This window comes from Xiphophorus hellerii, chromosome 20 (genome assembly GCF_003331165.1).
Source record: "Xiphophorus hellerii strain 12219 chromosome 20, Xiphophorus_hellerii-4.1, whole genome shotgun sequence".
Classification (NCBI taxonomy): Eukaryota; Metazoa; Chordata; class Actinopteri; order Cyprinodontiformes; family Poeciliidae; genus Xiphophorus; species Xiphophorus hellerii.
The window spans coordinates 10,371,246-10,515,424 of NC_045691.1; the positions used below are offsets into that span (position 1 = coordinate 10,371,246).

Consider the following 144,179-nt stretch of genomic DNA (forward strand, 5'->3'; position numbering starts at 1 on the left):
AAAGTGGCTCTCAAGGACTCTTGTGTGGTTTCTGCAGCCTCAGGGCAGACCTCCAGAGTCAGTACCTGGGTTCCCCTGGGTACTTGGCCTTTACTGGATTCCTGTTGCCACTTGGTCTCCCTCCAGACAAGCTCCAGCTCTGGGTGGTTGTGGCTTAGCAAGAAAGATTCTTAAAAAACATAATTATTGTGACTATATTAAAAGCAGGAACAAGCCTCCCTTGTGGCATTTTGAGTTATTTACACTTTTTTTCAATCCAAAGAAGGCCCACTACAGCCTGTGCCTAGTTTGTATAGCCTGCATTTAACTTTATCTCATCAACCAACTCTACTACCTTGTCTCTGTAGTAATGGCTTTCTTCTTGCCATTCACATGAAGACTGGATTTGTGAATACATCAGTAAAAGACGGCCAGTCAACAAATTCTCCCTTCTGAGCTGTGAGCACAACTCCTTCAGACTTACCCTGGGCCTTTCGGCTTCTTCTCAGAATAATACAATTCTGTAGGTACAGGGCAAGTTTGCAGTTCTGTCATTTCCTTTTGATTTTTACAGAATTTAAGAATACTCTAATGAATGATCAAAACTTAGAATTGTTTATATAAGTTATGAGTTTCATTTAGAAGTATTGAATGCTCATCACACTTTTCAGTTTATTATTTACAAAATGGTTTTGAAAATGTATAATTTTCCTTTCAAATCTTTCTACTTAGCACATAAAATCCTGAGAAAATTAATATAACTTTTTGGTTGTGACATGAGAAAATGTAAAAAAAAAAAAAAGTACGGTATAACAATTTTACCAAAGGACAAACATTATGAGTGCGTTCCTAATGGTGCTTTTTCATATCTCAAAATTCTGTTATTTCACTTTTTTTTAAATAACGTATAATGTGAATCTTACCTATTTTGCTTTAAAATTGTAGATTTAGAGTAACTTGATAGTTATTATTGGAGAAGCACACCCATGGACAGCTGACAGCAGCATATTTAAGGCCACAGTGGCATGATAAATGAGTCAGTCCACCTTGTAGGATATTACCCTTTTCCTCCAGCGTCGCCTTTCATCCAGCTTTCCTTCAACTCTGTGCTTGAACACTATAAATACTAAAAGAGTGGCCAGCTTTTAAAGTTTATTCACTGTTAACGCTACCCTGACAGAACATTTTTGTTGTCCCCCACCTTCAGATAGCAAAGTTTGCACCGGAGCTGTGCCTGTGACAGGGACACATTCATCATATAATAAAGTGATGCAAGCTGGTACAAGACACCAAAATGAAACTCAGCGAATATGAGTCGTGCATAGTGAAGAGGAACGGTAGTTATTTCATGGTTATTTCTTTGGCTTCATTGCCAATGATATCGAGGCAAAGACACAAATGTTTTACCCCTTGTTGGAACTAGTTCACGGAAATATTGGAAAAAGGATGAAGAAAAAATTACTCTTGTTGGGAATTGCATTACCTACATCTCAGAAAATAATTTTTATTCAAGAACATAATACATAGAAATGAAAACAGAAATCACATGAATCTTTTTTTTCATATGAACAAACATGCTTAACAACTCCTCTATGTATATTTTTTTTGTTGTACAGTATTCTGCTGCCACCTATTGTTTGGGTACATGACAGATGTTACTGACATAATAAAAATCATCCTTTACACTCCGGCATTAAATGTTTCATTCATCTCTTTTTAAGCAACTTATATAGATGCATATTCTTAAAACAAAACAACTTGTGATTTTGCAGGAGCAAATGTTAAAATGCTACCCCATTTCACCTTAATGCTACCGTGGCATTTTAACCTTAATTTCTTTAGGTTAAAAAAATTAAAACCTAAAGACATATTTTTTTCAGAAATAAATTCTATGCAAGAGTAATGTTAGATTGTGAATTATTCATTGACTTTTGTGAAGACCATTTACTACCTTATCTAACATAGATCTTAATACAAGTATTAAGTTTTTCTCATTTGAGCAAATGCAATATCTGAAGTTTACGTCACTGCTTTTTAGAAGGCAAGCGGGTCAAAGTTGAGTAGATTATTAGCTTCAGACCAGGCAGTATGCTGGGAGCCATCCATTTCTGTGGCAACTGTGTTGCCACTGTCCAATGTATGGTTTTGTCCACCAATAGATGCTTTGCAGTCAGGACATTTTGCTCTCTGATTAGCTCCTCCACACTCTGTAATGACATAGACATGACCATTGGGACATTTGTTCCAGTGGCCTGGAGGCATTCGCATTGCTGAGACGATCATCTTTCGCTCTTCCTCACTGATCCCTAAGCCTGTGACTGGAAATTTTTCATCCAGACTCTTCAGGGCTTCTTTCACATTTAGCTGATCTTGATCAGTGAACTGGCCAGGCATTTCCAAGGCATGTCTGATTTCTTGAACTTCAGACTGCATTTTCCTCATCTGGTCTTTTGTGTCTGCAATGTGACAGCGGACATTGAGTTCAGCCAGTAAGTTGAGTCTCTGTAGCTCTCTCTGCAAATCAAAGACTTGTTGATCTGTGAACTTCTGGCTTGTGTTATTGAGCCACGACATGAACTGATTGACACACTGTCGAAACTTGGAACCATCTGTGAATAACATTTTTCCTTTTTCAACTTTTAGAAGTTTTGCAATTCTTATCAGAAAATCAATCTTGTTCTCCAGGATCCACAGATCACTTGCCGTGAGGTAAGTTTTTTCAAGGTTTTTTTGGATCTCCTTATCCTCCTTTGGCATATATATTTGACAAATGTTCAGATTTTCAACCCACTGATTTTTAAGAATCATTCTTTGTTCCTCAATATCAGACTCTCTTCCATTTATTTTCTTCTTTACCATCTCTATCTCAGCCAGACTGCGGTTGACATGTGACCCATAGCGCAGATTCTTACGTATTGGAGTTTTACACCTGGGACATTCTTTTAGCTTTATTGCTACCTGCTGTTCTTCAGGTCCCTGGTTGACTTCAGACATCCACTGGTCCATAGCTGTGGATTCAAAGATGTGTCCACAGTCCTCCAGCTGAATAAACCGAGCATCGGGTTCATCTTCAGTGCCAAAGAAAATCTCTGCGACGTCATCATGGTCGCATAGGCGACATTTGGTTGGACATTTGTCTCCGCAAAGACCAATGCATGGGTGGCTACAATTTAGGGTCTTTTTACAAGGTTCAGTGCATGGTGGACGATCGCATGGCTCGTGGCAAAGCTTACTGCACCTTTGGTGAGGGCATTGCCAGTTACAGGGCTCAATGCAAGGAGCACATGATTGCCCACACTCCCTCATACACTTACTGTGAACACAGCAGTTCTCACATGGTTTCCGACAGGGTGGGCAATCACGGGTACAAGGTTCTGTACACTTGTGAGAGCAGATCAGAAGACGTTCACATCGTCGAGGGCAGGGGGCGTGGAAGCGCCCCTGGTAACACTTGCTACACGTACCGCGACAGTCATGCCCACATTTTAACTGGTGCTTACATGGTACCCTGCATTCAGGCTGCTCTTTGCTTGATTTGTAAAAGCATGGCCCTGGCTGGTTGTGTCCACAACGAAGCTTTAATGGGACTGTCACTATGCACCTAATGCTGCAAGAGCTTCCGCAGACTGAATCACAGTGATGTCCACAGGGAAGCAGCTTCAGGCAAGGCTCCTCACATATAAATGTCCCTGGATCCTGGTGGCAAGGAACCATTTGTGTGTGCTGACACTGAGGTATGATCTTCTCAACCTTCACCAGACATTTCTTTGGACATTTTTCATGACATGTGAGTGTGCACCTGTGTCCCTCATCACATAAGATCTTCTCACACTTCTTCGTACATTTAAACTCCTTGTGCTCTGGGTCATAAGGATGACAGGCTCTAGTACAAACATGGCCACAATCCAAACGAAATTCGCAAGGTTGGGTGCATCCCCCCTCAGGTGCATCATTGAAATCACCCGCGTTAGAAGCCTTGATCTGTCGATTTGGATGATTCTGGCAGCACAGCGTCAGAGCTCTCCCAATCTGCTCCTTCTCCCTCAAGGTGTGGAAGATGTTGCTCCACAGTTCAACTCTGCTAAGGATCTCACTGTTGCCAATACAGTAAAGTCCTTTCTTAGCACGTGACAAAGCTACACAGACCCGATTGGGAATGTTCAAAAAGCCAACTTTTCCTCGTGGGTTGCTACGTACAAGAGACAACAAAATAATGTCATTTTCTTCGCCCTGATACTTGTCTACCACATGTACTTTGACCCCCGAGAAGTCACTGGCAGGCATTTGTTTCCGCAAGCAGTGAAGCTGGCCGGTATAGGTTGTAAGTATTGTGATTTGTTCTGGTTTGTACTCTTGGAGGAGGAGGTACCGACACAGAGCAACAACAAACTTTGCCTCATGAATATTCTGATGGCTTCTTCCATCTTTGATCTCTTCCTCTAGGTGGTTGTGTTCCAAAAAGAATAGATTTGTGTTCAGGCCCTGTTAAATTAAAAGCAAAGCAAATTTTATGATACAACCCAGTATACAGCACATTGCATGTCAGTTTCACTCAACTTAAAATTGTAGGAAAATGCCTAAAAATTACAGATATCTTTATTCATGAGGATGAGAGATCATATGTTTATGGGTTCAACTAAGCATAAATATTAATGCAAGTGAAAAATGCTTCAGTACCTTGATGTTTTCATACTCAAATACAGAGGGATGGTTCTCCAATGCAGAGTAAATGTGTGGGGTCAGAAGACGAGCAATATCCGGCCTCATACGATGCTGAAGAACAAAATACAAACAAAAATTAAGATCACACTGCAACTGGTATTGAAAACTGTTTCAAAATCAAGTTCAGCTAGCTTTTTTTTCAGCTAGTTTTTTGTTTCATTTACATCAGAAATGAGATAATAAAGTGAGAAAAACAAACCTGATAGTTGAGTCTCACGTATGGCAGTCCCATGTTCACCAGTCTCTCAAACATAGACATTTCCAGGTTGAAGTTTTTAGCAAGCTCAAAAACTGTGGCACTGGGTCTCAGCTAGAAAAAGATAGAGAAAATAACTTGTAAATTTTTTCTTGAACACTTTTTAGTTCCTGATATTTCAAGGGTTTTTCTATATCTTTCCTACTCAGTTTTTAGTAAAACTTGACAAGTTATGTATTATTTCCATTCATATATCTCCTCTTGATCTATTTATCAAATTTAAGACTTTTTTTTTGGGTGGGCTCTGTTCCACATTTAATTTATTTTTCATCCCATTATCACTACTTATATTTTATATTTGATATATACAGATATTTTAGAGTTTGTCTGAAGCCAAATATAATTTTATGTTTTACTTTATTGATTTTTTTTTGCTAAAATACATTTTTAAAGTAGAATTTAAATATTTTTACCATTCTTAGGTCTGTCACTCCATTCCTCGTTCATAGTAATGATTGCCTTAAGATTTAGAGTTTATAAGACAATTATAAATCATTTGTCAAATCCATTTTTTTTATTTTTACGTAGTATTGTGTTTTCTCGCATGATTGTTAAATTATCTGTTTTTCTTGTGCCTTTGTATTTTTGTTTTACAGATTTTTGTTGGCACCAATGGCCTTTATTTGACAATAATCTGACAGGAAAGGGGCAGAGAGAAGGGAGAAAAAACATGTAGCAAAGGAAGAAAGAACGGGAGTCGAAGTCTGGATGAACACGTTGAGGTCTGTAGCCTCTGTATGGGGTGTCTGCTCTAACCACTGAGCCATGCAATGTCCCGTGCCTTTGTTTTTTCTGAGAACTATTCTTTGAATAACATTGGATCAATTTATCTGATTGCTTAAACTGATTTTGTTTAAATCAAGTTAAGCCTCTCGTGTCAGCTGTGATAAGATCCACCTGAACAATTTTATTTACTCAGCTGGCATCTTCAGTTGAACCTTACACATAACTCCATCCATCCATAACTTTTATAATTGGTCGATCACATTACATCGTTTGCGTGGTTTTTAGTGAGGACTTGTTTGAAGCTTTGTGAATACAAGTGAAAAGATCACTAATCCTAGAGTTGATATTATTAGTATTTTGTGTGTTGGATTGACAGGAAAGCAATATAAAAAGTATTAAAGTGTACTTCAACTCTTTCTTTTCTCCGCTGTTTTGCCTGTGAATGTTAATCTAAGTGTCTGTATATGCAATCGCAACCTAATTTAGCTAGAGGACAGCGTGTGATTGTGCCAGTACAGTATGTGGGAGGGGTGTGGAGGAGGCAAGACAAATTCTAGTAAAAATGTGAAGCATTGTGTTCTGCTCGATTCAACACCAAACCTGTGATTAATGAATAGCACAACAATGCCAAAACTTATTTTACTGGGAAAGTGTGAGCCAGCTACTTCCATTACATGCATGGATTCAGGTTTGGTTTCTGCAAAACCAAGAGTCCAAACACAAAGTTGCAGATGATGTCAGATAGTTTAAACCCATGGACAGAGAAGATAAACTCCAATTCGGAAAAAAAATATATCCATGAATAAACTGGGTAATATATGCAAGTATTGGTTTACAGCCGACTGAAGTTACACAGCAAGATGAGATCTGGACAGAATAGTTAGACGTGATAGAACTGTGTGTAGTTGTGATCACATGCCACAGATTGCTAGACAGGCTGCCTGTCCATATGTGCTTGGCAGGCCTTGACAAGTTGTTGTATAATAGTCTACTGATGTCCAGAATATCACTCCTCACAAATCTCTTCTGTCTCCAGTAACGGTTTGCTCAATTTTCTTTTCTTTTTTTTTCCACTGGAATTTCATTTCTGACATATCCTCAAGGAACAAAGAACATAGGGAGCAGAGCAAACACAGTAAGTCATTTACAGCAATGCCATGAATAAAAATTTTATCCAGACATCTAAGTGGGACAACTTCAATTATGTAACAGCACCTTGGTAAAACTGTGCATCAGCAAATACAAATCTGTGGCGGAGAGATTAATTAGAAACAAGATCACTAATTGTTTGGGAAATTGCTTGTACCTGCTGGTGGTCTCCAATGAGGATGAGGTGTTGGCAGGCTTTGCTCAGTGTAGTGATGGTGTGGGCTTCCAGAACCTCTGCAGCCTCTTCAACAATCACAAGACACGGACGTACTTCCTGCAGAGCTTTACGGAACTTGGCTGCCCCAGTTGTTGTCATGCCAATAACCTAGAATGAAAATTGTTTAAGCCTGTTAAATCACACAGCTAAACAGAATTAACTTCTGTGGTCATAAAAACATTTATTTCGATAACCTTCATATGGTGTGTCAGCATTTCTACAGAGAAAACGTGTTTCAGCTATTTCACAATCAAGTGGTTCTGTACCGTTGCTTCCCTGAGGACATGAAGGTTCTCCTGTCGTTTAACATCAGCCATTCTGTCCACTGCATTTTGATATGCCTCCTCAGACTCCAGGGCTTTGGTACGGACCTCGATTCTGTAGCGCGAAATCCACAAGCTGCAAACACAGGTAAACACAATATGAAACATCTGAAAACATTCAACTTTCAAGTTGTACCAGTGTTTAATGTGTTAGTTAAAATAATATGGCTATTTTTTTAACTACTAGGGATTCCTGCAGTTTAATTTAGATTATACAAAAAGGCAACAAATACACTGCTAAATTTAAGAAGATAAATAATAATGATGCCAAGTTTTTAAAATAGTTATGTATAATATTTAAAAAATAAAAAGATAGTTATTTTGTACTTTTTGTATGAGATTTCGATACTGAAAGAAAAATGTTAAGAGAAACATCAGAAGCCATTTTAATATTCATAGTTCATAGAATGATATTTATTTTTAGCTGAATTAAAACATCAGAATGCAAAATTACAGAAATGATGCAGGAACATAATAACTGTTTTGAAGGAGTTCATATCAAACCAAAGATGACTTGATACCACTGACAATTATTGAAGAAACTGAAAAATAGGAGATCCAGGATATTGTAATTATGGACAAAAATATTTACAATATCAACAACTTCACAAATATCAAGATTTAGGGAGATAAACTTTGGGATACAAGAAGTACTTTTTTCTTGACTGAGGGAGATTTAAAATGGTATGAGAAATGTCTAAGTTTGCTGTATAACAAGCTAAAAAAAGAAAGAAATGGGTATCAAAAAGAAATCCAAATGGGAGTAAAATTATGTAATGAAGCAGGTACAAATGAATAAGCTTTTGATTTTCAAAAGACTGCCCAGAAAAGTCATTTTTGATGATTAAAGCTGTAAATTATCTTTTGTTATGTTTTCTGTCCTCCTAGGATGTATTAGCAATGAGGAAGTAGGTTAGACATATTTAAATAAGCATGTGATCCTCCCTAAGCCTTTTCATTCATTCCATTAAACATACCTAAATAATGGACACATAATGATGATACAGTAATAATATTTATTATAAGATGACTGAATTCAAATCCTGTTAATTGTTAATAATAATACATATTTTTTTCAGGCTCACTTTAGTTGCTTTTTAACTAAATATTTACCACAGAAGATCAGATCAATAGATTTTGAAAGCAAACTATAGAGTAGCTTGTAGCTGTTTTTTGTCTACATAAAAAAAGTGCGTGTTCACTGTTTGTAATTAAAAATGAAAATCAGAAAATGAAAACAGAAGATGTGATCCCTGTTCATTGCTTTTGTGAATAATTCCAAATCAATCCACTGGGAATCATATCAACTTGAACTATGAAATGTGGCTTTGATGAAAAGTTAGACTATGACTATGCAATTAAGTCGGGTTGTTTCTTTTATACTGTAAAAACTAGTTGCAATGTGGGCAAAAATCATTGTATAAGAATAAAATATTTTTAATGGATTATACGTGGATTTTATGCACTCTCAATTACAAAAAAATAGTAGTTAAACAATTACAAAATGATGCTGGATTTAATGAGCATTATGACCCCAAAGTCATTTTTTCTTAATAATCAAAAGCTTGCCAAGTTACAACTTGAATCTGTGGGATACATTTTTTTTTACATATTATTTGACTTAATTATACACTCTGGGAACATAATTCTTCCACACGTTTGGTCAGAAAGTAATGGAAGCAAAGCTGGACATTGAACAAATTGAAAGGGAGGGCAGTTAAAATAAAAATAAATAAATAAACAATTACAGAAACAGGTGATTAAAAATAAATAAAGTCACATGGTGAACAAAAGAAATTTAATTAGAAATGCAGATTTACCGGTAAAGTCTCCATCTGTCTTTCAGATTAAGACTCCAAACGTCAAAAACATTCTCCTCCTGCTGGTCAGTCATAGCCGAGCTCTTCCCAAGCTCGTATCTGACTTTTTGCTTCATCTTTTTCCTGTGGTGCTTTTGCACCTGGACAGATAAGGAGAGGGTAAACTTTTATCATCATACTTTCAGTTCATTACAGTTAAGTTATTAACTTGATTCTGTGGCTGTTTTTATCGATTAACTGAAATAGCATTGTGATGAACAGTTTCAAAAGCTATAGTTAATAACTTTGAAGAGATGAAATTACACATAGGAATCTTCTTGACAGAGGGAAACCTATTTGGAGTACTTGGAATAATAAAGTTGCTCGAGTAAATCATGCTACAACAGTAATTTCCATTAATAACCACACTTAAGTGATGTACTCAATTAAAGCAAATAAACTTTAAAATTAAACATAATGATTAGTTTTGCAGCTTGAAGAATGATGGTTAAACTCTTAAGAAATCCTTTGAGTGGTTTGTAACTGCTGGGATTGCTAGAGAGCAGGATAGCACATACAATAATGCACACCTCTAAAGCATGACAAAGGGTTCATACCTATGCTAATTGCTTTTTTATTGTTTTTTTTTTCCATTGGGCAATATATTTTACATATAAAGCCACAGTTGGGTATGTTTTTGTTGTTATTTTTTATTTATTTTTAATTAATTTGATTTATTATGCTGTAAAACTTAAAACAGTACAACGTTAAGAATTACCTGGCTATTTGATTGATTTTTTAAAATTTTTGTTAATGAATAAAGAAGTATAAGAAGACCTAGCCAATGCCTTTATAGATTATTGTAAATTGAAAAAACAAAAATAAATAAAAACAAAAATATAAAGAAAAGAGTTTACCCTTATTAACTGTAAATCTTAGCTACCAAGCAGAGATAGGCGACTTTCACTCAGACAGCACTTTGTAAAATCTTGTAAGAATGAGAACAGCTGATATATCACTACTGGGTCGCAGGTCTCCTGTATTCTAATTAAACAGTCACTACCTTCTTATACTCAATGTTTCTCACAAAGAGTGTAGGATCAAACATTTCTGGTTTGAATCAGTGGCATTGTAACTCATAGGATGTTGACAAGACCTTGAACATAGGGGAGGGCTTCATTCTTATCTCTAAACCCGCCCTAAGTTCCAGCAGAATGAAAATACAATAAACTTCACATAAATGGAGTCACTCCTACAAGAGGCTTTTTTTCAAAGAGAAGATCCTTTCAAAATACCACTAACAAGAACGCAACCCATGGATAACCATGGGAAGAAATTGATAATGCTTAAAAAACAAGGATATATGCCCATAGCTAAAAATAAAACATGTTTAAATGACTGGAGTTGTTTTGATATTTTGACTTCCCAGTGTACCTGCTGTACCTCAATGCAGCATGAGCAGCTGTTTGGGCTGATTGGATGCTACAGGAAGCCATTTAGACATCAGCAGATTTTTGCAGTATCTGCAATGCTTACATTGAGGTCAGGTGAGAAAATCGGTAGAGCGTACAATACCGGTATAGAGTGAATGGTAGAGCATACCCTGTAATGTATATTATAATAAATGTATATATACAGTATATGTATGTATGTATGGCATTGTTACCTGCCATTCTTCTTCTTTCTGCTCAGCCCTTATATCGACGTTGTCCAGGTTCATAGCCAGCATCAGTTCTTCCACTTCCCTGACATCCTCCTCCATGTTCCTTTTCTTCTTGTCATCTCTGCCAGCTCTGGGACCAATTGTCCAGCCATCTTCAATCATCCGCTCTGCTTGGATCAACTCAGCCTCCTCTTCAATTTCAATGAGGTCTTCTTCTTCCTCCATTGCTTCCTCTGCTATACAGGATACAATAACATCATATTGGATGAGAATCAGGAAAACAATATTCGGTTTGGGCAGCAATGTAATGCTATAAAATAATAGGTATTTATTAATGATAGGTTTATTTTTGTCCTAACCTGCAAAGAATCAGCCAGAGACAGAGATTAGGTTTCTTTTCTTTTCTGCAGAATAGGAGAATTGAGAGCAGACGCGACGAATCGCTGTCAAACACTGTCTGGAATCAATTCTGCCAGATCTTTCTTTGCATTTCTCTTTATTGTATAGAAAAAGGAGGTTGGTCTTCTTCACACAGTCACACAGAGAATTGACCAACCGTCTTTACATTCTGGAACCTCCTATGGACATGCCCTTACAAGGGCATGTGACTGACCACAACTAATCAGTTACATATGGAACTAATAACACATGAATGTTTTAACGTTTTTAGCTTCCAAGCAAACATCCTAAACAAAGTTAATAATATACTACAAAAGATTAATAAAGTACTACAAAAGAAAGAGAAGTTAAGTAAATATAAAAAGAATAATAATATGAGAGTAATAATATGAAAAGAATAATATGAAAGAATAATATGAAAACATAACTTGTAAAATAAACTCATAAGTAAATGAACAGGAGGATAATTTTTCTAACAATTAATGACTTATATTGCTGAACAAAGCAATATAATGCAAATGACAAGGCTCCACCACAAAAGTACTTAAAGAGCAAGAGAAAACTGTTATAAATTAAAAATATTAAAAACATATATTTTCATATTTATGTGTTGTATATTTTATTATGCAGACATTATCAGATTTCCCAGCTTACTTATTTTGTTTTGCTGTCAAACAGAATTCTTCTGATGCCTTTATGATCATTTTAATGTTATGGAACTCATATAGATTTAATTTAACAGGTTGTAATGCCAGTTACCAAAAACCTATATACTATTTTCACAGTTTAAAAGATCTACCTTCATTTCCATTTGCAGTCTCTGGCTCCCTCTGCTGGAAGTGAGTCGATCCCAAACCCAACCACTCTATCATCAGATTGGGGGTCTTTTTACTCCACATCTCAAAGCCGTCCTCCATCTGCAAATCATTACAAGAAAGACATTTGTAACGCATTCTCATATGGGTTTCCAGTTTGTTTCAGTTTTCACACGAGTAAAAGAAAAACAACAACAACAACAAAAGTTTTCACTTTCTATTGACTCACAGGCGGGGAGTTGAGATTCATCCAATGTCTTTCTAACATAAATCTCTGGAGGAAGGTTTCACGCATCACACCTTTGAGAGAACACTCTAACTTCAAACTTTGGCTTTTGATTGCTATTTCATCTTCACACAGTTGCCTGTAGATCTTTAAAAATAAATAAGAAGCACAAATTATTGCAAAAAATAACAAAAAACAACAACAACTAAAATATGTTATTTCTTTAGCTCAATTGCCATACCTCCTCACACAACAGTTCAGAGGATATTTGAAAACTCACCTGATTGTATGCAGTACGAAGGTGTGTCGGTAGCGTGCGTTTGAAATGTTGTGAGTGGGTCAGCTCACGCAGATTAAACTGTTTCAGAATCTCACTGTTGCTGCGACCTCCTACTCGCACAATGCCATCCTTCAGAAATTTGTGAATTCCTAAGGTGCAAAGGCAAACCAGATGAATTATTCTTAAACATTGTTTGACCTAAGGTGTGATTCAAATGTCAATTTCTCATTGATTATTATTATTATTTTTTTTTTTAGAAATAAATGTCAAGTATATTTGCATTATTTTATTTGTTATATTGACATTAGTCTTTACAGGTAGATTTAAGCAGTCTGGAAAAATATATCTGAATCCATTATGACTGCTTACCTTCTAGGAATTGATCCAGAGCATGGTTAGTATAGCATACAACCAGCATTGGAGCTGAATGGAGGTTGTTCCACAGATCCTTATTGGTCAACAGAGCCTGAGCAATCTTTAGGCCAACATAGGTTTTTCCTGAAAGAAAGAAAAGACACAGAATGCACCAATTTAGATACACGATTGTGTTTCAGTATTAATTAGCACAGCAAAGCAGCATCCTGAGAACAACTTCTGTAACAAGAATGTAGCATTTTTTCCAGTAAGATAAAACCAGAGCCTTTATTGGATTTTTTTTTTGTTTTTTTTGGTTTATACAAAACCAGCGAATTAAGTCCTAGAATTAAAAAAATGGCTGTATAGATTATGGCTCAAGCAAAATGTTTTAGGTTTCTCACCAGTGCCAGGTGGTCCTTGTATGATTGCCAACTCCTTGGTGAGGGCAAGCTGAAAGGCTTTCATCTGAGATTCATCCAAGCCCAATTCTTCCATGTCAGGCCAGGCATCTACATCCAGGCTGTTGAAGGGCCTTATGCTGTTCTTGTGTTCAGGTTTGGCAACATGTGAGAGGTCATAAACACCCTGTCTTCGTAGGTATGCTGGTGGTAGCACATCAGTTGAACACTCCACAATGTATCTGAAAGCAAGCACATCCATATTAACTGGATAATGCTAAGAGACTGGGTCATTTGAAATATTAGGCCTTTTGGTATGTGTAGCAAGATGTTGTACATTTTCTATAAATCTGTTGTTAAGAGAAGAGTCTCCTTTGCAGCTATCAGTTTGGGTAGCAGCTTAAGAACAGTGATTTTAAAAGTTAAACAAGGGACTATTCAGGAGATTATTGTGCTAAGAAGGATTCTTCATAAAATGAAAAGCAACACCGATAAGCCTAAGCATTCCTCTTAGTCTCTTTTAAATCTGCTAGAGCATAGACCACAAAAGGAGATCCATCTTGACCACAACTATAACCCTTCTTTCTATGAAAGCAATAGCTACAAAAACACTTTAGCACTCATTTAAAAATATGCTCTTATTGTTAGTTCTCTCACTTTGCTTATCAGCAGGTGCAGTATTGGCTAATTTTAAGTAATATTATTCATCTATCTTAGGTTTTAGAGCTCTTTCCCAGGAGAAAGTTGTAATTACTAAACATGTAATATACTGAAATGGAGGATTAAATTGGTTTGTGAGAAAAGCAATTTAGTGATATGTCCCCCAAATGGTTCAAAGATTTGTTTGCACTCAATGACCTAAACAATAAAGTCCATATACCATCCAGAGAACTAATGGATATTTATACATTTAACATGAAATAGTAGTGATGTTTGCAAAAAAAAAACCCAGATAAATAGGCTGAATTGAAAAAGCCTTTGCTCTTGTAAGCTCTTGTAATTTAAGAATTACAACGGCCAATGAATTTAATACCTGGGGGGCAAGCAACATTATATGATTTCATATGTCATAGAGGTCAACATATGTTGTAACTGATGTGGTAGTTAATACATTGAATCACAATTATCATTACACCATCAAGATGTGCGATTTCAAATGTGCAAAAAAAATGGTTGGATGCAACTCTGTTTGCAAATGGTATTTTCAACCACTTTAATGAACTTCTAGTGTTATTTATGCTCATACCTTATATAGATCCTAGAGCCCAAGATACAATGGGCTATAACACTCTCCAGATCCCTGGAGAGTGGTATAGTTTGTATGATGGAAAAAAATTTATGAATGGGGACAATTTGTGTAATCAGGTGTTATAGAATAAAACTGCAATGTAAAGTTTTCTTATTACTGTACAATCCTAGCTAGTAGAGTTGTTGAATACATAGCTGAACCAAGACTATTACAGAAGCTTTTTAAATTTAAGATGGTATTAAATTCCATTTAAAAGGTTTGCAAACAACAGCTTCCACAAAGTTTCAGGTTACATTCAGGGCACTTGAGAACTAGTGTTACCAAAGAATTAATTTGCAAAGCATGACAAATGTACTTTCTTCTTCACGTAACATTCTCAAACATATTCCACGTATCCTAGCTGCTTTAAAAGTACAATGGAATTCAAAACTCTTCCACATACACAAACAGCATTACCTCTGAAAGGGCAAATCATCCTCAGTCTGCTCCTGTAAGCCTTCCAAAACATACCGATAAGCCTCAAAGTATGCAGTTGTCTCAACCATCAGAAACAACTGATTTGTCTGTTAACAATAACAACAAAGAAGACATGATGTAGTATATCTATATTACAGATACTAACCCAGTGTGTGTGTGTATATATATATATATATATATATATATATATATATATATATATATATATATATATATATATATATATATATATATATATATACAGAAGTATATATGGCAAGTTATGTTGTTCCTAGTGTCTTTCTGCCTCACCTGTATTCTGGCCAACTTCACCCTACTTTCCTCTGTAAAGGTAATCTGGACCTGCCCTTTCTCCAAGTATTTTGGATCCCGATCGGACACTGTGGCAAACAAGAAGCTCTCAAAGTTGTCATATGACAGACAGACCAGGGAACCAAAGATCAGCCTCTTAGAGTTCTGCCAGCGCACAAACTGCAAGAACAAAAATAAAAGCATTTTTAACAGCCTTGTTTATAAATGTCTTCATTTTGGTGGGAGACTGATGAAATCTATCCAGAGCCTCACCTTAAGTGGCTGAACATCAAACTGGACAATGTAGGCGAGACCAGTCTGTGTGCACTTGGGCACCACTAGGTGTGTGGCAAAATACACACGAATGTCATCAAAGTGCTTCATCTTCAATGGGTTATCGTTCCTTCCCATGGCCATCTGGTTCTGGAGCAACTGTTGAATTCCCTCACGAAGCGGTCGCACAAAGTCCTCTCTAAGCAGCCGGAAGTGTGTATCGAGGTAAAGGTAGGGTGTTTGTGTATCTTTGGGAAGTAAGATTAGGTCTGAGAAATGGTTTGTGGTTCTGATGGAACTCCTCAGGAGTTGGGTAGAGTGGTATGTTTCTGAAATCTTCCTGTTCTTCACCTGTGGCAGAAATGTAAGCACTTAAACACAGAGAAATATTTTGCAGCTAATCATGTGACTAGAAACATCTTAAGGAGGCCTTACCTTCGTTATCATCAGCATTAGTCAGAAGACCATAAGTGTCCTTGTCTGTACGGAGGGTACCTTTCCTCGATCTCTCCTGGAGATGAGCTATTAGACCCTTGAGATTTTCCATTTTTTCCTCTACTTTAGGCAGAAAGTCTACACCTGATGCCCTCAGGGTGTTTATAGAGGCTTGGAGCAAAGTCACTAACATATTCACTTTATTCACAGAGCTTGCGGGGAAGATACTAAGCACCTAACAAGCATAGATGATAAACAGTTTATTAGGTAACTATTTTATTCTGTTAAATACACTGGAGAATTTCCTATTGCTAAAAATTATTTTTCTTAAGCAAGTGGCACATTGTTTCAAGCAATAGTTACCTCTAAGAGAATGGCTGTGATGTATTCCATATGCTGTGGGAATTGTGCTCTGCGGGTCTGGTTGGAGTCAGACATCATGTCTCCCACATAGTGAAGCAGGGTGATGCTTAAGAACTTTGACTCTTTTATGATGTCAGCCAGGTGCTGCAGGGTGCCTCTGTCTGTCCTTGAAGTGAAGGCTTTGCTCACCACCAAGCAGATTAGTTGGACAAGGTCTGGTCTCATTGGTGTCTCACCAAGCAGCACTCGAAAGCCAGGATTTGAGGAGAGCGTAATGGCCACAACAGAGGGTTCCTGTTTGGAGAGGTCTTCCAGTGTTTTATAACCCAGTTTACGGGGACTTGGATCTGTCCCATCTCTGCCTTCCCTTCTGACTCCATTGTGTCCTCCTCTCCTTGCACCTGTTCCTGCTGCCTCTGCTCTCATTACTTGTCTTTCAGCACCACCTGGCTGTTCATTTCTGCCTCCTCCTAGTCTCAGCCTTTCAGCACCTCCCCCTCTCCCTCCCCCTCCCCCTCTCCCTCTCCCTCCTCCTCTCGCTCCTCCTCTCGCTCCTCCTCTCTGTCTGTCTACATCTCTTTGACTGGGCCCCTGACTTTGTGCTCTTCTTCTGGCCTCTTGCTCTCTCACTCTGTCTCCCTGCAGCCCTCCTCGTCCTCGTCCTCTTTGTCCATGTCCATTTTCATATTGACCTTAGAGAAGAATAATAATAACATAGTGAATGTTTTTTTGTTTTTTTACAATTAACAGGGGGTCTATACATCATGCATTGCAAACATATTCATTCTCCCTGAACCTCTCATTAACCTACCAGCATAGAACACAATTTTGAAACAGATGGAAAATACAGTTTTCAATAATATTCTCTATAATCAGAAAATGTAGGCATGTATTTGTATTAATCCTCTTTTACTCTGATACTCATAAATCAAACTGTATGTAACAAAATCTAATTACCTGATGAAATCTACTTTTTTATCACTAAGACTGTTCCGTATAGACCTCAGAAATGTGTTAGAGTATAAGCAATAAAGTATCATAACAATCAAAATACCCTAATGATTTGACAGATAAAGTTGTGAAGAAGTTTTAAGCCTTGTAAAACACTATCTAGAGCAGGGGTGCCCAAAGTCGGTCCTTGAGGGCCGGCATTCTGCATGTTTTAGTTCTCTCCCTGGTTTATGATGGCTCGTTAGAAGGCCTAAGAAGAACATTGACATGCTGAAAAGGTTGTTACTACCACCAGGGAGAGAACTAAAATATGCAGGATGCCGGCCCTCGAGGACCGACTTTGGGCACCCCTGATCTAGAGCTTTCAACATCTCACAGAGAACTGCGCAATTCATCACATCAACCTGGAAAGAATATAATACAACTGTAAACCTACTAACAAAACAACAACAACAAGGACCACCAAGGCCTATGGTGGCTTTGGAGGAGTGGCCCAAATCCACATCTCAGGTGGGAGAATTTATTGACAAGTGGACTAATATGTGCACACTCCATAAATATTGCCTTAATGACTAAAGAGCAAGAAGAAAGCTGCTGTTAAAAGAAGGCCACGCAATATCTCATTTGCAGTTTGCCATAGGGAAAACAACAAACATGTGGTAGATCAGGTGTGACTAATAATTAACTTTATGGCCTTCATGCAAAACTCAATGTGAGCAAAAAAAAACACATTGATTGTGACTCTAATCGCACCATTCTCCACTGAGAATGGTGTGATCACTACATCAGACTGTTGTGATGTTTGTTTTTTCGACAAGGAAAGGCAGATGGGTCAGAGGCGATGGACAGCTGGATGGAGGTAAACACAGGGAAATCTTGAAAATAAAAAAACTCTCAACAAGACGACAGCACACGTAGAGCCTGAATTACAATGAAACAGTTAAGAGCAATCCGTGGCAATGTGTTAGAATAGTCCAGTCAAAGTCCAGGCTTAAGACCAATTGAGAATCTGTGCAAAAGCAATAAAACTGATGGTGACGGACTTCACACATTGAATATGACTAAATTTTACAACTATAAATGAGCCAACCATTTCAGAGTAAAATATTTTGGAAACCACATATTGTTTTCCAACGACTCCACACTACTTTGAGTTTGAACATTAAAATCCAAATAGATACTTTAAAGTTTGTGCTTTTAACAAGACAAAATGTGAAATTATTGAGGGAGTGTTAATAGTGCTTCAATGCACTGCACTGTATGTTATTCTGACAGGTATATTGATGGAAATAACTAACCATTATGAGTCCCTCTTCTGCCTGACCTAAAAGTCAGCTTTTCCATGGTATTTCATGTGGTAGTTGTTGATTTCTATGCAGGTTGTACAGGATATTTCTGAAACAGAAAATAAAGTGGAAACAGATATGAACACCACATCCAAGTGAATATCTAAAAACAATGAAATACCTGAGCATGTCCAAAAGTAAAACTCAAAGAAATACAGATAACATGTGTTTTTTCACTCTCAGAATCAACAGGAATTTGAAAGGTTAAAATAATGTTGCAGTCAGATAAGATAATTCAGATAACTTGCTTTAATAGGAAATTAAAGCAGACTTTCTAATAGCTTGTCCTTTCTCAGTTATTAGAGCAAAATGCATGTGTATATTTCAGTCCCGCACAATACTGAAGTAATTAAAATCAATCTAAAAGGTCTTTGCAGAACATTTTCTTTGCAATAATTTCAATTTGAATCCTTGTGCTGCATTAATATGAACTTCAGTCAGAGGAAAGTGCGCCCTCCTTAGGAGTCACTTCATTTTCGCATTGGCGTAAGTTTCCTTTCTCTCGAAACGGTGATGGCTTTGACAACAACAAAGCAGGTTATGTTAGCAACCCCCAGCACAACCGTCTCCCCAAATAAGTATTAACTTAACAATCTATATGTATTAATAAAGAACCAACCTCAGTTCTTGGTATACCTGTGACTGAGTTTAGGATATTACTTTATACCGAAAATGAAATGAAACATTTATTAAGTGATAATTTAGAAATATTTCCAATAGATATACAGAATAAAATTAAAATTACTCACCTTTATTCAAATGTCCTCAATAATACATTACAGTACTATAATACTGAAGCTGTCGAAATGTAAAAAGGTTCAGTCAGCTCTGCCGGTCGCTAGACGTCCAATATCTGACTGCGCCAGCTGTGGGAGGCTTTATAAATACGTTTTAGTTTCCGTTTTCGTTTCATCAGAACTACACCACGCCTAGAAGACACTGCAGGGGAAGAAACTGTGACTCATCTGAGTCAAATGGTACTGACTGGATCCTGGTGACTGACTGGTTGAAAGTTTGTTTAAGGACAGGTTGGAGAGTGTTGATTATTAAGACGACGGAATTTCTAGAGAAGCTGCGGTGGACTCTGCTGACCTGTTTATCTCAAACTGGTGCTATTTACAGAATGACTGTAATTTTATTTTAGAATAAGCATCGTAAAACATCCATAAATTGCAATGTGACATTTGAGGATACGAAATGTAAAATAAAACCTATAAAAAGACTTTCCTTGCTGCAATTTTACACTTGTCCTTATTGTCACCGTAGCCGGAGAGCAGAGCAGCGGTCCTTTATTTAACATCACAAAGTTGAGCTTCTTCTGAACATGACTAAGCCCTGGTCTTGCAGCAGGTGGTCTGGGGTTTTTGTATGTTTTTCATATGCTAATTTACATGATCAGTCATTACATGGCTTGATCAGTTTGCCCTTGATTTAATATTGCTCCTCCCCTTTGCCCAACAAAGATATCCGCTCCAAATGCACAGTGTGGATAAAATGAATGTAAGGATGAATGTCGCCCAGAAGTCACGAGCACACATTTCCCAGCATTATCAGCCTTGCAGTAGAGGAAGTGATCTGCATTGAGATCCTCGAAGCATGAAAATCTGATAATCTCATCTGGTTGAATAACACCACGGGGATAGAGAAACAGAGTACGGCAGAAACTGTTTCTGAGGAAACTGAAACAAACATCACTTCCTGTTGACATTCTCACAACAATGGAGCTGTGAGTGTTGAGATCCTGCACCTTGTGTTACTTTAGCAGCAACATAACTGAGAACAGGGTCCTGCAGATTTAGAGGAACTAAGTGCATTTAGTTTCTCTAAATAATGGAGGAACTAGCGATGCTCCACTCTGAGTTTTTGTTTTGGTGTCACTGCAGGAACATTGCCAGACACTCCTCACAACGTCGGGCCAATGGTACCACAACATCAAAAACGAAACCAGTAGACTGTTGCATAACTTCCTGCTACAAGATTCTAAAGTTACCATCTCTTTACTAGACAATCTATTATTTACATGCCAACTGAAATGCAGTTTGTCACCGAAGAACAACATGTGATGGCTAGTGTTAATATGTGTTTTCCTATGCTGTTATCAAATAATAATAATACAAAAATCAACTTCCTAAAACAAATAAAGATTTTTATGGTGAAAATCTATGGTGAAATTACATTCAGGGTAAGGAAACTGATTATGTGTTTTTGTCATGTTTTTAATAATTTTCCACTTTTAAATGACTTTACTTGCATTCTATTACAGCAAACCCTTGATCAGTATTTGAGAGCAAAGTATGGATATCAGAAGAATTAGGCATTTTTGTTTGTTTGTTTTGTATTTAGTTGTGGCCTTATTTTGCATAACATGTAATGGAACTGAAATACATACCCTGATTCGTTTTGTTTTGAAAAAAAGAGAACGCTCTCCGCCCTCCTTTTAGCTGGGCCATTCGCCGGCTGACTGGTAAGGAGCTGACTCCGCCACTCAGCTGGAGCAGACGTCATCATTCAGTCTTAGCAGGGAAGCTAACTCTGATGCAGATCACTTCCGCCAGTGTAAACATGTAGCTGTTTCTGCGGTTCTTACGTTATATTCCTTTCAGCCAGCGGTCTAAAGAACTGATGGCTCTTTTAGTGGAAGTATCGTTTATAGAACCCGACCAGTGCGGTGCCAGCTTGGTTACTAGCTAACACAATAGCAAGACTGTCAGGGGCCGTGTCTTTATGAAGGCTGCCGTTGCTAATTAAAACAACGGCTATCTTACTACAGCAGGCATAAGAACTGTAACAGGGGGTTAGTCAGCCGAGAAATGTCAAGAGATGATTTGCAATAAGAACTCACCAAGAAGAGGAGCGAAATGAGGACGAGTAGAAGTGATCGCTCGTCGTCGCCGATGAATGGAAGGCAAGGTACGTGGAAAACAGTGCATCATGTAAAGTTTATTAAAAGACTGCCAGGTTGCGACTACTCACGAAAGCAATCATCGGTTTCACTAACTTTTTAAAACGTAATCTCTAGATTCTGCTTGCAGTTTTTTACTATTGATTTTTAACTGTAGCGTTGAGAATATACATTTTTTTCCCCCGGTAGACTGGGAAACCAAACGGAAACGGAAAATTGCAGACATCACCCAGGCCCTGAGTGTGGATCCAGTGGACATAGCAACGCTGAGGAGGATGGCAATCAGCGAGGGGGGACTGCTGACTGATGAGATTCGCTGTCAGGTTTGGCCCTGGCTCCTCAACATCCCCCCTCACCTTTTGGATCAAGAACCTGGTACCGTTTCTTGCATAGCTCTTTATTTTTTATATATATACAAATGCATATAAAAAGGAATTTTGGATATATATATATATATTTTCCCCTGCACCTGAACAAACTTCAGCTTTTTTTATTTACCATGATGGCAGTTATTTTCACACTCTGATCAGGTACAACTTCTCCTCGCATACACTGTTTGCTAATGGCAATTTGTCCTGTCCAGAAAAAGTAGAACGGGAAAACAATAAAGATTACAACCAGGTCTTGCTGGATGTTCAGCGTTCTCTACGAAGGTTTCCACCTGGTGAGTAGTTTGCATAACAACCTGCTGTTATTCACGTCTTTGCAGTATGTCTAACATGTGAGGTGCTTTTATTAGGAAGATGTCATAATCTCATGCAAATTACTGTTAAGGTGCTGGAAATTCTTGTTTTTTATATTAAAGAGACAAGACGTTTTATTCCTATTAATTTAGAGTATCATATTAGAATTTGATTCTGCAAAGGTTTTCAAAATTTTATATTCTGCTAAAAAAATAAATAAATAAAATAAACATTCTCTTGAAATTAATGCAGTCTGACAAATTTTTGACCCTTACTTGCTGACCTGAAGGGTTCAGCTGGCAGTCAACACTGATGTCGTTTTTATTGGATGCACTTTGCACTACAAAAAAAATTGTCAAGCCCTCTCACAAGTGATTTTCCAAGTAAGAACTGGTTGTGAAATGCTGTGCTTATGTTAGTTGGTCTTGCAGAGGATTGTCAAACATCCACCAGTCTGAGTTTGTGGCATTGTTGATCACACACCAAACTTTAATATCTGTCATTAGTTGTATTTGTTGGTATGCAAGTGAAAGTTTCATTTTTAAATAAGAATGTGTCTTCAAGTAAATGTATTAATATAGCACCTGCTCACAACAATGTTGTCTCAAGGCTTGTTTACAAAAAAAGCTGATTTAATCAATGGTACAGTCAAATTCCAAGTCAATTACTTACATTTCAAATTGATCCTAGTTAATAAACTTAAGTTTTTATTTATGAACAGCCCTGTTTAGATTAAGTTGTTTTTTCAGCATTAAAGTTAATACGCTTCACTTTTAATGCATCCTCAAAACCCATTTCAAAAATGCAATTTTTTATTATATAAATAGAATATTATTAAAACACATTTGTTTCTCTTTAAAAAAATTGCTGATAAAAGTTAGCTTTGACAGATTTTGACTTGTCTGTCTTAAATATATATACATTTTTATTTTTAGTTGCCCTGATGTTTTAAATATATTAAGATATTAAAAAGCAGCAAGACTGAAAACGTATAACGGCAACATTTTATCTTCAATGCGCTTCTGCAGGTATGCCAGATGAGCAGAGAGAGGGTCTTCAGGAAGAACTAATTGACATAATCCTGAGAGTTCTGCAACGTAATCCCCAGCTGCACTATTACCAGGGATACCATGACATTGTTGTCACCTTTTTGTTGGTCGTGGGGGAGCGCCTGGCAACTGTTCTAGTGGAAAAACTCTCCACACATCACCTCAGGTACATGCCAAAAGCAAATTGATCAGCAGTTTGTCTTCTGTTAAGTTTATCTTTTAAGGTTAGATTAGACTTAAATCTGAATTCTTTGTTTTGGCCTCTATCACAGGGACTTCATGGACCCCACCATGGACAACACAAAACACATTCTTAACTATCTGATGCCTATTATTGAAAGGGTCAACCCTGAGGTGCAGGACTTCATGCAGCAGTAGGATTCCTTGTTATTTTATACACAGCTATGATTGATGATGCTGGCTCTGGTAGATATTCAAAAAGCAAAATCCTCCAAAACGTTCATGTTATATGAAGAAGGATGGGCAGAAAGGGAAGGACGATACATGCGCCACTTAAGAGAAAAGAAAACATGGAGAATGTAGACAGGCATAACAATTTTGCAGGGACATAAATCTATAAGCATTGAATGGAATTTTGCAATCCCTGAATATTAATTCTTATTGACATGTTCTGTTGTGAAAAATCCAGAAGCAATGTTCTATTTTTCAAAAAAAGTTCACATAAATATTACACATTAATATACACAGACATTGCAGATAAAAGATTTTAAATGCAGTCTCTGCGCTCTTTAACAGAACACTGATCCTATTATGATAGCTTAACTTTGGACTGTAAGCAGCACGTCATTAAGTCCTTTGCTTGGCGCGCTGATTCCATTGATGGCCTTTTGAACTGACTTGCTCTGTCTGGTCTCCTCATGTAACCTAAAATATCTCATCATATCTTATTAGTTTTTCAAAAAAATGAATGTATGAATATAATTGGTGAAACAAATTAGTGCAGGGGTGCCCAAAGTCTGTCCCCGAGGGCCAGCATTCTGCACATTTTAGTTCCCTCCCTGATAGTACCAACAACCTTTTCAGCATGTCAGTGTTCTTCTTAGGCCTTCTAACGAGTCATCATTTGATCCAGGTTTGTTAAACCAGGGAGAGAACTAAAACATGGAGGATGCCGGCCCTGGAGGACCAACTTTGGGCACTCCTGAATTAGTGGTTAAGAAGCTGTGAATGATCTCAGGCTTGTTTGTAAGTTAATCTCATTGTAAGTCTTTTATTAATTCTCAGGGCTGAAGTGGGCACAGTCTTTGCTCTCAGCTGGCTGATAACCTGGTTTGGCCATGTGCTCTCTGATTTCCGTCATGTTGTACGGTTGTATGACTTTTTCCTGGCCTGCCATCCACTGATGCCAATCTATTTTGCGGCTGTGGTAAGTTTCCTCTCATGTCTTCTTAATTGAATATCTCATCAGAGAAAATATTTTTGATACAGAAACATGAAAAAAATAGGAATGTACTGTACAGTATATGCACTCAGTACTTAGTTTGGGTCGTTATGCATGCATTACTACATCTATGCAGCGTGGCATGAAGGCAGTCTGCCCATGATGCTGCTGAGGTTTTATTGCTTTTTTTTTCTTGTTTCTCTTTTCCCATCACATTTTTTCCTTCCACTTAACTTTCCACTATTATTCTTAGGTACAGCAATTACTTTTCGCATCTTATAACTCATGTGTAAGATGTCAGTGGTTGTCTGCTGAACAACTGTCAGATTCACCGTCTTCCCCAGGATTTTGTAGGAATTTGGAATATTCTAATTTGATAAACATATATTTTTTATTAGGAATAAGCCATAAACTACATACATTTACAAGGGAAAAAATTCTACTCTACTGAGATGCTGCTGTGACTTAATCAGATTTACAAATTAGCACATTCCCACCCCCATCTTTGATAGAAAGAGAAATAGTCGAATGCTGATGTGATTGATCCCTTAGGAGTAGGGTCACTTTAGCTGTGTCACATCTTGATGTTCGACATGTTTTTTTTTGTTGTTTTTTTTTCCTCGAGATTGCAACTAGTTTGGCAAGCCCGATTTTTCTCTGAAATGTTCCAGCTTGTTGCACCCCTGACAGCAGACTCTTTCACTCAATGGCACTCACAGTAAATGCTTGCACTTGTCATGATGGCCCTTGAGGAATGGGTGTGTTATTTGTTGCAGATTGTGCTGCACAGGGAGGAGGAGGTGTTGGACTGTGAATGTGATATGGCAATGGTCCATCACCTGCTGTCTCAGATTCCCCAGGATCTGCCATACGAGACACTGATAAGCCGAGCTGGAGACCTCTTTGTCCAGTTTCCTCCCTCTGAACTGGCCAGAGAGGCAGCTGCACATGAAAGGTACTTAAGTCCTTAGGACTGATGCTTGTAAACATGTTACCCTTACAGGCTGTTTGTGCCATCTTTTAATTCTTTCCCTCACATCCCCTTTCAATATAAAGCACAAATAAAATTTTCCTTTGCTTTTCACCAACAAGCGTAACTTGCTGTTCTTCTATTAACTTCTTCAATGTCTTTTTTTCTCCCCCATTTTCCATCTCTATTTTCCTCCTAAGCATGGCGACTTCTACCTTTAAGGACTTTGAGCTTGCATCTACTCAGCAACGGCCGGACACAGTTCTCCGTCGCAGACGCAGACAAAAGCAGGGTTCTCCAGAGAGCTCGACAGCGAGCCCTGTCATGACTGTGGCACAGCCTTCAACTGCCCGACGCTTCGTCAGATTGGCAGTCATGGGTCTGACTGTGGCTTTAGGGGCAGCAGCTCTTGCTGTGGTTAACACAGCTCTGGAGTGGGCCCCCAAGCTGGACTTGTTTCCTTGAACTACCCTAAAACCAACATGACATCTTTTTTCTCCTTGACTGGTGGATCCTTTCCTAGAACCCTCTGAACATTTTTGGAGTCTAACACTGTCTGGAGAGTGGTAACTAAGCTGAACATCTTAACACTCCTCTGTTGTCGTCAAGGATGCGACCAAACATCCCGCTCTGAGAGGAGTTCATAAGTCTGTGGCACTTTTGAATCCTTTAAAGGGCGTGTAGGTTTAAAAGCTGCTGGCGCTCCTAAATGAAGAAATTCTCCATGTTAAAATGAAGAAAATATTTCCAAGAACTGTTGTTAATTGTGTCATAATTAAAGTTTATTTATATTTTGTAATAGGATGTTTGATTTAGTGTTTCGCTCACTGAGATTTATGCTGAAAGCCTGACTCACTACACTTGAAACTCGCTGCCAAGAATGAGAGAATGTGTGTTTGTGTGCATGTGTGTGTTTGATTGCAACTCATTTGTTATACGCATTTTATACCTGTACTGAGACCAACCTGAGGATCCCCTGTATTTAAATAACTAAAATTTGAGGGATGTCAGTAATTTGACTGGAACATGAAACCATTTTAGGGTCATAATTTTATGGGTTTTAGTTTCTTCATCCTCTCTGATTGTTTTTCAATTGTAGAATTTGGATCTTTTTCTGTAAATGGAGCATCTTCTAGAAATGTCAATCTTCATTGTGCATTTTAATTCAGGATTGTGGCTAAGATGATCTATTTTTCATATAAAAATGAGTACAAATGGGTATAAGCAAAGTAGTCTAATTAACATACGTCAATAATTTTATTGAAGGTTAACTCCGGAATCATAGAAATGGCTTTTACAATCCGGAAATAAACAGTGACTTAGCAAAGAGTTGCAAGAAAACCCAAATACTTAGTAAAACAGTCTTTAAAATGGTTCCTCTGAGACATGCCCTATAATAGCTATTCAGTCTTCTGTCTCTCTTTTTTTCTGGTTAAGTGTACACTAAGGAAAATAAATCTTTGCAAGGTATCTTTAAATCCTCTGTAAATAAGGTTAATTTCTTAAAGTGGCTAGAGCAATCAAGCTGGTCTACCTGTAAAGTGCCACCCTTTCCTTGTTCTTTGTAATGGAATAAAATGCTCGAATCATGTTGCAGAAATGCAGATGACAAAATCATAGCACATTTAGATCCTGACCAGAACAGCATTTTAATCCCTACATTTAAGCTTTGTACTATATTGACTGAATTATATCTGTCCAACTTTATTAGAGAAAGCTTACACACTTGATAACTTTTTTTTTGCAGAATGCAGTATTGCATTTTAAATCTTAACCAGCTGAGCAGCACACTTTGCTATTAAAAAGGATTTACATTTAAAGTAGCTATAAAGCAAACATTAAGCTTTGGTTAAGATCTTAGAACCATTGTTGTTCTGCCGATGATCTCTTAAGAGGATTTTTTTGATATCTCTTGGAAAGTCTGGTTATGAGCAGTATGCTGCTCTTTGGCTATGGGTCTGAAACTTGCTTAAGTGTGTGCCTGAACACAGAAGGGTGTGACAAATATATGCCAAATTATAGGCAGACTACTGACATTTCAAAAATGGCTTATGCCTGGAAAAAAAATACTACCTGCCTGATCTCTGGTTTGTCAGAACAGATTTTCTTCTGATTTCTGGTATGTAATTTCACTTACCGTAAGCTTTATTTAAACACATGACACTTGGTAAATTTTGTTTCTGAGTGTACAGTGCATTCATGCTGTCCAACCTTTTCTATTCACCTTTTTAAATAGTGAGTCTCCATGGTTTGGAAATCACATAAAAACTTAACAGAAAATTAGAATGTTTTTTTTTCTTTAATTATAAAAATTATGGTTGCAGAGTGATGAGTCACCTACATACTTATGATGGCATATTGTTCTTTTAATTAAGTTTCAGTAAAGCAACTTACAAGAGAACTCAACATTTATCACTCTGTATCTGCATTGTATTTAAAAGATTAAGAACCCATATTATGAACCACAACTGGAAATGGCTCTAAATTCCTAAACCATACTGAAGGTGACCTGACACAAATGAATCTCTTCATGAAAACACCTGGTGATCAATATCACAAAGGATCACTTGGTTACATAAGATGCCACTCAGTGGAATTTATTTTTATTGCACTAAATGATGTATCTGCCTTTTGATTATTTTGTTATAATAAAACTGGTATACTAACGTTAAGTTGTACTATAGATTGATAATAAACTTGAGTGAAAGTGTTTGCTGTATTTGATTGAATTCTTTATTCATTTAAAATAAAGATGCTGGATGCTGGAATAGTTTTTCATTTTAAAACTTGTAGAGCATGAAACGTTTTAAAAGTTTTGTTTATTTTAGATAGTTGTGCAGCATCATTTCAAAACAAAAGTAATCTCAGGGCCCTCATGCAAAAGCCTACAAGTTTAATTTATTAATACAAATGAAAACAGTTATGAACGGTCAGAAATAGTGAAGTATGCTTAAAGATCTTTTCTGATTAGATTAATACCACCCTATGTTCTACTGGAGTCTAAGAGTAGTTGAACGATACTAGATTCTAGCAAGATTATTAACCTAGTTGGTCATAATATTGTCATACACCTTCATTGCACTGATTTGTCTCACAATGTGTGAATCTGACCTCCAAATAAGAGAGGCTTCTGCACCTTTCTGTAGAAGGAGACTCCACAAATGTTTGAATAAGACTATGATTTTTTTTTTCTCTCAGCATGCCATTGTATGCAGAAATATTTTATAGCACAGTGCTGTGCACATATATTTGCAATGAAAACCATACATTAAACAAATCTCTATTTTTAAATTATTCACAAATGTTTTTATTGCAAATTGTACATATATCACAATGTTGTGAAATGCTACTTGTGTGTGTTTATCCATATTACTAAATATTTTTTTTGATAGTGAGACCAACCTATGTTGCAGCTGACTGAATTTAAAATCTTTCGTAATCTCTGAACAAACATGCACAATTTGGAGGTGTGTGTGCTTCTCTTCCTCTTGAGCTCTCTAGTCCCACCTGATAAATTTTAAGCATATCAGGTGGCTTTGAGCTTGCAGTTTGATGCATTTGTAACTTTGTTCAAATTCTCTGACTGAACCAAAGTTGTGCAAGCTCATCCACATTCTGCATTTATTTCTCATTTTCAATGTCATTAAGCAGGTATAGTGTAATGTAAAGTGGACCTTTGTGTGAATCTGAGTTTATAAGCCTCTGTGAGTGTGATCAAGGTTCAATTTACAACAAACACATTTTTCAAGTGATTCCAGTTTTATTAGAATTAGAGTACATATTCTGCAGTATATTTGTTTTCAATATAAACTTGGCAAGGCATATTTAGATGTTGGAAAATGTCATTGGAAGTTGTAAGGCAGCACAATTCTGCAGTACAGCTGCAAGAGCACAAAACTTTTATAATTATAACAACATTTTTGTAAGGTAATCTAATTACTTGAAAATCCTAAGTCTTCGTAAAAATACAATGATACAATGACTTTAAATTTCAATTATTGAATGTGTGCTTCCTGCCTGAGTAAAGAGATCTAAATCACCGTCAAAGTAAACATCAAGACCAACACCTAAAGATACAGATCACATAATGCAATACATTTTATCCTGCACTTATTCAGGAGTGAACACTTAAGATGAAGAAATTCTTATACATTTTCATTACTTCCTTCTCCCCAAGAGCATTAAAATAAGGAGATTTACATTTTTTTAAAAATGCAATTAATGTAAACAGTACACACAGCATCCTTCACCCTATTCTGAACAGAAGACTGAATAATCCTAACAATTCCCGAAAAATTGTGTAGTCGGCAAAACGGAACAACATACATGAATTACAACTTAAAATACTTTGATCTCAGTTAAACTTTGATTGCATCACGTTGGTTCCCGTAATTGCAGTCTTCCTTGTTCAATTATTCTGGTGCTTTTTTGAGAAGTGCTGAGTTGGAAAGTGACAAAGAGAAGTTATTGAATTATTAAGACATAGTTACAAATTATGTTGGAGAAACATAAAGGGAGGTTCATATATTGAAGCTGTTTAGGTGTTATGGCTTTTTCTTTTAGTTTTGTTAGACAGCACAAACTCACTAGTTGATCAAAGGGACTGCATTGAAAGAACCTGGAGATTAGATATAACATGACTTTATCACCAGATTTATCACAAGAACTCTGAGGTATTTTTTCCTAGAGTTGACAGTGTGACATCTTTAGTTGTAGATAGATGTAAAAATTACATTTTCTCCTATTTTGGCTAATGTGCTATCAAGGTTTACACATGAGTGTAAAATGTAATGTGTTGAAGAGTTTAATGCATCAGATTCTTAATACAATCGAAACAGTTCACAGTGATAGAGCGGATTGTTGAGCTTATGAGTTTGTTTGCCTCAGTGACAGTTTTGGCAATTGGGATGACAAGGCTGATTGTTGACCCGACATTTACAGCCACCGGATGTATCACCAGCTCCCTGCAAAAAGGAAAAAAAAAAGAGTTAGTGCATAACTCAAATAACACCAACACAGTCCTTTCTTTTAATATTGAACTACACAAGTTTGTGTAGTTTCATTTTCTTATGTATTGTGCAATGATATTTACTTTTGGTCCCCATCGGGCTTGTTTGGTGACCCAGCAGATTTCCGTCTTGCACATCACACAACAGATCCAATCGCAGCCATCCTTTTTCTGGACGATGATGTCACACCGTGGGCATTTCATGGCTTCTCCATTCTGCAGCATGTTCTACAGTCACAGTATTATGCAACACTCAATAAAGCCCAAACAAAAAACATAAGACATGTACTAAATGCCACTTTCTAAAGTTTTGTATCACAAGCGTTTCTGACACAATAGCGAAATTGTGTGGATTAAGTGAAATTACACACAATGTGGGGGACTGAATTAATCAGCAAATATTCATCCAACTTAACAAAGACCAATAGTTCAAAATGAGAAAATATAATAGTAGAATATTCCACCCCAAAAACTGAACATCTTGCCTCAAAAACTGCAATATTGCACACTATCATGGCGTATTGGATGTGTTAGTTTTAGTCTGTGTATGTGCAGTCATGATTAGAATTTTTAATCTTGAAAACAGACTGAAACATATTTCTCTCTGTTTGCAAGTACTTTTTCAAAGCACTGCACATTCAAATAAGATTTTGAAAGTGATTAAAAATAGCTATAAAAAAAAAACAACAACAAAAATAACAGTTACCACACTCAGCTCTAGGCTATCCTACCTCCAGCATCTGCTTTGTCTTCTGAGCTGCTTCATCGTTCTCTGCTCGGATGCGCAGGTCATCCTGGTAGTCCTTGCAATTCATGTCTTTGTGGATGGCCTAAAACAAAGTTAGCAAAATCAGTTATTTATTATACTTTTAATATTGCAATGTATTAAAAAAAAGATCTATTATTCCTCTGAGTCAAAATTTACTCGGCAGAGAATGCAATTGGTCTCATTGCAGAGGTCGCAGTGGAACTCGTTGACATCATCCTCATAGACGCACCATCCTCGACAGTTGGGGGTCTGGCAGTGAAAACTGTGCTCAGAGCGACTCTCTGCAATGCTCAAGCGAAGCTCCAAAAACCGCTGGTGCTCCTCCTCTGTGAGCAGCTGACCGAGGAATTGCAGCAGAATTACAGGTTGCATATTTCCCCAGGATAAAAGAAGATCAATTAGACATTGCATGGCACACTAACACTTGAGCAAACGTCTAAAGCTGCGTGTGCTTTGCAACAATGATTATTCCAAGTGTGGGTTCTGACTGAAGCAGCAATGTTACTAAATTTAGATTCAATAATTTGTTGAAAAGTTGAAACAGACGACCTTATTTATTATAAATAGTTTACATGCATCATTAGGGTTTTCTGCATTTAATGTTTTTTAGCTCACCTCTTTAATTTCTCGATCCAATAACTTGCTCTCGCAATCCGTATCCGCACAAGATACCTCCGCATCCTGGCTGTTTATGACTGTCCCTTTAAGACACTCCCTGAAGAAAGACAACATGTTCAATTGTTCAATTCAAACATTTTGTGATCTTAGTAGTCTGTTTTTACCTCTTAAGCTACGAAAAAAAGTCCTTTCTAACCTGCAGAAGGTGTGCAGACATTCTCTGAGCACAACCCCATCCCCTGGCTCCAGAGTAGAGAAACAGATGGGGCAATCTGTCTCTGTGGTGTTAGTGATGAGGTTGTGGTCATCTGTGGCCAACAGGTACAAATAGTTCTGCTCACGTTCCAGCTGCTGAGCCTTCATTACATGATCAAAGAGGAGAAGGTGAACAAAACATGGATTTAGATCAGCAAGTACACGTAATTTATATCAACCATTACTGTCGCAATTTACTTGATTTAACAAAAGTGAACTGGCTGTAATTCAGACCAGTTAGTCCCTTTAAATCATATAGTGGGTATTGCTTAGACTGTTAATCAGCATTGCGTACCTGTTCATATTGCAGTAAAGCCAGCTGTTCTTGCTGAATGCGTAAGACTTCGTCCTGGTCTGGCTGATAGACATCTGGTACCTCATAGTCCTGAGGTCTTTCCGCTCCACATATCTCACAGCCGGGGCGTGTTGGTTTGTTGAGAAAAGTGCACATTGTGCAGGCCCAGCCCAACTAAACACAAATACACAAAATAACTCCACTGCTAAAAATTTAATAAGGGTTAGCATATCCAAAATAATCTCATAATTTGTCTCATCATTAGATCATTCTCAGAAGGACGAAAACATCACTTTAAGCAAGATTCAAATGTAGTTTCTTTGGGAAATTAATACAGACTTTACATGGGCATGGAATTAATTCATTTTAGGATTTTGATGGGTATTTTTAAGCTACCCATCAAATTTATCAGATTGCTTAGTTGAATTGAAGTTGAATTTATTGTGGATGTAACTTAATTCAAACAGGATCAAAATTATAAAGGCAGGTGCAAAAATCAACCAAAAAAACCCAAAACAAAATAAAAAAAACTTTATTAATACCTTATTTAAAAATGTTCTACTGGTCTTTTGGAATAATTCTGACATATTTTACCACTCTTTTCCTGGACTGGGAGGTTTCTTGACATGGATGTGACTTTTGATCATATTTACCAACTCATTAATAAGCTTGAAGTCAGGGTTTAAATGTTTGCCTTGGTTTAGTCTGAAACAAATTTTCATGTGTATCTAGCATCACTAGAATATTCAGGAAGAACCAAAGATCAAGGCTTAAGTAAGTAAAGTTGAAACTGCAAGAACTCCAGGCTCCCCGATTACAGAGAAGCAAGTTCCACATTACTGCTGATTTTTTCCAACTAAGAAATCTTTGCTTCAAAATCAGAAACTTTGAGCTCCAGCTCGGCTGAAGCTTGCAGCTGCCCAAATGGACAAGCTGAAACCCTCACAAAGAAGATTTTCATGGCTAGCCTAAACATCAACTGGCTATTTGACCACAATTACAACTGCATTGTACAACTTAGATGGAAATAAATAGGGCTACCTTTAAATTACTACCCATTACCCTAAATAAATTATAATGGTTGAAACGTAGACACTACTGTATGTTCTAAGAGAATAATGATTACATACAAATATAAAAAATGGAGTAGAAACAATAAAGTAGCATAACAGTGGGTTTCTGAAATGGCTTTCATAAACAACCCATTCTCACTCCCAACTCGTCATATATTGACGCATGGGACGGTCCGTCCTCGTGACATGTTGACGCGCAGGGTACCCTTTCGCGTCAATATGTGACGCGAGGTGTTTTACACTATGCCTTACCGTAATTTTTGCCCTAAACCTAACCAAATCGTTGGGTTTTGAAGGTTCGGCAGCGGTTACGAGAACCCTTCGCGTGAAAAATCCACGTAAAACATGTGACCTGCCCAAATCGTCAACATGTGACGCTGAAGGACACTGCCCAAGTCGTCAACTTTTGACGGGTCAGACGCATGGTCAGAAATTGTCCTAACTCGTCAATATATGACGAGTGTGGAGTGAGAATGTGTTGTCATAAAAGCCCTGAACTCGAGTCTTCTTGGACTGTGCTTAAAAGTCGGGCTTGTGCAAGAAAACCATCTGAATTAAGTTAAGTATCATAAAAATGTCCAGCCAAAATGATCCCAAATTTTTTGTTGATAACTTCAAAGAGTAGTGTAGTCAATGTCCAACTTGCAAAGCGATGTTTGTTAAATATTAGTAGGGCTGAATGTGTATCCGGTTGAGCCTGTATGTGTTTAAATAAGGTTAATCAGAAAAAGCATGGTTGAGTTAAATATTAAATTGTTAGTATTATGTCAATCATGTCCATGAACTGTGTATGTAAAAGTTTCAACAGAAGTGTATTTGTCAGTCATTATCAAGCCTATGATTTTTACATTATCTACGTTCTCACCTGAGGTTTAGGAGCAGGTTTGGGAGGAGTCACGTTTTTCGGAGGAACAGGAGGAGGAACTGTTTTGTCGCCACTGCCTACGCCTCTAGGGCAAAGCTGCAATGACGGCAAAGATTCCACAATACCTAAAGACAGAAATTCAGTGTAAGTCAAAGCACAAAGAAATTAAAGCTATCTCTTTTTTTTAGCAATATTTGGTTGGATAATTTTTCTTTTTCTTGTTTAATTACTTGACGGAAGTCTCCACAGAAACTGCATACATAGTTTGCCATTCCAATCAATAACCAGAAGCTAGAAAAGATCAGTGATGCACCTATAATTTGCCTGTTTTGGCTGCTGTTTTATGTCAGCCACATTATTGTCAACACCACTGACAAAAAAAAGAAATTTCATTAACAATATAGAAGACAAGACACCATTTTCTATAAATGCAGTACCGACCAGCTATGCGCTGTTGTTCCTGATCCTGATTGTGTTGCTGCCGTGTAAGCTGGGCTGCATTGGCAGAGAGGATAAACAGGAAAGCCTGATCTCCGCTCTTGCGGATGCCGTGGCTGTATAATGTCTCTTGATCTTGGGCCAAGCGTTTACCGATTACCCAGCGCTGGAGTGTAGGGTGGAACCCAAAGTCCTGACTGATCTGGAAATGTAAAAAAAAACTGCATGAAATGTAGAAAAACAAAATAAATGTGAATGGAAAGATACAATGTTGTCAGGGAAAATATTGTCGAGGATAATTATTGATTTTGGTGCTTAATGCAGTTAATTTTACGCATGTGTAAAAGGGTAGGTTTGATACTCTTGTTTTGAACCGGACAGACAGGGGTTAGAATGCAGATCACTAAATGAGGGCCGCTTGCAGCCCGGCCAGAACACAGAAACATAAATTAACATTCTTGCAGGCAGTTGGGGAGAACTGCTGGAGGCCAGCATCTGCGATGGCGTAAAACTAATGCAAAATAGAAGATTGAAACCCCGTAACATTTAACTTCTAAGTATTAATACCATGTTTACTGAAGATTGTATTATCTCATTTAAAAACTATTAAAGGATGAATGTATTTGAAAACTGTATTATCTGTGACGATATTAGAAGCAAATGGAAATTGTTTGAATGAAAATGTTTTTTTACTATTAGAAAATGCCTCAGGAATTATACTTTATTTTGTCCTGTAGATTTTATGTATTATTTTGGCAGAACTTAATCTTTTGGAGGTGCTGAATGTGCAAAAGCAAAACTGGGGTTTGTAAAGATAACATTTTTTGAAAATTACCAGATGCAAGTCTCTTCGAGAACGTTAGGAGAGATAATGGAAGAGACGTCAGATTTATAGGTGTCTGCGAAATCTTATCTTAAGACTCTCGGCGCCGGGGACATTCGTACCTGGTATCGTCCAAGATTAACTGGTCCGCCTTTGTCTCTCGATAGAAACCAGACGCCTTTGGAACTTCGTTGTAAATTAGGGAGACTTCTCAAGTTTCCTAGTAGTTCCCTACGGGAGGTTCTAATTGGTTAAAGAGTGGAACGCCTTAGTTAGAATATATTAAATTGAAGAAACGCCCACTCAGTATAAAACTTCATGTAAACAGTTAAAAATTCAGAATGCTGCCACTGTTTTGCTTTTGGCATAAAGCTTTCTCCAGAGACGCGTCTTTGCCCTCCTTGTTTCTTTGTGTTTCTTTTTCTATTTCTCCTGTTACAGGTAATGAATATATCTCTGTATCTCTGCAGCTTTGTTGTCGATTGCTTTGTTATGAATTAAACTCCGTGATCTGTGACGTCAACGCGCAGTGTCGTGGTTTCACTTCCTCCAGCCGCAGCCCGCCTGCCAGAGGTTCCGGGACTCTAAGGAAGGAGCCAGACTTTTTGTCCAAAGTTAATGTTATATTATTCTTCCTTAATAATTGGGGGCTTCGTCCGGTTCTGAAGTTTTGGCAGGCGGATCGGCCTGTTTCGGCTCGACGGCTTGATGCGGTAAGATACTATTTGATTATTTTTTGGTCGTCTGTGGTCGGGCCGGAGTGGATTGTCACAGCCTGCTGCAGCTGTTCGAAGCTGCGGATGTATACAGATTGTTTTTAAAGGAGTCTGTTGTTTACTAATTGGACGGAACATGCACACTACAAGTGATCGTGGCTGGTCGAGACAGTAGGAGTTTACGTAGCCTCTGTCGGAATTGCTGGGTTTGTTAATTGTTTTCTTAGCCCTGAGGATTCGTTCTTGTGCCTCTGAAATAATGAATTTTTAAGTGTATGAAATTTAGTTTGGGCTTGAATCGGCCCGGAGATTTGACTCAGCTCCAGCGGACTTATATTGGCCTACATCGGTTGAATCTTGAAAGTATGTTAAATTAATTTTTCTCTGGTGAAACATTGAAAAAGGAGTTGAATCGCTCTTGAAATAGGACTTATATTGGACTCGAGCTGAATCGCTCTATTGGACTTATATTGGGTTTCGAGTTGTACATCGGTTGAATCTTGAAAAGTATGTTAAATTAATTTTTCTCTGGTGAAACATTGAAAAAGGAGTTGAATCGCTCTTGAAATAGGACTTATATTGGAATCGAGTTATCTCGCAGTTTGAAGCCGGCATTTTATTTTTGTTTGTCTCTTCCGTTTGTCTGAAACTGTGTTTGTGTCTCTGTATTTCTCTGTGTGTACTGATTTGTGTGCCGGCTGCCGTGGAAGTGCGCTGTGTGTCCTCAGAGCTCTGTGGGTGTCTGTGTGTGTCTGTGTGTATCTGTGCGTGTGTATGCGCTAATTGTCTGTGCGGAACGCGGTGTTTGAAAAGCGCTGCTTGTGTGAGTTTGCGTTGCTTTTGCTGCGTTATATCGTAAAGTTATTATGGATACTGAGTTTAAAAAGGATGTTGTAGGCCATTCATATGGTCTGGGTCCATGGAAAACTTTGCAGGACCAGATTGCCGACTTCATTTGTATTTATGATCAACAGCTCGGTTTGGATTCGCTTAATGTGAAGGCGGATGAATTGAAAATCGTGCTGGAAAATGCGGTCCGCAAACAGGATGAACTGCTTAATGCTGAAAAGCCTTTGGGTTTGATTTTGAATGTCTGTTTAAAGCAGGCTTTGGCTGACAGGGATGCGCTTGCGAGTTCAAAGAGACGCAGCTAATTTTTTTGCTAGAAAAAAACTGTGTCAGAAGTTGGAGAACGCGGAACAGGATAGGCAGTTATGGGCTAGGCTTTTGGTGAGTTGGCAGGGTACAGATCACTTTTATAAAAAGGGGTCAGCCACACGGACTTCGGACTCATCTCATGCCCAAGTAGGTCGTCCGGAGGTGGGCTCTGAACACCCTGAACAGGTACTTAGTACGTTGGGCGCTCCACTTCCGCCTCCATATAAGGATAGTACTCCCTCTTACACGGGTTTATATCCAGTTTTAAATGTTCGTGGGGGCACGGTGGACTGGGATCTTATGAGAGCGCGTCCTTCGCGTTCTAGCTCTCCGCCGGTGAGGGAGCCGCATGATTTGACGACTTCCCTTAACAATTCCCAATCTGTTCCTGATAGTCTGCCTATGGCAGATCGGGTTCAGCGTGACAAAAAACTTTATTTTTCCCTGCCTCCTTCTGCGATTTACCCAAGTATGGCTCAAGTTACACATCAACCAGGGCAGCCTCGTACCTGCCTTTGCCCCTCCCTCACACGAGGAGGAGCAGAGGGAGGTACAATTGAGCGTGGATATGAACTTGGTGGGCCGTCTTGTGGAGGAAGCACCGCCTCCTCGGGGCGGCTCATTTTCTTCTCCTCCACGTGTGAGAGGCGCTGCGAGGTTTCCCTCCACTCCGGGGTTTTATCGGGAGGGGTTTCACCAAACTGATATGCAGAGTAGGGAGAATAGTCCCTCCCCTAGTGAGGTTGGAACACCACGGGGTGTGATTGCCCCCTCTGGTGGAGATTCTCTTCACAAGCGTCTTTTGCATTTGGAGGGGAAATTGCAGCGTGTTGTGGATAATTTCCCCACACACCTCAAAGATTTAGCAAGTGCATCAGAGACTCAGTCAGTCCAGTCTCAGGAGTCTCTTCATCATACTATGCCTTTATTAGTATCGCAACAAGGACAGAGATACAAGCCGTTCTCTTTTGGGGATATACAGACCCTGATTGACAAATTACCCTCTTTAGCAGATGGGGCTATTCCTTGGCTACATGCCTTGGATACATTAACAGGGGGGATGATGTTAGCATTGGGGGATTTTAGAGCTGTTTTAAGTCGTTCAACAACGACAACGAATTACCATAATGTTGAACTGTCTGCTGGAACTCTGGATATGCCTGATCACACGCCCCTTTCAGCTGTTCTGACTCTTGTGGGTGCAGCATTGAGGGACACGTTTCCTCCTGTGTCTCTCTCAATTATTCCTAAATTTTTTTGGGATTCCAAAGAGCACCCAAAGGTATTTTTAGACAAAGCCTTAGACATCTGGAGACGACAAACTGGAGTTCATCCAACTCAGCCCACATTAATGAGGGAACATTTCCGCCAAGCTGTTTTGGAGGGTGTCCCTCCTTCTGTCGCTGCTCAAATGAGGAAAAACCCGGAGTTGAGGTCTTGTGAACATGCAAAATGGGAGTTGCACTTGTTGCATAATTTACAGATTGCTCAGGATGAGGAGAGAGAGGCGGAGAAGGAGCAGGAAGATTTTAAGAAACAATTACTGAAGCTTCAATTAGGCGAAGCTAGACAGAAACTGCATCTTGCCAAACAGGAACAGAAGGAGGCTAAAGCTATGTTAACAACAGCTGCTCCATCAATTCCTGTTCCGGGTCAGGTCCCTGTTCCAGTAGCACAACCTGGTCCGCACATCTATGTTGCTCCACGCTGGCAGTCTGGTCTTCAGGGGTGGCGTGGAGGAAGAGGGAGAGCCCCTGCATGGTCGGGTGTGCGAGGAAGGGGTGCACGAGGCTGGAGGCGCAAAGACAGGTGTCTTTATTGTGGAGAGGAGGGACACTGGGTTCGGCAGTGTCCTCATTATACACCGGTTGTTGCACAAGATGGCGCGTTGCCGAGTCTGCCACAACAGCCTCCGAATGCTGCATTACTTCCGCGACATCCTGGACAGTACTTTCAGGCTGGAGAATATTGACACACCCCAGAGAGGAACCTGAATCAGGGAGCTTTGGCAGATCCCCTGATTGATGTGACAGTGGATGGACAAACATTGCCATTTTTGGTGGATACGGGAGCAACATATTCCACCATGAATATTGTCATGCCATCAGAAAAACTTTCTGATCGGACCATCTCCGTGGTTGGTTTTTCCGGGGTGAAACAAACTCTGCCTATTTCCACACCTCTGCACACTGTTGTGGGCAGACAACGAGTGTCACATCCTTTTGTGTGTTCCCCCTCATCTCCCGTGAATTTATTAGGGAGAGATTTGTTGATTGCTCTGGGGGCCACTATTTTGTGCGGACCTGATGGACTACTTGTCACTTTTCCTGATGGATCTTCCCATGCCTGCACTGAAGTATATACGCATGGACAATTTTTGCTCCAACAATCCGAGGAGCACCTAGCTGATATATACTGGGGTCTTTTACAGCCAGAATCGACGGACCATGCTGGGATTCTGTCCTGTTTTCTGCTTTGGAAACCCTGGATCCAAGCGCTGGCACCGTATGGGTCTGCTCCTGATTTTCCTCATGTCACTTTGTTTTATGACCGAGACCAGACTGAATGGTACCAGGAGCAGTTTGAGGCGAATTTAGCCGGTAATGATTGGACTGTGTTTTCACAGGACATTTATGTGGCACCGGAGGGTGTTGCTGCTGCAGTTAATCTGACTCAGGATCAGTTGTTTTGGTATAAGATGCATGATGAAGCAGTTCCACATATTTCTTTGGCTCTCCATCCTGGCCATCAGGCCATGGAGTTAGGGGGCGTCGTAAAACGCTCCCTTGCAGCTTCTGACTGGCAGAATACCGTTGCTCCTGACCTCTTTTTCTCTCCTTCTACAAACACATACAAAATAAAGTGTTCGGCTGTGGACTCTGTGGTTTTGGAACATGTTCAACTTCCTAGACACCATGGTAGGGAGCTGACTGATCATCCAACTGCGGCTGCGATGTTGGCTTCTCTCCCGGAGTGTTTATGGGCTACGGGTCCCACTGATGTGGGGCTTGTTGATGTCACGCCTGTCACGTTTGATTTACAACCGGGCCCTCCGATTTGGAGGTCACAATATCCTCATAAGCGGGCGGCAGAGGAGGGAATTGCAGAAACTATTGGGGGTCTTCTGGAAGCAGGTGTGTTAGAATCTTCCACCTCTTCCTGGAACACTCCTATTTTACCAGTGGAAAAAAAGGGGACAGGTAAATACCGAATGGCACATGACCTTAGGGCGATTAATTCTGTTTTATTGACCCCTACGGTGCCATGTACCTAATCCGCATGTTGCATTGACTAACCTAGACCCTTCTCAGACTTGGTTCTCTTGTGTGGACCTTGCTAATGCTTTCTTTTGTCTCCCATTGGATGAGGAATGTAGGGATGTGTTTTCTTTTACCTACAGGGGTCAGCAGCTGAGATATACACGTCTGCCTCAGGGTTTTGCTCTCTCACCAGGGCTCTTTAATCAGGTTCTGAAACAGCAGTTAGCAGACTGTTTGTTACCAGAAGGTGTGACCCTGATTCAGTATGTTGATGACCTCATGCTGGCAGCACAGACGTTGGAGTCTTGTATTGAGGGCACGCGAAGTTTGTTGTCACATCTAGCAGACAGGGGTTTTAAAGTGAGCAGATCTAAGCTGCAAATTGCTAGGAAGCAAGTTTCTTTTTTGGGGCGGATTATCACTGGGACAGGCACTCAGATGTCTGCCAGCCATAAATCTGCGATTCTCAATCACCCCAAACCATGTACGGTGAAGGACATGTTGTCTTTTCTTGGACTGACTGGATATAGTAGGAACTATGTTCCTAACTATACAGACTTGACAGACCCCTTACGGGCGTTAGTCAGAGAGCATGGGATTCGTCAGCTCACCCATGCTCTGACTTGGACTATGGAGGCAGAAGAAGCTTTTATCTCTCTGAAACAACAGTTGGCTGCTGCGGCGCAGCTGGCTATTCCGGACTATTCTTTACAATTCTATTTGGATGTTTCTGTAACAGAACTGACAGTGAACGCCGTTCTGTTTCAGAAAAAAGGGGGTGAGAGGAAAATTCTCCAGTATGTTAGCGCAATGCTAGATCCTATGGAGATAAGACATCCAGCGTGTACAAGACATGCTGCAGGTGTAGGAAAAATGATTCAAAAAATTGCACACATTGTGATGGGTCATCCACTGCAGGTGATGACATCACACAGTGTGGTAGCATATGTGAATTCACAACATTTCACATTGACAACATTGAGACAACAAAAATTGAGCAAAATTCTGGAATCACCTAATATAACTTTTGTACATAACGGAGTGAATATGGCTGACAGGATGCAGGAAGGAGAGCCGCATAACTGTGAGGAGTTAGTACAAAAGGAAGAAAAAATAAGACCTGACCTACAAGCCTTTCCTTTGGCAGGTGAAGGTGTGAGAAATTTTTATACAGATGGGTGCTGTTTTCGACATGATACAGATGGACTGAGAGCAGCATTCGCTGTAGTGGAAGACTTGGGCAGCGAGTTTCACGTTTTGAGGGCAGAAAGACTGCAGGGTGCCCAATCGGCACAGAGAGCAGAACTCAAAGCAATGATTGAAGCTCTGAAATTAGCTGAGGGAATGAGGGTAAATCTATATAGTGATTCAGCCTATGTAGCAAGTGCCGTCCATGTGGAACTTCCTCAGTGGCTCAGAGCAGGATTTATAACTGCAGCACGAAAGCCCATAAAACATGAAACTGAAATGAAAGAATTGGCGGAGGCATTGCTGTTGCCTCAGTCTGTTGCGGTGATTAAATGCAAGGGACATGATCAGAGCAAGACCAGAGTGGCAGCAGGAAATGCGGCCGCGGATGAGGCAGCCAAAGAAGCAGCTGGATACCTGCCATCTCTCTTCATGGTGAGTACTGAAATGGAACAGATGGAACAGAATAACCTGGAGAAAATTATTTTTCACCAGAAAGGCGTGTCACCTGAGGAACGTTCTGTCTGGAAAGCAAGAGGTGCCATCTGCAATGAGGGACTCTGGCGCGGACCGAATGGTAAAGTAATTCTCCCTCCAAATATGAGATTCCAGGTTTTCCAGGAAGCTCATGGACTCGGACATGTAGGTATTGCACAGATGTTAAAAAACCTGGAGCACTGGTGGCATCCATTTTTGAGGGACATGGTCAAGAATCATGTGAAAACATGTGAAATTTGTGGACAACACAATGCAAAACCAACTGTCAGACCACCAGTGGGACATTTTCCTTGGACTACACAACCGGGTAAGGAGATTATTATTGATTTTACAGACATGATAACACCCGTTAGAGGATACAGGTATGTATTAATGTGTGTGGATGCATATTCGAGCTGGCCAGAGGCGTGGCCAGCTAAAAAAGAGGACAGTAAAACTGTCATAAAGTGTCTGATCAATTATTACATTCCAACCCATGGTTTTCCAGAGAAGGTGAGATCAGACAACGGCACTCATTTCAGGAACCAAGATTTGCAGAAGGTGGAGCAGCTGCTCGGACTGAAACATTCATTCGGTACAGTATATCATCCTCAATCACAAGGCAAAGTTGAGAGACTGAATCAAACTGTTAAACAGAAATTGGCTAAAATATGTGCACATACTAAATTAAATTGGGTGGATGCTTTGCCTATTGCCTTGATGTCTGTTCGAATGTCTGTTAACCAATCAACAGGATTCTCTCCATATGAGCTTCAGACGGGACGGATGTTTCCAGGACCTGCAACTCGCATTCCAGGATGGAAAGGTGAACTTGTACACTTATCTCATAAAGATTTCTTTAATGAGTTACAGATCCTGGCAGGGGAATTTGTGAAATATCAGACGACACAAGAACGTCCCGGCTCACCACCCGTTCCGGGAATCGACTGGGTGCGCCTGAAAGTCATCAAAAGAAAGTGGTCGGAACCTCGCTTCACCGGACCATACCGAGTTGTGGAGAGAACATCTCATGCTGTCCGTCTGCAAGGGAAAGGAGACACCTGGTTTCATTGGAGTCAGTGCACAGCAGCCGAGGAGCCACAGCGTGCGCTCCGAGACGTACAAGAAGATCTTCAGCTTCAATCTTCGGACGAGGAGCATCGCCAGGCGCTTCCAGGAGGCAGTGTAGCAGGAATTCCTGCCACAACCACTTCAAGTTCCTGAAATTCAAAGTTTAAAAGGACTCGGACAGGCATAATAATCCTGTTCCGATGTCCTTCTATTGAGGAAAAAGAAGATTTTATATTCTCCTTAAAACTCACTGGTATATTGGCATAATAATCCAATTTTCAGTGAGCAACCGCCGCTCAGCTGGAAACCTGAGGTTTCTAGCCGAGAAGGATCAGGCTACAAGAGGATCAACATTGATTCATTTTTATTGCGTGTTTTCGTTTTTTGCGAACTCTGAAAAGAACTTTCGTTTCGTTTTTTTGCGCGTAACTTTTTATCATTTTCTGATGAAGACTTCATATTTTGATTTTGAAAGACTATCAAAGAACATTTAAAAAAAAAAAACTCTTTTGTAATTTTTATAATTTTTTGACGAAAATTTCATATTTTGTTTTTAAGAGACTATCAAAGAACAGTTGAAGAAAAAAAAAAAAAAAAAAAAAAAAAAAAACCCATTTTGTAATTTTTTATGTCTTCATGATTTTGATTGGTGGCGAATATTGTCTTTTAAGTTTGCATAACAATTCTTAGCTATTGTTATATACATATCTTAGTCTTATTTTTGCATTTTTACATTTTTTGGGTTGTTATATGTACTGTATTTTTGTGTTGTATCAGGATAATTAAGTTTATGATTTTTCATATTTGTAGAATGATAAGTGATTTTCACTCTTAATTTTTACCGGTGAAAGTTTGTGGTTAAAAAGGTGAGTATTGGATTGTTGAATAACACAGGATTACATTTGACAGGTTTGCATGATGGAGTTGAGCTTAAGATACATGAACTGGGAGTGGAAGTTTTTAATGGGTGTGTTTCTTGGACTCAATTTGCTGGGAATGTGGGTTTTAGGAGGAACCACGGGTGGAATCATTTCCTCGCAGACACTTGATCTCCGACCGATTTCTGTCGAGCGCGAAGTGTCTGGCGGAAGTGTGACTGCTCGTGTGAAGCGTTCTTTGAGATCTCCTGTAGATAAGTGCCTCACTAAATATCGTGGAATTGAGTTGAACTACACTTTGGGTACTGTAACTGATTATCAAATTGATCTGTGTGAGGTAATTCGTCGCTGCTGGTCGACCCCCCGATCCTGGCAGAACACTCCTTTGTATTTGTGTGGAGATCTGACCTTCCAGCGACACTGTATTACTCAGGAAAATGGGGTTCGTCACTTGTGTCCCACTTGGAAATCGGCCTTCAGATGGGTGGGATCAAGTTGGAGTCCACCTTATGCTCATAAATATGACACTGAATATGACAAGGTTACCATAAAACGAGGGTCTTTAATACATTCTCCAGCGAAGGGTCAAAATCCTTTAGTGCTAACCATTTCCTTAATGCACAATCCTTTCTTTACAAAGTATCCGGCGGATTCAGCTGTTTATTTGACTTTGGGCGCCTCAATTGATGATAAAGATCCACTTGGGGTTATCAAAATTAATATGGTCAGACCTGATGGTGAAGAAGACGGGGACATGGACGTTCCTGATCAGTTTGCGGCTAGAATTGACTACTCTGCAGTTACACCGTTGGATATCATTCAAACAGCGACTGGCTATAGGGACAGGAATTTATGGCTGAATTGGATGGTTCAAACGGCTAAGGAAACTAATATTGGGAACTGCATTGCATGTGCCACAGCTAGACCTCATCTTTACACTGAACCTGCCCCATTACACTTGGGAGATAGTTGGGGTTTTAATTGCATGCTGAAATTGACAACTGAGGCAGACCCCGTAAATTGTGATGCGCTTGCCAACATATATCCACCTATTAATAACTATACTCAGACGGGAACTTTTCTTCCGGTTAAGGGTAAAGGTTTGTATGTGTGTTTTAATTTTACTCATCTTAAGCCGGATTTCAAACTAGGACAGATTTCTAGTGATTGGTGTAATGTTACTTTAACAGCATCCGGAATCGGGAGTTGGGCAAGAGCTGGACTTTATTATTTTTGTGGGGGTGATAGATTATATGTGCGAATTCCTCCTAGGACTGTTGGAATATGTGCTATGACTCGCCTTGCAGTGCCGCTTATGGTTGTTGGAGAAAGACTTGATCCTGTAGGTCCGGCGCAGGTGCTCACTTTACGGACACAGAGACATGAGCGACAGGTGCGTAATACACGTGTTGATACTGCATTTGATTTGACTACTAATTCTCCCACTTATGTAGATGCCATCGGTGTGCCGAGAGGGGTTCCGGATCAATACAAATTGGCGGATCAAATTGCAGCAGGTTTTGAAAATATGCCAGTACTATCAGCTCTTTTTCCTATCACTCCGAATAAAAATGTTGACAGGATAAATTATGTCCATTATAATCTTCTGAGGTTAGCGAATCTGACCAGGGATGCTGTTGGGGGTTTGAAGGATCAGTTAGCTCCTACTTCTTTAATGACAATTCAAAATCGGATGGCGCTGGACATGTTGTTGGCCGAAAAGGGTGGAGTCTGCTTTATGTTCCAAGAGAGCTGCTGTACTTTTATTCCAAACAATACTGCCCCTGATGGATCTGTCACTCGAGCCCTGGAGGGTTTGAGAATTCTGAGTAACACTATGCATGAACATTCGGGTATTGATGGTGGTTTAGACAGGTGGTTTTCTACTATTTTTGGTAAATGGAAGGGGATTGTCATGTCATTGCTAGTTTCTCTGGCTACGTTTGTTGCCATAGTGGTGACGTGTGGATGCTGTTGTATTCCGTGCGTCCGTTCACTTATCCTTAGGCTTATTACAGTCTCAATTGAGAAGGGAAGTAGTGGACCACCGGCTCCACCTCCCTATCAGATGCTCTTTCGTGGTGTTCCTGATGAGGGAGTTGTGGAGCTAGCAGGTTCTGTTTGAAAACGGGGACTGTTACATAATCAGGTCTGTCTCTCTTTTTTGAGTTTTTTATTTTTTTTGATTTTTGGGTTTTTATTCTTTAGTAGTATAATGCATAGTTTTTGGTCCTCTATTAGAAGGCCTTATTAATTTTTGTGAGGTCTCTTAATTGAGACCTCAAAACGGGGACTGTCGAGGATAATTATTGATTTTGGTGCTTAATGCAGTTAATTTTACGCATGTGTAAAAGGGTAGGTTTGATACTCTTGTTTTGAACCGGACAGACAGGGGTTAGAATGCAGATCACTAAATGAGGGCCGCTTGCAGCCCGGCCAGAACACAGAAACATAAATTAACATTCTTGCAGGCAGTTGGGGAGAACTGCTGGAGGCCAGCATCTGCGATGGCGTAAAACTAATGCAAAATAGAAGATTGAAACCCCGTAACATTTAACTTCTAAGTATTAATACCATGTTTACTGAAGATTGTATTATCTCATTTAAAAACTATTAAAGGATGAATGTATTTGAAAACTGTATTATCTGTGACGATATTAGAAGCAAATGGAAATTGTTTGAATGAAAATGTTTTTTACTATTAGAAAATGGCCCAGGAATTATACTTTATTTTGTCCTGTAGATTTTATGTATTATTTTGGCAGAACTTAATCTTTTGGGGGTGCTGAATGTGCAAAAGCAAAACTGGGGTTTGTAAAGATAACATTTTTTGAAAATTACCAGATGCAAGTCTCTTCGAGAACGTTAGGAGAGATAATGGAAGAGACGTCAGATTTATGGGTGTCTGCGAAATCTTATCTTAAGACTCTCGGCGCCGGGGACATTCGTACCTGGTATCGTCCAAGATTAACTGGTCCGCCTTTGTCTCTCGATAGAAACCAGACGCCTTTGGAACTTCGTTGTAAATTGGGAGACTTCTCAAGTTTCCTGTAGTCCCTACGGGAGGTTCTAATTGGTTAAAGAGTGGAACGCCTTAGTAGAATATATTAAATTGAAGAAACGCCCACTCAGTATAAAACTTCATGTAAACATTAAAAATTCAGAATGCTGCCACTGTTTTGCTTTTTGGCATAAAGCTTTCTCCAGAGACGCGTCTTTGCCCTCCTTGTTTCTTTGTGTTTCTTTTTCTATTTCTCCTGTTACAGGTAATGAATATATCTCTGTATCTCTGCAGCTTTGTTGTCGATTGCTTTGTTATGAATTAAACTCCGTGATCTGTGACGTCAACGCGCAGTGTCGTGGTTTCACTTTCTCCAGCCGCAGCCCGCCTGCCAGAGATTCCGGGACTCTAAGGAAGGAGAGGCCAAACTTTTTGTCCAAAGTTAATGTTAAATTATTCTTCCTTAATAATATGGAATTGTGATACTATATTGGTTACGATTAATACATTTATTTCAGACTTTTTGATTCATTACACTGTGTCCATTTTTTTCTTTTAGCTTTAGCATGTCTAGCAAGGTCAGTTTCAGACCATTCAACAGGCTAAATATATTACTGGTATGCATAATGTGAATGCATAGCACTGTCTTAGAATATGATATTTAACCAAATACTGCATCTGCTTCTATTACAATACTGCAAACACTGATACTGTGATGATGGATTTGAGTATATATGTTGTTTTCAAATCAGAATGGTGTGGCATGCATTTGTACTCAGTCCCATACAAATGCATGCCACAAAATCCAGTGCAACTAGTACCCAGTAGAGAGTGCTTTTGGGTAATTTAACTCAGCATAGATCCAACTGTTCTATGAAGGCTTCAGAAGTTTAATGGAGGACATCAGTGAACAAACAGCATCATGAGGACAAGAAGGTCACCAGATACATTAGGAGTAAAGTTGTGAAGAAATTTTAAGATCAGCCACAAGGCCTGGTGTAACTCTGGAGAAGCTGGAGAGAAATCCACAACTTGGGTGGAAAAATCTGGGGATAGGGTAGTTATCAGTGGTGCCTTGCATAAATCTGACCTGCATTGAAAAGTGACAATAGGAGAGGCATTATTGATTGAAAGCCATACAATGCTCTGATTGCAGTTTGCCATAAACGATGTAGGAAACAGAAAACAAGGAAGTAAGATGCTCTGGTCAGATGAGACCAAAATTTTACCTTTTAAGCCAAAACATGACAGGTATGGGAGGAAAACTATTTCACACCAGCTTAAACACACTATCCTCACTGTGAAACATCATAGTGGTGGAAGCATCCAGCAGGTAGAGTGGCTGGTTTAAGTCGATTAGAAAATGAATGGAACTAAATACAGTAAAACTGTCAGAAGCTACATAAGACTTAAGACAAGAGATTTCACTAAAAGCAGTTCTGGCTTAAACATAAGGACAGACCTGGAAACACTAAAGCTCAGTATCCAAACTTAAACCTTACCAACTTAATTAATAATCTGTAGAAAGGTTGAAAATTGCTGTTCAGATGTTCCCCATCCAGAGAGCTTAGGCTATTTTGCAATGAATATGCAAAATTCCAGTCTCTTGAGCTTTAAAGCTATTATGAACACATCCAAAAAGACATCCAACTGAAATAGTTGCAGAATTCAGTTCTCCTCTGAGGACTGATTCAGCCTGATGTCACAACCCTGCTTTGCTTTACCCTATCACATAATAATACCGGGGTATAGGTTGCATTGAGACAATTAACAAAATACCTCAAGAAATATGAATGCAATGCAGCATTGTGTAGATCATATGGTAATATTGCTATGTTTTTGTGCAGTCTTGGACTACTGCAGTTAAAAAAATAATAAGGAAAAAGCTTTACTGCACCTTATCTTTTACTTCTGCAATTGTCATGCCAGTGGAAACAATAAGGGTTACTGGGATATAGTCTTCTGACTCCGCATCCTGTACACCAACCATCAATCTACAAACAAGAAAACAGCATACTCTATGAGATGAATGTAATTTTCTATCTATTTAGTGTTATTCAAACATGTTTTTTTTCTTTGTCCAATTACAGAGAAAACACAAGGCAAGGCATGATGTTAATATCCAAATTAAATTCTAAGAACAAGCAATAAAGCGAATGTCCTTTGCCTGAACTCCTGCACCCCCCACCTGAAGGAGTCCTGAGGGTAGACATGGCTCTTGATGTTGACTGACACTTCAACAGAGAGCTGGGAAAGTTTCTTGCACAGCTCAGCTGCCTCTTCAGAGTCTCCACTGCTGATGGCTTCACCCAAGGAGAGGGCCAGCGCCTCTGCTGCAGGATCAGGAAGAGTTTAACACGTTACGTGACTTATTTATGTTTAAATGAGTTTCTGAAATATGGCTTTGTCCAAATGTTCTCTGTGAGCATAGGTTTCACTTTCACATCCCTTCATGAACACTGCCTAAAAAAAAAAAAAAAAGCTGAATATGTAAGGGCTGGCTAAGCTATAGAGATCAGTTTGTAGCGACTGATTTGTCATACTTACGCAAACTGCAGTGAAAATAAGTAGATAATCATAAACTGACACCAAGCAAGGACAGCAACAACACGGAGAGTAAGAATTTAAATAAATCAAGATTTAAATAAACAAAGGAAAATCAAAACAAAACTCACCTTCTTTTATGTTCCCTTTGGGTGAAATTTCAGAAGCCATTATTGTCCCCCAGACGCCAGGTAACGCATGAATGACGCACACTTCACAAGCCGAACAGAAACTTTTAAATAGTGTCCAACCTTAAGAGTTTGAGTTGTTGCTGTTAGCTCCGGGTCCAAAGTCTCCTCCACTTGTCCACTTTCAGGTCACAGAGGAAGCAAATATAAGGGGGTTACATGAGTCGCTTCCTGCCTGATTTTGAGTTTATGACGATCTTACTTCTAAGCGCTTGTCATCTGAACGGAAAGTGAAACTGGATCAAATTCAGGAAGAGAATATTTAAAGGGATCTGCCTTTCTCCCACGGCTCATTCTTTAAGCTCTCTCTTTGGTTTGAGTTTTTATTATAAAGAAAGTAATAACAACAACAGAACTTCAAAACCGTAAAGACAATGAAAGCAGAACCAGTGTTATGTTATTTACATTAGATTTGTTTTTAAAAGAAAGTCAAAGCAATGATACCAAAAATCCAGCAGATGGCAGCATCCTTCTAAATTGGAAAGTATTGGACAACAATTGTTGAACTTTTATATTGTATGATAAATGAAGGTAAAACAAAACAACAACAACAACAACAAAAAAAACGTTAAAAGGATTGAGATGCAGCTATGATCGCTAAAAAAATTGAAAATTATAGAGATTAAATTATGGCATAAAATGATACATTTTGAGAAAAATTGAAAACTCAAAATGAAAACAAACCGATAAAGCAAGCAAAATCCTTTTTGGTATTTTGAGAAATACCAAAAAGCGATGTTAAGGAAACCACAAACCTAGATATACACATTGCTGGAATTTTATATTGTTCAATGCAATGTTATTCACTTATTTTGTTTTCTTTTTTAATAAAACCGGAACAAATTTGGTATATTTTATAAGGATATTCCCTTTAGTTACAACTGCAAGTGCACATCGTGAGAATGAAATGTTTCAACAGCCCTCTGCAAAGTAATCTCTGTCACATTTCTTAAGTGATTCACATGCTTGTTCCTCCTTATTTTTTATGTGTTTATGCATATCAATGTACTTACGTGATTTTGTATTTTTACCTTTAAGGACCCATTGGTCAGGTCATGTGTTTGTCTGTTATATAAAATCCTAATACAATGATGTTCATGATTATGTGAAAACTTCAAGGTTCCTAAAATACATTTTCAAAACAATCTGTGATTCTTTAAATGAGCTTAACTTTTTCAAATGAAGAGAAAACCAGGAGGGTATTTGCTTTGTTTTTTTGTCTTTTCTTTTTTCTTTTTCTTTTTTTACTGAAGATATCGAATCCAGATGCACGGCGCACTTAAGCTGGCCAATCACCGCGGCTCCAGCAGGAGGGGCTGGCGACTCATTTCGCCGGCTCATCTCAAAGTTGCAGAGCATCCTTTAGTCCCCGCCTGCCTCTCTGTCTGACTCCTCTCTTACCTGCCCGTTCTTCCACCGCTGCATCTCCTCCACTTCTCTCCAGCCTGCGAGACTTTTTACTGAAGCCTTCACCCCGATAAAGAAGTGCGTCTCGAAGCGTTTGGAAAGATGTTAGCTTGCGCCGAGATGATCACCATGTGCCTGCAGTCGGCCAAACAGAAGCATCTTCGGGCTCAGCAGCAACAGCAGCCGCTGCACAGCCCCGGACAGGGGCTTACTATCTTTCACGATGTAAGTGGAGATTTACTCGAGAACAGTAAAAAGTCAAATTTTTTGCACTATGTTCCATGTTTTCTAATTTGTAGTAGAGTAACATATATATATATATATATGTTACTCTCTCTCTCTCTCTCTCTCTCTATATATATATATATATATATATATATATATATATATATATATATATATATATATATATATATATATATATATATATATATATATATATATAATGTATATAGAAATGTAAATAGAAACAGGAGGGTCTTGTGTGTATGGGTGGGTGTGTGCGCGAGCGTCTGTGTGTTATTTTAAATAGGAACGAAGGAAGAGCTGCAGCTGCTGCCTCTGCATGATAAATTAAGCTCTCAGTTGGACAGTTTTAGGGGCTGCTGGAGGTTCTCCCCTTTTGACACGGTCACACTTGTGCTTTCTGCAAGGCTTTACCCAAATTACCTCAAAATGAAGTTGCTTAAGTTATAAACTATGTTTCATAAAATTCTTTTGGGAAGAAGTTTTCTGACCAAATCTAATGGTTGCATGGAGTGTGTTGTCATATGTTCAGTGCTATACAATCATCACCTGAAGAGCTTAGACCTGTTTCTGCTCTTCCCAGGAGCCCTCAGCTAAAGCCATGCACAGACATGCTCATAGACAATCCTGCTTCAAATGCTGCTTAAACAAATATTGCCTGCTGTCAGATTAACCTGCAATGCTGCCATAGAAACCATCTATCTTGTTAAAGGTTTTCGGGCCAGGGATGTTTCCAGATTTGAACTCTTATTGACTGACAGCTTTGAGACGAGTCTATCATTATGACATTACCCATGGCAGCTTTTGGACAGTCACAGTACTTATCAGGCATTTTCATCTCTGTAAATTGGATGACATCAGCTTCTTTTAGTCCTCTGTGATTTAATTATCTCTGGAGGTTGACTCTGCTGGATGTGTCACTGATAAAACATTGTGCTTGAAGTGTTTGACACCAGCTTGTGAAGGATATAATGCAAAACAAAAAACATGAAAATATCTTAATTCTCCACTGAAAATTAGATTTATTGGCAAAGTATACAAACTAGCAAATAAAGTAAGCGCTATTACATTGGTCTACATACCTCTGATTAAAAGATTTCTTATAATCCAACACAAAGCGCCACTTTTAATGGCTGCTGCAGTCTCAACTTTATTCAACCCTTTCCAAATAAGGGGCTTGGTGGAGCATCCTTCTGTTAGGACTTGCTGCAAATGCATTGCCAAACCTAAGCTTCTGGCAGCATTTGTGGAAAGTCTTATCAAATCTTCATGGGCAAAGGTCTCCGGGTCATTATTTTTCTCATATTCATTTGTATGTTGCTGTTCAAGTCGTGCAACTATGATTGCCCAGTCGAGTTGCTACCAGGACATCCTCTTATAGTCCACCAGGCCTTACTGATGGACAATAAAGAATACCTTTGATCACTGCCCTGTTGCAAGGGTCGTTGATGTTCAAGCTTCAGCTTCCTCACAGACAGCATGTCATTTTCTTGTTGGGTTTTCTGATACTTGATTGAATTCATCTTGCCTTCGACACAACACAGATTTCTAGTGCCAGGGAAAGCAAAACAGCACCAGAACATGGTTATTGGGTGGAAGTGGGAGTTATGAAATGGAACCCTTTATTGTTTACTATGTACCTTATTGTGGAAGCTGAAACCTTAGTAGGTGCCCCCACAAAGTCCTGCTTCAAGTCTGTTGCAGTCAGTCAGAGGGTTGTGACCACTTGCTTTCTAAGGAATCGGGTAACTGGCATCAAAACTTCTTTTTCCTCCACATCCAGGTGATGTAGCAACTGTTTCTTTAATTTGCAACCTATGCTTTCAACCTTTCAGAACATGCCAGGTCCCTACTATCTTTAGGATCCCAATGCTCTCTGACCCTTCTGGAGAATTAGCTTGACTCTGTGAGGCTATTTCACTGTTCTTTTTTGAGTTATTGCAAAAAAAAAAAAAAAACTGCTGTAATTGTCTTGGTTTTGATCATAATATTTCCCTGTTCCTAGCTTAGCCCATCTTATTTGTTGTAGGGTTTGATGCATTAATTTCTAATGGTGTGCTTTTTTGTGACAAGAAACAACTTCTCTAGAGTGGAAATATTTTTGACTGTTGGGTACCCAATTATTTTAAATTAACCACAGTCATATTTTGATTCGAGAGAGGGTTTTTGCTTTGAAAGCATATTTTGCAGTCTCTTGCTGTTGTACCTATCAAATTGCTCACTGTGAGACAGACTCTCACCTGACGGTTATATATGCTGAGGGTATAATTCCTTTTATCCCTTGAGTAAAAGCAGCAAAAAAGTCTCTGGTGATGAATTATTGTGATAATTCATTTTTACTGAAGCCTTCACTCTGATAAAGAAGTGCGTCTCGAAGCACTTCTTTATCGAACAAATCCAACATGTTTGGATTTGTTGTGAGGGTGACACAAACTTTTTTTTTTGCTACTGGGAATGATTGAACCACAGAACATATTGGTGTAAATGAAGGGAAAAATTAAACACGCTTTCCCCAGAAAGCATTTTGATTGTGAGGATGTGTTACACAAATATTTATTCCCCCAAATTAAAATGTGATAAGAGCATCTGCAGTAGGTCCATGGTGAGTCCTAATTACAGGATAATGAGCAATTACTAATGTCAAGGATGCAAGAATTATAGCATCTTAGAGATCATGCTTAGCTTCAAAAATGCCATATTTGAAGGCCAGAAACAATAAATGATGCTGGTGTGCGTAGGCTGTTTAGTCATTCTTAATCATTCTCTGCATCAAGAGGTTTGTTTCTGAGGTTTGCTGCAGATTGCCATCTCTTTTTTCCCCTCACTTGTCCTTCACATCCCTTTTCCTACCCCCTTCTGATGTTCATCTTTCCTGCTGTGCTGGAGAAACAGCAAAACTATTAAAGTTGGCGATTTTTCATGGTAGTTTAGGAGCATATCAGTCACGGAGTCCTCGTTATAATCACTTTTTGCTCAGAACTGTTTATTTTTCATAAGCCATGCACAGACAGAAGAACCTGTGAGAAGCCGCTGTCTTAATTCCTGCCACCAGTGGCATCAAACCAACAGCGCACTGGGAAGCAGGTCTGACCTTTTCCTGGGATTGCTGTAAATGATGCAGTATCTACTCCTGACACTGGAAAGCCCAAAGACACAGGCCACAACAAACAAGTTTAAAGGGTCCTGTTCTGCACTTAATTGAGCAGGAGAAAGCAACACTTTGATGGTATAAAGAAAAAAAACTATCAATCAAATCAATCAATCAAATTTTATTTGTATAGGACATTTCAGCAGCAAGGCATTTCAAAGTGCTTTACATCATTACAAACACAGAAACACAATGCAATATAGAATCAACAATCAAAACACAGCATTAAGTCAAGTTCCATCAATAAATTTGTAATTGATTACATTTCAAATACAATTCTAAACAGGTGGGTTTTTAGTCGAGATTTAAAGGAAGTCAGTGTTTCAGCTGTTTTACAGTTTTCTGGAAGTTTGTTCCAAATTTGTGGTGCATAGATGCTGAAAGCTGCTTCTCCTCGTTTGGTTCTGGTTCTGGGGATGCAGAGTAGACCAGAACCGGAAGATCCTGAGAGGTCTGGAAGGTTCATACAACAACAGCAGATCTTTAATGTATTGTGGTGCTAAGCTGTTCAGTGATTTGTAAACTAACAACAGTATTTAAAAGTCTATTCTTTGAGCTACAGGGAGCCAGTGTAGGGACTTTAAAACTGGTGTTATGTGCTCTATCTTCCTGGTTTTAGTGAGAACGCGAGCAGCAGCATTCTGGATCAGCTGCAGCTGTTTAACTGATTTGTTGGACAGACCTGTGAAGACGCTGTTGCAATAATCAATATGACTGAAGATGAACTCATGGATGAGTTTCTCTAGATCTGGCTGAGACATTAGTCCTTTAATCCTGGAAATGTTCTTCAAGTGATAGAAGGCCAACTTTGTAACTGTCTATATGTGGCTCTGGAGGTTCAGGTCAGAGTCCATCACTACTCGTAGGTTTCGAGAAGAAAAAAAAATTATTCACACACCAGAACTGGATGCCCAAAGGAAAAGTACTTAAAGTTATGTAATAACTGAAGAGGGATCACATTATCATGCCACTGTGTTGTTTAAACAATAACTTTTATTAAATAAAAGAGAGCTGCTTTGAAGGCACCTTTCTGTCTAGACAGATAAGTAAAAAATAGTGAGATTAGTGTGTTGGGAAGAGGTTGTAAATTACCTGAATCTTGTTATAAGTCAAGAATTGACATACGAAGGGCAGAAGTGCAGAGTTTGAGCTTGTTGACCTATAGAGAGTGAAAGAGAAGTGCATGTTTGGCAGTTATTAATAACTTACAGGTCATGCCTGTCAAGCATGCCAGGCATGACCTCTGGCATAATCAATAGCTGAGAAAATATCAAATGCACTGTGATCTGTATAGTCAGAATGTTTGGAGCAAGACTTCTTCTAAATGAACTGGTCTGATGGTATAAGATCATTGAAAGCATTGTCTCATTTATTTATGACAGTCCTGCTCTACTTCTTCAATCTTGACTGAAGTACAATCTCATTTGCAGTGATGTAAAATGGTAAGATTTTAGAGCAACATAGCTTGGTTTTATTTTTTGTGATGATCTTAAATTTAATCACAAGAATAAATTAATCTCTATATTTATTTATTTATTTTTTTATGTTTTTGTTTCTTCTTGAATATTTTCCCCTCATAGTGCCTATTGCACTGTGGTCCTTGCTTTCAATTCTGTTTTCTGCATCATATAGTTTAAACAAGCACAAAGTCAGTATCAAACTCATTTGGAAACAAAATGAAAACTGATTTATGTAGATCTGGGTAGATCTGTAAAAGGAAGCTAGACTCACTGGTGACCTGGATACCGACTGACTAATTTGGAAATTGGATGCACACATGCTGAAAAAATTCAGAAAATTGAGAGAAAAGTCACAGGGAGCCTTTGGCTGAAGGAACAATGACAAAATGGGTAGGGAGGGGAAATTAAGCAACAGTTGACTGAAACTGACTAAATTCAACATGGGCAGCATCAGTTGTTGTTCCCAAGGCTTTTCTGTAAGCAGCTACCTAACACCTTTTACAAGATCAGGAGTGAGGCATATTGTTAGTCTTCTTTTGGGAGCCAATAAGTGGCTTTCCCAGAGTTGGTGACTCATCTGTTCTGGAGCTGTTTGGCTGATTTGTGCTGATATGTGTCAAGCAAGTTTGTTCAATCTTTAAAATGCCTTACTTATTCAGATGCTGCAATGGGTGGAGGTGTTTAAAGAAGAGGATATTATACATTTCATGGAACATTACATTTGTTTATGTATTTATAGTGTAAATTCACTCTCCTGGCAAGACTCAGCATTTTATTGAATACACCTTTCTAGTCCTCATTTGGACCCCCTTTTTGCCTTCAGAACTTCCTTAATTATTTGATATAAATTCAACATTTGGACATAATAGCAAAAAAAAAAAATACTTTTAAAGACATGGACTTAAAAAACAAAATAATACATTGTATTATTATTTTGTTCTTATTTATTCTGGCCAAACAAAACAGGACAATGTGGTTGACAGAGTAATTATTTCTTTTGGCATGTGCTTCTTCAAACTAAACTGGCCTTGGTATTCTATGAATTCCCCTCTGATCCCCAGCAGAGGCTTTAGCCCAAAGGTAACTGCAGAAGTCAGCAGACAATAGAGGCGAAAATAATTTTGCCACCATGCTACTATTTGCTATTTAGAAGTCAACTAGAAAAAAAATCCCAATGCTAAAATCCTAGGAGTTGGGGCACTGCATTATTACTGTTGCCAAATTGGACAAGCTTTGGCCAATAAGTCAAGCTTTTATGCTGGAACAAAAACAACAGTCCAGACAAATAGCATAGTCATGCTGGAACTGTAGCTCTGCTTAACTATGCATAGATAGATGCAATAATCGCTTCTAATCTCTGACCAGCAAAAGAGTGGTTACATTGACAGTCTCTTTTTAGCAACAAATATCTTGAAAGACTAAGTGTATGCAAATATCATTCAGTTCTGCCTTACTGCCTTACTCTAAGTATAAACCCATGCATAAATGGACCTTGAAAGTAAAAACACAGAGGCATTCAAAAAAAGTTTTTATGTGCATGTTCTATGATTTTTTTAAGATGACAGATCTCTTTAAGTGACACTCTTTCTACTCTTTAAAAAGCCTTTTTTTCTGTTACAAAAAAAGCACTCAACTGAAGGATTGCACACGCTGCTGCTAATTATAAGCATTGCATCACTGAGTCCCCCAATGGGAACAGAGTGAAGAGAAACTAAGGCATCTGGAATACAATTACTTATACTTTTAGACAGTTACTTACTTAGATTACATACACTGTGCAAGACTGTTTTATTTACAAGGATTATTTCTTAATTCAGAAAATCCCCCAAAATAGCACATCATATGATTACTAACATTAAGATATTAAATTAAGAAGAATTGAAACAAAATGACAATCTCCCAGATAATGATATTACCAATATGCAGGTCCCTCTCGGTTTGTTTTGTGGAAAATGCCAAAGAAATTCTGATACTCAACTATAATTAAAGTAAAAATTTAAATATTGTATAAATAATCCTGTTGTGAATGTGATCTGGATTTTCACAAACAATTTCAGTATATTTCACTCTTTACATTGATGATATTATGAAATATGAAAGAGCAGTAAAACAGAGACTGTGTTGGCTGCTACAGCTTCCCAGTTGCCAGTGAAATATAAGCAGTTTACTAATATTATTGAAGAGTTTGTCGCCATAATAAGTCATAAAGTCCTTTAGAAATAAATGATAAAGCTACAAAGGATCAAAGGGTAAAGCGGTGCTAAGACATTACATAATTTTAAGTTAATATATGAAGAGATTATATTGTATGGCCTAAATGAATTGTTGCATGTTTTTTAAGAGCTTTGATTCAATGTGGAGGATTCTTAATAAAATGTGATCACAATTTTACAGTACCCATAATAAGAATAATCTGATATTTTTGGTCAAAAACACCATTTGTCTATTAACATTTGAGTCAGACAGTAGCACAGTCCACAGACAGAAAAGCGTCTGACTTCTCCAACACTTCCTTTGGACCTTTTTCAAAGCTAACAATTTGGAGTTCCACCTCAGAAAAAACACATTTGTGTAATTGGTAAAACCAATGATGCCGCTGTTGAATTTATTTGTAACACTTGAGGAAACAGTGTGCACGGTCTCATGGTTCGGAACTGACATACAGCCTGTGTTCTTCCAGTATACAAGTGCTTTTGTAACCATGTGGCATTTGCTCTAAGAAGCAGCAAGCTTACTTACTGGTGTCTAAAGCATACACTGTATGTATAGAATAATAACATGTCCAATTATCAAATTCCCCTGGCTAAAGCTACTCTTTTATATTAAAATGTATGCCTGCAGCATGTGAGAACAGAGGGCTGTGTTTCTGACAGGCTAGTCTGCTGTAAAAAGAACCTGCAGGGATATGTGCCTGGCACCATTCCTGTTCCCCCTCTACAGTGCAGACTTCTCCCTGAATTCCCCAGGCTACCATCTACAAAAGTTCTGTGATAACTTTGCCATAGATAGCTTCATCATCGGTGAGGAGAACTCAGAGTACAGCCAGTGGACACAGAACTTGTGGACTCCTGGCACCTTAAGGGATCCTAAAGGAGCTTGTGATAGATTTCTGCAGGCAAAGACCCAACACACTGACAGGTGAACATCTATGGAAGGGTTATGGAATCCTTCCATAGATGCATCTTATATAAAATCTCAACACTGATCCTCTTTGGGGTGCATAGTGTGCACCTGAAGCCCTTTTTTGACTTTTTGGTGGCACTAGCCTTCTTTTATGGTGTATTACAGTGGAGCAGCAGCTTATGTACATTTGAGAGGACGTTGATAGATAAGCTCGCAAAAAGACCAGCTCTCTGAGCTAGGTTGCCTCTTTGACTTAGTTCAGGTGGTGGGAGTCATAAAGAGATTGCTGTTGAAAAATGTATCCCATCCCATACTTGAAGCTATTGCGGAAATGAGAGCTGCATCAGTGACAAACAGCTACATCCAGGTGCACAAAGGAGCATTCTCACAGATCCTTCTTCCCAGCAGCTGTTGCACTCAATTACTATAATTTCTCCCAATTAACTCAAATTTAATGTTTTTTTTATATCCCTGCTGTTATTTCAGCAGTTTTCCCAGGTGGTAAAGTACTGCAGTATTTTGTGCGAGGTTGAATATGAGCAGTTAAGGCTGAGGCACCAGCAGGACAAAAGCAAATGGCCCCTTTGCTGCACTGTGGCCTTGTGCTGCCCCTGAAATGACTGTTTACTCCAGATGCGATGATTGTTAGTCCCATTTTAAGCAAGATTCTCCGTTTCAGCTGCCATTGCCATTAAATATGACTCACTCACTCTCACACATTCACATGCACAGTCATTATAAAAGCTTATGTAAATGTTCCTATTTTGGAAATTCTTCTAAGGAATGCATAAATGATTTAGATGTTTAAATGGCAAATTTTTTGTCGATATCAAACATTGCATTATATTTTTCCAGATTATTTATAACTGTTTAGTGGACAAATTCCTTATATGGCCCTTGACTAAAACTAATGGCTTTATCCTTTCTGCTTTTTCAGATTTTCCGCAGAGCTGACAAAAATGGTGAGTAAATATGCTTAGTGAGGATTTGAATTGCCTCAATTGCTTTTTGAGATGTTTAATCTGTGAGATAGCTTCAGTGATAAGTTGGAGAAAAACAAGCAGTTTGCATGAATGACACACAGAAACTTTTTTTATTCATCTCATGCTTCAATCAGCTATCTAATCCAATTAAAATTTAGCTTAGGCTGTGGATTTAAGCCTATAGTGGAAAAGATTGAAGGATTGTCTCATAAAATAAAATACCTCCAGATGTGTTTATAGAATATTAATCTAATCTATAATTTTGCTGCAGAAAGTAGATGGCGTATTTAGCGTTCTTTTCAGATTCTTCATGCTAAATCCAGTGATGTAGTTTTACTATGCACACACCCCAACATCCCCTCCCCTCACACACACACATATTATTTACTCCAAGCCTTGCCTCTAGTCTCACTCTGCTGTTACCACAGCCTAAAAAAATTCTAATCTTATGTCCAGCCAGCCTAAAACTGTAAGCTGTCTCCATCTAGACACCCGCTTGAACATTTTCTGGAGGCGTCTCTGGCAAAATCTGGTGCTACTTAATGTCAAATCCCATGCTGAGATCAAAATAAATATTAAACATCGTAAAAGCTTTTACCCAACCAAAGATCCGTCAGTAAGTTTTTAAGACAGCACTTTTTGCACAGCTTACAGACCTGACATTTTACTTTCTTGCAATCACATCAAAGTGTACAGAAGTTTCCTATAGCAACCATTTTGTCTCAGTAAACAGTGTAAATTATTTCACTGCTTTACATCATAAGTCTGTGAGTTTTCGTGAAATAACATTACTTTTTGTTATATCATTCTCTCACACTTTTAAATTGTTTTCCATGAAGTTGCATTTACTGAACACAATAGATCACAGTAAATTGCATTAACTTGTTTGTTTGTTATTGGGTCATGCACTTTATATATTTTTTCTTGCTTTGATATGTGACTGCATGAGATATCAAATCAGACTGTGACTAAATCAGGAGAAATTGTGGCATCATTTTATATTAGCATTCAGTTTAAATAGGTAGACTAATCTCTTGCTGCAATAAGAGCCATTCTGTTTCCCATGCTTTTGTTGTGCAATATTGGCTCACCCAGAAAGATATTTATTCATCTCTAATAACTGATGAAATAGGGTGCCAAAGCAAATCAAGGGGAGGGAAGTGTAGCCGTCATCACGGGACATTGTTTTGTTCACACTTCAAAGAGTCTGTAATCATTGTGCCTCTAAACAACAATTGCTTCTCGACAGTATTAGCAATGTTTAAGAAAGACATCCTGAATGAGACATTGCTCTAATTCTTTCAAATAAAAATACATTCAATGTTCGATTTTTTATTATAATGAACTCAGCAGAGATGACTGTCATTTCTAAACCAGCTGCACAAAAAGGAAAGGGAAGGAGGACCATAAATGCTAAAAGCGAAACACACAAAAAATGTACCGTCCTACATTCAGTGGTCTATATTCCTCAGTATTAAATACGACTGGGAATAGGCTAAAAATATAATGTAAAAGAAAATGATTGACTTTGTTTTCCCTTCAAAACTGTGATCCAATCAACTATCTGTGAGATTGACAGATTTGTTTGTTTGTGGTTCTTGAATATGCTTTTTTTAGTAGTGAAGAAACTGCATGCATAACTTTTGTGAGCCCATAAGAAGAAGATGTTGATATGTTACAATAATTTTGCAAAAAAATTGAGATACAATTAAGTTCCTCCTCTTTAGGTAATAGAATGGTCTTAACTTTCTATATTATGCTTCATGTATTTATCAGTTCATGCATAATATATATTTTAAAATTTTTGTTCAGAATTATGGAAAGTAAAACTTTACCAGTAACTACGTTTGCAGAGGGGCAGCTGTTGAGAGCATGCAACTCAGTAAACAGCATCTGTCACAGCCTATCATTCAAAACACTCACTCGTTAATTCAAGTGATTTATTTGCACTACCAGTTCAGTAATTGATTTAGCTTTAGTACTAATATGACGTCTGTTATTGTTCGTAAATTAACTACTTTAAAGTATTCTCAGTATAAGAATCTCATAGATTCCTGACCAGAGAAACAGCTTTCATCAGTCAATGTTCAGCCCAAAATGATTAAATGGTCAAGGATCAGTAAACTGATATAGTTTTAAGAGTTTGTTGCATCCGTGTGCTCTCAAGCAGGTAGTAGGGCTCAACAGACAGATATACTGTATATGACAGCTGAAATTTATTCTCACCTCATATTTTCTCTTATCTGAAGAAAAAAGGCCAGTCAGCTTCAGACCACAAGTATAAAAGATTGCTGAAAACAGAATGTAAAAGTAGCACACGGCTGTAAGTGAGGCTTTGGAAAGTAAAAATTTGCCTCAGATTTTCTAACAGATGGGCTTGTGAAACACCCCAAGTAGGACATTGATGCTAAGAATACCAGTAATAGCTTGAGTATGCAGAGATCTATAGAAGCTTACCATGACAAAACCAAAGCCATCTCTCTTAGCAATGCTGGTTGCTACTGAAGCGTTTGTGGGGAATTTATAAACCACTTAGGAGAGCCTGCATTGGGACTAACCTTTGAAGGGATACCAGCGTGGCCTACTTTGTGCCCTACTTTGCAGGACATCACAACTTTCTTATTTTGTTTCTTGTTTACTCTAAACGTTTTGAGACATTTTAACTTCAGGAGTGCAAATGCCACACAAGGGCTCTGCTTAAAAACCAACAGAGCATTGCAGATTCCTGTTTTGGATTATTACTAGGATGCTTAGATGGTGCTTCATATAGATTTTGCACAGCTGTGATGCACAGTGAAAACACCCAGCCACATTCATGATCAGAGCATCTTTGACTGTTTTAAAAAAGACTGCTATACCATTTTTTTTTACTTTAAGTTACTATGAATTGTGATATTTAGTTTTATGGCTGATTTTTTTTTAAATTCCTTTACCAATCTTCTCCATCCTAACTCAAATTGAGAATGTTTGCTTCTTAGGAAGTCTTGTGTTGTGGATGCATAAATAAATATCACATTCAGTGGAGGGTGATAATGACCTCAACATGACAAAAGCCATGTTGAGGTCTGCCTGTGAGTGTTTTTGGACCGGGTGAGCTCATGTGTCAATGGGTCACGCATGAATGATTTATTCATTTCAAGGCATCAGCTGGCATTTGAAATGTGAATCTGTTCCCTGCCCGAATCTGCATTAATCAGATTTAATATGATGGAAGCAAAGAACATTTTAGTGAACTTATCTTTTTCAGTATTTAAAAATAATTTTAGTTCTTCTCTTTGGGCTGTTATAGAAGAAATACAGAATTTCATCTGGATGTGACAACTGAATACTACATCAAGTACAAAGATTATTTGATTTAACTGAAAATAATTTTCAAAATCTTTATTTATGTACTGTAATCTGAGATTCTCTGCTACTTTTGGACCTTCCTTCCAAATGTCATTTAAGATCTATGGCCAAGTTTCATTGTGGATGGTGACACTCTTCAGTTGTTATCCTCAAGCATATTTAAAAGCATGATTTTTCCTCAGGTTGATACGGACATTTCTCACCAGAACATATTCACAATCCACTTTTTATTCCAGTTTAATTGCTGTGCCCTGGCAGAAGGCTTGTACCAAATCATAGACTATAAAAAAAGACTAATTCTGAAGAGTGGTGCTTTTACATATTTTTCTTACTGGAAACCTCCCCCTTTTGACATATGAAGACATATATCCTAGAACTGTCAAGGCTTCCTGTGAGTGTCACTTTTGAGAATCCTGCTGTCTGTCTGTCTTGGCACTCCAAATATAGGAGTCTTTCCAAATATGACACAAGGTGAGACATGTGGAGAGATCTTTGGTTTCACAGTCTGTAAGCCACAGTACAGATGGTGTAAAGATATAAGTAATGAGCACAAGCTGTGCATAAATAGTGGCAAAAAAAAAAAAAAGCTAGACAGGGAAGTTAGAAAGTAATGTGTGAAAGTATTCTACTGAAAATGTCCAGTGCTAAATATTTATCTAAGAAGGAGGGGCTTTGAGAAAGCCCCTCCAGCGTTTCTGCTGAGATTTCTTTATGTTAATATAATTTTCTGTTCAACACTGTCAAGTTCATTTTTGGTTTATTTTGACTCTAATCTTGACATGTTCTTTACTCACAATGATTACCAGAGAATCCAACTCCCACTGGCGTAATTCCAAGTGCTTGAGTGTCATTGCTGAGTACTGCTTGCTGCAGACACAATCTGTTCATCTCTACTAATTCGTAAGGCTTAAAAATCTCTCATAGTTTTTCACCGGTATAAGCTTACTCTTGGCCACCCTGATTTGTTTGTACTAGCAGAGAGATTGATAGTTTGCTCACGAAGGAGCTCTTCTTCACAGATGACAATCCAGCCATTCATCCTCTGCTATTGATTTTTCGGTGCAATGTCTGCCACAACAAACTGTGCTCACAATTAACTAGCTGAAGTAGGAAATAATTCCAAACTGCTGAACAAGTATCTTTTTTCATATTCTATATATTATATTAATAGTTGCATATCATTTATCAGTAACTTTCTGTGGCCTTGTACAGTTTTGTGCAAGACCACAGAAATAAATGTTTTGATTCATTAAAATGTGATGAGTGGTATGTTGACAAGTCTAGGAATACAGTGAAAAGTGTTCTTACAGGATTTTCCAAGTGACTGATTTATTCCCTCAGACCTGAATTAGTTAATTGTTACAAAAACATGTAGATATTAGATACTTAGGGCAGCAGAGCCACAACTTCATAGAAAATGTAAAGTTAAATGGAAATAAGAAGACACATTAAGTCTGAAATCAACTGGGAAAAAGGAACCATCTTGTGGCAGGTTAGGAAACCTTGAGTAATTCTGTCATAAATCTGTTCCTTCACTGCTTTTCAGATGATGGCAAGTTGTCATTTGAGGAGTTCAATGCTTACTTTGCTGATGGGATCCTGACAACTGAAGAGCTTCAGGAACTTTTTTACTCCATAGACGGACGACAGAATAAGTGAGTGTTTATTTAGGTTTTAGTTACTTGAAGAAGAATATAATGAGGAGACAGTTATCAAATTTGGTCTTTCATCAAGTCATCAGTTGCAGGCCAAACAAAATACATTTGGAGAGAAGTTTTTAGTAAATAAAATGGCCCCTGAAACCAGACTTCATAAAGTAACAGTTCACATCCTCTGAATATAAATATTATTAAATGCACCAGGAACATCAAAAAACTCAATCAGTTTGACCAGCCTGAGGGTTGTCAGCCTGAAGTCCATGCTTCGTAGTGGAAATTTAACTCGCCCCAGCTGCTAATGAAAAAAAAAATCCTGTTATTGGGTCTTTTAGAAAGTCTTTATTGGCATTATGTTTTATCTTTGTTATAAGCTTATCTTCTTAATATTTTTTGCAGATTAAGAATTTGCCTTTATGAGGAAACCACATTCTTACAAAATGCTAATTTTCCAATCTCATTGTTAAATTATGTGCTTAAGCCCAGGCAGAAAGACAAAATGATAGTCCAATAAACAGCAATCAGACTGATTTGATGAGATTTTGTTACGCTGACTTAGCAAGGACTTTTTCATTATTGAGAATCACTGGGGTAGTGAGCCGCAGCAGAAGCTCACCACAGTTTTTTCCTCACCCTTTCTCTTTGAAGCAGCTGGCATGAGATTTGCTTCAATGGCAGATTAAATGTATTGTGTCCTGCAAAATATTGCCAGAAAAATTTAATTACTTGGTGATGGTAAAAATCTTTAACAAAATAATTTACAATTTTAGGTAATGAAGCTATATTCAGTGTGATGGTAAACACTCTCTCAACATCAGGCAATAACTGGCTTGATTTTCCACTAAGCAATGAAAATAACCCTTAACACTCCATTAAAGCAAAAGGTTAATGTTCTGAGCTGTACAGTACAGTGCTGTTGTTTTAAATTGTGACACCAAAAGCTGTTTACAGCACCCAGTGTGATGACATCTTCTGTGAGTGGTAAACAAAGATAAAGGGATTTTCCTACAGTGTGTTAAATATAAAAAGGAAATATAAAAGAAAGCAATATCACAGTTGAATGAATGAGTATTTCTGAAAAACAGATTTACAAGAAAGACATATTCACAATTTCTAAGGACAAATGCTGTACAATCTTCCATGTCAGTCAAAAAACTATAGGATTTGCAAACTCATATGATCTTTTCTTTGTAGTTTTAATGCAATCTTCATGTGTTCTTTAGGATAACTGTGCAATATTACCATTTATAAAACGCAACAAAAAAATCTCAAGGAATTAAGTGCAACACCTCTTTGCATATGCCTAATTAACTCTTCTCATTTTTCTCCTGTTACATTTTGCCCTGCAGCAATCTGGACACTGACAAGTTATCAGGTTGGCAACAAAGTACATTGTCTGTTTTAAGTACTGAATTTTTGTCGAACTTCTGTTTCTTTCAAGATTATGACCATATGCATTTTGATGTCTCATAATGTCATCAGACAAGATCTTGAATCTGCAAATTAAGGCAGGTTTTATGTGCCTTTAAAAGACTTGAGCAGCTTTTTCAAAAATAAAGAAGTTTATTTATGTCCACTCCTTCAATTTTTTACTGTTGAAATCACTAATAATGTCCCCTATTGAACTCCTAACCATTGGATAACCATTTACCTACACTAAATCTGAAAGCAATTGTCCTCTTTTATCATCTTTGAAAGGATTGTGTGCCCTGAATAAAGCTAAGAAATGGGGCACGCAGACGGGTAAACACCAGTTTTGCCCAGAATAAAACGTTTGCATAATTGATCAAATGGGAATGGCTTACTTTCCATTTGACGTCAAGGGAGGTTGACTGTTTTCCACATCAGAGGCCAACTTTTGTCGCAGACCAAGTTTTATAAACATTTAGCATTTATTGAGAAAGAACTCATTTGACGATTTGGAGAGACAGTGTTAGCAGGAATGAGCAAAAATGTTTGAGACCTAAGATCCATTAACCTTGGATCAGTGTTGACTATGTGTTGAACTATATGCTGAATAAAATTAGACTTTTTATTAAGACAAGCGCCATTTAATTTCACATTTGATCAATTGTTTCAGCTTGTTAAAGATTTTTTTTAAATGTTTTTCCTTTAAGAAAATTTTTACAAAAAAATGTGTAGGAGCTTTCTTCATTAAATTTGTATGCATCATCCTTCATGTCCGCTATTAGGGATTTCAGTCATTTAAACACGGCCAACAATTTTAAAATTGCCAGTTCTTCTTACATCAACATTTCTATTGGACTGTATTATGAATCTCACTAGTCATGGTTTAACTTCTTTAGAATCTTAGAACATGTAAGAACATTACTTATTCATTTGTCTTTCACTGCAATAACTGTTCAAATATTTATTCTTCTTTTCTCTATTAGATTATTTTTTTGAGCACCTCGGAGAATATGTAAATGTTCTCTCAGCTCTGGAGAGCCTGAACATTGCCATTTTAAAAGCAATGGATAAAACTAAAGAGGTAAGATTTCCGCACATTGCATGAAAAACTTTATCTATGTATTTGTTCATGTTAAGAAAAGTTGGATGTGTGATATTTTCTCCGGAATTAACCAGGAAGTTCAGTGCTGTGAAAAAGTACACCTACTTCTGTTTTTGCCTTTTTGTTTTTGCTGGTCAAAAACAACGCAAAGGTCCACTTCACGTTTGGAAAAATAACCCAAAAATACATGACCCTAGACTGGTGGACTGATGAAACAAAATACATTTCTTTTTGAAAGGTGTGTGTCCAGTTACATGTGGTGTGAAACTAATTGCAGAAAAATCATGTCATACACAGTAATGATAATGTTTGAGGCTGCTTTTCTGCTTCTGAACCTGGAAAATTTTCCTTAGTTGATGGAACCATGAATTTTGAAGTACATTTGGCAAATCCACTACTGAATGACTTAAAAATACCAAAAACAAAACTTTTGGTGTGGCTTAGTCTAAGTTTGAACTTGAATCTGATCAAAATGCTGTGGTTTGACCGCTTACCTATTGTTCATGCTCCACTATCCAATGTGAGGATTTCTTCTCTGCAGTGAAGAGTGGGCATAAAAAAATTCTCCACAGCAGTGAAAAAGACTCTTTACCATTTATCCTAAATACTTGATGTCCATTGTTCTCACCAGGTACAATCAGTTACTAGGTTTAGAGGTGTCATCACTTTTACATGGTGCTATATGCCTTGACATGATTCAAGTACCATGCTGAATGTATATCTCCTGAATACACTCTTAGATTTTTAGAGCAATCACATGAACTTCTTCATTATACATAGACCAAGTCATTCCTTCAGTGCATAAAAGAGAAAAAGAAAAATAGATTTCTTATTTTATCATAGCAAGTTTATATTGCATTAAATGTTCCAGCACTATTATGTAGCCAGGTCTGGTTTCCTGACCTTCGCCTTCTGCCCCCTGCTCATCTGGGAAACATTTTCAGATCCTCTCCTCTCCCTCCTCTGCAGCTGAGCCACTTCTGACTTCTCTGCTGTTGAAACTGCTGTTCATCTTGCTGCAGATGGACAAAGATGGTGATTAGTATAACAGCCAGTGGCTGCCACTCAATCTGCTCCCTTTACTTCAAAGGTTCCACTGTGTTCAGTCCAGAGTATATGCAGATTAGGATTCCACCAGTGACTACATTTTTCCACGGCAGATGAGCTGCTCTAAGAAAGCTGCTTTGTCGCTGAGAGTTAAATAAAATGTTCCCATATGCAAAACTGCCACCAAACCAACAGATAGTTCATTTAACTTAGTAAAAAACACCATGTTGTTTAACATTTGATGCAAAAATGTAACCCTTTTCTTAATATATAAATGTTAATATTACTATTACTTGTCTAACTTTATACAGTGTTTTTTTTAATCAGTAGCATAAGACTCACATACTGTATATTTTTGAAAAGGTAAATGCAGTTTTTAAACATATTATGTTTAGGAACGTAATGCCTTATGTATGAACTCTTTCCATCAATCATTACATAATATACACTGTATATCAAGAAGTACAGGACTTGGTGCTTGTCATTGGAGCTTATTACATCACTTTTTTAAGCCACTGCCAAAGGTTGTGTCAACTTTACCTGGATCCAGAATCAGAAATACATTGATGCAAATTTTAATAATGCCATTGTTTTTTTGTTTTTTTTTTAAACTTTGGTTAAAGACTGAAATAGTAAATATTAGAGAAAATACTATAAATATGAACCAAAATAAAATCTTAGAGAATAAGAAAATAAAAATAGGACCTGATTTAATATTGATCTAGGTAGTTTCCAATAGTTAGAAACATCCGATTTCTGTTTGGTTTCTGTAGTCAGAACAATTGAGCAGAGTTTGAACTGCTTGAATGACATCTATGTTAACTGTTTTGAAAAACGGTGAGGGAAAATGTGCCAAACGAATGAGAAATCATTTTTAAGAGGTGTCTTCTGCTCTGTTGAGAAAGTAACAATGAAAACTGAGTGCATCCCAGTTCCTTTAAGCAGGTCAAAGCACTCAAGAAAAACTGTATTATAAACCAGGTTGAGGAGTACCGGTATATGCATAGATATCCAAAACTATTAGAATATTCTGTTTAGATGAGGCTTGTAAAGGCTTTAAACATCTATATGCAATTAATCTACATATTGTTTTTAACATTTTGATTTGAGTTACCAAAATAAGTCAACTTCTCAATAACATTCAGATTTATTCAGTGGGTCTGTAGATATGTAACTCTATCCTTATTAGAACCAAAATGATCTGGGACAGTCAACTTAAATCTCAGTGTGCAAACATTTTCCCTTTTTATTCTGCAAGAATGACAATTCAATCTCTTAACTGAATTGATTGAAGCTACTTTGAGAGAACAACCTTAAATCGGGGATTTGAATTACATGCATGTTAAATGAGAAGGAGGGAGAGGATTTGTTCTGAAACATTATGCATCCTGTCTTAATTAGATCGCCTTTCTCCACTGTTCTTGCTCCTGCTAAGGTGAGGCAATCCTCAAAGTATTGTTCAGTCCTAGTTAGCAGCTGTGGTCTGTTATTGCTCTGGACTGATAATCCCAAGATGCTTATTCTGCAGAGATTACAAATCAGTCTCACCATTTTGGCAAACAGCTCTTGCAGCATTGCTTCAAGAGTCCTCTGGGAATATCTAATCACATTCATGTTTGGAGACTCAAGCAGCAATAATAACTCCTGTTTAAGTTCTTTCTCCCTGGAATCTGAATAAACAGGTCAGAATACCTTAGTGTATCCATTAACCCAGTTAACTACAATGTATTTGCTCTAGAGCTTGGATGCATTTTGATGTTGAAATCTGTCTTTCTCTCAGGAGTACCAAGGTGCCAGTGTGTTGGGTCAGTTTGTCACCAGGTTCATGCTAAGAGAGACATCCAGTCAGCTGTTTTCCCTACAGAGCTCCCTTCAGTGTGCCATGGAGGCTGTGGAGGAGCAGAGCAGCCCCGCTCCGTGAGTTCTGCAATATGGCTCCACTTATATCTGCTTATGTCTTATTTGTGGGGTCTGTTTTAACCATTTGCAACACATTGTCCACACAGTAGCGAAAACAATATTTTTATAAGCACCTTCCTGAAAAGCAAGGTGCTTTTTACTTGCAAAAAAAATTTGGTTTCCCCTTTTCTGACTAAAAATTAGGCATTAAACCTTCTGCTTAATGTGCAAAAGAATTGCTTGATGTGGGAAGAGCAGACTGAGCATAGCCCTCTTCTGACCTTGTCAAAAACCCTTAAACCCTGTGTGCTCCCTGTACAGAATAAGAACCACTGGAGAATGATAATGATTATAATCAGAGGGGTAAAGGAGGAGATCAGTAAAAGATTCACTGCACTCCAGAACTACTAATAAGCTCTAAACTACAAAAAAAAAACATTGACAGTGAAGTCTTTTTAGTGATTTTCTAAATTAAAAAAGATAATTAATTTACTTGTGGCAACAAGATTTTTTCTTTGAAACAGAACAAATTTTGTTATCAAAATGCTCTAAATTGGAGTTATTTTGATTTCTTTTTAATAATCTATTGAATTTAAAAATGTTTAAACGCCACCATTTCTTTCAGTAATTTTTATACTTTTATAAAATTGTCCTTATGAGTCTTAAATAATCCAAGAGGGTGACTACAAAGAGGCTAGGGAACATGGGACATCAGCGGAGAGGAAAACACGAAGATAGAATAAACAGAAGGAGCTGGAGAAGACGATTGAAACCAAAAATAATATACTGAGGAAAAGATGAAGAATAGGAGAGGGAAACCAGAGGATCTAATCAGAGAGAAGTGGGAACAGCACAGGTAGAGGAGAATGAGGTGATGGACAAAAGCTGTCAGCTCATAGTTTATTATTTAAAAGTTCATAAACAATTTGATCAACTTAAAAGAATAAAGTATTAACCCTCCAGTAACATGTATTTTATAGAACAGTTTTTGGGTGTCAATATGTGTGGCACCCATGATTCAATAATGAACATTTTAGCAAAAGAGAAAACATTTAATCTTATCAAAGGCTAGTTTTTTTTTTTTCTTCAAAATCAAGGTGTGAGATTATACTACAGCAAATAGTCATGAATTTATATTTATCGACTGCCAGGCTCTTTTTACATTTTGTATATAAATAGTAAGCGTCTGCCTGTTGAACTGTGGTTTTCTTGGCTCAGCAGAACTCTGCTCATGCCTCTGGGTGCCACACTGGTATTATTGGAAATAGCAAACCGATTATAGCCAAGGTGAATTATAGAGAGGAGAGACCAGGAGGCAGAGAAGGAGCTAAAGCAGAATGGATGACAAAGCATTCACCACAGATTCACACAGATAAATAACACAACAATGAGTTCAAAAGAGAAAAGAAAAACCACCAGAGAGACTTTAAAAGCAACAAATACCAGTTCACAACTTTGAGCTGATGGTAGACAGTGTGCAATTTTCAGAAACAAAGGTAAAGAAAAATTAAGACAGGTATAGAAACTTCTTTCCGTATGTTGACTGGTAGACTTGTGGCTTTTCCTGTGGCCTTTGGATTGCAGGTTCTCAGCAGGAGAATCTCCTGGCAATATGCTCCCTCTGCGCCGTCAGCAGGATGCTGAATACACACACATGAAATTACCAGCATGCACAAAGGTCCAACAAAGGAAAGCAAAATGGGAACACTATAACAAAGCCTCACAAATGTGCAGAGGTGTTTTTGTTTTCACCTGCAGAGAAATACACAAATGAAATTATAGCATTCACACTCATTTGTTATAAAGTGTGAGTGTTTAAAATTTCACATTGTAAGTGCCTTTGACACATATTTTTCACTGCGTCCAACACACATTCCCAGTTATACTGAAATGTGTCTGTATAAGTGTGATAATTTGAGCTTTTAAGAGCACTTCACAAAGTTTTCTATTCTGTCCACTCACTGTTCATCTCTCACTCTTGAATTGCATATTAACCTATCGTCCCTCTTGATTTCTCTCCACTATCGTTCTCTCTGCATTGCTCTCATACTTCTTTTCCCAGTCTCCTCATTTAGCCCCTAATTTCATTCTATATCAGCTTCTCCTTGCTCCCTTGTGACTACCTCTGTCTGCCATATCTTTAGTTTGTTTCCTCTACAATCCTCTGACAGTTGCTGTCTTTCTCTCTGATGTTTGTCTCCCTGGGTCTCCAATCGCTGTCATGGCAGGAGGGAGGTAAAGGCTCCCGAGCTGACAGTGGTACAGAAAAATGGCAGGCGGTGTGGTCGTAGGGTCCATAACAACCTCTGTGTGTCTTCATCAGATCCCTGCACTGGGATGCCAAACACAGGTAAAGAGAATATATAATTAGACTTTTTATATTTAAACATATGAGGTAATGCAAGTCAAATGGACATTTACTCAACTTTTTCAGGGTTTTTTTCCCCTTCAAAGGTTATATTCATATATATGTCTTTATATTGAGTCTCATTTGTTTCTTATTAAATATTAATCCTTATCACACTGTTTATCTTTACCCCTCAATCTTCTATCTGATACATTCAGCCTCAAGTACCGGTAACATTTTTTTGTATTTTATTTATCTTGTTTAAAATTGGGTTTAATGTTCAAAACTACTAATAGCTGCTAGGAATCACTAAAACAATAAGACAAGCTGACAGTCAGAGTGTGATTCTTAATGGAGAGTTTTTCTTGAAATCCTTTTTTTTCCTGTCTCTTGTGTATTACTTTGACACATGCCACCCACTCAAACATGGTTGCTGACCAAGCACACTGTTCAAGAATGTAGAAGTCCCTAATGGCAGCTGCCTGTTTTGGCACAATAAAGGGAACTGTCACTCTGACAAACTGGTTTATAAAAGGTTTTAGTTCGCACAGCAACAAAATAAAGATTAATTTTGCCTCGCAATCTATGTTGAACTGACTGGCACATTCACCCAGCTATTTGCAAGTGCTAAATATTTGCTAAGCTGAAATTGCTTGTTCTTTTAATTCTAAAATTAGACAATAGTGCCACCAAGCAAACAGCCTTTCAGAGCACTGATGCAGCTTGTCAACATTTGAAGGAAGCATTATTCATGCATTTAGAGGACAGCTGGGCCATATTTATGCATGAATACCCCTGCACTTGTCAGTTTTAGCCAGAGCAACAAAAAAAAAAAAAGAAACTCATGTGTGCTGGTGAATTTTCACATAATATAATTCATTTTAATCACACAAACTGTAATCTAAAAGGATCCTCCTCTCTGAAGATGTGGAATAAATTGCTCTTTAATGGCTGCAGTTTCTTTAAACCCTCTCTCTGGTTGTCCGATAAGAGGAATACAGAGTTTTACTGATGCAATGGTTGAATCCATAATCTATCTGATTAGTTGGAAAGACAGAAACCTGCTTATTAGAGAATTATTGTTTGTGGATTCTAAAGCATGAACTAGGTACTTGTTTAATTGATTAATTGGTCCATCGATTGTCTACAGGCGTCAACATAGAAGATGAAGAAAACTGGTGCTCTCAGATCAACCGACTGCAGCAACTTTTGGATAAACTGGAGTGTCAGGTATGGTGCAAAGATTTATTTATTTTTTGTCGCGTCCTTCTTTAATATTCACCACTTTATTATTTATCTTTTTGACTCCATGACTTTAAATCTCATCCATGAACTTGTATGTCTATAATTCTTTGTTGTGTCTTTAAGACTTAAATTCCTCTTCATCAAGCCATCAGTAATCCAATTACAGAGTTGAGACACCAACAACATCCAAGCTATGTATATTTATGCATGAAAATCGACATCATATAGTGGCTGGTTCTGTTAGCAGTCACTTTAGAGGTAACAATTATATTAAACACTCTGAGCTAAAGAGAAGGCAAAGGCAGTTAAAATTTGTTTCCCTGTACTTCACTGCAAAAGGTCAATGACAGTTTATCCATAATTGCTGAGGGCAGAAAGCTTTCATGTTGCATCAGTGAAAAAAAAAAATCCCACAGTTCATCTATTCTTCAAAGTGTACCTGCAGATATTTTCTGTTCATATTTGCTTGTTTTCTTTTTGAACTTTGCTTCAAACATTGTGGAGCAGCAAATTCATTTCAAGCATTAATTAGCTTTCTGAGTATACCTTGGTGACCCCCTGCTGTTAAGATTATATATATTTTCTTCATATATATATTTTTTTCATTAATAGAAAAAAATCACATATTATTTTACCAGCAGGGAATCACCAGGGCATGTTCTTAATTTCAATAGTGACTCCGAAAACAAGTCTTAAGTTTATTCTGCGTATCTTCACAGAGCAGTGTCTGAAGAATTGGGCTGTATGTTTTATTTCTCTCTGGGTTCAGAATATATTTGGGGGGGAGAGGAGTGGGTGCTGTTTCAAATGGAGCGCTGCAGATCTGTGGTTCTGTCAAACACCAAGCGCAGTCACCTCTCCTGCTCTCATGCCGTGGCCAATTCTCACCACACATCCCCGAGCCTCTTTCACGCTCTCCTGCTCTTTCTTCTTCCCTCTGTCTGCTCTTCCCTTTATTAACTTTGGTTACTTCCACCTTTTGAGGCTCATTCTTTTTCCTCCTTTCAGTCGCTCTGAAAGCATTTTTTTGCTCTCTCCATCCATCTGTTTTGTCAAACCAGAGGGACTCAGAGTGCAATATCAAAGCAATTCATAACCTGCAGGATATTCAGAGTGCAATATCCATCCCTGCACCTCAACGCCGACATCATCAGCACGTACTGCCTGTCTATCTCTGTTTGCTGCTCTCTCAATTACAACACAATGAGTTTATGACCTGAAAGAGAAAAGGCTGGCTCTATGTTTTCACTTTGATTTGGTTTTATGATAAGCAATTTCTATATAGAAAAGAGTATTAAAAAACTGGTTGCAAAACTGAAAAAAAAATCTATGCTTTCAACATGTTTTTCATTACAGAAGTCCTATCTCATTTCCAAACAGTGTGTTTGTGACTGACTCATCACATTTTAGTTCTGCTGTTTTGAACATTTTGAGTAGTCATTTTTAATGACTGAATGTTGCCATTGTTATTTTTCTATGATAAACCATATTTTACGTTCAGAGGCTTTAGAAAAAGCTGGAACAAACTACACAGAGAAAATCATCAGATCATAAACACATGATTAATATTATGTAAAAATGGACACATACAAATATAGAAATATTGTCATGAAATTTATATTTATAAGTTCATAATTTAGAATTCCTGGAATTTCTATAATTAACTTTTGTTTAAACATGGACATACTGTATAGCATTTGGAATATAAATAATTCAAAGTGGAAAATGATGAAAATTAAATTAAGCTGTAGATTTTCTATTTTTAAGTAGACATGGACTCTCATGCAACAACGCATCTCCAATCCTCTGATATTGCACACTTTTGCTCAGCCAACAGGTCTTCCCCATATTTCTTACTTTCCTGTTTTAGGGTCCCAAGTTGGAGCCACTCAAGGAAGGATACACTCGCCAGCACATACAAGTCTGTAAGTGAGCACTGTCATCTGGAACACAAACATACAAAAATAAAGTTTCATTTTTCTGTTGTTTGGTGTTGTTTTATTTATTTATTTAAATTGTACAACATGTCACTCTAGTAGTCATGAAATCTTGAAAAAAACTTTATATTGTAAGTGATTTTTATTTTTTAGACAAACAGAAGCAGTTAAAGCTTAAACCCGAAATATTTACTTGGTGTAACCTACTTCAAAATTTCTGTTACTTTTTTTAATTTTTTATTCCTGTGCTCATAATTTTAGGTCTAAAAGGCTATATAAAACGAGCCATGTTTTATTTGGAGTTTAGGAGCAAAAACCAAAACTAGTTACTTTCCACCCTTAAGAATATGACTGTAAAATTATTTCTGATGTGCTCACATGCTCCGCTAAGCAAATAGACATAAAATGATAAACGCACAAAAGCACTACAGCTGTGAATACATTGTGTTTGCCTGTTCTTTAGAAGGTTTTTAAAGTTCACATAAAAAGAATTCCCAGTGATGAACTGACACAATATTTCCTTCTGTGAAGTGGTACAATTCCAGTCAGGAAATAAATAAATATAGGCCATGTAGATTAAACTTTAATCAAAGTATATATTAAAATGTGATATTTATAATCTGTATTTTTTTTAATGCGACAAATATAAATGTAGATACACTGTTGCAAAGAGGGTTTGACACAGAAGGTAGGTTTTTGTTGAGATTTAGACCTCGTGGCTGGACTTTGAAATCTTCTTTTCAAAAGAAAAGATATTTCAAGGACTTTCTCATAAGGAGCATCCCCTCGCTCTCATATATGTTTCTCTAACCTTCTTGACATGATTGGAAATTTAAGGTCTTACAATCCTCCTTTTTACTTTTTCTCTCTGTGCTCAGATTTGTCTGAGCTTTTGAGATGGCAGTGATATTCACAACAAAACATGAGAAGCTTTATAATGAGCCAGCACTGAAATTTTCTCTCAGTGATCAAAGTCCAGTCTCAGCTCAATGTTTCTTTTCAAAGTTCTCAAGAGTTCTCACACATTCAAATCAATCTGTCTTGCCACATCACTCTCAGAATGGATTACTAATGCATTTTCAAAAGCTCTGAAATCTTGTGAAATTATTACAAGACACATTGTGGGAGATCAGCTTAAACTTTTCCTGTTTGAATTTCATTGACCTTATCACTAGAAAGGTAGATGCCTTTTTCAGTGTTTTTCCTTTTTTTAAAGTTCAGATATTAGTGGACATGAATGCAAATTAACTCTAAATCTTATTTAAACAATTTCTGGCATGTTTTTTGTTTAGTGACACATAAAACATGTGATTTATCATTTGCTACTAAACCCACTGATACTATGTTCCCTTCCAGGTTGCTGTATTTGCTCATTTTGTAATGTGATATATGTTTATTTGTTTGTTATTAAAAGTTTAGTTATTACCACATAACCTGTATTAGCATTATAACTGTGTTGTAATAAATCACCAAGAATAGAACATTTTATAACTCCGATCTTAAGTGTTTTATTTAGGAATTAGGAAGGGTTTCCATCTGCCCACATATATAGAGAAGAAATTGTGTGCTTTCTCTTACACATGTTTTTGTTTTACTTTGGTCATTTCAGGAGCACCTATTCCTTAATGTATTACCTTGTCCCTGAATCTCACCATTGTCTATAAATGTCTTTTATAGACCCTTGTCCATTTTCAATGAATCATTTCAAAACATCATCTGGACATGCTCCAGAAGGTGAAGTCTCACTAAATCATCAGTACCCGCAAATGTGCCGTGTGAAAATCAGATCCATGCTCGCAAGGATCGATTCTCCAAAGTACACACAGAGTTCTGTTTTCATCACATTCTCCCTTCTGTCTCTTGTCTCACTGCCAACAGAACATCCTGCTAGTTCAGAGGCAGATGTCCGTGATAGATGATGAACTAGATAACTTCCGGAAAGTTCTCAGCAGCTACATCGATGCCACTTCAGCTCACTCTGACAACTTGCAGTGAGTATCTTGCTTGCTTCTAAATCAATCGTTTTAAACACAGCTTCCGATTTTGCTACAGAAGCAGCTTTAAAATTCTTGAATAATGCTGAATAAGCAGTTGACATTGCCAGAGGTCCCAAAGACGGATGTACTGTATATAAAAAGAGATTTATTCTACTATTAACTGATTAATTTTCTTAGGATGAGATATAGTAGGCTATCTTTGAGAGTGCACACATATGCAGTCTTTTGATATGTCAAAAATTAGATGATGATAAACATTTTTCCGCATACATTGTTGTCTTTATCTCATTCAATTCAACTGAAAAATTAACATGCATTTTTCAGAAGCAAAGAAATAAAATCATCAAGATGCATAAGGGTATACACATGCAAGTTATAGGGATTTTTTTTGTATAAAAATTTTGCTTTTCACTTGATTTACGTAGAATATACTGTATATCACATTATATGTGGAAAGTTTTTAAAAAAACGTTTAATGGTCTAATTTTTTTATATGACAAAAATTGGCAGATAAAAGTATCTTAGTTTACAAATGATTCTGTATACTTCAGAACTGTACTGATCTGCAACTGATTTTTTTATAAAAATGTTTTCCATTTCAGTTGATGTCTTGCCTTTTACATTACCTTCAGCAAGCTAATCTCTCTTCCAAGATGAAAAACTTTTTTCCTTGCAACTTCCTTTTTTGTTATTTTCTGCTTTTTGACCCACTCTACTTTTTTCCTCCAGTGTGTCTGTTCAGAAGCTCCCGGGAAAGTCGTGTTACATAATGTATGAGTTCTGGCAAGACCGCATCTCCTGGATGAGGTTAGTACAGTGTACATAAGCGTGTTTGTGCTTTTGTGTGTGTGTGACTGTGTGAGAGTGTTTGTGTTTTTGCAATAGATATTGGCTCGCACTTTGGCACCGCTAATTTCTTGATGGAAATGTTCCTTCGCCAGAGAGGCTGAACAGATGGCCAATCACTCTGTTCTCACACAAACTCAAACACACAGACAGTCACAAAGGTGATCCTTAAATGGTGCTAAATGGTGTCAATAGATATATAACAGATAACATTGATGTGTTGAACTTTGATGCATATTTAATTAAGTTACTTGCAAACAGGCTTTTACCAGTGCTTTATCTTTTTGATGTCATTGTAGCTATCTTCAGACCAACAGCAGCAAAGATTTCCAACGCTGTATCATTGACATAATGGAGGATGCTGAGATAGTTTCTACCATGTTGCTGCCAGGTCTGTGACATTTCCTGAAAGTGATTGTATGTTATTTAAAATATCTTTGAAAGCTTTTTTTCGCTTTTAATTGGATTGATTTGCTTGGACATGACTATATACAGTACAGACCAAAAGTTTGGACACAACTGTGTGTCCAAACCTTTTGGTCTGTACTGTACATAAAATCTGTGTACAATGGGCCTCATTTCTCAACTGATGTTCATATGGGTATAGGAATTATCAGATAACAAGTTCAGTGTGTGATTCGCAGACTAGCCTATTCCAAGATACAAACAATAGATTGTGGATAAATCTATCAGTTGAAAGAAAAACATTTAAATACCATCCTGGCAGTGGTACATACCACTCTATTCATTTATACTTTGGTGACCTGCTCCACAAAATGTGTGTCTTGTATAACCGAAAATAGGTAATAAGATTTTAAAGAAGCAGCATTGCAACAGAACAATAGACAAATACTGAACCTGAATCGTACTTCTCATACAAACTCATTTAAACATCTTTGTAATATCTTATTTTAAAAGCAAACTCTCCAGAAATAAATATTTATTATTCACCTAGTAGAACAATTGGATAAAGTCATACTTCTTTCTGACATCCTGAAGAAGTATGGAACAGTAAGTGTTGGGAACAGTAAGTGTAAAGACAACTGGCCCTTGCAAAATGGTGAAGGTGTATACTTTAGTATGGACAAACATGGTCAGATACAACTTGATTTTCTCTGCTGCTCCACAAGACCTCACTGACACAATCCTGTGTACACAGCCTACAGCCTGGCATAACAATTAAACTTATTCTGGACTCGCAGTCCAATTGATATAGTGTGACATGAGCATGAAAATGTTTGAACACCCATTGTTCCACTGCACAGCAGAGAGGGCATACACAGCAACATATAAAATGAAATTTTACAATAGATTATCCAGGCTTGAGGACGCCTCGAGTCGTTAAAAACAATCAACCACAGGCTTCTGTAAAGACTTTAGAATCGCTTTGGGAACATTTCGCACCCACTTTAACATATAATGACTTATGATAATCTCTTTTGACAGTTTACTGTCTTCCCGCTGAAAATATATCACAGTTATAAGAAGTCACATTTAATAAGAGTTGACCCTCCCAAGGGGAGATCCATAGAAATATGATCTAGTATGAAGTCCTTAGAAAATAAGGAATGCTAACATTTTAAAGACCTTGAAAAGACATTTTCAAGTTTTACTGTTCTGTAAAATTAAGAAAACAAATGCTGAAAGAGCATTAGATTCAGATAAGAATTAGATTCAACAAAGTCACACTGGAGGCATTATGTGCTTGGATGAACACACAGGATATGTTTTATATTAATGTCCATATATATTAAGACAACCCAAACGGATGAAATATCAGACATTTACCTTCCCCCTTTTAATTATACTCTCCAATGTAAACATGATCTGTTAACACTGCTTTGGGTGACTTCAAGACATATAAAACAGCCCTGAAACCTCTGATGATAGTTTTTCTTCTCAGACATGGTGACATTTCTATGTGCTTATTGGTGTGACTCATATGTCCAGTGCTGTCATGTAAGGTTCTTTTAAAGTGATTCCACATTAGACTCCAGCTCTAGTTTTCAGAGAGAGGAAGCTAGCCGCTCTGTCTTCATTATCAGCTAATTTGCTCATTACTTCTTAGATCAGTCACATTTCTGGTGCTTTCAGAGTTGCTTCCCACCATGCAAGCAGGGTTGTTTTTCCTCCTGTGTGTCCAGCACTAACTCTATTGAAGTGAATTCTTAAAAAATAAATAAAAAAACAAGATGCCTGAATAACAAAGTTAATATAGCTGTAAATATTCTCCCTAATTAGTCAACTCTGTTTATGCACAGAGCTAAGTGAAGTATGTTGTACAAGCGTTGAAGAAAACTTTAAACAAACACATCTGTTTAAAAAACAATTGATGTCAACCCTAAATTGAGTAATTTGATTTTTTTTCTACATTTCCTGAAGAAGAAAAATAAGTTGACACCAGTATTTATAACCCTTTAAACTTTTACATTTTGTGGAAATGTTTAAAGTAGGATTCGTTTTTGAAACAAGCTGTGGCGCAACAGTAAACACGATTTCTACCTAAACTCACACACTGAGTGTTTCTGAGTAGGGGATTTCCATGGTAACATCTGGAGGAGATGCAGAAATGCACAACTCAAGTGGGGGAATGGATAGAAATCACAAACAGTTGTTCATGTCCTCCACACATCTGACTGAAGAAAAAGTAGCAGGAAGAAAACCATAAGAAGCCCAGGGCAACATTGTGCTCTTGTCTGTAGTAGCACATTTTTCAGACTGTTATGTGCCAAACATTTTGAAAACAATGTAGTATTTTCCTTCTGCTTCAAACTTGAGAGTCACCACTTAAATGAAGATTGTGGTTGTCACACAAAAAATATTAATATGAATACTTAATACTTTCACAAGCAATTTAATAAAAGACAGACTATCTTTGGCTGTCATACTTTCATATGGGGCTACCTCACCGTCAGTTAATTAACAAAAAAGTACCTTGATAAGATGCCAGTGATGTATTAAGGTAAAGCAATAAAATAATTTTGAAAATCTGTGGTATTCGAATACCAAACAGCAACATAGATAATTATAATAACAAATAAATAACTTAAAGAACAGCATGAGAGATATTTTAAAAAACAAACATATTTTTTCAGTTTTATATAACTTCCGACTGTGCTAAGTAGAGATGCTTCCCTCTTGATTTGGTATGATGAGATTATAACAATAAGGCCCTTCATTTTTAAATGGTGGCGTGGTTTTTATTTTGTTTTTGATCTAAATGTTTCATTGGAATCTTGCAAACTTCTCATTTATTATTAATTTACCTTGAAGAAAACACTTTTGTCCTAACAAAACTTATAATTTACTGCATTCTGGAACAAAAAACTCAAACATCTCTCCACATTCTTATATTTTTTTTAAATTAATTATATTTGTCAAGCTGACTTCTACATGACGCACACTTCTACATGACTGCACTCTGCTCATTATCACATCATTGACTTCACAGTAACCAGAGTAGCATGATTCACAGCGAGCCCAGGCCACTGCTGTGACTCTCCCATCTTGACATTTGATTAACTTGTTGTTGGCGAGACTGAACTCCATGTACCTATGTCTTAGTTAACGTGTCTACCTCTTTGCATGTCCATTGGGTGATGTTGATTTAGCTGCGTGGGTGGTGTAAGTTTTGCCAGTTGCTAGGTTACTTTACGTGGTTGTTTACTTCCACATCTGTGATTTCCCCATGTATGGATGCTGACTGCTTCAAGCATAAACTCAATAGTCTTGCACCTTCCAGGGTACAGTAGGAACAACATACATTATATTATGAAATTCTAAACAATGTAAAACCATTTTTTTTCAAGTGGCTATTAAACAAACATCAGTGAGATATTCATTACAGCTGCATTCTTTCGATGAATTTGTTGTTACGCTACATCAGAAAGATATTTGGTTGCCAAGGATTCTTGTGCTCACTGTGAGGAAGAGAGAGGCTGGTTTATTTATCCACATCACAAAAGTAGGACCAGATCAACTCTGTGGTCAGTAATAGAAAAATAAATACACTGTATTCCAAATTATTATGCAAGTGATATTTTCTCAGATTTTCTTAAATGGTCAATGCAAATGATGGTCAGTATAATTTTCAAGTCATGAACTAATACAGTATAAATCAAATTTTGCTGAACAAAGCTACCCATGAGAACAGTATTTTTTTCAAAAATAGCTCACCAGACAAACTAATCAACCCAGCTCTCTGAAATTAATTATAGTGATTCAAAGAGCCCTGACACACAATACCATCTATTTATTTAATAGCACAACAAAAAATTTAATCTTTATGACACTTAAATCCAGTTTGCATAATAGTTTGGAACACGGTGTAAAACACACCTTTGTGATGCTCTTGGGAGGAGCTGCAAGATATTCCGTCTTGATTTGAAAGGTCTAAACTCTGCCTTTATGAGAGAGGAGCTGTATACCAACCAGCCTTTGTGATTTTTTGTTGTTGTTGATTACCAATTCTAATTTTAAATCTTCAATTATAGATCATATATTGGATTTTTTTCCAGGTGCAGAATTCACAAACTAATTTATTTGAAGAAGAGATTAAAAGGCCCAATAAACTAGTTGCAAATCTCACATGTTGAAAGTGTCCTTTATTTCAAAAAATACTTTACACTGACTTTTTAAAAGCATTTCAATCTTCTATTGTTGCCAGATGACTTTGTGTGTTTGGAAACAATTTTCCTCTATAAAGTGCTATTTTTTATTGTGTAAGTTCTGGGAATTGAAAGTCTCCTTTGCCTACATTAAATGAAACCTTTACAGCTTCTAAATAGTAATACTTACTTTTTAACACACCGCTCTTATGTAGAAATCCAAATTAGGTCCAGTGGGTTTTGCTGTGTACCACCGCTCTGTACCATCATTAATATGCATTAAAATTAGGAGAATAATTGAGGAAAGCTCTTGGGAACTAACTAACAAAAATTATTCTGAGACTGTACACTCAAATGGTGACCTATGAACACATATTAGCTCATTGTATCTATTTGAAATTCACTTGAAAGTACTGTGAAGTATACATTTTCAGAACTGACAACAGATTTTTTTTTATGTGTATATACACTTTAATGTATAATCACTTGTCACTGTTATCATTTAACTGTCAAAGATTTAATTAAGAACCTAAGCTGGAAAATTGTTGGTGTTGCTTAATGAAATGTAAACTAGATGATTGATTAGCCAATTAGATTAATGGGTCGTACCGGTGATGTAAACACAAGTTGTACAACATAGTTTTGTTCCATGCCTGGATCTAACTTTCTGTTTCTGTATGTATGTTTCTTCAGCTTCCTGGTGGATTATGACTAACAATTGAATCTGGAATGTCACATCGACTACCTACATGGTCTCACTGAGAAAGACACACTGGCACATCAGTCCCACCTACCCACATGCACTCTAACACACACGCACAAAGCAAAAGCATTTTTATGTTTTAAAGCACAAGAAAAAAAATAAAAAGCCCTATCTGCACATTTTCGGCTGCTTTCTCTAATGTTCCAGTCTTCAGCCGTTCATTATTTTTGCCACTTACATCCAAAGGCATATCTGCATTCAGTGGCCTGTAAACTCAAACGTAACTGGCTCTCTGCAATTGAAAAGCAATTTAATGATTTCATAACCCTTCTCCTTTGCCATATGGCCACCTTTCTCCTGCAGTGTTTGCCTGATATATTATTCCAAACAAGAACAAGCTACAACACAGGGAGAGATGGAACACTATTTAGTATGAAAACCCGTCTTACAATGTAATATGTGTACGTATGAAGATCTTTTCAAACACTAAACACATATTTAATGAATACTATGTGGAGATAAAGGACAGTTGCATCTTAAACATGCATGCCGATGTGGCTTCCTCCCACTGTACATGATGTAAGATATTGCTGCTTTCATTTATCTAACCTGCTGTTATGTGCACAGAATGCCAAACAAGCTGTTGATATAGTTGCTATACTCTATCTACTCCTAACTATACTAGTGTTCGCGTACTCTATTAGTTAACCTTCAACTGTCCATATGAGTCATATTCTGTCTTAAAATGAAAAAATATATATTTAAAATGCAAAAAAATATATTTACAAATGTTCATATATACAAGATGAAATGCTAAGATTGCACTGTATTGTTGAGTTAAACAAAGCAACAAATATATCATGTATTTATTTTGATCATGGTGGACCTTACTGTATCTGTATGTACAGACTTCTTGAACTGTACTGTATGAGTCCCCCTTTATTTGATTTAGAAATCTACAAAGTGAAATGACTGAAATGCTACTTTAATAAAAGTATTAAAATTTCAAGATGTTTTCTGAAAAGAATTAAAAAGGTTTTCACCCTAATTTTGTCTTTGATGTTGGCTGTGACACAATAATAGTGCACTTTTTGTTGAACTATTAATGGACTTTGGAGATTTTCCACATTCCTTATTATTTTAGTCTAATCGTTGTACTTCAGATCACAATAATAGTAATCTCTATTAAAATATATAAGTGAAAAAAAATACAATTCAAATCTAGTTCAATGTGGTGAAATACAATCCAATCAGAAGACAACAATATTTTCAAATCACTGACAATTTAAAAATAAAATTGATTTACCAAAGCAAAAACGATAGAATAGTCCACTATATCAGCCATAACCTCTCCAAGGCAAAATTTGATATTGTGTTGCAGCTTTGCTTTACATCATAACAGAAAGAGATGGTATTCAAAAATAAAGCTCCAAAGAGCTCAATCAACCTATCTTCCTTTGCTCCAACACAAAACTAATTCAAGAGAGTTAAGAGCTATGAAAATGATTTGAGTTTGTTTTCATATTGCTGGAGACTGACAATATTCAAAGACAGTGATTACAATTCTGAGTGAAAAAAAATCAAATATGTTTTTGCACTGATAAAGGTTCCCACTTGGGATACCTGAAAATGAAAATGAATACCTGATTCCATAACCGACTTTCTTTAAAAAATCTAATAATCTCTAGGGATTACATATTGAGAACTAAAATATAATTCCCAGCGATAATTGGAAATTAAGTTAATACTTAAATAAGGAAGATAAAGATGCAACAAGATCATGACATCAAGGCAAATATAAGTGAAGCAGTTGAACACTTTATATTACACACACTTAGTCCTAATTCACATGCACTATTCCTACAGGGATCAAATCAAAAGTAATACACAAGACTTGATGTTTGCCTAATTACTCTCCCTAACCCTAATTTCCTCACAATTAAATCTATTTGACCTGCATTTTTGAGTTTGTCAGTATACCAAAAAGCACTTTCAATGAGCAAACTAGTTCTTTGTATCAAACTATTTTTAATAGTTTTGATCTGTTAATTATGTGGTGCCATATACTCATAAACATATATAAATTAAAATAAAGTAGTGTAACAACATCCTTTGGCAAATCAAGTTTTTGACCAACCCATAACTAATACATTGCTGCTACCACTGCGGGCAGCTATACAACATATTGTTTACAAACTGCCATGAAATGCCTGAAAAATACTTGTTCTGCCAGGTTCCAGGGAAATATAGCCGAGCATTAGACTGAGATGGTAAAATCCTTAGCTAAAGAGAGAAGTGTGGGAAACCAAATACGTCTCAGTGAATCTGTGGGCGAACTACCCAGTGTCTCAAATCAAGAAAATCATATCTCTGAATTATTGCTGAGATATCAGTAGCTCCAGCATTGGGCCATATTTCACATCTTCCTCTTAACATCACACTCAAGCTCAGAATTTTCCAGTTGCAAATTGGAAAACAAGTGATCTTTGCTCATTTTATGGTGCTAATTGGTACTTGCACCACAAGCTGATGACATTGTTTTTTAAACAATATATTTTATTTGTTTCAACACTAAAGAAACGTGTTAATAGAAGTTTCAGAGAATTACAAGTTTTGTAAGTGCAAAACAACATGTTACAATCTTCAGTGAATTTCATTTGTGATTTTGATACTTCACATTGAAGTCGAGATTGCTCAGAGATCAGCAAGCTGTTTCTAAGTCAATCAGCTGACACTGAAAAAAAATCTCTTTTTCTTGGACCACAACACAAAGGCTTGGTTACAAACTAATTATCCAGATTTGTTGATGTCGTTGGAGCTTTGCTGACAAATGTGGAGAGAACAAGTACTCACAATGCTGAGCAAAATGAGAGTACTGTTTTACTCTGTCAGCTTTGTTGCATGATCTTCTTTAGTGAAGATGTCAGTGGCTCTGTTTGATAACTTTTTTTTACATATGGCGAATTCATCATTCATCACAAGTGCACTCTATCTTTGTTTATTTGTGTTAATGTATAAATATGATGCACTCTACTTAGAATAACCAGTTAAAAATTTGTGCTATGAGCTGCAGTTATCCAAGCAAGAAAGTAGCATATGCTAGATTTTGTTTTTTACTAAAATGATGCTGTCTTTGTATCTTCCTAATTGAGACAATGTAGCAACTTGGGGAATATATGAATGAGAAATATGAGTAAGAGTGAAATGAAAGAAAGGTGATACTAAAAGGGAGATACATCTTTCATCTCCATTATACTATCTGCCTTGCCTGTTTTAAGTGTTGATCTTACTTAAGACCAGCCTCTGCATCCAGCAAGCCTCTAGAGAAAAAAATGTGGAAATGTGGTCAGCAATATTATTAGAGTACACAAGAAGCAATCCAAATTTGTTATAAATTTAGTTCAAGGTTTGCCAAGAAAAAGCAGAAAAAAAAAACGAACTAACCTCACACCCTGCGAAATATCTGGCTTTTCACCTCTGTCAATGTTTGCTGACTCCACAGCTCCCTTTTGGCACAAGAGACGCGAACTCAAAAATAGCAAGGGAAATGTAGAACTGAAAAGGAAAAACAACACACAAAACAAAGGTCACATCACAGAAAAAATATCAACTACACACCCCAACAAAAAAAGCTCACAAGACCTTTGCATATAAAGGCAGGTGTAATCAGACTCCAATGAAAACATACACAGATAACAGATGAGTAATGCGTCACTCGTAGACCAATTTGTGATGAAGACTTCCTTCACTTTGTATTTACGAGGAGAACAGCAGTAGAAGACAACCACAGGTGAAACTCTGTAGGTACATTGTGGTAAAGTGTTCCAAGAGAAAGAGCTATGATTTTTTTGTTTGTTTGTTTGTTTTGCCCACTTACATACTTGATTTCTTCTTTTTCCCTTTTTGTCACATATGTTTCACATCACCAATTTCTTTTATAATCAGTCAAAGAAAATCTGCAAAGATAGCACAAAAGCAGTTTCTAAAAATATATATTTTATGTATTAAAGGAAAACAGCTATCCAAACCAACAGTGAAAGTTTGCAATAACAATGAGTATGTTTGATCCACAAATAAGTTGCACTGAAACTTCTTATTGATCTCCTGCCCTTAAGGTAAGTCATCAGTAATTTGTTTGGTTTTTATTATGTACTGTGCTGTTTAGTAAAGGCAACTTTGGATTGCTGTCTAAATCAGACTGGATGTTCCTGCTGCTTCAAGACTATCACCCTACGGAGAAGTTTGTTTTTTTTTTACTTTTTTCAGGTGCCTTTTAATTTTAATCATATTGATTAAGATACGACTGTAAATTAACTTCAGACTGTGTTACATTTACACAATTATGGTTGTTTAACACTTTGAGAACACTTTAATCCACTGATAAACAGAATTGGACATTTCTCATAGGTGCAATGCCAGTGCAAATGGCATTGCACTGACATGTGTGCAGTGAGAATTGAGATGTTTGTATTGTTACCTCAACTATGATGACACAAAGATTTCATTTGAACTGCATGCTGTACACTTCTTTGTGCCTCGGCTGTGAGAGCAGAACAAGCTCTGAATTTCAATGAAGGTCCTCTTTCATCCACACAGTGAGTTTGTTATGATGAAAATGCATAATACTAAAGCTGCTCAAATGTTTTGCTCAAATTTGCAATTACTCACAAACAGTGTGCACAGGAAATGGACAGGCAAATAATTGCACTGATTGGCATGGCAAGACTACTTGATGGCATAATTAATACAAGCTACTAAAATCCACGCACCTCCTCTCTCAGACTGGCTTTTGGCTCAGCAGAATACATGCAAGGAAAAAATTAGACTGTAATTGTGTCCACAGGTTTTAGAAAGCTAAATCGATTCCAAGAAACACAAGACTGTGAATGAGGAATATGGGTTTTTTTTTTAAATTAAGAATATCAAAGGAAATAAATAATTATTTTTAAGGATCATAAAATATTTAATATCAAGTTCTGCATGTCAGAGACATAGTGTTGTAAAAAGGATTTGTTCCTTTGCAAATTTTTTTTGGTTTTGCTTAAATGTTTCAGATCAAACAAATGCTATTATCTTAAAAAGACGAGTAGGGTGAAATGAAAAAAATTATGATTTCATTTATAAGGGAAATATAAGCTATCCAAACCAAACTTACTCTATTTGAAAATGTAATTGATCCACTCATCAGGTACTAACTGGGATTAACTACATTCTTTGAAAAGCTGAGTTTAATTTCTCTTGCCACATCCAGGCATGATTACTGCCTGACATAAAGAGTAAACAATAATTTAACCATGAACTGTCTGACAGAATGAAGTAGGATAAAATGATGTTAAAAAGCAGCCTATGTTCCTATATAAAAGGAATTAAAGAACAGATGAGAAAGAAAGTCAGTGAAATCCATCAGTCTGAAAAGGGTTGCAAGGCCATTTCTAAAGCTCCCGCTAACCACAGAGACATTAACTAAAAATAGAGAAAACAAGGAACAATGGGGAATCTTTCAGGGTATGACCTACCAAAATTACTTTAACAACTCATCTAGCATGTCACAAGCAACAAAAAAAAAAGCAGAGAACAACTTCTAAAGCACATGAGGCCTGACTTAATCATCACTAGTTAAGGATGATGATTTAACAATTAGAAATCATCAGGTCTAAAATAGCATCCACAGCACAGTTACAGGGACGATATTTACAGTCTCCAAGGCTATTGTGAAAATATCCTGCAGAATGATGACACGAAGATGAATCTTATTGAAGGTGTCCACCCTGTTGTATTTAATAAACCAATAGCATGGTATTTCAGAAAAAAGAATTTCTGACAGACAAAACTTTACTAGAAATTCCAGAACTTGATTGTCCAGCCAACAATCCCGTCCTGACCTTAAGCTGAAACAAACTTGAGTTATGCAATTACAAATGACTTTTTTTAAGTGGTCTCATCAGTCTTGTCACAAATTGTTATTGTTAAACAAGCCATTCTATTTCAAAAACTGCCCAACGTGGCTGAATATTAAAATAAATCACAACACTTAAATAATATCAGCATTTTGTTTTCTATGTATAAACTTTCTACTCTTATCTTTTGTTCAAATTCCAAATGCATTTTTTCCAGTTGCATTATTAGAACACCTATCCAGTAACTCAAAATTGATTTACAGTTACTGCATTAAATGCTGCTGCAAAAAACAAACAAAAATAACCTCAAAAACACTGGTTTAGTTCCTATGCATATTTAAAACTTGATTTAACATTATGGAAAACTGCATTGTGTTTTTCTTATGATGGTAAGATTACAACTCAAAATTCAAACCACTGATGTTTTCCAATATCCAGACTGTAGATACAGTTTCACCTGATTTATTCTCTGTGCTGCAGATATAGCAGGGATTGACTCAGTCTTTACTCCTTTTTTATGGAGTAAAGCAGGGGCTTTGTGTGTTGTGCTAGAGGAGAGATCGGTGAAACCACTGTGGAATGTATTATTCTCTGAGGGTACTGACTCTAGAGGTTTTGATTTTCATTGAAATTCTAATTTCTGAAAGAATATACCTCCTTTCTTTTTTGGTGTCACACAGTTATGAACGGATGGGCATCTGATGTTGAATTTTAATTAAGCTATTCTTTATTTCTTGGTTTTATATCTTACATTTCATTACTGTGTTTTTTTCTTCTTCTTTGAGTTAGAAAAGAGACAGGTATGAATAGTCCAAGGTTACCCTTCCTTGCTTATATCAAATCACAGACTTCTCAAAACACCAACAAAAAGGTTCTCTGCACCGTCCCTCTAGGTAACAGAGAGAGAGAGAGAAAGCATACGCACTTTTTTCTTCCACGTTCAGGTAGGTGTCCTTGACCATGACACATGAAAACACAGGACATCACTTCAGTAAGCCAACACACAGGGTGACCCAACTACATCTGGTGTGCTATTACATTCTCAGCAAGCCATTTTTTTTTTATTCTAACCTCATCAAACTGCTAAATGTTCTGATGTTGAATAAGTAAGAGAAGCTTGAAAAACAAAGCAAAAATTGAGCGAGGTGCACAAAAATAATCTCAATGTTCAGATGAGGTCAGATATTCAGCGTTCAGTATTTGAAGATGATATAAAATTAAAGATTATTTGTTTCTTTGCGGAGATAATATAGGTCTGCTTTGTTTTCCTGGTGTGACTCTAAAGGCAGAGGTCAAAGGTGAGAAAAGCAACAGCTGTTGTCTTGTTCCATGCCTCAGTATCTGTATTTTTATAAAGTCGGAGCCTCAGTTGTGTGGGAGGTGACATGCTTAGAGGGCATCTTGTGTCTGAAATACTGAGTCACTTGTCCTTGCTGGTTTACAGACTCATACAGACAGAGGCTTGGCTGTATTGGTATTAAAATATATTACTTTCCTACAACTATTCCATTTGAAATTGGATAGTTTACATCTGTATGTGCTGTGAATGTTGCTTTTTTATCTTTTCTTTGAAATAAAGGACATAAATGTTTCATGTAGCTGCTGCTCCAGGTTATAAAAGGCTCCTGTCAAATAAGATTTGTTAATTTTGTTCTGGGTGAAGTAGGGTGAGATATGAAGCAGACTTTCATCATCTCAAGAGGATTTAATGTCATATGAAGTCCTAACAGGAAAATCTCTTCCTTTCCTCTCTGTGACAGATCCTGGCATACTATCAGATAGTGAGTGCTGACAGTGACAGTGACAGTGCAATAAAATATGCCAAGAGAAAGGCATACTGGCTCTTCTCTGATGTGAGATTATGACGTAAGTGAGGCAAATTGACTACTTTTGACTGTCTTGACAGCTGACATAAAAAAAAGATCAGCTTTGAGATGTAATGATGAAAACCCTATAGATTTTATTCAGCGTTATAAAGTTTAAATCATTAAAAAGTTGATAATTCTCATAATATTTACAATGCCGATGTGACAATATGAAGAAAAAGAAAAGTTACCATGGTAAACATATGCCTGCCGAAAACATCAGAGACTGCTGTTCTACTACTGGAGGAAAGCTTTTGGTGCACGTAGATTCTATGAGACTCTATGGGTGGCAAGATTGGTTTTCAACCAGATATTTGCTGAGAACTATGCAGACATGCATCTTGTTTCATCCCAGCAATGACAGCGGAGCCCTCAGACGGAAGGTGGAGGACAGATGGGAATGTTGGTGTACCTCAAACAGATGAGAGAAAGAAGAAAAACGCAATGAAGGACATAATGCTATGTCACATGAGAGAAGTATTACTCCAGATGGAAGGACAGACGGACGGACAAATAGATCAAAAGAAAACAAAGATAGCTACATTTCTTAAGTTGTTGGCAAAAAAAAACAAAACAAAGCAAAAAAAACAACCAAACAAAAAGTACTTCCATGTTAATTTTTGGGTGGTAGACTCTTGACTTAAAATAATTTTATTCTGTGATCATGTGTTATCCTTCAACTGTTCAAACAGCTTCTGCCTGGAGATATTTTACCTTTAATTGTTGATGTCAAGTCTGACGAATGTGCTAGAAAAACAACTGTAAGTAAAGTCTTTTTATTTATTTTTTATCTTGCTGGACTTTGATACGTGTTCACCAGTGTCCCCTCCAGGTTGGCTGAAGAAACGTTTCTTTTCCTGGAAACTGCCAGCTCCTGGTCTAGCCGACTTCAGAGGCCCATGTGGAAACATGAAAAAGAACCATCAAAATCCCAAGTCAGAACCAGGACTGATCACTGGGCTACATATGGATGTGATCTTTTTTTTTTGTTTGTTTGTGTTGTATATTTTGCCTTGATCATCTAAATTTTAATACTTTCCTCAGCATCACTCAGGAATTAAAAATAAAAGTACTAAAGATGGTTCAAAGTTAAAGAATTCATAGATATTTTGTAGAATAGTCTACATTTGTTTTTGACGGTATTTTTTTTCTGACCACACAATCGTTGGCTTTTAGACACAACCCCATTATTTGAGATTTTCACATCATTTATATTTATCTCTGTTTTTAAGAAAAAGTTTTACTGCTGTGTGGGCAAGGAATGACTCAAACCATGAACCAATTACTTGCCACCACAGAACAAAGTAAACTAAGAATACACAAGATAGAACCAGAAAAGCTTTAAAACCACATCATTTTCTGTCTTTTCTCTTTGAAATGACTCATTCCTTTAGCCTCTCAGTCGTGATACCGTAGGAACATAGAAAATACATGAGAAAAAGAGGACAAGGAATGAAATGAAAGAAAGAGGTGAAAAGGGAGAGACTTGTTTTATACAGTGCTGCTGGTATGCATATTTTTAGCCATCAATTTATTAGAAGCCCTGAAAACAAGGACACACTGAAGTCTCTTCAGTGGCTCTTTCTTTTACAAGATGCTAGGGCAAAACTTGATGCAAAATAAAATTGTGGGAATATTTTTTGTATAAAGAACTAAATGTAGCTCACCACAATGTGAGATGAACACATTGTTTTCTGATGGCTCTTCCGGTGTGATCAGTCTTTTGGCACAATAGCAATGAATTCAAAACTGGCAATGCAAAGGCCAAACAAGCAAACAAAAGAGAGGCCACAAAGAAGTGAGAGCAATTCCACATTGGCCAAAGGAGACTCACAATCCTCTGCTACAATTATGCCCAGAGAATAGATGAGTCACAATTCATTTTTTGTTCACTTATGATCAACATCACTTCATGTTCTTGGACAAACAGACAGCAGTGGTGACTTTAATGTGTTGTTGAAATGCTTAAGGTTGTGCTTGATGATGCAAAATAATTCTGAAATATTTTATTTTGAAGACATAGTTTACTTACAAGGTCTTTCATGGTATGGACCAGTGGAGACGTAAGGTGGGATGATGGTAGGTAACCCAATTCAGAAAAATTTAAATAAGTATCATTTTAGCTTAAGTTTGTGAAGGCTCACAATTCTGGGTATGTCTCCAAATGGGGCTTGAACTTATGGTCAGGTATGTTGTTCTGGAAATTCAGGGAGACAAGATAAGTAGAAAGAAATCTACCAAAGTACACAAAAGGGGAGCTTTGATTACTTGTATATAGCATAACCATCTGGAGCTGAGTCAGCCAGTTTACATATCTTTTTTTTGTGGAGATTGCTATTATATCATTGAACTCTAGGCAGTAGGCAGCAGCTGGGCAGTCCTGCCCTCAGGTGATCAAAAAGGAGGTGGTGATAGGAGAAAACAGGAAACCACCAACCTGGACATTAAGTAAAAAACAGAAAGCACAACCAACGGTTTTCGTGATTATGTGGATGTTCTGTACATGCAATGAAAATTGTGGAAAGGAAAGGTTAAAATAAAAAGTCCTATGAGCAAAGCAGGATGACATATTTTTTCATTCTTATTTAACAGCACCTGACTTTTATCGATGCTATGACCTATATAAAAGCAAATTTAAATGAACACTAAGGCTAATAACTATCACCACAATAATTGTCTGTCAACATGGTTGTCATATGGCAAAGAAAAAGGAAGATCATATACAACTCCTCTACTTTTACAGCTGTGACTCAATGCACTGTTCTAACTTCCTATAACAGCTAACAGTATTCCACCGCTAAGGTTACTTATCTCTATAGTTACTTTTGTGTTATGTCCTCCAACCGTCACCGTCTCTGCAGTGATAATCTCCTCTATTTTCATTCTTGTTGGAGTTTATCACTAATAAGTTTAACTTTGTTTGAACATCCAGTAGAGCAGTAATTACCCAAGAGATATTTTTCTTGGATGACAAGGGAAAAAATGTTATTGCAGATCAAAAGAAAATTGTTCTAAAGGGCAACTTTTATCCTGTGATGCAATATCTCCAGTAGGAGTAGACTACAATGTGAGTCATGTACTATTCAAATCAGTTGAGTGTTTTAGCACATTTTGTTCTAAAACAACAAAACACTCCACCAAAGCCATTAAAATGTATCATTTTGACAATTTGTTAGGCCAAAAAAATATTTAGTTTACCATTTTAGACAATTATTTTCTATTTGAAGGAAGATGTAAAAGCTTAATTGAATTGTTGTCAGTGCCCTTTAGGTATAAGACATTTAATGCATGTATGTTTTGGAAATGTAATTTCGTTTTATATGTTTGTGAGCAAATCATTTGATATGATGGCTGAAATTTTTAAAGTAATTCAGAAGTCATAAAGCATGTTTTGCACTTTTTATATTCAAATTGAAAGGTGTCTGTTTGGCAAAGTTAACAGTAATACTGTCATGGTGTTTATTATTGCAACCACTGAAAAGAAAATGCTTTAATTGTCTTTGATGGCAATTTCCATTAGGATACCCTTAGCTTGATGTGCCTTCATCCTCAACACATAGCCTTTACTGCCACCTTGTGGTATTTTTCCATGTTACATACACTTGCCACTTTGTACAATAAATAACAATACATCTTCTCACCACAAACCCTGTTATTTTAATTAAGAGCTACACTAATATTTATGGAAATATATAAATAATTGCCTGGAAATAATCTTTACCCCCTTGGAGTTAACTGCTTTGCCAAGAACGTCCTCACTTTGTACTAATGGAATTCAGAAGTGTCTCTTGCATATTTAATTAGCAGTCATTAAATTATTCACAACAATAAGAGGACAAAAGACTGCAAAATTTAGAGATTGACTTAAGCTCTCGCTGGAATACTCCCCGTGTGTAATCCTGCTGCTATCATCTCACACATTTTAGAAGATTTAAAAAAAAATTTTAAGAAATCTGCTCAAACAAATTTATTTTTACAAGAGGATATACAAGAAGACATTTATGTTCAAGTATTGTTGAAAATGTACTTTCTTGTCAGAAGATTTTAAAACCACTGAAAATTTTGCATACTGCTTAAAGAATGCGGAGGATGCAATGTTTGTGAGACATTTTACACTTCACAATTTAAATGTTATTCTTTTTATTCTGAAAAATTATTATTTTAAAATTGATACCAACAAAAATGTCAAATTATAAGCAAGATGCATATTTATTACTTAAATCAATCAAATTTCTATATTGTTTAGGTTAGTTAGAATTGCGTAAACTGATTTCAGTTCCTTAGTTTTCTAGGGCACTGAGATTGATTCTTTTTGACCTGGCAAAACAACCTGTGGTATGTAAAATGGAAAACAAATCAAAACAGAGAAGCAAAGTCTGCTGTTGGCACATCCTTTTCTATTTTATCACCTCCTTAAGATGCTCTAAGGCTCACTAAAAGACTATCTCACTTGCCCTTAAAATGTTGTCATGTTAAAAGCTCTCTTAAAGCCTAAGGTGCTCTTTGAATAACTTTTATTTTACTGATGTTAAAGTCTAAAAAAAATCTTAGAATTCCAGGAATTCAAAGTCAGCTAAGAGTTACATTTTGTCTTAGAAATTTTTGAGATTTTTTATCTTTAGTTGTCTGTTCTCTTAGTTTCTGAGCTTTCCATCAACCTGCTGCCTTGCTCCCTTCCACAGTTGTTGCCTACCCTTGATTTCCTTCTGCCTGCACTTTCACTCAACTGCTTTCCATTTTCATCAGATCAGCTGGTTTCTCTGTCACTTCCTTCTCTTATTCAGTACTTAAGCTCTTCAGTTTGTTTAATTCCTCACTGGCTCCTTCCATGAAGTTACCATTGTGGCAGGTCTTTGCTCCAAGTTGTGATTCCAGGAGTTATTTTGAGTCCAAGTTTTCTTTTGATTTTTTTCTCATTTATGACTTTGCCATCCAGAGGCTTCACAAAGAATCCTAAAACAAAACTGAATAAAGCTACCTTAATGTTAAAAGCATTAATTTATGATGGAGATTATTTGGATATTCCTGACCCTTTTTTTATTGGCTGAAATGCCTCTCCTAGAGAACCTTAACATTTTTTTTCCAGCTCAGATTTTTCTTATGAGTGAACCACTTTATATGTTTGTGTAAATTTGCACTTACAGAAAAATTAGACGTATTGAAAATGTAATCTCTAGATATTGGGGATTTCAATTTCTGCCGATGCGCTGGCATAGACTCTGTGTAAAAATTCATGACTATAAATTTAATGCATGGCAAGATTAAAAAAACAAAAAACACAACCGCAAAAAACAACAGCATGAGAATATGCTACTATATATTTATCAGCTAAATTATTGGGCCAGGCTTTTACTTTTATTACATTCCTCTTACTCAGAATAAACAGACACAAACTTAATTAAGCAATTCTGAAGTAGCTCTACTTCTTTATTCCATACTTCATGTCAAGATAAGTTTTTCATATGAAGTTATGCATCATAACAAGAGAACATGTTCATAGAATGAAGGAAGGGGGGGAACTGTGGCTCAAAATAAAGGGTTTCTCTCATAATCTTCTTTACAAAGTCATCTTACAACAAACAAAAACAGGGATAGCTCAAGTGTAACAGCAGAGTAGGATAAATCAAAGGTTATCACTAAAATTAAGCCCAACTGTGAGAAAGGAAGAAGAAGAATGATTTTTGCACACAAATACTCCTGAGATTTTCTGTGAGACAGAGCTGTCACTGTGATACACAGATCAGTGACACTTTTCTCTTTGTGGTTATGTCATAACTAAGCTAAGTAAAATCCATAACAATAATGATTTTAATCTTCTGATGCATTGATGAAAGATTTTGCAGTGAGCCTGATGACATGAACAAGTACCAAAATGAAAGTGTAACAATAATGAAAGTCATGGCTGAAAAGTTTCTGACGATCAGGAATGACACAAAGTGATTTCCCAGTTTAATGTTAGAATTTTATATTCCTAAAACACATTTATGGGCCATGGAAATGACTTTCTTTTCTCCAGAAAACTCTGGTGATGAAAAAAAACTGCTTGAAATACCTGAACACTTCATTTTAATATTGCTTTAACAAAAATAATCATATGCTTTACAATATTCACTGACAACACGACATCTGACTCATTCACACGTATGAAAAACTGACAAGTTGGTGAGCGAATATTTACGTATAGAGAGGAGCTGCAGTGACCGCATTCAGGTGGCTGGCTGTCAGATTTTTTTTACTAAACAACAAAGACAAACTCTTCAGGGCTGGTACTTTTATACTGTTTACATTTTCCTACCTCCTCATCTTAGTTTTACACATAGGAAACAGTGACATTGTATAGTGGGTGGGAGAGTTATATGCCTTCCTTTAAAAACTTCCTCTCTTGTGATCAATTATCAATTTTTTTCCAGCACAGATACTGGATTTGGGGTTTTGGACCAGAAAGACGTTTCCATCTGTTATGGAGATCTGTTCATCCAATGACTGCATGCTAAACAAGTCTCTTTGTTCTTCGCCAAAGCTAAAGTCCCAGTTGACGCATCACTCACAACAGTCATCCATAATCTGTCTTTATATATCTGCCAAAGTATGATGAAAAATCTGTTATCCTAACTTAACCCACAAATAGTTTCCTCATGCTGCTGATTCAACTCTTCCCCAACAACAAAGAGGGCAGTCGTTGTGTTAAGCTCTGAAGTCCTCTGCATCCTTAATGTCCATTGGTCTCAGAGGCTGAGGCAGGGGTGGAGGGAGTGGAGGACCGAGAAGCAACTGAAGCCTTTTCGCCACCTGGACTGGAGGCCGAAGGCATACTGTCGGGAGCTTTGACCCCGGCTACTCCGACAGGAGACATCCCAGCTGCAGCCGCTGTGGTCACGGCAGAGACCCTGTTTGCAGTGATGGCAGAGACTGGTTTAGGCTGAGCTTGAAGTCCTGGGCTGCAGATGAGGTGATGCCTTTCCCAGTCTTTGTGCTGGCAGAAGGAGCCACAATAGCGAGCGGCGTTGCAGCCGCTGCACGTCTCGCTAGCTTTACGGCCACAGTTCCAGCAACACTAAAAATGCAAGAAAAGAAGCAAAACAAATAAGTTGTGATGAGTGTTAAACTATGCTGACATGCAATGCAGTTTTCAGTTCCACTTTATTCTTCACTAAGCTTCTCATGAAACTGTGTGGGTAGAAGAAACAAACACAACCTAGACAATCAGTTCATTGGCTGCCTGGTTTATGAGGGAGTTTTTGCATTCAGAAGAAAAAAACTATGGAAAACTAGCAAATAAAAGGGGTAAAAATCATAATTTAATAACACATTTTTTTCTAAATTTGTGTTGTCCTGATTCAAGATTTTGAGCTCTTCACCATTTACCTCGGAAGGATTCCTTTCTGAGTGATTGACAGTTCATCACTGCGTCACCTACCAACTCTTCGCTCTAGTTACAACATATAAATCTAAGTTTTGGATGAACACAATTAGCCCGTCTAATTTATAAAAGGCAGTCCTTTATTTAAACGTTAGTGTTTGAGACATTCATTATGCCTTTTTAATATTCTCACAATCACTCTCTGCAGGGAGAACATAAAAAAAGTTAGTTGACTTAGAATTTAAAAAATCTCTCTCATCTCATAGTAACTTAGCTAATGGTTTATTCATTAATAATTAATGAATAATAATTCATAATAATAATTATAATAATAATTCATAATAATTTATTAAAGATAAATTATGAGTTTCAAAGCTGCAGTTATCAATTTAGGCATTCAGTTAGATTTAAATTGTAAACTCCTGTTGGATTTTGATTTGAAGTAATCTTTTAAGTTGATCGTCATGCTTGGTTGGACAGGAAGTAGCATTAACATTTTGGGGTTCCTTTGAACCCGGTGTGTGGTTGGAGCTAATGATTATAGAGATTACAAGGAGGCATTCCAATCTCAAAGACTGGGAGGTAATTACTAAATATACATCAGCAAATCATCAAAAATACCTGTGGATACATGCAAAAATCTGATAAGCAATCATAAGAAGGATTTGATTGTATAACCATAAATGCTTAACTTTAAATCTAAATCTGCCAGGAAGTTGAATAATTTTGGACTGCATATTCAGCACCTTTAAGATTAATAAAGCTTTCGCTTATGTACTTTTCAGTTACTTTAGTAGAATATCTAGAATATTTACTTAGAAAGCAAGTGATGCATTAATTTCCAGTTGATTAATCCCAAATTGGTAACATTATTTTTGCACAGTACATTTTTTAATGCTGATAATTTTCACAATAGCTTTCACTGTAACCATGCAAGCCTGGTGTTTAATATTTAACACTGTGATACTGAGAGCAGAATCTCTCTAGGAACATAACTCCGATCTCTGCTCACCTCACTTGAATCCTCCTGTTCATTGATGACCATGATGGCATCCTCTTGAGCCTTCCTCTTCGCCTCGGCTAGAGTCTTCTCCATTTTTGCTCTCTCTGCAGCGATCATCTCAAAAGCTTTCTGCTCAGCCTCCGCCACTGCCTTCTGAACCTCATCCATGGCCTGACGCTTCACTTCATTCACTGCCTCCTCTGTACATGAAGGACGACAAGTGTTTAGAGTTTACTTCCCTTCATGAGCTCAACATACAGCGGTCTAAGACTCTTAGTAGATAAGTTATAATATATTCTGAAAGTAGTAATCTTTGTAAAGAGGCCTGAATAATTTCTATGAGTGAAATTTTTACCAGCTTTCCTCCAGATCTCGTCAGTGACATATGCTGAACCTGGCCGTGGACCAAAGTCCCGCTGGGAGTCTGTGGGAAAGGTAGAAACAGTGAATAAGCACCTGTTAAAATAAAAAATAAAAAATACATTGACTTTTTAAGATAACAAAAACCTGACTGACAGGACAATCAATGTTAAAGGTGTGTAGAAAGAAAGTCCTCAGAGCTATACACTGATGGTTTCTTTTTCATCAAGTCGTTAATTTAGTCACTGATGCAAACATGTCTGCATATTTAAGACACACAGCCAACATAATTGTTGGTTGTCAGATTCTTGGACTGATCCGGGATCTGACAGCTTTAGAAAGGAATGTGTTTGGCTTGGAGGAAAAAGCAGACCAACAAGCTGTGTAAATATTCAGACTGTTCCCTCAAATTTCACTCCCTATCTCTCAACACACTTCTCTCTCCAGCTCTGCTGACTGGCGGACTTCCTCTTTCCCTTGTTTCTCTCATCCCTTTTCCCCTTACTTCTTTCTTCTCTTTCCCTTCCTTTCCATCCTCTCTCTTCCAACAAGCCTTCATACACCCCCTCTACTACGGCCCGAGCCCAGGTGAGCAGGCAGGCTTTCCGGCTGTGGGTCCAGATGGCGCGCTGGCGAGTCAGCCAGCTCTAGGTCTCTGAGCCTGCAGGACAGCAGGACGGCCCTTCTGTGGCCGATATGGCCGAGGCCAGTCCTGGCACCTGTTTGTGACTATGGAGCAGCAGGGAGATGGCAAGGCTGGCACACAGAGAGAACACTGCCAGTACACAGCAGACTGGGGGCCTAACTGTAGAAGGACTCACACTGACATCTGAATTCATGGGTGTAGCTCTATTTATGGCCACTAGATGATGTAAAGAGCATAATGCAGAAATGAGTTTTGCCATAATAGTTTAATGTTAACTCTAATTTTGAATGTCAAAATGAGAAAGTGTCATAATTTTCTGAAAACATTTGGAAGAAGCTTGTAATAATTTCTAACAGAATTTTCCTCTTTTAGTCACTTTAATTTTTTAAGGATCCAAGCTGACGCTTATTTGTTTTACTGGTATTCTTAGCTACTTTTTGTGGATTTATTCACCAGAAAGTTTGAGAATACTTTGATAGGCAAAGCAAGAAGAGCTCAACATTCAAAACAAAAACTTGCAGTGAACAAACAGCAATTTATTTAGTTTCATATTTACACAAAAAAGAAATTTTCAGGGCAACATGTCAAAACAGGGAAAATTTGTGTGCATGAATAAATAAAAGTATAAAGGTTCAGAGAAACTCATTTATTTAATCACAAAAGCAATGGAAAAATTTGTGGAAAATAGCAACAGGCAACAATCATAAAAAGAGAACAAATGACTCACGCTGACACAATTGACCTGAAATTACAGTACAAAAAGAACCTTACCCGACTCTGCAGAGAGCGGACTGTGTGTTTTGGAAAACGGAGTGGAGCCCGAGCCTCCTTTGCGAGGATCTTCCTGCTCGCTAGAACGTCGTCTCCAGTAGTTCAGTTCCTCTCGATCCGACTCCTGGCAGCGTCTCAGCACGCTTACTGACCTCCTTGTTTTTTCCACCATGTCCACGATGCAGTTCAGCACCTAGAAGATGAAGAAAATGCGATACTTTCAAAGTCCAAGTTTGCTTTCAGGCATAGCTTATTGACATTCTCAAAATAAATATTCTTAAATGCCCATTCTGACAGTGAAAAAGAACTCATCTGCTACTTGACAACAACTCCTTTTCAAATATTTAACCAATATAATATTGAAATAAAAAAACACAAACATTTGTAGGCAATTGTGTTCCATGGAAAATTGAAAGCTAATTGACCTTTTGTCCAAGTTGTTTATAAGTGAACTCCCTCATAACCAACTTGCTAGCATTAACATTGTATAAACTTGACTCAATTTATCCATCTATTATCATCCATTATCTTCTGTGTGGTGTCACAGGGACAGCAGTCCAAGCAGAGAAGCCAAGATTTTCCTCTCCCCACTTGGGCCAGCTCCTCTGGCGTTCCCACGACAGCTGAGAAACATAGTCCCTCCTGCGTGTCGTGGGTCTCACCAGGGAAGCGTCCAGGAGGTTTCCTAATCAGATGCTTGAGCGTTAGCTCTGCTCTGATCCCATCCTGTAGCTTATCCACACTTTTTAAGAATTATATCAATATAATGACAGGATTCTGTCCATGCTAAAAACATAGGGTTATTTCTATTTACAAGGTGTATATTATATTTTATTTGGATTGCAATAGGTTATTTAATCTGCAGCCATAAAAGTAAGTGATTAAACAGTAAGTTAAACGTCTATGTGTATACACACAGAAACAGAAAAATCATTTTAATGATCTGATAAACTAAATAGACTTACAGTGTCCAATGCCTAGTTCATAGGCACTTGGACTGCTTTGTTGGTAATCAGAAAGTTTTAGTGTCAGGTAACTATGAACAAATAACTAATATAAGACTATTTATGAACAATAGGAAAGAATGTTGAGTTGTTAACATTTTTTAATTTTTGGGGGGATTTTTGCTTTTGAAAATTTTACCAGTACAAAGTGAAGTTGATGAGAGTGAATCAACAAGTATTGATGACTTTGGCTTACACTTACCTCTGAAAATAAAAACTGCATCAGGGAATAGCATTTATTCAACCTCAACTGTATTTCAGTTCTAGGTTTGAAAACCAGTAGGATCTACTGTATCCTTCAATTCCCAGCATGCATTACTTTGCATTTTGTACTTCCAAGCACTGCAGCAATGTATTCATTAAATGACAAGGTACTCTGTTAAAGATTTAATGAAATAAAAATGTAATTGGTTCAAATAAATACAGAATGTCTTTTATTTCTACTGTTCCCGTTGTACTACTGCTTCAAAATGTCTTCCACTGTGGTGATACTAGCAGTACCAAAGGGCTGCTGGCATTTGATAAAGGGTAATTTCAACAATTAAAACCTAAATTTACAGCTAACAAACACCTTGCCAGCCCTTAAACATTTTATTCATTAGCCTTTTCTGAAAAATATATTTACACCTAATGTAGCTTTCATGTCCATCAGGAAGTGTCACTCTAATTTATTTTTACTGTCAAGATTGTGAAAACTGAAACATTTCTTCTCAGGACCTTAGTAAAACAAATTACATTCCTGCTATATCACAAACCATTAACAGCAGTGGTGCCTGCCTGCAGACTTACATGATCCAGATGCCTCCATTCATCAGCCCACTCTCTGTCTGTCAGTCTGTGGTCCACTGGCTCCTCACGATAGCCTCCGTTAGTGCCTGATTAGAACACACACAAGAGAGATAGCGCACTGATGTTATTAACATTCCTTTGAATGAAGGATTAGTCACAAGTGACAATGAGTGAGTGAAAGATATGAAATATCCCAAAAAATATACACTTTTAGATTGTTCGTTCATCATGAATACATGTCAGAGTAAAAAAAAAAAAAATCTCTCCAGTACCAACTGTGCTCAAAAGCCAAAATATTGATATATATATATTCAACCAAAATGGAAGCTCATAAAATATCAAGCCTGACAGCAACAATTTGAGGTTACCGCTTTGAGAGAAAAAAAAAAAAAAAGAGGCATGGGACAGTGAGCAACAAAGGTGGAGTGAAAGGGAAAACCTATGATGCAAAACAGACCCTTAGCACGCAGAGCCTGCACATCTGGAAGTCAGCTGTCAACCACACACACAAACAGACACACACAGTACTCCCACAGTACCTCCCCTTCTGCAGCTCACGGCATTCCAACAGGGAGACACTCAGGCTGAGTGGAGTGGCTCCACTCCTAAACACAACCAGCCGCTCTGACACTCGCTGTGGATCCCTGTGTCCCACATACACACAAGGATGTGTTTCCCATCGTAGCTCGACTTAGGCAATATCTAATTATACACTGAAGAGAAATAACAGTTTGCACACATGGGGCAGAGCTCTTGCAGAAGCCAAAAAACATCTTGAACCCATGTCCACAAACATAGGAACTGCATTAAAACACACATGCACAGCATACAAAGATGGAAATCACCATCTCTTCAATATGAGTTTTTCAAAAAACAAAAAGGCAACAAGACAAAAGATGAACACACAAACTTAAACACAAACACAAGCACACACACTCTTGCCTTCCCAAAAATCTTCCCAACTTCTGGATCTCATCAGCGTTCATCAGTTCAAAGCTACGACTGGGGGGGGGGGACTGATGTGTTTATCCTTGTGTGTGTGTGCTTGTGAGTTAAGTGGCGGCAGGCGGGTAGGAGGCTGTCAGACAGACTAAAGGCCTCGTAAACACGGCACCTCTACCCTGAATACATAGGTGTGTATGTGCTGTTGCATGTAGGGGTGTGTGTGTGTGTGAGCTACTGCTGTTTCCACTAAGTGCTGACAAGCTCCAAATGGAGGGGCAGATATACACCAGAGTAGAACCAAACTCCCTATGCCTGGACAGTACAGCTCTGTTTATACACATATCTGGATTCCAGAGATATACCAAGATTTTAAACAAACACATAGACCACCCATTACTGAGTACAGATTACAATATGATATGTACGTGTTTCTGTTTTAGTGGCGATTTTCAAAATGCATGTTTAGCTACTTGCAGGAGCTAAACAGAAGGAAGGAGGACTGTTTTCTACATTTTCCTGATTATAGCAAAGTGATTTATTAAATCAATATATGCCTGCATGACTGTCTAATAGATTTAAAGAAGCAGTGTCCACATTTGTAGAAAAAGTACACCAAATATTGATGTTTCATATTTTTGGTAAACTAATTAAAACTATGTCAATGTGAAAAATGTCAATTTAGCTTTATCTATTCACTCAATTTATCTATGTGCTTCAGTCAAAATATGGTTCAATGTGACAAAAAGGAATGTGCACTTGTTAAAAGCAACTCCAATGCTCTTGTTCCTTCAGTGACTTGTTTACTTTATCATATGAACAGAAGTATTAACATTCAGTTGCAGCAATGTTTGGGCTTAATTGGGTTTATTGTTGTTGATTGTCTTTTATCCAAATTGATATCTATATAGCCAGTCATATAAAAAACCTTAAAATTGCATAGCTTGGTCTGCAACAACAGTGTCTGTCTCCACTGATCCTCATGAAATACACTGCCTGGCCAAAAAAAAAGTCGCCACCTGGATTTAACTAAGCAAATAGGTACAAGCCTCCTATTGGATAAGTACTGCATAGGCGATTATCTTTCAGCTGGCAACAAGTTATTTAACCCCAGCTGATGCAATGAGTAACTCCTCATTTCTTAAACAACCATGGCAAAAGACACATCCTGTGGTCGTGGAAAAGATGTTAGTCTGTTTAAGAAGGGTCAAATCATTGGCATGCATCAAGCAGAGAAAACATCTAAGGAGATTGCAGAAACTACTAGAATTGGGTTAAGAACTGTCCAAATCATTAAAAACTGGAAGGATGGTGGGGAACCATCGTCTTTCAGGAAGAAATGTGGTCGGAAAGAAATCCTGAATGATCGTGATCGGCGATTACTTAAACGTTTGGTCAAATCAAATCGAAGAAAAACAACAGCAGAACTCAGGAGTATGTTTAATTGTGAACGCAAAAGCATTTCCACACGCACAATGCGAAGGGAACTCAAGGGGTTGGGATTGAACAGCTGTGTAGCTGTAAGAAAACCTCTAATCAGTAAGGCTAACCAGAAAAAAAGGCTTCAGTTTGCTAGGGAGCATAAAGATTGGACTCTGGAAGAATGGAAGAGGGTCATGTGGTCTGATGAGTCCAGATTTACCCTGTTCCAGAATGATGGGCGCATCAGGGTAAGAAGAGAGGCAGGTGAAGTGATGCACCCATCATGCCTAGTGTCTACTGTACAAGCCTGTGGGGGCAGTGCTATGATCTGGGGTTGCTGCAGTTGGCCAGGTCTAGGTTCAGCAACATTGTGTGCCCAAAGAATGAGGTCAGCTGACTACCTGAATATACTGAATGACCAGGTTATTCCATCAATGGATTTTGTCTTCCCAAATGGAACGGGCATATTCCAAGATGACAATGCCAGGATTCATCGGGCTCACATTGTGAAAGAGTGGTTCAGGGAGCATGAGACATCTTTTTCACACATGGATTGGCCACCACAGAGTCCAGACCTTAACCCCATTGAGAATCTTTGGGATGTGCTGGAGAAGGCTTTGCACAGTGGTCAGACTCTCCCATCATCAATACAAGATCTTGGTGAAAGATTAATGCAACACTGGATGGAAATAAATCTTGTGACACTGCAGAAGCTTATTGAAACATTGCCACAGCGAATGCGGGCTGTAATCAAAGCTAAAGGCGGTCCAACAAAATATTAGAGAGTGTGTCCATTTTTTGGTGGCGACTTTTTTTTTGGCCAGGCAGTGTATAAGACTGTTGTTGAGAGACAGTAAGGAGTTTCATTCAGTCACACTTTAAAAGCATTTTAAAGCTGGCACACACTGTACCTTTAATGCTCTCAAGGAGAAATGTTTCAAAGCACCGCGACAAGTATCACAAGTACAATGTCTATCACCTACCAGGGAGTCGTGGCCTGTCCTTAAGTTCACGAATCTCCAGGATACGTTGGCTGTGCTCTCGGTGTAAGAGGTGTGGAGCTGCTATGTCATCCAAGGCATAGTGTTGCAAGGGTGGAGGAGTTGGGTGAAGCTGGGCAGTGAGGGGCAGCGGATGGGCAGGACTGTGTCGTGGAGCGGGGCTGATGGTGCAAATCCGTTTTGCTGCAGGCTCCATTGCTACTGGAGGACGTTCATGGAAGCCGTTCTCCTTTGCCCTAAACACAAGAAAGTAGTACTCAAGTAAACACATCTCTCTACAAGCTACTAAAGGTAGAGCTTCATTTTAGAAGAATACATGCTAATGTTATTTAACCTGCTGGGGCTGTGTCGTTTTGTCCCTGTCTCAGGAGGTTCCATCAACAACTCAGAGGAGTCTGGAGAGGAAGTCATGGTGGTGCTTAGCAGGAGGTGCTCATGCTGTGACAAGTATTGAGCTGGGGTCTGCTTGGCTGCTCGTGCACAGTGGAGCAACTCCCTCTGCAGCAGTGGAAGGTTTGCCTATAAAATATACAATAATATTGTTTTAAATTAGTCCACTGGCCTTGACAGTAACACAGTTAAGGCCTGATTAATGGAAACCACATCTACTCAAACTCAAAGCCATACAAGATGAAATTCTTGCATCACCAAAAGAGTCAGATTTCAAAAAGTGTACGGGAGACTACAACAACATCATATGGGTTTGTTTTAATAGAAACTGTGGGAAAAATATCAATGGTACTAATTTATGAGCAGAAAAATAACTGTAAAATAACTGGATACACTACAACGCATCAGTTTACAGAACAAGATAACATGAATTTGGCCAAGGAGTTTCCGTAAAGAATTGGCACCAGAGAGAGGAAACAAAGAACAGGGAGCGCGACGTCTTGAGGTTTGGCTGTATAGCTGGCTTTGGGTGTTGTTCTGTGGCTGCCTCCATAGTGCCTGTGGCTTTCCTAATTCAAATAAAAAATGGCAGCACTACCACTGATGATGATTGCTAACCTCCCACGCAGCAGGAGTGATAAGCACACTTAGGACTGTGTTGGTTACGGTAAAACTATGTATGATGGTACCAAGGCTTCAAAACATTTCAAAACAATTGATGCACAAGCTCCAGTTCTTTATCCTCCCTTGCACTGTCCATTTTTACATCCACATGTACATATTTATCCGTGTCTGTCTGTTGAATCTTTCCATCTTGCTTTTGTTCCCTGTATTTCCCTAATTGGGAACAGACTCCAGTGTGTTTGCAATTACACCACTTCCTCACCCCCACTGCTCCCTCTTCTTGAGCAACCAAATAAATAACCATTGCCTTCTCATTTTATGACTGACCTCATCCTATCACAGAGCACTCCCAAATGGTATTTAAAGTTTTTTTTTAAACTGCACCTCTTTCCCTTTGAATATGACATCTTTGTTGAAGTTGAAGTTCATGAGATCTCCTGCACCCCAAACCTGAAAGATCCTCAACAAAGCCCCTGTGCCTATCTGTCAGGATTTTCTACATCCCTTCTTCCCCTGAGGCCCCCAGAAAGCAGACACATGTGCTGCATGTAGGGGCTCTCTGAGGTTCAGTGAGGCGGATGCTAGTTTGGCGGCGCCTTGAAAGCTGAATGCTCTTTTAAAAAGGGACAGCGGCTCCATATGGCGCAGTACAGACCATAAAAAGAGACGGGAACACTTTATGGGCATGTTTCACACTTCCGAATTCCCACTTTTCCCTGTCTCCTCCTGAGCCACCTCTTTCTCTTTTCCCTGTTTACAGAATTTACCCCATCAGTCCCATCTCTTGCAAAGCTCTCAAAGAGTTGGAATAACATTTAGGAGGGAGACAACCCCTCTGTAGTAAATTAGTAGAAGACAGAGAACAGATAATTCTCCTTTCTGGAAGACAGATGGAGGGATTCCAAAGGTAAGTCAGAAATGTGTGTGGAGAAAAAGAGATTTCAAGTGTTTAAAGAACAGCGCTACAACTGACTTAAGATTTATGGGCTGCTTTGCTGAGGGGAGCTTTTAAAAGGTATACTGTTGCAAACTCACTAGGTACAAAGAGCCTCAAGAGGCTGTTTGACAAAAACTCATCTGCTACTTGTCAAGTCAGAGATGAAGTCCTGATTGGTTTAAACCATTAACAAGGAAATGTATGCAGTCATCAATACTACACAAAAAGGTGGCTATTGATTGTTACACTGTATCCTGGGAAGTTATTTTTTTTTCTTGTATTGTTCAGAACAATTTCAAACTGGGTTTTCTTGAGGTAGTTAATTTGACAGCATGGAGTAAAATAGGCTGACTTTACGTTACTTAACTGGAAAAGACAATAAAGCTGCTGCCTGCAACCAAACCTGGAAATAATCTGACAGAAAGTCAGGAGGGGGAAGGTATGTTTACCTTGAGAAAGGGAATAACAAAGGGCCGCAAGGGAAAGTTGGTGGCCTCCTGAAGCCTTGAGTGAAACTCCTCAATGGTAACTGTTGAGTTCTAGGAGAAAGGCAGAGTTAAGTATAGGAAAACAGTGAACAGATGGATTTCTACAAAATGCTGCCTTTTTCCTTCTCTTTAACATCAAAGGATTTACCACAAGGGCCAGAACTAGGCTTCTGACGCTGTCTCCGATCTCGGGAGAAATGTCGTTGCCAAACTGCTGCAGCGTGGTCAGGAAACGTTTCAGCTTGCTCAGCTGGCGAGCCCCACAGGTGGCCGGCAGCTGTTGATTAGCCAGCGATGAAGATGAAGAAGAAGATGGTCCATTGCTGTAACGCTGTGGTGGTGATGGCACCGCGTTCAGTGTTGGTGGGGAATGATGATTCCCATTTGTCACTGGGGAGGAGAGGTGAAGTAAAAATAAGCGCTGATAAGTGGTTCCAGATGCTCTAAAATTATTTGTGTTACTAAGCCTTCTTTCTAAGTCTGGACTAGCCGCTCTACTTTAAGAATATAAATCAGGTTTGAGGGGGAAATGACAAGCCAACTTGAAGCGACAACTGACTAAGAATGCATAGAGATTTTGGAAGTTTTCTTACATGCTGTGGTGGAAAAAGAGGCCGGACGAGGGCCACTGGGGTTGACAGAAGGCAGGGGTGGCATTGTGGAGCTGGCGCTGCTGCTGGGGGCTGATCTGGAATGAGTCTTAGCATCCACAGGCGAACCGGGCATGGCAGGACTCTTCTTCTCTCTACTGTCTGTGGAAGGACAGCAAGAGGTCACTTATGGGTCAGAGCCTAATTAAAAAATGTGCTCTTGAATTAAGACAATTTTTTCAACAAGATATTCAAAATGAACTTATATGTCCAGTAGATACAAAGATGTAGTGTACATAATTGGATACTGAACACTCAGAAAACTTCAATATCAGACTTCAGCTAAAACTGTCTGAGTGGACAGCTCAAAGGAAAGAGAGTATTGATGCAAATAAGAAAACAAAAAGTCTAGTTCACCTATTAGCTCACTATTTATATTAATGCAATGGATTCAAGTGTTTAGGTCTGGAGGTTCCACCACTGCACAACACACCCACACACGCACACGCACGCCTACACACCTCAACCCACTTCACATCATACAACACATACTGCCAGGGCACCAACCACCCTGCCCCCATCAAAGAACCAGATGTCTAAAGTTTAGCCCCTCACTCTCACCCATTCAGATCAATGGCAGAAGAAATGCTGAAGACGTCTATTGTGTGGGAGTAGAATGCCCCCTCATTGAGAACCCCACTAAACAGTGTGTGTGGGGGGGGTTAAAGAAAGAGCCTAGAAATGTGGAGAGAAAGGGACGGAGCCATTTCACGCTTTACTAACAAGATCGGCAAAGCTTTTGAATGTTAAACCCAACTTCTCAATATGCTATTGACTGTGAATAAGACCACCAGATAAGGGTTTTGCAGAGAGTGTAACAGGGGGCGTGGTTGTGGTTGGAGAGGGGGGTATGTGGGATCAGAAGCTGTCTTTGTCTCGAAGAGATCCATGAAGCCTGGGTCCTGTCTCCCTTTAGAGTGGATCAGACTTTTCTAACTGCTTCAAGAATTGACAATTAATAGACAAGCAGGGTCTCCTGGGTCACAGGTCAAAGGAGAGCAGCTTTTAAAAAGTGGTTTCATGGTTTTAGGGCTTCAGCTTCAATAGCGCTCTTTATAAGTTTTTCACAGCTATAAACTCTTGATAGCCTTGAGCTATAGCTTTCCAGTTTATAAAGGGTTAAGTTGAAAGGGGTTTATCTGTCAAAAGCAAAACCTAAAAGCCTTTAATAAACATGGTATAAAATCATGCAAAATTGCTAGCTAGAAGGATTAATGAAATTTCAAATTGAGATACTCTGAATATATTTCATGCAACCTTGCTAAACTCTTAACATTACTCGTAGCCCTGTTTGTCTTTTTGTGTCCTATCTGCAAACTCTCTGTCTGACAGTCTGGGTCTCAACTCATTATACAGCTTTGACTGTTCATCTTTCGTTTTCCAGTCCTCCTCAACCTCTCTTTCCCCTCCATCTTTCCTTGTTCTCCCAGCTCAGCCCTCTGGCCTGCCTGCCATCGCTCCACCTGTTCACCGACACAGGGGGCAGGAAGGAGGGATCTACGCAGACATTTGGATTGCCATATCCACCACATGCACGGTTTGCCAGCACACCGCAGGAAGCAGCCTGCGGCAAGAAAGAATGTGCACGCACGCACACACCGGTTCCAAAGCCCTGCACACTCTGTCCGTATGGCCAGGAAATTAGACTGACATCTCAATAACAGAATCAACGGGGCATATGGCCTTAGTGTCAACATTGTTATCGTGTAAACAATTTTCTACAACACACATCCAATATTGTCTCCTAGCTTGCAGTAAAAGTTATCTTTTGAAAAATTTGCAATTTTTTTCTGAAAAAAAAACCCCAAATTTTTTATTAAGATTAAATATTCTTACAAATGGCTAGCAGCTTTTGATGGACATGCCAAAGAAAATAAACACAAGTTTTTAGTGACCTATCTTTTAAGGGAGCTAGGAAATGAGGTTGCAGCTGTGTTCACGCAATCTTAAGAGATGGTAGTGTCTGTCGTGAGCCAGAGGTAATGGCCTAAACAGGGGACCTCAGGTGTGTGTGCATGTATTGCTGTCAGCCCACAGAGAATTGCCTCTGCTTGTCAATTAGACGACGCACATAGCTGGATGACTTCATCTGGATTGCAAGCACCTGAGGTCTGTCGTATACGGACGCAGGACTTTCAGAGGGGAGGCAGCTGTCACTGCAACCACAAAACACACAAGCGCCGAGTGCGTAAAGTGGTCTAATGTTAACTCAGGTGAATATTGGCTCAAAGGAGGATGTGGGGTGTTTGGTCTAAATGCCACCTGTCATCCTTGCGCTAATGGAATAAAGGAAAGGTACATACAACTGCTAAACACACATGGACAAGGGCATAATAAAATGCATTTTGAAAAAAAAGGGGGACATAATTTAAAGTAATTTCATAGTATATATAACCGAAACTAAAATTTATGGCTATTGTAAACAAAACATTTTTCTTTTCTCCTCCCACTCCTTGCTGCTCTTCTCTCCCTTGCCTATTTAGAGATAAATATAAATTATATTTTCTTTCTATATCAACTGCTATTGGAGGTATGGAAAAGCAAAAACACATCTATGGTGATGGCTGTTGCTAGCCAGGTGTTCCTTGTTTGTTCAGCTTCAGGTGACACTCGTCTGCATTAAAACATTCAGCCGGTGTTAATTGCCTCTGCTTCCGCAGGCAATGACTCAAAATGGGGCTAAAACTGAGAAAGAGAAAGCAATTATCTTTGTTGAACTACAATATGGAGTAAATGTGCTGAAATTAAGAAAACAAGAAGAAAATGCTGCAAAAACCTTAACTTATTCCATGTCAAATAAGAGGGTGCATAACCTATTATGCGTGGATAAACATAAATCATGCCTGGACATATATAAATGCATATGTTCAGCGATAATGTGTATCTTGCTCTGGGTTTAACTCTGAAGACTAAACTCCAGAGGCTGGCAGCTGTGAGGTGTTGGCCTGCTGAGCACTCTGCTATCTCTGTCCTGTCAAATAGATGAGGTGAGAGAAGATGCAACACATACCGGGCTAATTTATCACTGGGAATAAAAATAAAGAAATTTTAGCATGTGGAATGGAAGGATACTTTATGGCTTCAGATTAACAATCACAAACACATGCACACCATAGTAATGAGTTAAAGTTTAAACTTGTGGCATTACTGTAAAATCAAGTTTGGCATCAGGAGTTTGGCTTGAAAATCAGGGACTTTTTAGTGGAGTGACTTAGAAAGTAACTGAGTAAACAAAACATTAAAGTACACAGCTAGCATCATCCAAGCAAAGGCTTTAGAGCATGTTTACTGGATAATGAAAGGTAGCAAAAAATAGCTATCCAAGTTAGATTTATACTCAGAGAGAATTTTTCAATCTGGAAGACTGTTAAGCGATATTTCTCAGGACATGCTTCCATTAGATAAGGGATATAATTGGTTTGACTGTGAAAGTTTAGTGGATGTTGCAACCTAATTTTAGACATCAGGATGTAGCTGCATTTAGTCAAAAGTAGCAGTAAATGCTTTATACCCAAGGGGGCAGCTATAGCTAATAAGACTACCTATCACATACTGAACCTAGAAGCGGACATACTATGACTTCATGAGATCACTTGTTTTTGTACATGTTAGAATTCAGGTTGTAATACATGACAAATCTATGATTTATACCATCCCCACAAAAAGCATGATGTGACAGCATGGACAATCGATGTTGACGGGAAGATGGAGAAAATACAGAACAATCATGGAAAAGTCATGAAGCTGGGTATTAAGAATTGTTAACTGAAATGTCATACTGTTTGATGTTTCCATCTTTGAGTGACATAAACAGCATAAATATAGATTTGTATTGTCTTCTTTTCAACTCATCTCTGAAAATTGAATTTTTCAGATAAATGAAATGACTGTGCTCCTTTATAGAGAATGAAATGCCATAATTTTAACCTAATTGGTGCTCTCTTGTATTTTTACATTGATTATTGGTTGTGTTTTGATATTTTATTTTTGATTATAAATACTAAATTGTCTTAAGCAAAACTTGAAATACCCATACTTAAACCAATGGCTATGACTAAATGCATCAGCATGACCCTGTGTTAGGTTTTCACAGTATAATGTCCGTCTATCCATCCATCCATCCACCCATCTATCTCCACTTCACGCTGCTGACCATCAGCATTTAGCAGCAAGAGAGGGAGGAGTAGAGCTATAGCACTCTGCTACATACAGTTTAAGAAATCTCCTTGTCTGGCACTTTTTTGAGCATTAAAAAAACTTTGAACTGCATAAGGGCACATGGAAAATGCTTGCAATTTTGAAACTGTGGAACATCTTGATACTGCTGACTGGCTCATGGCTAGATTCAACAGGAAAGTGGCATCTGTTGTTCAAATTATAACTTGAAATAAGAGAGCAAGACTCGAAGACTTTAGAACACTGGCTACTAAACTTTACAGTGAGAATGAAATCTATCAAGAAAACCCATATTGTCTCTCTGATATTGTTCAACACCAACCATCTATTTATACTGAGAATAACTGATGAAATATTCTATATGTGTTGCACAGAATTGATAAAATCAAATAATTTTCTTCTTTAAAATTCTGGTTATTTATTTCTCAACTTGTTCGATGATTGGACCTCGCATAATATGCTATGAAAAAGAAAATCAACCAAAAGCACAGACAGCAGCGATTGATTTGAACATTAACCAGGCTTTCTTTCCTCCTCCTGTACCATATGGATCTAATCGGCCAAGAGCAAGCCAGCTGGGACCTCCAACAGTCACCTGTGAGGGAGGGGGGAAGGCATAAGGGGCTGCTGAAGTCTCCTCCTCCAGGCCAAGGCAGCCCCAGACGACATCCATCCATACACATATAAATACACATCTCTGCCTTGCTATCAACGGAGAGAAGCAAAGAAGGCGGAGGGGCACAGAGAGGGGGAGGGGTGGCACGAGGCAGCTGAATGCGAGCGAGTGGACTTAAATGCTGGGGAGACAAAGGCTGCACCTGGTCCCCGTCCGTCCATGCACACAGTCACAATACAGCACACATCTGTTCCTCTATCCTGCGCTCCCTGCTGACCTTCACCCACACACCACACGCACTACGCACAAAGAGGCAGCAACACAATCACATCCATGAAAAATAATTCAACAGTGCGTGCATGATCCCCCAAATGTCAATTGTTGTAACCTAGAAGATAAATAACAGGTTAAATAGCTTGGTGTTAAAACATCTCTAAAACGTGTGTCCTTGGTTACTTTACTGAGTTCAAGCTACGTCTCCCTTGGGACAGCACGACTTCTCAGCCATTCAAAGTTGAGCCAAACTTAAAACTTACAAACACAATTTTTAAATTAGAAACATATAAAGTGAAACAGGAAAACTTTTTTTCCTGAATTTTTGCGTATGTTCCAAAACAGTTATGTGTAGTTTCCTAAAAACTAAAAGGCTTTACTGTGGTATCACAGCGAAACCTTTTAAGACCTTGACAGAGTTTAAACCCAGCTCTGACAGGAACGAAGAAATTAGTCATCAATTTAAAGGCGCCAGAGCTGGCGAAGGGAGGATTTGAACTGTGAGGTAAAGACGGAGGATGGGAGGGAATAACAAGGCGAAAAAAAATACTGTTTTCATTTGGTTTCATCAGGAAGACAAGCCTGGTTGTCAGACTCAGAGCCAGGCTGTTTTTCTTGGCTCTCATTACCACCTTCCAGGCCTGTAGACTACATATTTGGATAAAACCCAATGTCAACACTCTGTGAGGAAGGCGAGCGACTGGGGAGGTGGCAAGGTTGACAGTAAGAGGGAAGCAAAAAAAGAAGTGTATACAGTGACAGAAATGGGAGGAATGGACAACTATAGAAGATAATAAACAGATCTGAAAAAAACAGGGCTGTCATGTATGCATGTGAAAAAGTAATATCCCTGAAATAAATTCCTCACATGTCCCTGTGACAGAGTAATGCTGGGAGAAGCCCTTGCATAACCTTTTTTCTCAGTGAGATAATTACAAAAACACTGCTGTAATCCAGCATGCCACATAGGGGGAAAAAGAACCCATGGATGGAAATGTACTTAGTGGCAAACTGAAAAAGAAAACGTAAGAGGGGACGGCAAGGCAGACAGACGCTGTCCATAAAACTGAGAATGAGCAATAAAAAGAGGTTTGGTGATGTGATCCTGGAGGGAGCGGGAGGTTTGGCAGATGTTGGACACATAGTGTCCACGTGGATGTGAAGTCATGTAGCTGGGCTAAGAATGGTGGGACAGCATCTGAATGTACTAACCTACAAAATCTATAATTTGGGATTTGTGATTAGATCAGCTATTGGAAAAAAAATGCAATCGGAATTAGTCGCCATCTGATAATAACAATAAACTGATATGATTTGTAGGTCCTCAAAACAGACACTATGATGATCAAGATTGTTACTTTTGCTGTTCAAACGATTTTTCCAGTTTCGGTTTCATGAAAGCATTGATAAAGGATTTCACTTTTCAAAATATCCTTCATTTTATTATGTACAATACAGGCCTAATGTACTATCTATTCTAGTGTAGTAAAATACCTTATCGAAAGCTTTTTTTCAAGCATAATGTGTATGTCTGATTCAGTATTGATGCATAGCCAAAATGTATGGCAACTGTAGTTTTTGTATTATTAGAATTTTTAGAATAATTGAAAAGGTTTCAAATTTGAGCTAAATCATAAAGAAATAATTGTGAACCTGTAAAGCTGGTTCACAGCTTTACAGGTTGTGTAAAGCTGTGAGGGTTACAGGTTACCCTAACCCTAACCCTATGCTAACCCTAACCCTACCCTACCCTAACCCTAACCCTAACCTAACCCTAACCCTAGACTTAAGGAGCTGAAAATAGGCACCATTTAACAAGACTTGTGTTTGCCATCAATTGATTTTGGAGGACAGTTGCCACTCATTAACAAATTTTTAAATTTTTAAAGCCCGTCTGGGTCATGTGTAAACACTTCAGCTCAAATTTAAACAGCAATCTAACAAGGACATTTCAAATTTATCAACTAAGCTCTCAGACCTACTCAAAATCAGCAGATTATCTGTCCATCTGGACAACAAATCTTGCTGTCTATGACTGGCTAGCTCCTGGTTCATGTGTTATAATCCAGGTGATAAACTAGAAAATATTTAAATCTTACAATAATGTTGGTTTACTGACCATTTTCTTCTGCACATTTCAAATACATCAAGCAAATATAAGGAAAATTCCTGATTATGTACATGCCTTTGTGTTTCTGGATGACTGGGGTGAGTGTCTCCTGAATCTTATAAACACAGATCATAAACCTAACCTGCTACCAAATAAATGCTGCTTTTTCTCTAAGGCAATAGTAATACACCAACTGATCAAGTCTGTTGCAGGAGTCCATAAAACAAAGTGCAAGCCCCAGACACGAGGAAACAAAGCTAACAATAGGGCTGGCCTGTATTACACCAGGTGTGACAGGCTTTAAGAGCCCAGTTGACTGACTGGGCTCAGGTCCAACCAGATGTTGCTATCAGCACGCGCCACTGCCACACTGGAGACTTGAGAGAATTTTCATTTGAGTGGGACAAATGCTCCAACAAGGTAAGTCTACAGTACCAGACTTAAACAAAGAATTGATCCTGATTTAACACAGTCTAGCTCTGGTGATGCAATGAATTAAAGCAAGGCAGAATAGCACAGTTGGTTCACAGAGTACATAAACAAAGCTGTGGGTAAGCCCAGAGCCCAGCTGTATGGAAGAGCAGTGCTCAACAACCACTCAGAGAGACAGATAAGTAAAACAAAGAGGCCAGCTGTGCTCAGAACAATGTGAAGAATGAGACACTAAGAACAGTGGAGGATGAGGATGAGTATGTTTCTGTTTCGAATGAGTTTAGGTGCCTTTGCTGCATAATGCTGGGGGATTGCCTACAATTTCTTTATAAATGTCTCAAAACACACCAAAAAGAGGAATATACTAAAGTGTGAAAACACTGCTTACAGAATCTTAGAAAAGACAAAAGTTTTGTGTTTAAATGGTAAATCATAGGAGGTAAGAAGAGCCTATGAAATGTAACTTTTTATGTTTAGACTTTCTGACAATGATATGGGTCAAAAGAAGATTGGAGAAATTAATGACTTCAGCAAGCAATTCGTGGTTAAAGACAACACCACCAATTTCTTCTCAACCGATGCACCTTGCAACTTAGCTGACACTTTTTTAGTTCTTCTGAGCATGAACAATGGTGTTATTGGTTTTGTTTCATCAAACATATTTGGAAAATGCTGACTATATATGTATTTTTATTAGTACTCCATTGCATTATGGCTGTATTCTTTGCATTGTAGGGATTTTAAGAGTGGATCTAACATCATTACAGAAACATAACACCATATACAAAAACCTTACCATGTTAATGTGACAGTTACTTTGGACTTTGATTGTCTAGTTAAGATATAGACAGTATGAACCCTGTCACACCTCTTATCAATCAACCATTGAATGGAACTCATTCCCCAGCCTTTTAGGCTTCTTAAACCATACAAGACCAGTAAATAAAAGTTTTGCATTGGGTCATCGAGCAAATATCTTGGAAAAGTTAAGGGTCAGTAAGCCCATCCGATGAACCCACTGATCATACACTTTAGATAAAGAAAAATAATTAAATATTAGAGGAAGGAGAAAGAGGGAAATTTTAACGCTGACAGACTCATATGCACCTCTCTATATTAACCAAAACATATCGCTTTTTACCAGTTCCCATGATGAAACATTTCAAGTACTTTTATACAAGGAGTTTATGCTAAAATCATAAATGTATGGAAGCTTATCATTGTAAGCTTTCACACACGTTCCGTTCAAATGCACAACCTCTTGCTGAGCCCTGGGGCAACATATCACCGCCCTTGCCAATGGAACTAATAGAGCACTTCCTGCAGCAAACTCCACAAGCAGCTGCTCTGTTCTGTGTGCGTACATGATGAAACTGAGAGGGAGGGGGGCTATCTGTCACAAATTCTTTAGAGCAACTGGGCAGGGGTCATCGTGCTCTTATTCTCCATTTATTCCAACACATTTAGTAAAGAAACGCACAGCAGGGATTGAGGTCAAAAAGATAAAAAAGGTGAAGAAAGCTATAAGACAAGTAACCTTGTAGTCTCAGCAGACACAATATCTGCAGTACACCTGGTTCACAGATGGAGGAACACTCGCTACCTAACTCAAACATGAGCTTATCATGGGCTAGATAAGAAACTTCAAAGCAATGCAAGTCTGTAACAGAGACTACAGTGGCCTGGCAGGTAAAAATAAGGCAGGTAAAAATAAGGTTCTGAATAAAAATAAAAATAATTGGAATGGCCTCCATGCATTTTCAGACTCGCTACAGAACAGAGCCTGCTGCCAGGAATATGATAAAATCCAGAAGACCAGACAGGGGTCTCTGCTCTGAGGCTGTGCAGCCGACAGTTAGTCGCTCCTATCTCCCTGACGGCCTGGCCAAGTCTGGAATGACACTGCCCAGGTCCCTTTTTCTTTTCTCTGTCTGTTTCTTTCCCACAACAAGCCTGTCTGATTGACCTGAAAAAAAAAAAAAACAGGAAGATGCTTTCTTGAGCAAGGAGGTGTACCTGGGTAACATTGAGAGAAAAAACAATGGTGCAACACTTGCATTTGCTCCCACTTCCCATTAACATCACAGTGCCACGTTTAGACCGAGTATGAAAGTCATACGGAGCAGTTTCCCTCCTCTTCCCATATGCCCAGGATACTGTACAACAGATGCACATCTTTTCTTTACCTAGTTTCTTCTGCTCTGCTTGTCATGTGGAAGAATTAATTGCTTTCTGGTTAAATGACAGCTGAGGATGAGGCAGATAAGACATCACAAAATTACTGATTTGCTTCAATTTTCAGAAAGTGAAAGAAAGAATAAACATATAGAACATAAGAGAAAAAAAAACACAAAAAGTAAATTGTTCATTGTGCAATACATTAAAATGTAGCTGTTTTTTTCTTGAAATCTTGCTGAAGTTAAAATGTATTATATTCAGCAAGTTCAGTGCAGAAAATTAGTCTTCTGAACTTCAGAAAGATCATTTTATGTAATAATTAATGTTATTCACCATATGGCAGCAGAAGCTGTGCACAAGTTAAGAAAGCCTCCCTCATACCTGAGTCGACAAGGATGAAGAGATAAAGAGGAGAGGATGATGTACCATCTGTACAGTACAGACCAGCTTTGGGAATTAGGACTGAACACACATACACGCACACCCCCACACACAAAGTGAACTATTTGCCAGCGAACAAACTCTCACTTACTTTCCTACTGAGACAAATTAATATTATAAATACACACCATAGCAACACAAAAGTAAACTGGAATCACTTGCTCCTACCTCCACTCTAGTAGAGTCCACTCTTCAGTCCTTGAAGAAAGTCAGCTGCAGCGGCAGAGTTTTCTTGTCCTCTGCTTTTTGTCCTCTTTTGTGACTCCACGCCTTCATATGTCAGGCATGTGTTTGCATTCCCACATATGTGAGCTCCAGCGTAGTGAAGGCCAAAGCCAGAGACACAGATGGCACCCAGATGGAGATGGATAACCGAGTAGACCAGCAAACACAGGACTCTACAAATTCAAATACTCTCGCTTACTTCCCTTCTGTCCTTGAGATTTTGATATTTCTCATGAAAAGCTCTCTGTCACTGTCTATTTCTGTTACACAGTCTGTGTACCTAAGTTACTCTATCTGATGGAGTCCCTGAATATGCCTCCTCTCTCACGCTGGCTCACTCAAGCTCTGAGCTTCCTATCCTCTCACTCTGTGCCTTTCAGCTCAAGCTCCTCCCCACTTTTCCCACATGCTATTCTCTCCCCTGCTTTCATGGGTTGAGTGCTCCAGCGACGTCACAAACTGCCTCCCACTGAGCCCCACCTCCTACTCTCCACATGGATTCTGGCCAATCCTCCAATGCAGACTGGCCCCATTCAACCTGCATTCACCGGCGATGGACCCCGCAATTAACATAACTAATTGCTTTGGCACCTAAAGCCTAAACAAGATGCTGTGCCAAAGGGAGACAATCATAGGCGTGTGTGTGTGTGCATATGCATCTGCATATGCGTTAGGGCGGGTCTATTCTAGTCCCGTTCCCTTCTACCCCCCCCCCCCCCCTCGATCCTATTGAGAAAAGTACAGATCTCCCTTTAAAGAGTTTTTATGCAGCCCATGCAGTCCCCTTTCTTAAGATGACGTTCTCTTTTGTCTCTGTAATGCATCAACTCAGCTTTGATTCGCCAGCCAAAGCAAAAGGGGGGACACTCAAGCACAAACGAGTAATTCTGCTCCCTATTCACTGCTCTCTGTCTTTGCTAAGTTAAACTTAAATCTCCAACTGATTTATGCTTGGCTTTTTGCACAAGTGGCAGACACAATGTGGGTCAAGATAATAGTCCCTGGTGGAGACTCTAAAACACCAATGCTTCTGCAAATTTCCCACTTCAGAAGTTCTGTATTTTATTTTTATTAGACTGTAATTTTGAGATTTTTATAGCAGTCCTTATTCTGGGCATTTGTGCATAAAAATACTTAGTTGAGGTTTAATATTTGCATGTTCCCCTCAGCGTGGGACTGTCAGAGAATGCTTCAAGTGAAAGAGTTCAGGTATTTAGTTGCTTGTTCAAGAGTGACGGTAAGATGAAAACGGGAGATGGATAGATGGATTTGGATTTGACTGTGATGTGAGAAGCAGAACCAGGATTTGATTGAGGGGCCACATTTCCTTTCTGGTCAGATGCCCCAGAGTGACCTTGAGAGTTTTGCTGAGGAAAGAATATCTGAGTTTTTCTAGACCTGTTAACCCTAGATAAAAAAGACAATTTATGGATGGATGGAGAAAGGGAGGAAGAAGGTTGGGACAGACAGAGAGATGGATGACATTTAACCCTACTGATCATTTGAGCCCTTCACCATTCATACTTTTGCAATTCTAGTAGTTTTTCATTACTTTTTGGGCACATTTTTTGCTATTCAACACAAGACCTGTTTTAATGACTATTAACATAAACTGGAGAAAATTCAAGATAATTTTCTCTGTTCTAGTCAAACTGCTTGACCAAAACCAAAATAAATGGGAATTCAATGTCATACAATTTATTTGATCAAAATTTACAATATAATTCATTTACACAGGAGATCTGAATGTTGTTGATCAGGTATCTTTATATTCATGAAAACTCTGACGACAATAAAAACATTATGTAATATAAGCTCATTAGTATCTCATGGACATGCATGAAATTAAAAGAGCAAGGATAAAATGGAAGTTAAGCAAGTATGTATAACATGGGGGAAGCATAATATAAGTAAGTTGTGATACTATTGAAAGAAAAACTGATAACATCAATTATGAATAGCACAGGTTTTACTGGTTTATACTGATTTCAATCAATCACAAAGTAATTTATTGTTCGTTTTTTATCTGCACAGGTTTGTAGCAGTCTGCATTTGACAGAATATTCATCAATAACAATCACTGCCTCTCTTCTCATAGGTCTGCTCCATTCAGTGTGCATCTGGTCAGTCAGCAGGCTCAGAGAGAGGGCCAGGTGGCTGAGAGGGGGAGTAAGAAAGAGGGTGAAAAGATGGGAAATCACAGACGGCCTAGCATCTGTAGATATGTACGGTAACCAACATGCTATTTGAGCACGTAGAAGGCGGAAATCAGGCCTCAGTGACAGACAAATCTACCGTTAGAGCAGTTTCGATTTATGCACTAAAGTTCTGCTATTTGTAAGACAAAATTACAATTAGCAACATAAACAATACTCATGAAAGACATAATACTTCAAATTCTCAGATTTGAGTGAAGCATGGAAATTCTCATAGCTTTCATGGTGAATATGTGATGTTTGCTGCTTTCTAAAAATTATTTCATTTGGCAACACAACCAATGTGATTTACTGAATGTTCTTATTTGATGGACACAGCTGTAGACGACCAATCGCATGATAAACATTCATAGCTACAAATATGACATCTAAGACAATTTCCTGTTCAAAAAAATAAATTAAAACAAAAAGAAGATTTATTCCTTTTTACATCTCTACTTCAAACAATAGTAGAAGAATACTAGGACTGACTAAATGACCAAAGCGTCTCATGCATGTCATAAGAGGTTTTGGTCTACTTGGCCTACACTGAGGTCTAAATAAAGTTGTGTGCAGGCAAAGAAAGCTTAAAATGGCTTGCAAACACAAGAAATGACAAACATTGTACCAACTATACTCTTTGATTCTCCATGTTAAAACTCTTTGTCTTAACCTTACTGATTTGGTAATACGTTTATAGATAATAATATTACATATTATAAATGTAATGTCTGCACTTTATGTTCTTCAGTACAATGGTGCAATTTGGGTATTGATTTATTAGCTACTTCTCTACACTTGAACTTTGATGAATGAATAAAAAATAAGTTTAACTGTATTGTTTATACAATATTTAGTACTAAGCATTGTTAATGTGACACTTTAAATGCTGCTGAAGACATCTCCTGGCATGACTTGTCTAGCATTTTTTATTTTTTTAATCTTTGCTGAACAAACCTGCTCTGGCACTCTGGCTGTGTCTCTCTGGCCCTGCTTTAGAACTTGAACGCTGGTTTTCTTCACATGTGGCATAAGTTAAAGTAGAACATGTAGTACAACATCAGGGCCTTTTAAATTCAGTTCTGCTGTTGATTTCTGATTACTGATGTGTTCTATGGTGAGGAATTAGTAACATCACATTCTGTCATCTGTAATCAAGACATTTAGCTAGGGTGCTTTGGTAGCAGCCACGTAAGAAAAGAATAACAATACATTAAATTGGAGAACACAATCAAAACGAAACAAAACAAAAAAAACCCCTTTGTAATAAGGTATATGATTGGGTAATGAATACAGGCATGCTGCATACATTCATACTGAATGACTTCTTTTACTGTAAAGACATAAGCCGTATACAGCTGTTTGCCATTGTGCGCATGTGTGTGAAAGATAAGGCGTGAGAGAGGGCGAGAACTAGAAAGTATGCAGCATCTGTGAGTGTTCACACGCTCCCTGTCCAAACTTCCAGTTTCATAAAAAGTAAACAGAAGGCTTTTATTGTGGAAGACATGGGGATTTTATGATAAGTGAATAAATAAGCAGTCTTTCAAAAATGATAAAATGAAAATTCTACTCTACTACGTCTTGTTTCTTCATTTACATGCTGTTGAGCTTGTTAAATGAATTGCACTTATTTGAAAGGAACAAGAACATCCATTGCTTTTTCATTAAGTTAAACATCTAAGAGTTAACATTTTAAGACAGTATGGTACAAACAACTTCAATTGGATTGAATCTCATAGTGGCATTGTTAGAAAAAAAATCTAATCATAATGGTCTTGTAAATGTAGACTATATATTGTGGTTGACCGAATGTAGTCTTGGGTATTTTTATGTATTAAAGGGAGATAATATGGGGAACATCTTCACAATTACAGAAAACTCAATTAACAGAAGTCTGTTGGTGTACAGCAGGGGTCCTGAAACTATTGAATATGTTCCTGATCCCACATATCTGAATCAACTGGCTGAATTACCTCCTCAGGTGTGCAGTCAAAGAGGTCATTATTTGACATAATATTCATATAATTCATATTATTTGACTCAGGTATATTGAGTCAAATAATATGTGTCCTGTACATCTAAAATGCACAGGACACGACACCTCAATGCCTGCTCTAAAGAAATATCACAATAATAGTGTCTAGGACGTTGGTCCAGTCTTTAGAGAAACAAACTAGTAGTAGTAGCAACATTATACATTAAAATGTTCACTGACTTTAATGCCCTATTTTCCAACACACACTGTCTAACTAGTGTCTGCCTTGTATCACTGTCAATTGCTCAGTGGATAGCAGTAAACTTTTTGGAAACTTTCTTTTTATTGTTTAATATAGCAAGTAGCTTTGAATACAGTGAGTAAAAATAAATAAATACACCCACCAGAAACTCTGCCGGATTCCTTAGTACTGTTGAATTCATTTTCATATGGCAATGTGACTAACACATGGTGAGACAATTTTGTTTTCATCACTCTGAAAGTTTGAAATGGTAACCTTGGCGATTGAATTTCAATGGAATATTTGAGGCTGTAAAAACATGGCAAAGATCTTTATTAGGTAAAGAATGAATTTCCAGCTTTGTTTGCCACTAGTCATTTTTCTTAATGTTTAACACTTTTCAGTCTTAAATAATATTAAATTAAACAATACCAGGTTTATAGCATTATATATGTCTTGAATGTAAGACGGGTTTATTCAGTTATTGCAGTGATTTGCAAAACCATTATTACCTTTTTAACTTTTTTACGTTTTTTACAAAGTAGTGCATAATTTTGAAGTGGAAGAAAATCTTTTTTTAAAATCAATCAAATAAATATATTGTGGCATAGATTAACCATCTTCACATTTTTATACCAGTATAAAATCAAGTTCAACCAATTCCTTTCAAGAGTCACATAATTATCAAGCAGAGTGCAACAAATTGTAATTTAATCTCAGTTTAAATACAGCTGTGAAGACTCCAGTGATTTCTTAGAAAACAGTAACGAAGAAACACCATCATGAAGGTCAAGGAATACACCAGATATGTCAAAGGAAATAATAATAAATAAAACATATTGTAAAACCATATCTATCTATCTATCTATCTATCTATCTATCTATCTATCTATCTATCTATCTATCTATCTATCTATCTATCTATCTATCTATCTATCTATCTATAGCGTATATATATATATATATATAAAGATATGGTTTTACAATATGTTTTATTTATTATTATTTTGCATGTTGCATATATATATACGTATATGCAACATGGAAAATCTTGTATATTTTTCAATGAGATGCCATACTCAATCTTAAGATTGAAGGAGTATGGCACAAACCCACCAAGACATGGCCCTGGAAAAGAGAAGCATTAAACAACAGAAGCAGCCAAGAGGCAATCACTAACTCTAGCTGCAGAGATTCACTGCTGAGGTGGGAGAATCTGTTGTCACCAAAACAAAATGGACCAAAATAAAACTTTGTGTGGTGGAAAACACACACTGAAAATACACCTTCCCAAACCATGAATCATCATGTTATGGACATGTTTTTCATCTGCAGGGCATGGAAGTTTGACAAAACAGAAAACAAGTTGGACAGTTGGACTTATATACCTGTAAGAAAATGAGGCAGCAAAATGTTCACCTTTCAGCAAGACCATCCCTGAGATTTAGGTGTTATGGCAAAAAAGAAATGGCAAAATGTCTTTGTCTCCATTTCTATGATACTGTTAGAGACATAACTCAAAAGAGTTATCAGCTGAGTTAATTTGGTTCTACAAATTAGCTCAGAGGAAAACCATTTCCATCATGTATTCCTTTATGTCAGACTATCACAAAAAAAGACTAAAATGAATTACATTAAATTCTAAAATGTGAGAATGTCACAAAGTTCAACTGGTAAAAATACTTTTCCCTGATATTGTGAGTTATTCAAGGTTTAAATGAGACTTAGCTGCTTTTCTTTCTATTTTTTTTAGCCTCTGACATCTATGGCTAAAATGTCTTTATGGCACATGGTTGAATCTAAAAGCAAAATTGTTTCATGTGCTACCGCAAATTAACTGACGTATCTGTCTCACCTGAATCCATAGCAGAAGAAGAGTAAATGACTTACGAGATTGGACTGTACAGTGACAGGGATGAGTAATGTCATCTGAGAGTATCTGCAGCAACCAACACATTACAACGGAAAATATTGGGTCAAAAGGACCCTTTAAATACTCACATGCACAGATGTTTTCACTTTGAGTCTATTTGTTTTAGGTAATTATCCTTGTTGCTGCTACTTTACCCACCAAACCTTATTATTGCTGCCCCCATTTTCTGGATATATTACCAACATATTTCCCGTCCTCTTTCTTCTTCCCCACTTTAGGGTCATTTTGATCAGTGTTCAGACTCTTGATGTTTTCTAATCTGATGCAGCAATAGATTTCTGTCTCTGATCTTACATGACCCTATTTTCCATTACATCTTCTAGAGCACATTTATCTAATAGGGACACGTCATTTTCCAAGTTCACATCTGTCTGGCGGATCGTTTACTGTAAAAATTCTGAATCTTTCAGATCAAATAAGATGGTTTGTGGTGATAATTAGGGGTGAAGTGAGGGCTTTTTTTTCTTTCGTTGTGCAGCTTCTGACAACAAATAGGTCATGTGAAAACAGATAGCGGCTTCTGTTTACTGGATGTGTTGGTTCTGGTAAGTGAAAATTAAAGAGAACAATGAAGTTCCCAGAAAATCCCACCCATAAACATGTTTTAAAAACACAATCTCGAAAACCCAAGAAAGTTAGAGAGAAAAACATCAAACTTACATGTTTTATACACTTTAGGTGGAATTGCATTTAATAAGACCCTAAGCTTTTTAGGGCAAAGCTTTTCATTCAGTGTCTTTATTGTTAAAAAAAAAGGGTTTCTACTGAACAAGACTGTAATCATTGGTATGTCTACCTTCTCATATTAGCTGATGGTTAAATCACTAACCACCACTAACCATCAACTAACATTCTAAGAATAATTTTTCATATTAAAAAGTACCTTTTTAAAACAGTAACGTTTAAGCAGGCAATAGTTAGTTTTTGGGCATTTAATATCCTAAATGTTGATGTTTCCAAATCACCCTAATTAACACAATTAAATGCTTAAAAACATCAGTTAGTTTGTAATTAATCTTTCAATGTGTTTCACTTTGTGACTGGGTGTGTACATGTATATTTATATGGATGTGCCTCCTGATAGTCTCAGCTTACTTTAGTGTTTGTTTTATAGCATGCTGCTATTAGCTCTTGCATATATTTTACAGACATAAAATAACACTCTAACCACCAACTTTGTGGGTCAAACCAGCCAAAGTTCCAAACAGAAATATTTCTATTGATTTCTGTCCTCCTGTGGTCTAAAATATTGGCTTTGGAGGGCCTTAGTATAGGCAAAGAGTCTTAGTGGCTTTCAGTAAATACTTGGAGCACATTCCAAACCAAACACATCAGTCTTCTGCAAAGTAGTACCACTTTACCTTACTATTACTGTACTCTTACTGTACAAATGCATACATACAAAAACACCATATTTTTCCAACACTGCTGCTTGTCATACTTGACCAAACTAAGTATGACAAGCATACAAGCATGAGTAAATAAAAGCAGTATTAAGTCAGTTAATAATGCTCTTATGAGTGTTATAGACTGTGGGAGGTTTGTCCATGTATAGCTTCTAAAAGACATACCTGATTTTAGCAAAAGCAGCCTGTAGATAAACACAAACATTTTTCTACAATCCAAATATTTTCTAACTTTCCTTCTTCCCTAGAGGGTCGGAATGAGTGGGCACCTATCTCCAGCTATAAATAAGCAAGACAAGTCAATTCTCTGACAGACTGGCAGCCAATCACAGGGCAAACCGGACACACAGAACAGAGAACCACACACACACAAACGCGCATCAAAACAATTCAGAGTGAGCACTTCAGGTAGCATGCATGGTTTTGAACTTGGAGGAAGAGAACAGTGCTAATAGCTGTGACATTATGAACTATGCTTAAACAGTGAAAATGGTCCTGTGAAATTTTTTTTTCTTGTTTTCAGCTAATTATTTTTGTCTGAATTTCATGTTCTTGATAGTAACTGTATTTGTTTCAGAAAACTAAAATTTAGGCAGAAAAAACATACTGTGAAAAAAGAGAGGAAGCTGAAGTACCCAGAGAGAATGCACACATGCCCACTCCATGCAGAAATTTGTGGTTTGAACCCAGAACCTTGTTGCTGTAAGGGAACAACTATGCCATTGTGCAGCCAAATTCACAGATGTAATCTTTTAGATATCAGCTTAATTAAATATCTATATGTAGTAAAAAAAATTAAAAAAGTTCCAAGTGACAGGAAAGAAGAAATTCAATAGGGACTGTAGATAATCAGTGGAACAGTTCTCGGGCTATAGACAACTGTCATCTACTACAGGCCAAAAGTTTGAAACCAAGGCTAATACAGGCCACATATTAACTCACTTAATAATGCTTTTATGAATTTTATAGATTGTGGGAGGTTTGTCCATGTATTGCTTCTAAATCTTTGGCTTTCAGTGTATTTCTTCAGATAGGTGTTACAGATATAGGAATTATGTCACACTGACACAATTCCACTTCCACTGAGTATTCTACTTAAAACTGGAGACAGTGGTGATTTGGTTATTTGTGTAATTTGCTGTGGTCAGAGATACAGCTAATCACCAAGATCAACATACTTTTCATCATTTCATGTATCCAAGTTGTAAAGGAACATGTTATTGGCACTGTATGGTACTACTATATCACTGACTTAAATAATATAAACTAGATGTCTATTATGTGCTGGAAACCATTAACTTTCCTGAATAAATTTGATTTTTTTTTTTCAACTTGTGTTTAAGTGCATCATAACATCATTATCTAACCACTGTTCAACTTCATGTAAGCAGTACCAAATTTTGTTGTTGGCTTTTGTGGTCAAATGAGCCTAATTAACTATCGAGTTATTAATCACAGAACACGAATGTCAAATGCATGTCCTTACATAACAATGAATTAGTATGACATTATGTAGCAATACATTTTTATGCTGAAGTCTATGTCTTCACTGCAACATTTTCCACTGATCACCAAAATACTGACACAGTATTATGTTGTAGAATTTGGCTGATAGTGAATTATCAAGGCACCACAAGTATTTTTTGCTGTGGGAATGTATTCCCAAAGGAGTGCACTTCCCACTGTGAAGCGCATGTATAAACAAACAACAGCAGAGAAAGTCCAGACACAGTGCTCTGCACATTCTCCGGAGCTTTTCTAGTGTTCATAACAGATTCAACAGTGCAGGGATCAGTGTGATAGAATTGATTTAGCTTCTGTGTGAATTTTGTGATAGTAGTCACTCGACTAATGTATAATTCTGCATTGCTAAGACTAGCATAGCAATAAAGTGCAATGGTATTAACTAAAGGAATCAAAACTAAATCATTAAACAATTGTTTGAAATTCCATTTAGTAGTCAGTAACTGACAGAATAAGACATCAGGATCAAAGCAATTGCAAACTTTCATATGTGTTCAATCATGTTAATTTCTGTCAAGATGCATAGTTTAGGTTTGCAGCAACACTTTCATTGTTGAAAGTGTTTTATTAGTTTGGAAAATGCTTTCAGTTCAAAGCCTTATATTCCCACAAGACTCATTCAAAGCTCATCCCAAAGACATTAGGAACAAATGAGTGGCTGCTCAGGGGGTCCCACGGTGCTCTTACACAAAACAACCACTGACTGGTACTTTACCCCCCCCTGACATCTCGCAAGCAGAAACACGCCTCACCTCCGCCTCACCCCCATAGTCTACCAACCTGCCCTCACCCCATTCTGTCCTCCTACTATTGTGCCCTCCTTTTCAGTCATCCCCATATCACCCATAACAAATGAGTCCCGTATTTAATTCTCTCTCCTCCTCTTTCTCTGTCCCCCTCCTTTCTTCCAATTTCCCTGTCTCTTACTCTCTCCCTCTTTTCCTCCTTCACTCGGTGCCGATGAAAGGCAGGCATTGAGCCGGCAGTGGCATTCCAAAACCTCAGGCCTCGGCTCCAGTGTGTCTGGCTATTCAACACTGCTGGGAGCCATTAGTTTAAGTAAAGCCTGACCCGCCTACTCACCCACGAAAAACCATCAGATCTCCTATTACACTCTGCACATGGAGGGAAGACACACGGGTGCTCTTTGGGTGCAACAAGTGGGTTTTTATATGCAAGCCAAATGAATAGATGAGCAAATATAAGAAATGGGAAAAGCATGTATGAAAGTGAGATGGAGAGTGAGTGAGAAAGTGTTAGTGTGTCGGCATGAGAAAGTGGCTGCATGTGTGCTTAAAATTTATGAGCGGTGGGTCACACGCTTACTTGGCTGCATCTTCCTTAAGTTTCCACACAGCAAAGCCAAGCGCTTAGCCAGACGCCAAATCCTCCTCACCAATAACTCCGCTTAAACGATTATCAACAACCACTCACTTTTCAAAGTCTCTGAAGCCGCTCCCTCATTTAACTTATGTAGCAGATACATTGTCCAGGATATCCATCCACAAGGCTCACAGTTAAACCCTTGATTGCCGCAATTTTGCTAAGTGGAAAATGATACTGCAGACTAGAGATTGCTCTGCGTTGCCAGCTTCACCCAATTGACGGCACATAAACATAAATAGTTCTCATAAACAGCTCCATGTTTGGTAGACGTCGTGTGTTAAAACAGTTTATACTCAGTAAGAAGCTGACAAGCCCACACACAGATATTACACAACTAGGGAGTGACTGGAACTGCCATTAATTTAATAACAACAAGGTTTGTTTAAGGGACAGTTACGCTCCATTTTTGTTTACATTTGGGTTCAACAACAAATGTGACTTTGCTAGTAGTTTTAAAAGTTACAATCATTTAAATTAAGCTGTTGTCAAACTGAGAAAAGGTTCACTCATTTTCAATCTTTCTTAGAGAAAGATTCTGTCATTACATTTACAGTAATTAGTAATCTTTCTGTAATTACATTTACTCAGTTAAATTTACTTGAGCAACTATTTGGACAACTACGAGGAGTTTTAATATACAGTACTTGATCATTTCACCTGAGTAATATTATTATGAAGTGTCACTAATTCAATACTCTACTCAGTGCAAATAAATTCACTGAATGAATAAAAGTAAAAGTTTTATTACTTATGTATAAAAGCTGTTGAACATCTTGACTTTGAATCACATGTGTTCATGTACTACTTAGCTGAGTAACTAATTTATGGACTCTTCTCTCTCTTTTGTGGCACTTTGGCTTTATGTTTTATAGATGTATTGAGTCTTTTTCTGTTTTTGGATATTTTTGAAACCACAATAAAAATACATTGACCTAAATTCATGGATGTTTCGGGATACAAAGCTTCCTCTTTGGGGTAATACTGTACATCACACTGAGTTGCTTCAATAAAGCAGCTGCCAGCTGACGGAAAGAAGGAAAGTTGTCTTCAGTGAAAGGTGTCAAAAACCACCTATGTTTTCATGTCACTTTACACTGTTTCCTCTTGCCTGATCTGAAAAGGTTCCTGCTTCCATAAGTCAATTCTGTTCACACCTTCCACCTCTCTTTTCCTCTGCCTGAGGCTACAGGAGCAGCTGTGTTGTTCTCTTCCCCGGCAAAAGCCACACCTGCGATCTGCAGGTGGTTCTGCTGGCAGCAGACTCAGGAACACCTGGCCAGGCAGATAGAGCCTCCAGGCTTTATGTTTTGCATGCATGTGTGTGTGTATACTTAAGTGGGTGGGGGTAGGTGTGTGTGTGTGTGTGTGTAAAGTAAAGAGTTTTGGGGATTTCTGAAGGTTTCAATTGAAGCTGAAGGAAGATAACGGCTGGTTTTGCTCCCACACGCCCACACACACATTCAGGGACATGTGTTGGCATTTCCCAAGGTTAGGCCTCAGGGATGTTTGGACTTGTCAGTATGTCACAGAACAATCCTTAAACAGCAGCTACAGAGAAATGGTGGCAGAGTGTGTAGGTATTTGCAATTTTACTTGTTCTCTCCTTCATCTGGAGACACAACAAACCTTGTCGAAGAAGAAATCTTTCACCTGCTTATTGTTACAGAGTCAGTCCTTCAAAGTGAACAACAAAGCACTTTGGAAGCACCTGCCTTTTTTTGTACTTTGCATACTCACTGCTGGCATGACATCTTGCTATAGCACTCTCCTTAGACAAACAAGTAAAGACAACAAGCTGAGACCAGCTGGGAACAAGATACATAAACAACAGCACCTAGAACACCATCCATGCTGAGAGCAAGAGCAGGCAGTGTGCGCAATGCATGTTTGTTTGTGGAAAGAGAAGAGAGCAGACTCTCTTGTCTCTGACAGCAAAAGCCCAGCAGGGGTGAAATAAGAGAGGGGACAGATGAGGTGAACTTGACTAAAGTTATAAAACTCACAAGTGACATAGGAGAGGAAGAAGAGCGGTATTGGATTTAGTGAGAAGTCTCTGAAAAATTTTTGTTTGGGTGTCAAATTTATCAACAAGACCAGACATCATCTCCATTTACGTATTTGTTATGATGTGGAGGACTTTTCTGTCAGTCACAATCCTGGAGTGCTTGTTGCATGTGCTTTCCATAACAGCTACATATGTAAGAACTCAAAATTGGTGATAATTTCAGTTTTTTTCTTACATATATCTCATTAACAATTCTATAAAAGTATAAAGAGATACATAAAACTGAACAAGGATAGCTCTTTTGAAATGGTGTCATATTGTCTACATCTTGTCCGACATGGCTATGAGACTTCTCGCACTGACTCTTCAATAATAACTCATACACAGCTGGAAGTCGGCTTTCCTCTCCTCGATGACAGGCCAGCTGCAGTAATACTAGTGTGGCCGCCAAGACAGACAAGTATAAATTTGGAAAGATGAATAAAGGGACAAGGAAAAGGAGAGGGAAGAGAAATATAAAGTGGGAGTACTAGGGACAAAGAAGAAAAATGGATGGAGGGAGGCAGAAACATGAGACAGAAACAGGAGGTGAGAAAGAAGCACTGGAGTAACCCTGGAAAGCGTGTAGAAAAGGGTAACCAATGCTAACTCCTCTTTGTCTGGGCCAAATGGGAAATGAGAAAGGGGTGAAAGGCGTGAGAAATAGGAACAGAGGAACGGGCATTTAAAGAGCAGGTTTCTTTGAAACACTCTTTTTATTTTCCCTTAAACAACATGAGCAAATAAATGCCTGCACACAGCCAACAGATTTGCCACCAACCAATCCCAACAAATATACATGCTTTCTTTTTCCATGATGATCGAAATGAAACACTTTTAACAGATGAACACACAAAAGAAGCTTTAATCTCTCTTTGTCGAATGCTTTAAAAGCCATATGACAAATATGCAAAACCACTCTCAAATCCTGCAGGCCGCCTTTTCAGAACATTCAAATGTGTCAAAGCAATGTTTACGCTACTCAGAGACACCTGAATGCATGGGTCGTGGCAGCGGCAGACAGCATAACAAAATGACAGTGTTAACAACTCTCAGAAGCCACGCTGAGATCTCCAAACCAGTGTGAAAAGCACAGCTGGGTTATCTTTCACAGGGGGCAGACGAGCAGGGAACGCTCTAATGTCATCTGTCTCCTGCATGACTGGTGTTTCTGAACTTTGCAATTGCGGGCCGATCACATCTGGATCCTATCCTTGCAGCCGCGCTGCACAGTACTGCAAAGCAACAAGAAACAGCTGTGCAAAACTGGCTTCATTTAGCCTCACATTTCTACTGACAGTTAATTCCTCCACTCTCATTCTTTCATTGGTTTGGTCCTTTGACTGTTTGGTCACTTCTTTCTTTTTCAAATTTAAGCTTAGTTTTAGCTTGATATACTGTCAAAGTAATACATATAGGAGAGCATATTATATTACATTAGAAAGAGACACTTGGACAGCAAGTCTTAAAAATATTCAACATAAAAGAGAACGTTATTTATTTTAAAATATGCATTCTGCTGTGTGAAGTATTTTTGGATGAGTATTGAACAACAGGAGATCTGGTCATTGAATCATCAACATATCGTACGTTTTGAAATGTTTTTATCAGACTTTCTTTGGATGCCAAAAGAAACAACCCTTCACAGGACATTTTGTACGAATTGTCTGTGAGTTGAGGATGTTTCATACCTGATTTGACACCTCATGTACACACAACACCATTGTGGTGCAATGTTTCTTGCACAAGTCAGCATGTATAAAAATTAATGTGGCATGAAAGTTTGCGTAAATATACACAAATTATTTACCTGCCATAAAAAATTGCGCAGCCACACAAACCTTTTTCTGTTGACAATAGCACATGGCAACAAATCTCCCCTAAATACAGTGAAATGTCACAACATTCAGTGTTAACTTAAGGAAATCTCAAGAGTTAAGGCAAAGAAATAGGTAAGGACACTGCTTTTAACTGTTATTAACATCATCTATGGGTAATAAAGATTGTTATAATTTCTCTATTCCAAATCATGTTGCCTTTATTTTAAAATTGCGTAACCTTATTCTACAGGTTACACACTTCTCAAAGCTGGAAAGCTAAACATATCTAAAAAGCTATGCAATATACTTCTTAAGGATAATTTAGAATAGGCTAAATATGATAATGGCAGGTCAAAGCTTTAAAAGAATTACACATTTGGTGAAGGGGCAAATTCAAACCAGATCCAATAAATAGTGCTTGAATTATGCCGTACATTTTTACTTTACCACAGGATTGAACAAGGTCAGGCAAAGTTACTACATGAATACTATTGCTGCATATTGTGACAACAATTTTCCACACCCTTTTCTTTCTTTTCCCCCCCATCACAATGTGTAGTCCACTTACTGAAGCTTTAGTCACTAAAAATATACATCAAGTGTAGGAATATAAATAGCCACTAGGCAAAATATATTATTGGCATGCAGCATTTGCAAGGATGTTACTTGAAATATAGTACCCTACTAAATGTTGCATTCAGGATTTGCAATATTGCATGAATTGAGGAAGGCTGCAATTCAATATAATGTGCATCTCTAATTTCCCATAAATTCATTAGTGCCTCCAGTGTTTACTGCTCAAGATTCATAATATTCATTGAGGTGTGATTTAAAATGGAACTAAAATCTTTGCTCTAGTTGACGCTTTAGGCAGGGCAAGTTTAATTTTATAGCCCCACTCCTACACTAGATAATGCAAAAGGCATTACTGGAATCGCAAAGGAACAAACAACATGAATGGCTAAATAAGGACTTAAAAACTTTTAACTAAAACTGTAATATACAAAACCTAAGCCCGATCCAGCCATTCAGCACACTGAACAAAACTTTACTTGAGTTCTAAATAAAAATATATGCTTCAACTTGTCCATCCACACTTACTCTTGACTCAGCTAGACTGCAGAATGAAATTCGTCTCAAATCAATCCCACAGTAGAAAATGGGACCCAGATTTTAGGTAGAGGAGCCGATCTGATGAGCTTGATGAGCAAATCTGGAAGGTTCTGCAGTCATTGTAGCCCTGGGGCTTGAGTAAAACACTAACAGGTGGTAGTGATGGTGGAAAAGACCCACGCATAGACCAGAGGGAGTGAGAAGGAGACTGGGCTCCCAGCCTGACACGCACAAACTCACAGCCAAAGGCACACATTTTATGAAAACACGGCCAAACTCATGCATGACACATAGCCATACATAAAGGCGAACAGGGAAAACAAATTCAACTTATCTGCACATTGTCCACATGCATACAAACACATACTCCTCCTTACAAACAGCCGGTAAAAACAAAAAACAGTGCAACAGTGACTCAGAATAGATCTGAAACACCTCTCTACATCTGATGGGGAAATTCTCCCACATGGCAAAACACAAAAAGGCCCACGTCTGGCAACGATAGCAGCCCTCTCAAGCCAAAACCAATTAAGACTCTAATGCAAACCTGCAGGGGCCCTTTTGTCGTTTATTTCCCCATTTAATGTCAGCAGATTGGAATCCGAGTCTACAACCCACCCCAAAGAAAAGAAGAAGGCAAAAGGAAAAATTATTGGGGCTTCCAAATTGTCCACATGTTTTTGAGTACAGCTAATTGAATCAAGGGGGAATGGAACTGATTGACTTGTGTAGTAATGTTGAGGCTGCGAGGCCCTCTAACACATTTTCTCCTAGTGAGCGCAGAGGATTCATGCTTCCCAGCAGTCTATTTGGCTTTCTGCGTTGAATTACTCAGACAAAATCAAAATTATAGTAAAAGAGAAGAATACGCATATTTGATCTGTTGTGATTTATAGTTGGAAACAATGTTTCCAAAGACTGGAGTTGGTCTTTATAGTTCTAGATTGCAGCTCACATTGCTGCTTTCTGCTGGCCATTGCATCGTCATCTTCATCATCATCATCATCTCTCTAAAGGTAAAAAAGTGGTTCAGTAAGCGGTTTCATCTGCAGCAATGGCCACTTAAGGCTTTGACCCCACTAAAACTGAAAAATTCACAACTTTTTAAATTCTGAATTTATCCCCTATTGCTGGTTAAACAAAGAATGTAACATTTTGCTGCACTTCCCATTTGTACACACCAAAAATCTATTTTTGCTAAACATATTTAGCCCATCAACACTTACACTTAGCTGACAATAATGTGCTCACACCAACTTCAAGCCCCCAGGCCTTGCTGACCTCACTTGTGTCTCAGGACTGTACTATTGACCCCTGATGGAAAACAGGCAAACACTGAGAAAAAAAAAACATTCCCCTGGCATCGAGCATCAGCTCCAGCCTGGTTTCACACCGCCTGGTGTTTTTGTCTTGAAAGGCTGTAAACTCCAGATGGTGGAAAGGAAAAAAAAAAACTTAGCCTGGTGGATTAAGGGCTCCAAATCCTCAATTGAAAAGACACATAGACCACAAGCTGCTATTCAGTCAAATAGGAACACAATAGCTGTAGTGTGAGGGCTATATAAGGGATAATGCTTATAATAGAGTATGTGTTATGCATAGTTTATTCTTGGTACTTAATAGGTCGTAATGAGCGTAAGATCTTTGCAGACAAAGGGATATCAAGTTTTTTTTGCCCATTATACTCACTTGTTATGAGATGAATGCAACATTTTAAACGTTTTTGTTTCTTTTTTGATAGACTTCCCTGTGGGAGATATTTCTGAAAATAATAGACCTTTCCGAACACAATATGAAATGTATTCTAATTATGCTATATTTTCATTACCAAGCTGGAAAATGTATCTCTTAAACACAGATGGTGGCTCCTGATTCCTGGAAATGTTGAGACTAAGAACATAAATCATTGATTGAAATTCTACACATCAAATCTGTAGCAAATAACTATTAAATGGTCATCTAAATGCTTCAATTTGTTCTAAATCAAAGAAAATAATGAACCGTTACTCACAAGTTGTAGCGCTCTGCATTCCAACCATGCCTTTGTTTGTTTGTGAAGCTCTTGTTCAGTGCTTTTTCTCTTCTCGCTTTCTCTCTTTGGCTGGGCTGCCCTGGCATAAACAGTCTCTGAAGCACTTTATCTTTAAAGTAACAGATAGAGCCCCACCCCAGTCTAACAGAGACATTTTAGTTCTATTAATGATTAGGTTTTAGATGTAGATAAAAAAAAGAATTCAAAAGCAAAAGATAATATTTGTGTGGTCAAAAATGAACTGTAACCGGTTTTGATGAGAGCTTATAATGCCCTTATACAGCAGACCAATGATGTGTCTGTCATGATTCCCTCAGCGTGGCAGCAACTCAGTAATCCTCTCATCAGACTGCCTTCAGCAAAGTCATTTATAACCTTAACTTGTTATATTGATTTTAATATTCATGGTCTAAAACTATAACTAAAAATTCCTCAACAAGCTGTCCATTTTACTGCAATTGTTGTATATGATTTAAAAGTTGTCAAACCCATACAGAAAAATCTGTGTTACCACTTTAAATTGTTAACTGCTTAATAATTAAGTTTAACCAAAAGAGAAAAAAAGTGGTGTATCATCTGTTGCTGTTGACAATGAGCCAGAACCCTAAAGCCCACACAGTTGGACTGGATCTGGATTCCATCCAGAGTCTCACGTGTTATTCTTCTTTACAAGCATAATATTTGGATGCTGGCAAAGAACACTGTGAGCTGTAGCACCCAAGATACACAAGCGCACAAACACCCGTCCACAGTGCTATCTCTCCATCCTCCCCTCCTACAGCCACCCACATATGCCACATGCTCCTGTCCTCCCCCTCCTCCTCTTCCCTCCAGCTCCCCCCATCCTCCACTCCTGCCAGGCTGCCACCTGCTATCTGCAGCATGCCGCACAGCTGCTCTGCTACAATAACAAATTAAGGTCCACCGTGGCAGGCAGAAGTCATTACCTAACACTCCTGCAAGGGAAGACATGAGGAGCTATCAGCTACCACCTTTGTATGTCTCCCTCCCGAAAATCATCCAGAGTTCAATGAGATGTGTCAGTCAATATGAGTGTATGCAATTGGCATGTATATTTCTTCTCTTCATTACTCTTAAGCATACATTTCATCCCTTTAGATCACAGATGTCAAACTCCAGTCGTCAAGGGCCAGTGTCCTGCAGTTTTTAGATGTGCCACAGGTACAAAACACTGGAATGAAATGGCTTAATTACCTCCTTCTTGTGTAGATAAGTTCTCCAGAGCCTTGCTAATGACCTAATTATTCTATTTAAGTGTGGTGCAGCAGAGGCACATCTAAAAGTTGCAGGACACCGGCCCTTGAGGCCTGGAGTTTGACACCCCTGCTTTCGATGACTCTGTATTCAAAAATTACAAAGTTACAGCATACAGTACATTGAAGATAAGTTACCCTTATGGAAGTTGTAGTTCTTGCAGAGAATGACAAGCACTTTCAAAATAATTGTTTCTAAAGTATGTTTAAAGAGATTGTCAAAAAATGTTTTAAAGATTGTAATATTGAATAGGTCCAGGTTGCTTAGCTTTGGCCAGTCATTTCCTAGAGTTAAAATCCATGTCCCACTGTGGGTCATCAGACACCAAGTTGGGGGTCCTGAGATTATCTCAACAAATAAAACTTCATTTAATATGGCTGTTTTTATTATGGTGCTCACAAGAGTTAAAAATTGTTGAATAAAATAGATAAAAAAGCAATTGTTGCCATTGTTTGTGTTGTCATGTTCTTGTTAAAATACCCCCAAACAGTGTCAGTTTAAAAAAAGTAGTTTCCTTGTTTTAGGAATGTTAACTACATACTAAGAAATATATGAAACTTCCTTTATTGATCAAGTTGAAATTTTTACATTTTGACTACTGTATGTTTCCAGAGGAAGTGGAACTAGGGATTGTGTCCAATGAGATGTCAACTAGCAGGTGCGTCCTTTTAATGGAGGATTACAGAAAATTTCAGATAATACAAAAAGAAGACAACCATCTTACATGTAAATAATTGTGAATAACTTATACACAATACAGGCAATATTTTTGTTAAGACATTTCACCCTGATAATGTTTTACTGGAAATCTTTAAAAAATATGTAGTTTTGCTTTTTAGTTCCTATAACTTTTCTAATTTAACTTAACAGCACGAAGAATGAAGTAATGGCAAACATACTAAGTAATTTATTGGAAAAATTCTTTGTAACAACATAACTCCTTTTGTCAAGTAGCTCTTTGACAGGTTAACAAAGAAATGACTTGTCAGTTAGCAGGAGGCTAAAGTCAACGAAGTAACAGGCTCAGATGATGGTGGGATTTTCAGTGGCCATTATGGTCCCTCTGTGTGACAGCTGGCCATTGCCCCCCTTTGTTGCCTTTCAGCGTCTTTGTCACAGTCTCTTTAATCACACCAGCAGGGCTGTTACATAGCAAATAAGCTGACCTGACCTACGAGATGATTGAATGACAATCAAAATGTGTAATCCACCGAGGTGTCACAAAATTTCTTATGTGTACCAAACCAATTCTCTTTCACCTAATAATTTCAACTATTAGCTGGAATCACTCCTCAAGTAGCTTTTCATGTGTAAGACCTTAACCATGTCAAAGCTTTACCAGTTTCTTTCATTCTCCATATTGTGGTTTTTCAACCTGCATGTCTGTAAGAAAGTAGTTTTTGAGACTTCTAAAGAGATCAAGACGCTTTGGAAACTTCTTGATTCTTGATGCAGATGTGGCTACAATATAGTCGCTTATCATAATCAGTGTGAATGTGTGCATGAATGAGTTAATGACTGAATGTAGTGTAAAACACTTTCTGGTCCTCTGAACTAGATAAAGCACTATACTTATACAGGTCATTTATCATTTACCTTTCTATACCTGCAGACCTCTTTATGAGGTCCTGTTCTATTGCTGGTAGACACAAATATTGATTTTGTCAATCACATAGGAGACATTTGGGTATCTAAGTGCGATGAGGATGGCTTGTTGAAGTCCAAAACAGAGGAATAATAAATAATAGTGATTTAAGTGACATAAAACCAGATAATCTGGTTTGAATATGTTGGCAACTGTTGTTTACTGCGATTTTCATGAACAGCCATCTCTTTGGTTGATAGAGACTGAATGAAAAAGTGAAAAGATTCTGTTTCAAGGCAGTTTTTTCAAGGAAAATGCCTTGTTTGTATTTGAAGTCAAACAGGAATGGGCAAACTGGTTTGAGATGACAGAAGACCAACTGTAACTCGAATAACCACAAAATACAACCAAAGTATGTGGAATACTATCTCTGAACACACATGTCAAACCTTGAAGCAGATGGGATACCGACTCTAAAGATCACATTGGATGCTCCTCCTGTCAACTAAGAACAGGAAACTGAGTCTGCAGAACACACAGGTCCAACAAAATTGGCCAAAAAATATTGTTAACATGTCTGGTTTGATGAGTCTCAAATTTAGCTTTAACATTCTGATGATAAGGTAAGCATTTAATGTAATGGACCAAATAGAAAATACACATCATTGTATACTATAAAAATGCTTCACTTAGTGAAAGTATTGAACAGTGGGATGCAATGTTATGCTGATGAACCTCAGCAATATTTTTCCTTAAATCCTGACCAATACAATCTGTTAATTAGACTACAGGCCTGTCCTGAAGGAATATCTAATCAAAGAATTAGAAGCCTTGATGAATTCTAATTCTTTGATTTTTAATTACAGGCTTTCTGAATGGAGTTGGCATAATCTCACCATGCGTGCATGGGTTCTCTCTGGATACCCAAAGTTCAAAAATGACTTTTGGTTAACTGTTTTTTCTCAATTGCCATTAGATGTGAGTGTGTGATGAACTGACCTGAGAGCCTGGCGACATGTTCGGCGTGTTCGCAGCCTCTAACCCAATGATACCTGGAGAAAGGCACCAACTCCCTTGTGGCCCTGCACAGAGAATGTATGGATGGATGGAAAATAAATTATTAAAAAATGTTTCAGCTCATCCAAAATAATGCAGCAAGATTACTAATAAGAATTTAAAGATTAGGTCATCTTCCTCCTTATTTCTTAGTTCTTATTTCTCTTCACTGGCTCCCTAGTAAATGAAGAGTAGAAGCTACATTGGGCACCCAACCAAGCACTTCATTCCTGAAATTCAGTTGTAAAATTAAAATGGGGTTCAATTTTCCTTGAGGCTACATTTAAGACTAGCCTTGAGGTATTTCTTTTGAAAAAGCTAATAGTCGAATAGTAATAGGTTATCCTAAATTATCTAGTAGTTATGCTGCTATTGACTTAGGCTACTAGTGGATATGTGGCCACTATTTCTCACTATGATGTGTTCTACTGCTACTCTTCATCAGCACAGCTGTTGCTGAGCTGCCAATAACTTCATGTTCTCTTTAGATAAACTGATACATGTCACATTTTTCTGTATGTTGGATGTGCAGCCCACAAATCTGCCACAACTGTGTGACGTTATCATGTTCATATCGAATATTAGGTCCACATTTTGGGGGTTTATGAGTTTTAGTGTAATACCTGAAAGTATTTCAGTATGGGTGATATGTGCAAATAAATGAAATCAATCAACAAGTGAATTGAATGGTTGTTTGTTTTTGATTATTGCCACAATTGTTGCTACAATTTGATGAGTCTTGTGGTTGTACTGCAACTCGAGTCTGTAGGTGTGCAACGTTAAAAATCTCATTGTGTTGTAGAGTGCAAGATCAATAAATGCTCTGTCATTATAAGAACACCAAGTGTTCATTCACTGGATACAGGAGCACAAGGCATCATCTAAGTGTCAGTCAGCATCAACCCATTGATGGCTTAGGTTAGTTTTTTTTTCTTTGTTTTTTTGGTGGTTAAGAGCAATTCACAACTAAAATCTGTGTGACTTGTTTCTGACATCTTGTTGAATCTATGTCATGAGGAATTAAGGCCTCTTTGAATGCAAATTCCAGTGGTTGAGTGTAACAGTTGTTTAATAACAAGTTAGATATTAGCTGAGAAAGATGCGTGGGAATAGACAATGTGAGAAGGATTTTTTTGTTAAATTGATTTGCATCTAG

The 144,179-nt window shown here is 37.9% G+C and overlaps 7 protein-coding genes across 9 annotated transcripts; 4 read left to right on the plus strand and 3 right to left on the minus strand.

Moving 5' to 3' along the window:
- Positions 1 to 1,453: 1,453 nt before the first annotated feature.
- On the minus strand, positions 1,454 to 19,580 carry znfx1 (zinc finger, NFX1-type containing 1). Its single transcript, XM_032549814.1, is given in 20 exon segments — positions 1,454 to 4,461; positions 4,657 to 4,752; positions 4,901 to 5,011; positions 6,990 to 7,157; positions 7,316 to 7,448; positions 9,193 to 9,332; positions 10,838 to 11,070; positions 12,033 to 12,150; positions 12,278 to 12,421; positions 12,555 to 12,703; positions 12,924 to 13,052; positions 13,313 to 13,551; positions 15,015 to 15,121; positions 15,327 to 15,506; positions 15,600 to 15,833; positions 15,835 to 15,950; positions 16,035 to 16,269; positions 16,398 to 17,089; positions 18,647 to 18,743; positions 19,444 to 19,580. Coding segments are annotated over 19 exon segments (5,718 nt in total). The 5' UTR covers positions 18,693 to 18,743; positions 19,444 to 19,580; the 3' UTR covers positions 1,454 to 2,013.
- Positions 19,581 to 21,175: 1,595 nt separating this feature from the next.
- On the plus strand, positions 21,176 to 28,416 carry tbc1d20 (TBC1 domain family, member 20). The gene is made up of 8 exons (XM_032549816.1): positions 21,176 to 21,604; positions 21,786 to 21,971; positions 22,180 to 22,260; positions 23,308 to 23,494; positions 23,601 to 23,702; positions 24,574 to 24,715; positions 25,507 to 25,685; positions 25,901 to 28,416. The coding sequence occupies exons 1-8, from the start codon at positions 21,553 to 21,555 to the stop codon at positions 26,163 to 26,165; spliced, it is 1,194 nt and encodes a 397-aa protein (XP_032405707.1). The 5' UTR covers positions 21,176 to 21,552; the 3' UTR covers positions 26,166 to 28,416.
- A 1,024-nt stretch (positions 28,417 to 29,440) lies between these two features.
- Positions 29,441 to 50,568, minus strand: rbck1 (RanBP-type and C3HC4-type zinc finger containing 1). The gene is made up of 12 exons (XM_032549815.1): positions 50,269 to 50,568; positions 49,782 to 49,926; positions 49,491 to 49,587; positions 35,025 to 35,223; positions 34,584 to 34,708; positions 32,646 to 32,819; positions 32,292 to 32,452; positions 32,093 to 32,192; positions 31,634 to 31,813; positions 31,440 to 31,538; positions 30,793 to 30,936; positions 29,441 to 30,664 (listed from the first exon to the last, which is right to left on the minus strand). Exons 1-12 carry the CDS (start codon positions 50,306 to 50,308, stop codon positions 30,584 to 30,586), a joined length of 1,545 nt encoding a protein of 514 aa, XP_032405706.1. The 5' UTR covers positions 50,309 to 50,568; the 3' UTR covers positions 29,441 to 30,583.
- Positions 36,166 to 44,190, plus strand: LOC116710661 (uncharacterized). Its single transcript, XM_032549820.1, has 2 exons — positions 36,166 to 36,557; positions 43,517 to 44,190. Exons 1-2 carry the CDS (start codon positions 36,186 to 36,188, stop codon positions 43,865 to 43,867), a joined length of 723 nt encoding a protein of 240 aa, XP_032405711.1. The 5' UTR covers positions 36,166 to 36,185; the 3' UTR covers positions 43,868 to 44,190.
- Positions 39,788 to 41,014, plus strand: LOC116710659 (uncharacterized). The gene has a single exon (XM_032549818.1). It carries the CDS (start codon positions 39,805 to 39,807, stop codon positions 40,990 to 40,992), a length of 1,188 nt encoding a protein of 395 aa, XP_032405709.1. The 5' UTR covers positions 39,788 to 39,804; the 3' UTR covers positions 40,993 to 41,014.
- Positions 50,569 to 51,656: 1,088 nt separating the features above from the next.
- necab3 (N-terminal EF-hand calcium binding protein 3) lies at positions 51,657 to 85,881 on the plus strand. Its single transcript, XM_032549819.1, is given in 14 exon segments — positions 51,657 to 51,957; positions 60,647 to 60,671; positions 65,587 to 65,695; positions 67,045 to 67,070; positions 68,089 to 68,186; positions 71,035 to 71,171; positions 73,382 to 73,503; positions 74,651 to 74,730; positions 76,616 to 76,642; positions 76,644 to 76,670; positions 78,561 to 78,673; positions 79,409 to 79,486; positions 79,825 to 79,916; positions 84,826 to 85,881. Coding segments are annotated over 14 exon segments (1,086 nt in total). The 5' UTR covers positions 51,657 to 51,834; the 3' UTR covers positions 84,855 to 85,881.
- A 12,110-nt stretch (positions 85,882 to 97,991) lies between these two features.
- cbfa2t2 (CBFA2/RUNX1 partner transcriptional co-repressor 2) lies at positions 97,992 to 143,049 on the minus strand. Of its 3 annotated transcripts, none has more exons than XM_032549009.1 (11): positions 142,967 to 143,049; positions 110,928 to 111,086; positions 110,483 to 110,724; positions 110,296 to 110,385; positions 108,230 to 108,414; positions 107,878 to 108,131; positions 104,531 to 104,616; positions 102,738 to 102,930; positions 101,316 to 101,384; positions 100,970 to 101,160; positions 97,992 to 99,651 (listed from the first exon to the last, which is right to left on the minus strand). In XM_032549009.1, exons 2-11 carry the CDS (start codon positions 111,058 to 111,060, stop codon positions 99,307 to 99,309), a joined length of 1,788 nt encoding a protein of 595 aa, XP_032404900.1. In that variant the 5' UTR covers positions 111,061 to 111,086; positions 142,967 to 143,049; the 3' UTR covers positions 97,992 to 99,306. The 3 variants fall into 3 exon arrangements, with proteins under 3 accessions (XP_032404900.1, XP_032404901.1, XP_032404902.1); XM_032549010.1 differs by lacking the exon at positions 142,967 to 143,049 and adding an exon at positions 139,087 to 139,107; XM_032549011.1 differs by lacking the exon at positions 142,967 to 143,049 and adding an exon at positions 121,379 to 121,793.
- Between the last annotated feature and the right edge of the window lie 1,130 nt (positions 143,050 to 144,179).

Bases quoted from the DNA above. Each gene is read 5' to 3' on its own strand.
- tbc1d20 (XM_032549816.1), top strand. From the start codon at position 21,553: ATGAGGACGAGTAGAAGTGATCGCTCGTCGTCGCCGATGAATGGAAGG. The intron at 23,703-24,573 runs GTAGGATTCCTT...ATTAATTCTCAG, and splicing joins GTGCAGGACTTCATGCAGCA to GGCTGAAGTGGGCACAGTCT. The intron at 24,716-25,506 runs GTAAGTTTCCTC...TATTTGTTGCAG, and splicing joins CAATCTATTTTGCGGCTGTG to ATTGTGCTGCACAGGGAGGA.
- LOC116710661 (XM_032549820.1), top strand. From the start codon at position 36,186: ATGCTGCCACTGTTTTGCTTTTGGCATAAAGCTTTCTCCAGAGACGCG. The intron at 36,558-43,516 runs GTAAGATACTAT...AATGAGTTACAG, and splicing joins CGGCTCGACGGCTTGATGCG to ATCCTGGCAGGGGAATTTGT.
- LOC116710659 (XM_032549818.1), top strand. From the start codon at position 39,805: ATGAATATTGTCATGCCATCAGAAAAACTTTCTGATCGGACCATCTCC.
- rbck1 (XM_032549815.1), bottom strand. From the start codon at position 50,308: ATGGCTTCTGAAATTTCACCCAAAGGGAACATAAAAGAAG. The intron at 34,709-35,024 runs GTCGGTACTGCA...TTCTGTCTTTAG, and splicing joins GGAACAACAGCGCATAGCTG to GTATTGTGGAATCTTTGCCG. The intron at 30,665-30,792 runs GTAAATATCATT...TCCTTTTTGCAG, and splicing joins AAGCCCGATGGGGACCAAAA to GGAGCTGGTGATACATCCGG.
- cbfa2t2 (XM_032549010.1), bottom strand. The intron at 108,415-110,295 runs GTAAACATACCT...TATATTTTATAG, and splicing joins TTGTTATTCCCTTTCTCAAG to GCAAACCTTCCACTGCTGCA. The intron at 99,652-100,969 runs GTGAGCAGAGAT...TTGCATTTTTAG, and splicing joins AACAGGAGGATTCAAGTGAG to TGTTGCTGGAACTGTGGCCG.